Below are 144,179 nucleotides of genomic sequence, written 5' to 3'. Positions count from 1 at the left end.
TGTTTAAAATGCATGGTAATCATGATTATGAAAGTTTGGAATTCGAATGCTTTCTCCTGCCATTCAAGGTCTTAAATAGTGACCTAGCCAAGGTTTTAAGCTTGTTCTCTCTTCCATGCAAAGCTTTGTTCTAGGAAAACTAGTTACTCCACATTTCCTCCCTAACACTATGCTTTGTTGGTGCTGGTCACTCTATCTGGAGTGCCACTCTTACTAGGGCTATGGGCAGTTCTGTCTGTCAATCAAGGATCATTTCAAATACTACTTCCTTCATGACAGTCTTCTCCCAGGAACTCTGTTTTGAGGAAGTTTCCTTTTCCTCTTTCTTTTCTTATTTTATTAGAGACTTTTTTTTTTTTTAAATCAGTTTTAGGTTCACAGCAATATTGAGCAAAAGGTATAGAGATATTTTCACATGTCTTAGCTTCCCCCATTATTAACATCCCCCACCAGAGAAGTATAATTGTTTCAACAGATGAGCCTATATTGACATATCATAATCACCCAAATGCCATAGTTTAAATTAGGGTTCTCTCTTGGTGTGGCAGGTTTCATGGGCTTGGACAAATGTATAATGACACGTATCCATCATTACAGCATCATATCGAGTATTTTCACTTCACTAAAAATCCTCTGTGCTCTGTCTGTTCATCACCCCTCCTCACCCTAACCCCTGACAACCACTGGTCTTTTCACTATTTCCCCAGTTTTACCTTTCCCAGAATTTTAGGTAGTTGGAATCATACAGCCTTTTCAGATTGGTTCCTTTCACTCAATAACTGGCATGTAAGGTTCTTCCATGTCGTTCGTGGCTTGATAGCCCCTTTCTTTTTAGCACTGAGTAATATTATTTTGTCTGGATGTATCACAGTTTATTTATCCATTCACCTACTGAAAGACATCTTGGTTGCTTTCAAGTTTTGGCAGTTATGAATAAAGCTGTTATAAACATTTGTGTGCAAGTTTTTTTGGTGTGTGTATGAACATGAGTTTTCAACTCCTTTTGTTAAATACCAAGCACTGGTGTGATATTAGAGCTTTTTAAATTTTGTTTTGATGTGCTTTGTTTCTTGCTAATGTCTTTGTAGTTCTTTTCTTAACTTGCATTTTTACTTTCATCAAGAGCAAGGGCTCCTGTATTTATTGGTTGCAGTATTTTAGCTTCATTTATTCTCTCTCCCTATTTCACTCCTCTACATTCTCTCTTTGGATAGAGACTCTTCTATCTTTCTCATCTCTCCCACATAAATCACTTCTGCAACAGCTAAGATATCCCTTCCCCCTTTTTTTGTCTTTCTTCTTTCTTTCTTTATTTCTCTTCTGTTGATCACTTTTATTTTATTCAACAGTATTTTTAATTTCCTTTATCTACTCTTATTTTATTATTCCTCCTCCTCCTCCTCCTCCTCCTTCTTTGATTGTTGCTGAGAGCTGAGGTGACACAGCTGTGGTCTAGCAGGTAGGTTACAGCAATAGCCTGGCTCAAGGAGGCCTTCTACCTTTGGTGCTAGGAAGAAAGTATTAGCAAGATCATGCTGCAGAATTTTTCTTTTTCTTTTTCATCCTTACTTAATTTTTCCTTCTTGTTTTTGTTTTTGCTCTGTTTCTTCTCTTCCTATTTTTGGCAAAGGAAGAGTCTGGCTCTGCTCAGGCTGGAAAGGAGCACCTGATTTCAAGGAACCCACTCAGCCCAGCCTATTCAAAATCCTTGAGCTACAGGCCTGGACTTAGCACCATGCTGATCAATACCATTTCTTCTATCACTCTCATCCTTTCTTCCTGTCCTTCTTCTCACCTGTTCTTCAATTTTTTTCCTGTTATTCCCCCTTCCTTTTTTTTTCTTTTCTTTTACTCTTTTCTTCTTTGTTCCTATTTCTTTTCCTCTTGTTTCTTCCTGCTCACTCTTTACCCTTCTCCTTTTGACTTCATACCAAGAAGCCTCTTCATCACCTAAACTCTGAGACAATTTCAAGGAAAGGAGGAAGTGAGAAGAAAAAAGGACCACAAGGAGGTGAACAAGAAGAAAGCACACATGACTAGGAACCAAAATAAAAAGTCAAGCACCATGAGAAAACAAACTAGAGCAACTCCTCCAAGGGACCATGAGGCAGCTTTAACAGAAGACTCCTCCTATAAAGAATTAATGGATTTGACAGAAAGGGAATTTAAAATATGGATGATTAAGACCATATAGGGAATGGATGAGAAAACGGAAAGACAGAACCAAAAGTCAGACAGGAGATATGTAGAAGATAGAAAGGATATGGCAGAGCTTAAGGAAATGGAGCAGACAATCAGGGAATGTAAAGATGCAGTAGAAATTATCAAAAATAGATTAGACCATGGAGAAGAAAGAACATCAGAGCTAGAGGATAAAGTGTTTGAGATAACTCAGGTACTTACAAGGGCAGAAAAGAAGAGAGAGAAAGCAGAGCAGGTGCTTAGAGAACTATGAGACTCCCTGAAGCACTCAAACATACAAATAATAGGGATCCTTGAAGGGGAAGCAAACTGTCCCAATGGTATGGAAACCCTACTGGAGACTATCATAAATAAAAACTTCCCAAATTTTACTAAAGTTCCCAACACACTGTTTTCATATGGATATCAAACCCCAGGTCATCTCAACTCTAACAGAATTTCTCCAAGACACATTGTAATAAACCTGTCCAAAGTCAAGACAAAGGAGAAAATTCTGCAAGCAGCCAGGAGTGCCAACTGACCTACAGGGACAGAGCCATTAAGATGACAGCAAACTTTTCAACAAACTTTTCAAGCCAGAAAAGCATGATCATCCACCTTCAACATTCTTTTTTTTTTTTTTTTTTTTTTTTTTTTTTTTGCAGTTTTTGGCCAGGGCTGGGTTTGAACCCACCACCTCTGGTATATGGGGTCAGCACCCTGCTCCTTTGAGCCATAGGCACTGCCCCAACTTCAACAATTTTCAGCCTAGAATTCTGTATCCTGCTAAACTAAACCTCAAAATTGATGGATAAATCAAATTTTTTACAGATATAAAAGCACTGAGGAAATTCACTACAACAAGACCAGCTCTACAGGAAATACTTAGACCCATTATCAACACTGAATACCACAATGGACCACCAGCAATGTAAACACCTAGAAGCTAAAGGCCAAAACTTCCACAATGGCCCAAAGGACAAATCTACACAACATACTTTCTCATAAATAGAGGAATAAAATTCTACCATACTTATCAATACTCTCAATAAATGTCAATGAATTGAATTCCCTAATGAAGAGGCACAGGCTGGTTGGTTGCATAAAAAAGCACAAGCTGTCTCCAAGAGACACACTTAGCCTTGAAGGACAAATCAAGATTCAGGGTTAAGGGATGGAAAACAGTGTTTCAAACAAATGGAAATCACAAGAAAGGAGGGGTTGCAATCTTATTCTCAGATACAAGTGGATTCAAAGCAACTATGGTTAAGAAAGACAAAGATGAACACTTCATACTGGCAAAGGAACAATACAACAAGAAGACATTTCAATTTTAAATATATATATATATATATATAATTTTACTGAGTCATAGCTGTGTACATTAATGCAATCCTGGGGTTCAATTTTACATATTTATGCAGCTGATTTAAATGCTCCCAGATTTATGAAACAGACCTTGAGGGGTCTGAGCAATATGATATCCCATAACACCATAGTAGCTTGGGGCTTTAATATCCCTCTGACAGAACTGGACAGATCCTCTAAATTAAACAAAGATACAAAGGACTTAAATGTGACCCTAGAACAAATGAGATTAATAGACATATACAGAACACACCATCCCAAAACAATAGAATATACATTTTTATCATTAGCCCATGAAACATACTCCAAAATAGATCACATCCTAGGATACAAATCAAACCTCAGCAAAATTAAAGGAATAGAAATTATAACTTGTCTCTTTTCAGACCAAAAGGCAGAACTCAACACTAACAAAAACATTCATCCCCCACAAAGGCATAGAAATGAAACAACCTCATGCACCATGAAAGTTGCGTTCAGGAAGAGATAAAAGAGGAAATTGTTAAATTCCTCAAACATAACAACAATGAAGACATAAGTTACCAAAAACCTGTAGGATATAACAAAAGCAGTTCTGAGAGGAAAATTTATCACACTAGATTCCTACATTCAAAAAACAGAGAGTGCACCAAAATACTCATAAACCATCTTATGGAATTGGGAAAAGAAGAACAATCTAATCCAAAACTCAGAAGAAGAAAACAAATAACCAAAATTAAATTAGAGTTGAATGAAATTGAAAATAAAAAATTCAGAAAATTAATGAAACAAAAAGTTGTTTTCTTAAAAAAAAAATAAAATAGATAAACCTTTGGCCAGACTAACTAGAAACAGAAAAGTAAAATATCTAGTAACCTCAATCAGAAATAATAAAAGGGAAACAATAACAGATGCCACAGAGATATAAGAGATTATCTCTGAATACTACAAGAAACTCTATGCCCAGATATTTGACAATGCGGAGGAAATGGATCAATATTTGGAATCACATCCTCTCCCTAGGCTTAACCAAGAAGAAATAGATCTCCTGAATGGACCAAGCACTAAGATCAAAGAAACAATAAAAAAAATGGCCTCATCCAGGTGATCTCACACTGGAATTCTATCAAACCTTCAAAGAAGAGTTTATATCCATACTGGAGAAACTATTCCAAAAACACTGAGAAGGAAGAAATCTTCCTCAACATGTTCAATGAAGCAAACCTCAGCCTGATACTGGGAAAGACTTAAACCGGGAAAAGACTCAACTAAAAAGGAGAACTTCAGACCAATTTCACTAATGAATATAGATGCAAAAATTCTCAGTAAAATCCAAGCCAATAGATTACAGCTTCTCATTTAAAAAGTCATACATCACAATCAAGTAGGTTTCATCCCAGGGATGCAAGGCTGGTTTACAAACTCAATTCCATAAATGTAATTCACCGTATTAACAGAAGCAAAAACAAAGACCATGTGATCCTCTCAATAGATGCAGAAAAAGCATTTGATAAAATTCAGCATCCTTTTCTAATTAGAACTCCAAAGAATATAGGCATAGGTGGCATGTCTTTAAATGTGCCATCTACAACAGATCTATAGCTAATATTGTCCTGAATGGAGTAAAAGTGAAATCTTTTCCACTTAGAACTGGAATAAGACAAGGTTGTCCTCTATTGCCATTACTATTCAACATTGTGCTGGAAGTTCTAGCTAATACAATCAGGCAAGAGAAGGAAATAAAGGACATCCAAATGGGGGCAGACGAGGTCAAACTCTTGCTCTTTGCTGATGATATGATCTTATACTTAGAGAACCCCAAAGACTCAACCCCAAGACTCCTGGAAGTGATCAAAAAATACAATAATGTCTCAGGATATAAAATCAAAGTACACAAATCAGTAGCCTTTGTATATGCCAATAAAAGCCAAGATGAGAAACTGATCAAGGACATAATTCCCTTCACAGCAGCTTCCAAAAAAATGAGATAACTAGGAATATACCTAACCAAAGAGCTGAAGGACCTCTATAAAGAAAATTATGAAACCGTAAGAAAAGAAATAGCAGAAGATATTAACAAATGGAAGAACATACCACACTCATGACTGGGAAGAATCGACATTGTTTAAACGTCTATACTTCCCAAAGCAATCTACAGTTTCAATGCAATCCCCATTAAAATACCAACATCATACTTTCAAGATTTGGAAAAAATGGCTCAGTGCCCTTAGCTCAGTGAGTAGGGTGCCAGCCACATACACTGAGGCTGGCAGGTTCAAGCTTGGCCAGGGCCTGCTAAACAACTATGACAACTATAACCAAAAAATAGCTGGTGTTATAGTGGGCACCCGTAGTCCCAGCTACTCAGAGGCTGAGGCAAAAAAATCACTTAAGCCCAAGAATTGGAGGTTGCTGTGAGCTGCGATGCCATGGGTCTCTACTGAGGTTGACAGTGAGACTCTGTCTCAAAAAAAAAAAAAAAAAGATTTGGAAAAAAAAATTATTTGTTTTATATGGAACCAGAGAAAACCCCATATTGCTAAGGCAATTCTTAGTAATTAAAACAAAGCCAGGGGCATCAGCCTACCAGACTTCAGGCTGTACTACAAGGCCATAGTGTCAAAACAGAATGGTATTGGCACAAAAATAGAGACATAGACATCTGGAAGTGAATAAAAAACCATGAAGCGAAACTAACATCTTATTGCCACCTAATCTTTGATAAATCAAACAAGAACATACACTGGGGAAAAGAATCCCTATTCAATAAATGGTGCTGTGAGAACTGGATATCTACATGTAAAAGACTGAAACTGGAGACTTTCTCCACTCACAAAAATTGATTCAAGATGGATAAAAGGTCTAAATCTAAGGCATGAAACAATAAAAATCCTTAAAGAAAGTATGGGGAAAACACTTGAAGTTATCAGCCCAGGGAAAGACTTTATGAAGAAGACTTCAGTGGCAATTACAACAACAGCAACAAAAATAAACAAATGGGACTTAATGTAACTGTACAGCTTCTGTACAGCTTCTGTACAGCTAAGGAGACCACAACTAAAGCAAATAGACAGTCATCAGAATGGGAAAACATATTTGCATATTATGAATCAGACAAAAGTTTGATAACTAGGATCTATAGAGAACTCAATCAACATAAAAAGAGCCAACAATCCCTTATATCAATGGACAAGAGAGGTGAATAGAACTTTCTCTAAAGAAGACAGATGAATGGATAACAAGCATATGAAAAAAATGCTCATTGTCCCTAATTATCAGTGAAATGCAAATCACAACCACCCTGAGATATCACTTAATCCCAGTGAGAATGGCCCACATCACAAAATCTCAAAGCTGCAGATGCTGGCAAAATGGATGCGGATAGAAGGGAACACTTTTACACAGCTGGTGGGACTGGACTGCAAACTAATATAACCTTTTTGGAAGGAAGTGTGGAGAACCCTCAAAGAATTCAAACTACACCTCCCATTTGATTCTGTAATCCCATTACTGGGCATCTACCCAGAAGAAAAAAGTCATTTTATCATAAGAACATTTACACTAGAATGTTTATTGCAGCTCAATTTACAATTGTGAAATTGTGAAAACAACCTAAATGTCCACCAATGCAGGAATGGATTAACAAGCTGTGGTATACGTACAGCGTGGAATACCATTCAGCCACTAAATAAGATGGAGACTTTACATCTTTTGTATTAACCTGGATGGATGTGGAATGCATTCTTCTTAGTAAAGCATCACAAGAATGGAGAAGCAAGAACCCAATGTACTCAATTCTGATATGAGGACAATTGATGTCCTAGTACATTATGGGGGATGGAGGAATGGGGGAGGGGAGAGAGGGAAGGAGGGAAGGAGGTGGGGGGGTCACTGTGTGCTACAACCTCTTTGGGGAGGGACATATTATAAGAAGGACTTTACCAAACAAATGCAATCAGTGTGACCTGGTTCTTTGTACCCTCAGTGAATCCCCAATAATTAATTCAAAGCCAGCCCAAATTAAGTCCCATTTGTTTATATATATAAAAGAAGTGTGCATGCCTTTTTCATTTTTGTCTCCTCACCACCTTGGAGCAGAAGATTTTGTTGTCCTGGACTATGGCAGGAACTCAAGATAGAAAGAGCTGGAGTCCTTAGATCATCACATAGAAGAAATTTGCCCTCAGACCTAGAATAGTATTGCTGAGATGTTAAAGGGACATAAAATAAACTTTCACAAATTGGCCTGGGAGAATTTTTTATGAGGAAGACCCCCCGCCCAGGGCAATTGAAGCCACACCAAAATTATATTACTGATCAAACTAAAAAGCTTCTGCACAGCCAAGAGCACAGTAAATAAAGCAAACAGCCTTCAGAATGGGAAAAGGTATTTGCAGGTTATGCTTCTGACAAAGGTCTGATAACTAGAATCCACCGACAGCTCAAACTAATCAATAAGAAAAAGAACAAATAACCCCATTTCTATGTGGGCAAGAGATTTGAACAGAGACTTCTCTCAAGAAGGCAGGCTCATGGCTTACAAACACATCAAAAACTGCTCACCATCTTTATTTATCAGAGAAATGCAAATCAAAACCACTTTGAGATATCATCTAACTCCAGTTAGATTAGCCCACATAACAAAATCCCAAAGCTACAGATGTTGGTGTGGATGTGGAGAGAAGGGAATGCTTCTACACTGCTGGTAGGGATGTAAACTAATATGGCCTTTTTGGAAAGAAGGTTGGAGAATACTCAAGAAACTAAAAGTGGACCTACTGTTTGATACTGCAATCCCCCTACTAAGTATTTACCCAGATGATCAAAAATGATTTTATAACAAAGACATTTGCACCAGAATGTTTATTACAGCCCAATTCATAATTGCCAAGCCATGGAAGCAACCCAAGTGCCCATCAACCCATGAATGGATTAACAAATTGTGTTATATGTACACCATGGAATACTATGCAGCCATAAAAAGATGGAGACGTCACATCTTTTATGTTTACCTGGCTGAAGCTGGAACATATTCTTCTTAGTAAAGTATTTCAAGAATGGGAAAAAAGTATCCAATGTATTCAGTACTACTCTGAAAACCATATATAATCACCTACACATTCATATTAATGGTAAAACATAACTACCATAACATAATGGTAAAACAAAACAAAACATAGTTCAGAAAGAAGGAGGGAAGAGGAAAATGAATGTAGGGGATGGGGGAGGCAGGGAGGAGGAAGGGCATATGGGGGGATCCAACCTACTGTGCATAATGCAATGATACATTTCTATGCTATTAACCATAGACTATGGGGTGGCACCTGTGGCTCAAAGGAGTAGTGCACCAGCCCCATATGCTGAAGGTGGAGGGTTCAAAGCCAGCCCTGGCCAAAAACTGCAAAAAAAAAAAAGAATAGAGTATGAATATTTTTACCACAACAAATAAGTAAGCAAGGAGAGGGTTTTGTTAATCAGTTATATGTAAGCATTCCAGATTGTATCTCAGATTAGCACGTTGTACCCCATAAATGCATTAATTTACACAGTTATGATTTAATGAAGAATTAAAAAAACAAATAAAATAAAAACAGGAAAAATAAACTTTCAATGGGGTAAGCCATGGAAATCTCATGTTTTATTTCTTACAGACCTAGAGCCGCTTACCTAACTAATACAACCTGATATTCCTTTGGAGCTTGGTTCATTTCATTTCATATAGCAGGTGCACGAAAACTGTTTATTAAATTGGAGAACCTTCTCCTTAGTAAAGTACCACAAGATGGAAAAGCAAGTATCCAATGTACTCAATACTAAGGTAAAGCCAGTAGACAAACTAACACATGCCCACACAAGAGAAAAATTCAATTTAATTCAAGTTAAGAGGAAGGGGAAGGTGGAGGGGGATTGGTGTGTGCCCACCTAATGGGCACAATGTAAGGGTAGATAGCAACACTCCTGATTGAGGGGCAAACCTACAACAGGGACCCTACCTAACAAACAAACATTGTAACCTAATCATTTGTACTCCATATTAATTTGAAATTGAAAAAAATATTTATTAAATTGAATTGAAAATTGAAAGATGAGTACAAAGAAAATATAAATTAGGTTATATATAGTTTGAGGTACCTGATGACACAAAAATATTCTTTCAATTCTGTTTTTGAAAAGCATCACTGGGAAAAAACATGCCTCTTCTGGCACAAGTCATTTGTTTTGCAAAATAAGTACTGACACTTTGAGATCAGTTGTCACTTTGTTCTTGGCTAAGAGAAAATAAGATGTTTTGAGAACTGACGGTCATTCTGGTTGAATATGAATGCCAAGTTTTCTTGTGGTTATGAGAGCCAGATGGCATAACTGTGAACAAATAATGGAAGAATGAAAGATATTCTTCTTTGATTGTCAGATGCTTGGGTCAGATTTTCAAGTGAGACATAATTAGCGGATAGGGGCCCTTGGCTAGTGTTTCTTCCATCCACACTTCAATTAGACTCTCATTGTAAAGTGACAATGTTATTATCGGTATTATTTCCTAGGTTGAGCTAAGTCCTAAAATACCCAAGTCCCAAATGTCATCAGGCCAAAACAAGATTGGATCATCAAGCCTCCAAATCAAATTTCAGTCTAATTCATTATGATTGGATGTTGCCTTAGAAAATCAGAATCTAAAGCTTAAAGAGAAAAAGGAAGGAGATAAACCAGAAATTTAGCATACAGCTTTTGAGGGAGTTATCTTTAATCTCCCCCCAGACTGCTTCTGTTTTCCCTCTTTCATTCATTTTATTTCTCCTCCATCTCAATAAATAAGGTTCCCCATCGTGCCACGTTCCTCTCTCCATTAAGAGATATTTTCCTATGACTTATCTTTATGCCCAGATCATTTGATTTACCTGACTGGCTTACCATCATATCATTTCCCATAAAAAGGCTAGGGAATCTTATACATTTGTTTTTCGTTTTTAAAGAGATGTCTTCCTATGTTGTCCAGGCTGGAGTGCAATTGTGCAATCACAGTTCAGTGTAACCTAAACTTTTGGCCTCAACCAATCCTCCTGTCTCAGCCTCCCAAAGTTAGGGTTTAGGGATTATAGGTATTGAGTCACCATGTCTGGCCTTTGGCTTGCTTTTGAGAATTCCATTTCCTTCCCTTCTCTTCCCTTCCCTTCCCTTCCCTCCTCTTTCCTCCCCTTCCCTGCCTTTCCCTTCTTTCCTTTTGGAGACAGGGTCTGGCTCTGTGACCCAGGCTGTGCAGTAGGATGATCATAGCTCATGGCAGCCTCAAACTTCTGGGCTCAAGCAATCCTCTTGCCTCAGTTTCTGGAGTTAGTAGGACTATAGGCATGTGCTACTACTCCTGGCTAATTTTTTAAACTTTTTGCAAAGGCAAGGTCTTTCTCTGTTGCCCAGGCTAGTCTTGAACTCCTGGACTCAAGCAATCCTCCTGCTTCAGGCACCCAAAGTTCTAGAACTATAGATACGAGCCACCATACCCAGCCTGTCTTTTACCTTTCTTGGTGGTGTCCTTTGAACCACAAATACTTTAAATTTGAGGAAGTCCAATTTTATGTTTTATCTTTTGTCACTTGTGCTATTGGTGTTGTATCTTAGAAGGCATTGCCTAATCAAAGGTCATGAAGATTTACTCCTGTGTTTTCTTCTAAGATTTTTTTGATAGGTAATGTATTGAATCTGTAGATCAATTTGAGGGGTATTACAATTTTAACAATAGTGTCTTATGATCTACAAACATGAGATATGTTTCAATTTATTAGGTCTTTAATTTCTCAACAATGTTTTGTAGCTTTCAGTGTACAAATTTTCATTTCTTTTGTTAAATTTATCTATAAGTATTTTATTCTTTTTGATGCTCTTGTAAATAGAATTCTTTTCTTAGTTTTACTTTGAATTGTACATTGTAGTACATAGAAATGCAATTGACTTTTGTGTATTGACCTAGTATCCTGCAACCTTGTTAAAGTTATTTATTAGTTCTAATAGGTTTTGCTTTATTTTCTTTGATGTGGATTCTTTAGGATTTTCTATTTCTGAGATCATGTCCTTTGAAAACAGAGATAGTTTTACTTTTTCCTTCTAAATTTGGATGCCCTTTATTTATTTTTCTTGCCCTGACTGGAATCTTTAGTGCAATATGAAACATAAGTCGTGACACAACATCCTTCCACTCTAAGGCTGAAGCATTTAGTCTTCGACTATTAAGTACAGTCTCAGCAGATGTCTTGTATCAGGTGAAGAAATTCCCTTCTACTCATCATCGGTTGAGTATTTTTTATCACAGAAGGGTGCTGGATATCATCAAATACTTTTTCTGTGTGTGTTGAGACAATCATGTAGATTTAGTTCTTTATTTTTATTAATATGGCATATTATATTGATTGATTTTGGATATGAAATCAATCTTGTATTCCTGAAATAAATTCTACTTGACTATGGTCTGTAATCCTTCTAATATATTTCTGAAATTGTTTTTCTTTTGTTTTATTGAGGACTGTTGCATCTATATTAATAAGGGATATAAAACTATAACTTTTTCTTAAGAGATCTTTTTCTGTTTGAGGTATCAGGGCAAATACTGGCTTTATAGATTGAGTGGGAAGTATTTCCTCCTACTGTAGTTTTTGGAAGAGTTTGTGAATGGTTGGTATTAGTTCTTGCAGTTTTTGGCCGGGGCTGGGTTTGAACCTGCCACCTCGGGCATATGGGGCCAGCGCCCTATTCCCTTGAGCCACAGGTGCCATCCCTGTTGGTATTAGTTCTTTAAAGAAGAATTTTGGTAGATAAGGGAAGTAATCTAGACCTGGGCTTTTTCTTGTGTGTGGAAAAGTTTTTAATTAGTAATTTAATCTCTTTACTTATTGTAGATGTATTCAGATTGTCTATTCCTTCTTTTTTTTTTTTTATTAACCAGGTAAGAGAGAATTTATTAAGTATGTTGTTAGAACTTATAGGTAGAAAGACAACCTAGTTCTTCTGGCTACAAATGCAGCTTGTTGATGTGAATCTGACATGCCACGCACTCCAACCACAGGTTATTAGCTATTCATTTGTATTCATTTGAAATAAAATCTGTGCTTCTTTTTTTTTTTTTTCCTTTTTTTTAATTGTTAAATCATAGCTGTGTACATTAGTGCAGTCGAGAGGTACAATGTGCTGGTTTCATATACAATTCTAAATATTCTCATCAAACTGTTCAACGTAGCCTTCATGGCATTTTCTTAGTTATTGTATGTAGACATTTGTATTCTGCCTTTAGTAAGTTTTGCCTGTATCCATTCTAAGATGCACCATAAGTGTGGCCCCACCCATTACCCTCCCTCCACCCTAACCTCCCCCTCCCTTCCCCTTCCTTGGCCCTTTCCCCATAGTCTTGTGCTATACTTGGGTTATAGCCTTCATGTAAAAGCTATACTTTAGCTTCATAGTAGGGTTGAGTACATTGCATACTTTTTCTTCCATTCCTGAGATACTTTGCTAAGAAGAATATGTTCCAGCTCTATCCATGTAAACATGAAAGAGGTAAAGTCTCCATCTTTCTTTAAGGCTGCATAATATTCCATGGTATACATGTACCACAATTTGCTAGTCCATTCGTGGGTCGATGGGCACTTGGGCTTCTTCCATGACTTAGCAATTATGAATTGGGCTGCAATAAACATTCTGGTACAGAAGTCTTTGTTATATTGTGATCTTTGGTCTTCTGGGTATAAACCTAGTAAAGGAATTATAGGATTGAATGGCAGGTCTATTTTTAGGTCTCTAAGTATTCTCCAACCATCCTTCCAGAAGGAACGTATAGGTGTGCATTCCCACCAGCAGTGTAGAAGTGTGCCCTTTTCTCCACATCCACGCCAACATCTCTGGTTTTGGGATTTTGTTATGTGGGCTACTCTTACTGGGGTTAGGTGATATCTCAAAGTAGTTTTGATTTGCATTTCTCTGATGATTAAGGATGATGAGCTTTTTTTCATGTGTCTGTAGATCGTGTGTCTGTCTTCTTTAGAGAAGTTTCTCTTGAAGTCCCTTGCCCACCCTGAGATGGGATCATGTGTTCTTTTCTTGCTAATATGTTTGAGTTCTCTGGGGATTCTGGTTATTAGACCTTTATCGGAGGTATAACCTGCAAATATTTTCTCACATTTTGAGGGCTGTCTGCTCGCTTTCCTTACTATGTTCTTGGCTGTGCAAAAGCTTTTTAGTTTGATCAGGTCCCAGTAATGTATTTTTGATACTGCTTCAATTGCCTGGGGAGTCCTCCTCATAAAATATTCACCCAGGCCGATTCCTTCAAGAGTTTTCCCTGTACTTTCTTCAAGTATTTTCATAGTTTCATGTCTTAAGTTTAAATCTTTTATCCAGTGAGAGTCTATCCTAGTTAATGGTGAAAGGTGTGGGTCCAGTTTCAATCTTCTACAAATTGCTAGCCAGTTCACTCAGCACCATTTGTTAAATAGGGAATCTTTACCCCACTGAAAGTTTTTAATTGTCTTGTCAAAGATCAAATAACGGCAAGTAGCTGGATTCATCTCTTGGTTCTCTATTCTGTTCCAGACATCCACCTCTCTGTTTTTGTGCCAATACCATGCTGTTTTGATCACTATTGATTTATAGTACAGTCTCAGGTCTGGTAGCGTGATTCCTCCTGCTGTGCTTTTATTGCTGAGTAATGTTTTGGCTATTTGAGGTTTTTTTCTGATTCCATATAAAATGAAGTATTATTTTTTCAAGATCTTTAAAATATTACAATGGAGCTTTAATAGGAATTGCTTTAAAATTATATATTGCTTTGGGTAGTATAGACATTTTAACAATGTTGATTCTTCCCAGCCATGAGCATGGTAAGTTTTTCCATTTGTTAACATCTTCAGCTATTTCTTTTCTTAAAGTTTCACAGTTCTCTTTGTAGAGATCTTTCATGTCCTTTGTTAGGTATACTCCCAAATATTTCATCTTCATTGGCACTACTGTGAAAGGAATAGAGTCCTTGACTATCTTTTTGACTTGGTTATTGTTGGTATATATAAAGGCTACAGATTTATGGGTGTGGATTTTGTAGCCTGAGACATTGCTGTATTCCTTGATCACTTTTAAAAGTTTTGTAGTAGAATCCCTAGTGTTTTCCAGATATACGATCATATCATCTGTGAAGAGTGAAAGTTTGATCTCTTCTGACCCTATGTGGATACCCTTGATTGTCTTTTCTTCCCTAATTGCAATGGCTAAAACTTCCAATACAATGTTAAAGAGCAATGGAGACAATGGGAAACCTTGCCTCGTTCCTGATCTAAGTGGAAATGATTTCAATTTAACTCCATTCAATACAATATTGGCTGTGTGTTTGCTGTAGATGGCCTCTATTAGTTTAAGAAATGTCCCTTCTATACCAATTTTCTTAAGTGTTCTGATCATGAAGGGATGCTGGATATTATCAAAAGCTTTTTCTGCATAAATTGAGAGAATCATATGGTCTTTATTTTTTAGTTTGTTTATGTGCTGAATTACATTTATAGATTTACGTATATTGAACCAGCCTTGAGACCCTGGGATAAATCCCACTTGGTCATGGTGTATAATGTTTTTGATGTGTTGTTAGATTCTGTTCATTAGGATCTTATTGAGTATTTTAGCATCAATATTCATTAGTGATATTGGTCTATAATTTTCTTTTCTTGTTAGTCTTTCCCTGGTTTGGAGGTGAAGTTGATGTTTGCTTTGTAGAATGTGTTGGGTAATATTCCTTCTTTTTCTATATTTTGGAAGAGGTTTAGTAATACAGGTACTAGTTCTTCTTTAAAGGTTTGGAAGAATTCTGACATAAAGCCATCTGGTCCTGGGCTTTTCTTTTTAGGGAGATTTTGTATAGTTGATGCTATTTCAGAACTTGATATAGGCCTGTTCAACATTTCCACTTCAAAAAAAAAAAAAAAAAGAAAGAAAGAAAGAAAAAACATTTCCACTTCATTCTGGCTAAGTCTTGGTAGGTGGTGTACTTCCAGGTATTGGTCTATTTCTTTCAGATTTTCATATTTCTGAGAGTAGAGTTTCTTGTAGTATTCGTTAAGGATTTTTTGAATTTCTGAGTTGTCTGTTGTTACTTCATCATTACCATTTCTGAGTGATGAAATTAGAGATTTTACTCTTTTTTTTCCTGGTTAGGTTGGCCAAAGGTTTATCTGTTTTATTGATCTTTTTGAAAAACCAACTTTTGGATTTATTGATCTGTTGTATAATTCTTTTGTTTTCAATTTCATTTAATTCTGCTCTTATTTTGGTTATTTCTTTTCTTCTGCTGGGTTTGGGGTTGGAGTGCTCTTCCTTCTCCAGTTGCTTGAGATGTCCCATTAAGTTATTAACTTCCTGTCTTTCCGTTTTCTTGAGGAAGGCTTGCAGTGCTATAAATTTCCCTCTTAGGACTGCCTTTGCAGTATCCCAGAGGTTCTGATAATTTGTATCTTGATTGTTGTTTTGTTCCAAAAATTTGGTGATTTCCTTCTTAATCTCGTTTGTAACCTATCCTTCAGCATAAGGTTGTTCAGCTTCCATGTTTTTGTATGGGTATGCAGGTTCCTGTTGTTATTGAGTTCAACTTTTATTCCATGATGGTCTGAGAAGATGCAGGGAATAATTTCTATTTTTTTAAATTTGCTGAGGTTAGATTTGTGGCCTAGGATGTGGTCGATTTTGGAGTATGTTCCATGGGCTGATGAGAAGAATGTGCTTTCAGTTTTGTTGGGATAAAATGTTCTGTAGATGTCTGTTAAGTCCAGATGTTGAATGGTTAGGTTTATTTATTTATTTTTTTTGAATGGTTAGGTTTAAATCTAAAATCTCTTTGCTTAGCTTCTTTTTGGAGGATCTATCCAGCATTGCTAAAGGGGTGTTAACATCTCCAACTACTATGGAACTGGAGGAAATCAAGTTACTCAGGTCTGTTAGAGTTTCTCTTATAAATTGAGGTGCATTCTGGTTGGGTGCACAAATATTAATAATTGAAATCTCATCATATTGAGTATTACCTTTAACAAATATGAAGTGTTTATCCTTATCCCTCCTTATTTCGGTTGGTTTAAAGCCTATTGCGTCTGTGAATAGGATTGAAACGTCTGCTTTTTTCTGCTTTCCATTTGCCTGGAGTATAGATGAGCATCCCTTCACCTTGAGTCTATATTTGTCTTTTAATGTAAGATGAGATTCTTGTATGCAGCAGATATCTGGCTTGAGTTTTTGTATCCAGTCAGCCAACCTGTGCCTCTTTAGAGGACAATTTAAACCATTCACATTAATTGAGAAGATTGATAAGCCTTTCGAGAGTCCAGTGGACATTTTTAATCCTTTTGCGACTGTGGAAGTTAGAATTTGATCAAAATTTTCTGGGTGGTTTTGCTTTTGTGGTGGAGGATTACGCTGGACTTTATGGAGGATAGGTCTGAGAATATCCTGGAAAGCTGGTTTAGTTATGACAAATTTCTTCAACATGTGAATGTCATTGAAGTATTTAATTTCTCCATCAGAAATGAAACTCAGTTTAGCTGGATATAGGATCCTGGGTTGAAAGTTATTTTGTTTTAGGAGATTAAAAGTCGATGACCATCCTCTTCTAGCTTGAAAGTTTTCAGCAGAGAGATCTGCAGTTATTCTAATATTTTGCCCTTGTAGGTGATGGTTTTCTTTCATCTGGCTGCTTTCAGAATTTTCTCCTTCATATTAACTTTAGTGAAATTGATTATGATGTGTCTGGGGGATGTCTTATTCGGATTGAGTCGTGCTGGAGTTCTGAAACTGTCTGCTATCTGAATTTCAGAATCTCTTGGCATGTCTGGAAATTTCTCCTTCATAATCTCATGGAGAAGAGACTCTGTGCCTTGTGAAGCCACTTCGTCACTTTTGGGGATCCCTATAAGAAGAATATTGGTTTTCTTTGAATTATTCCAGAGCTCTCTGAGAGAGTGATCTGTTTTTACCCTTCATTTCTCTTCCTCTTTGAGAGTTTGGGAGTGTTCGAAAGCTTTGTCTTCGATGTCGGAAATCCTTTCTTTTGCTTGCTTCATTCTGTTACTGAGGGATTCTACTGTGTTTCTCAGATCTTTGAAGGCTGCAACTTCTTGTCTCAATGCGTCAAAATCTTTGGTCATTTGGTCTTTGAATTCGTTGAATTCTTGAGATATCTTTCGAGTTACTGCTTGGAATTCTAATTAGATCTTATTTGCTATCCAGATTCTGAATTCAATTTCTGACATCTCAGCTATTTGTTTGTGCATGGGATCTTGTGCTGTGTCTGCCTCATTGATCCTTAGGGGAGTTGATCTACTCTGATTATTCATATTGCCAGAGTTTTTCTATTGATTTCACCTCATGATTGTTTTTCACCGTTGCCTCTGGCCGTCCTCAGAGTTGGGGAGGTGTCTCTCCAAGATTAGACCCCAGCGGGATCACTCTATTATTGCTGGATCTTTGTAGGGTGTGGCCCTGTGTAGTTCCTCTGGTGCTGCCCCAGCCAGGGAGTTCTGGTAGTGGAAGCAGCTTCGGAGTGTGACACACCTGGATCCAGCAACAGGGTGGGAGGTGGTGCGCACGGCTCTGGGAGTGCCTGGTACCCAGTGACCTTGGCATAGAGAGCCCAAGGCTCCAGCAATCTCTGGCCAGGAGAAGGGCTCTTTGCAGAGGAAGGGAGGGCTCCAGAGGGCATGTGGCTACCAGAGTCCCTGGCCAGATGAGTGTCTATTCCTTCTTAAATCAGCTTTTTTTTCTATTTCTTCTTAAGTCAATAGTCTTGTGAATTTCTAGAAATTTGTTTATTTAATATAAGTTATAGGTTATCCAATTTGCTGGCAAATAGTTGTTCATATTATTCTCTTATAATCTTTTTTGTTTCTGTAAGAGTCATGATGATATTTCCTTTTTCATTTGAGTATTTTCTCTTTTTCCTTGGACATTCTAGCTAAACGTCAATTTTGTTGATCTTTTCAAAGAGCAATATTTTGCTTCATTGGCTACCTGTTTAATTTTAAATGTTTGTTATTTGTTTTATTTTTCATACATCTTATGTCTTTTTTGCTTGTTTCTATATTCTGGTTTCATGTTAAATAGATATTTTATAGTGTACCATTTTTATTCTCTTTTTGATTCTTTTTTTTTTTCTTGATACAGTGTCTGGCTCTCTTACCAGGCTAGAGTGGAGTGGTATGATCATATCTCACTACAACCTCAAACCTTTGGGCTCAAGCAATCTTCCTAGCTCAGCCTTCCATGTAGCTAAGACTGCAGGCAGGTGCCCCATGCCTGGCTAATTAAAAAAATTTTATTTTATCCTGAAAGTGTATCAGTGTTGCTCAGATGGGTCTCAAACTCCTGGTTTCAAGTGGTTCTCTCACTTTAGAGTTTCTTTTATAATGTATTTTTAGTTACTTTTTTTTTTTTGTAGAGACAGAGTCTTACTGTACTGCCCTCGGGTAGAGTGTCATGACATCGCATGGCTCACAGCAACCTCTAACTCTTGGGCGTACGGGATTCTCTTGCCTCAGCCTCCCTTTTTTAGTGATTGCCCTGGGGATTACAATTAGTATCTTAAGTTGAAAGAATCCAGTTTGGAGTAATATTAGCTTCATTTCACTAATATACAGAAACTTTGCACCAATATAGCTTGCTTCCCTCCTTTGTCCCTCTGTACTATATTTCACATAATTGACATCTTATTGGTTCTTGAACTTAGTTTTATAATTGTCACTTTATATAGTTTTCTTTTAAATCACACACACATCTATTTATGCTATTACTTATGTTTACCTTCGAAGTTTTATTTTTACCTTTACTGGTGCTCTTTATTTCTTTGTATCAATTCAATTACTGTTTAGTGTCCTTTCACGTAATCCAAAGGATTCCTGTTAGTATTTTTTGGTTGTGTATTTTTTTCATATTATTCTGAAATTGTTTTTCTCTTTCAGTTGGTGTTTGTTTATTTGAACATCTTAATGTCCCATTTTTATAATTTTTTTTTTTTTTTTTTTGGTAGAGACAGAGTCTCACTGTACCGCCCTCCAGTAGAGAGCCGTGGCGTCACACGGCTCACAGCAACCTCTAACTCTTGGGCCTACGCGATTCTCTTGCCTCAGCCTCCCAAGCAGCTGGGACTACAGGCGCCCGCCACAACACCCGACTATTTTTTTGTTGCAGTCTGGCCGGGGCTGGGTTTGAACCCGCCACCCTCGGCATATGGGGCCGGCGCCCTACTCACTGAGCCACAGGCGCCGCCCAATGTCCCATTTTTAAGGATATTTTGTGTTTATGTAGAATTATTGTGCAACTTATCATAGAATTTTTGTGCAACCCTCTTTTTGTTTTGGCACTTTAAAGGTGGCCTCCCACAAACTTCTAGCTTCCATAGTTTCTGAGGAAAAGTAAGCTGTTTATCTCATTGAGGAGCCCTCATAAATGACACGACATTTTCCCCTTGCTAGTCTTAAGATTCTCTCATGTCTTTGGCTTTGAATAGTTTGATTATGATGTGTTTTATTGTGGATCCCTTTGAGTTTATGCTACTTGGAGTTTGTTGAGTTTCTAGACTATGTAATCTTTTCCATTAAATTTGGAAAGTTTTTGGCAATTTTTTTCAAATATTATTTCTGCCACCTTTTCTCTTCTCTCTTTATGTAACTCCCATTATGCATATGTCAATTTATTTTTATTTCCTTGTTCAAAATTTTTATTACAGGCATAAGTACTCCTATAGGTATATTCCCATAAGTAGAATTGGTAGGTTATGGCAGTGACATTAAGAATTTGGTAGATTGGCTGGGTGCCTATAGCTCAGGGATTGGAGTGCCGGCTCTGTGCACTAGGGGTGGTGGGTTCAAACCCACCCCAGGGCTGCTTAATAAAAAGAAAAAAAGGCTCAGCACCTGTAGCTCAAGAGGCTAAGGTACCAGCCACATACACCTGAGCTGGTGGGTTCGAATCCAGCCTGGGCCCACCAAACAACAATGATGGCTGCAACCAAAAAATAGCCAGCTACTTGGGAAGTGGAGGCAGGAGAATCACTTGAGCCTAGGAGTTGAAGGTTGCTATGAGCTGTCATGCCAGAGCACTCTACCTAGGGTGACAGCTTGAGGCTTTGTCTCAAAAAATAAAGGATTTTGGTAGATAATGTTGATTTCCTTTTCAAAAGTTTTTAACAATGCACCTTCATACAAACAATGTATGTATAAGTCCATTTTTCTTAGAAGCTCTTTTTATTGATTATCCTGGATTTTTTTTCTGCAGTTTTTGGCCGGAGCTAGCCTTAAACCTGCCACCTCCAGCATATGGGGCCAGCACCCTACCCCTTTGAGCTACAGGTGCTGCCCTATCCTAGATATTTTTTTTAAATATTGAATGAGATACTTATTTTCAGTTGTGTTGTATTTCTAAGATGTGTCTTACCACCTCTCAGAATCTTCCATCAATGTTATTGTTACCTATTCCTCTAGTTCCTTCTAGAATCATCCTCAGAAAACATTCATGAAGTAGGAAGAAATGATGATCATATTTTCCAAAGCTTTTTTTGTCTATTCTGTTCTGTTTCTCACTAAAGTGAAGTTTATTCATCCTTAATTAACTCTGTTTCAAATGCTAGACTGAGCTGTGACCCCTCTCTGAGTACTTAATGCCAAGAGGTAGCTTATATTTTATATACAATTTTATTAACTGCTTTTCCCCACTCATCTCCTTAGAATGAATATTTTCCAGTGTCTTCAACAATACAGTTTATAATGGCTGGAAAGTAATTTATAACTACAAAGTGAGATTCTAATTTTGGTCATTTAGTTGGTTTCTAATTTTTGCCCATTATAAATAACATTTCAATGATCATTAATAAGTTCTGGGCGGGCAGGAACCCTATCTATTTTGTTCTTTATTGTGTTTTAGTATCTAGCTGAGAATCTGCCTCATAAAAGACAAATATAAATAGAATAAATATACATAATTTATTTATATATGTTATATAATATATATTATATATAATATATTTATATTATATATAAATATATAATATAAAAATATTATATATTTATAGATATATAAATATACATAGAATAAATGTGTTTGAAAAGCAAGTGTTTATATATTTAAATTTTTATTCACAAAGTTGATGATTTCCTGTGAAATATCCCCAGAGAAAAAGTTGGTAAGTGGATCTGTATATTTTTTTGAACACTTGGTCAGTTCAAATTGCCTCTAGAAAGGTTTTGCCAGTTTTTACTCCTACTGGATATATATGGAAATGCCTGTTTCTCTTCCCTGGCTAACTACTGATTCGTTTATATCTATATAATTGATGATTGAAGAACAGGGCATTACAGTTTTAATGCACATTTCTTGTAGGACAAATGATGTTGACCTTTTTATTTTTCTTGCTGCCCAAGCAGCCAGATGTTAAACTTTTAATATCTTTTGCTATTTCTCTCTGAACCAGCAGAAGCACATTACTTTGGAAAGGAGACCTGGTCTCTGAGTTCCAGGAGCCACAGTGTGGGACTGTTGCTCAGAGAATGAGAAAGCTGTTCTGTGACTGTGATAATCCACCTGCCTTTGAGACAATCTTGCAAGATATCATCCTCATTGGTCAGAGGAAAAGTAGGGAGAAGTCCAATTGTATCTTGCTTTTGCCATGTTCTCCTCTCTGCACCTATGAGCTGGCAATTCAAGTTTATATTTTGGATATTAGGAACTCAGCTGTGGGCTGTTAGAACCATCAACTTCCATTGATGTTCATTTTCCACTATGCAGGTAAATCCCAAGCTTTTTTAGTTTTGCACCTATGCTGGTAACAATTTTTTTTTTTTTAGAGACAGAATCTCACTTTGTCACCCTTGGTAGAGTGCTGTGGCGTCACAGCTCACAGCAACCTCCAGCTCTTGGGCTTAGGTGATTCTCTTGCCTCAGCCTCCCAAGTAGTTGGGACTACAGGTGCCTGCCACAATGCCCAGCTATTTTTTGTTACAGTTTGGCTGGGGCTGGGTTTGAACCTGCCACCCTTGGTATATGGGGCCAATGCTCCACTCACTGAGCCACAGCCGCTGCCCAGGTTTTAAAAAAAAAAAAAGAAATATATATATATATATACACACACACACATAATTGGCAGTTCCAATATTCCTTTCTGTTCAGTGATATTTCTTTTTGGGTTCTTTCACTTTGGAGTTGGCTACTTTAGTGTATTTGCAGAAAAGATGAGTTGTCTCCTATTTACCCTAAGGGGGATAGACTTCCTTAGCCACTGACCAGCTGGCTATAAAAACCAGCATTTCCCATGGGGTTAAGGGTACTTTAGTTTATATTTTATTTCATTTCTTTTTTTTTTTCCCTTGGCCGGGGCTGGGTTTGAACCCACCACCTCCAGCATATGGGGCCAGCGCCCCACTCCATTGAGCCACAGGCACCGCCCTATTTCATTTCATTTTTTGGAGACAGGGTCTCAGTCCATCACCCTGGGTACAGTGCCATGGCATCATTATAGCTGAGAGCAACCTTAAACTCTTGGGCCCAAGGGATCCTCTTGCCTCAGCCTCCTAAGGAACTGGGACTACCTACAGGCATGTGTCATTAACCTGGACTAGTTTTTTTCTATGTTTAGTAGTGATGAGATATGCTCTTGCACAGGCTGGTCTAGAACTTCTGAGCTCAAGCAGTCCACCATTTTGGCCTCCCAGAGTGCTAGGATTCAGGTGTGAGCCACTGCTCCCAGCCGGTTAAGGGCACTTTAAACCACCGTTCAGTAAACTGAACCCACAGCCCCCTGATGCCAACTTTATACAATGGCTCCAGAGAAGCTAGCACACCTGGGAGCCCTTCTCATCCTCCTCCTCCATTGCCTCAGAACTAGCAGCTCATATGTTTGTTCAAAAACTGCCACACATGTAAAGCATGGAAGGATCCTCACCAGAATCTGCGCGATGCTGTGAGATCTTGCTTCTCAGCGATTATATTGGGTAAAATATTTATTAATATGCCACATCAGAATGTGTCAACACAGAAGGTGTCTGCACAAAGAAATATACATGCTTTCTGAGACATAGTGACTTAAACCCTTAAAAATTTTTTAAAAGGAAAAATATACATGCAAAATAATGTAAAACTTTAATTAAAATACTAACAATAATAATATGTAAATAAAAATTATGAGGAAATCTTTTTACAGAAAAGTTTACTACCAGATGTTTTCATGAAAATATATTTCCCCAAAGAAAGAAAGGCTCTTCCAACAGATTTAGTGAAAACTTCAGGGGGAAAGTGAGAAGATGAGGCCCAGGGCCCACTTGTGCCACCCTGAATAACCATTCTCTACTGGAAAGGGCAAGGTGTTTGGGAGCCAGACAGCTGGATTTGAACCACCTTTGGACCCCAAATTTGCCATGTGCTAGCAGAGGGACCTTTGGCATTTAGATTTTTGGTCTATAAACAGGGGATAATCATCAGGTTACTTTATAGCAAACAAACAGAATGAAAGAATGCCTGCCAATTACCTTGCATGTGGTAGTTGCTCAATGAATGTCTCATTCCTGTATCACATGAGAATTTCTTTCATTCTTGCTTATGTTCTAACTTCAAAGTTTGGCTCTTTTTTTCTTTCAGCATTGATGATGTAGAACATTTCTCCTAGAGTTACCTTAACTAGTTAAGAAAATACAGTTTTCAACTTGAAACGTCTATTAGAAAAATCTATGCTCTATTTGAATCATCTGCAAATCAGTAATGCCACCAAATGAGTTTACTTCTTTTATTATTATTATTTGGTCCTTTAAATTTATATTTTGTTTAGGTCTTTTCCTCATGTCCCTTTTATTTATTTACTTTTTATTTTCCCCTTCATGGGAACAAGAAGAAACAAATGGGTTTATTTCTGATGAAAGTTATTTGAATATAGCCTCAGGCATGTCTATGATGCGATTGGCATCACAACTATTTTTGGCATCAGAAGATGATTTTTTTTCTTTTCTTTTTTTGAATTATAGGTAACGTCCATGTTTTAGAAATTCACATACATAACAAAACACATACCCACCCATACTGAAAAACCTGTCTTGGGAGAAAGCTTCTCCATCTAGCTCTTTCTGTTCAATTTTTTTTTTTTTGCTCCTGATTCAGTTCTGTAAATACAAGTTTATATTTAGCTACTTTTTCATTCTCCATATGTTCCTTCTAAAAACATTTCCTATTAAGGAATTTTAAATAGTTGCTCTCTTAGAGAACGGCTGAGAGAGTGTGACCCTATGTAGACCTGTGTTAGGCTTGTCTGCTAGTGATGTCGTGACTAACCCACGTGTCAGGGACGTCCCTCGCAGAAGGTTCCCCTGCCACATGGCTCTCCTGCTTCTCTGGAAACACTGCTGATGACCCAGGAGGACCAACAGAGGGCTGTGAAGGTGGATGTCATACCCTTGGGTGTTCAGCTTTTCCCCACCTTCCTTCCTGGGCGGGCTGTTGCTTTGTGATATGGGGAGGGGAGTGGACAGCCACAGGATGGGTAAAGCCAGGTCACAGCATCACAGGCAAGAGGCTGAACTGGAAGAGACAAGTGAGCCCTTGTTGGTTGGAGAGGCCACGATGCTTGGGCTGGCTCACTGGGGCAGAACTGGGCTGGAGTCCCGAGTCCAAGCAGAGGGCCTTGGGTCCAGACCTGCAGTTTTTTGCAGGAGCCCCTTCCTGTCACAGGCCTCAGGCTGCATCTGTTCTCCAGGAAGCCACTTCTATCAGACTGAAACCACGGGCGGGGAGAGGGGAAGGGCTTCCAAGCCAGTGAGACTGGCCATGGAACCCTCCCGGCCTCAGTTTCGTCATCTGCAAAGCCAGGTGAACATCACCTCCTTTGTGGGGTGAATGTGATGATTAGACCTCAGCTGCTGCTCACACCCACCCCCGTCACCAGGCTGCGCTGGGGCCCTTTCTTGTTTTCCTCCGGTTGGTATCGGTCCTGTCAGCACATCTTGGATTCCCTTTCAGTTCTTTCCCTTTTTATTCTCTTGCCTTTGCTTTCAGGGCTTTTTATTCTAGTTGATTTGCCCCAGTAGCTGGGGGGTTCTGCTTCTTCCTTTCTAGAAACTTTGTTTCCATGGTAGCTGGATGTTACCATATTTACCACATTTTCTTGAGCTAAAAGCCCCTTGAAGAAAATCACCATGACGATGGTGCGTGACGTGTTCAAGAAATCTTCCTTTAGCCTTCATCAAGCCCAGAGCCTGGGCCCAGATTAGAGAGGAGACCCCTGCCCCGCTAGGCTTTGCTGCCCTTTGATGAGCTTTGGGGGTGACAAACTCCTGAGGTGTGGCTCGCGCTCATCATTTTTCCTTCTGGAGCAGGCGTCTACACAGATGTCTGCCTGGCCCTCTGCCCCTCCAGAATGCAGGATTTACAGGGGGAGGCCTGCCCTGCTCCTGAATGGCCTTGGTACTTTGAGGTCTATCTGCCTGTAGATGTAGGCCATGTCCTCCAGTAATGGGGATATTTTTGTCTTTGACTGATTTCATTGTTTTATTTCTCAGCTTGCTTAGAACCCAGAGAAGAAAAAGTGAGATGCTTTTTGTTGGTGCTCCCTCAGAGACCCCAAGAGTCTCTGATATGAATGAATGAATGAAGTTGGTGTAAGACAACAAGGAGTGGAAGGAATCCATGGTCCCTAAAGGGTAGAGCTGAGCTGGCTCTAGCCCATAACTATTTTGTGGGCATTTGGACCCATGTTAGCCAGATATTTTGAAATTTTCAAAGAAAGCCATTTCAAATAAAATCATTATCTTGATTTTTTTATCTGACATCTTGTTAGGTTTTGAATGAGTCCTCCCAAAAAACATGTGCTGGAAACGTCTTTCCCGATGCAACAGTGTTGAGAGATGAGGCCCAAAAGGAGGACTTGGTCACAAGGGCTCCACGTGGTGATTGGATCAATGCGCCGTAAAAGGGAATCGTAAGAGCAAGTTCACTCTCTTGCTCTCACTCATGCACTATCCTTCCTTCTGCCACGGGAGGACACAGCAAAAGGCCCTCTCCAATGCTGGCTCCATCTCAGACTTCCTACCTCCAGAGCCACAAGCCAGTACATTTCTGTTCATTATAATTCAATCAGTCCCTGGTACTCAGTTATGGCAACACAGAATGGACTCAGACACATCTCCTTACTTTTGAATGTTGATACAAAACTAAAAAAGAAACAAAACATCCTGAGAGACAAGTCTGTGTGGGACAAACGAGACTCACCTGTCGGCCAAGGCTGTCTGGAGGCTGCCAGTCTGGACACTGCCTGCATCCTTCTCTGGTCACATCATCATGCAGTTCCACTCCCACCTCCTTACAGACCTGCAGGAAAATGTGAACCCCAAATGCCTGGGCACCACCATAAATATATGCAAAGGCAAATGGCCCCATGCCTTTTCTTGGAGTCATGAAAGTGTAGACTTAGATTATCAAACGTGTACCACAACTGTGAAAATTATCAAATTCTAGGTTAATGAAACACAAAGTGACTCAAATATGTCTATTATGTAAAGCTTAAACTTAAAAACTCCCGTAGTGAGCTGGGCAACAATTGGACGTGCTGGTCTACGCTGAAACATCCATCAATTCGTTCCACAAGTATTTATTTTGGCAGTTTTTAGTTGAAACCACAGACCTGGTTGTACAACCCACTAGAACACAAGACTGGAAACTTCTCCCCGAGCTGCTGCTTCTATTGTGTTGCTGAACAAGAGCACCAGGCATGGCTGCAGTTGTCAGGGAGCTGTGAACAAATCTAATTTCATCAGCAAAATGGAAAAGCCCAATATTGCTCTTTATAGGGCAAATTCTCTCAGTGTAGTACTGAGCCACTGTCTTGTTTTCTTTTCTCTCTGCACTGATGTCTTAAGAAAACATTGAGGCTGGCATGGTGGCTCACACCTGTAATCCTAGCATTCTGTGAGGTGGATGGATTGCCTGAGCTCAGGAGTTGGACTGAGCTAGAGAGAGACCCCATCTCTACTAAAGTAGAAAACCTAGCATGTCTTGGTGGGGCAGGCCTGTAATCCCAGCAAGTTGGGAGGCTGAGGCAAGAGGATCACTTGAGTCCAAGAATTGGAACTTGCTGTGAGCTATGATTCCATGGCACACTAGCCTGGGGCAATAGGGTGAGACTGAAAAAAAAAAAGAAAAGAAAAAGAAAAGAAAATGTTGAGAAGCTAGAGGAGAATTTAAGAAAAATGGTGGTGCGCACAATTCCACCAGGACTCCATATATGGTTGTTTTTTCTGTGGCACTAACTTGAGCCTTGTTCCTTAAGACTTTTTGAATGTCCTTAACACAGCTCCCTATCTGCATATCAGTGCCCTCTGGTGCAGCCAGCCTCACACCAGGGGCTGGGACTCACACAGAAGGGGGCAGTGATGATGGCGTAGCTGTGCCTCAAGGTTGGGCAGTGATGATGGTGTAGATGTGCCTCGTGGTTGGGTAGTGATGATGGCGTAGACGTGCCTCACGGTTGGGCAGTGATGATGGCGTAGATGTGCCTCGCGGTTGGACAGTGATGATGGCATAGACTTGCCTCGCGGTTGGGTAATGATGATGGTGTAGACGTGTCTCACGTTTGGACAGTGATGATGGTATAGATGTGCCTCGCGGTTGGGTAGTGATGATTATGTAGACGTGCCTCACAGTTGGACAGTGATGATGGTGTAGATGTGCCTCACGTTTGGGTAGTGATGATGGTGTAGACGTGCCTTGCGGTTGGACAATGATGATGGCGTAGACGTGCCTCGTGGTTGGGTAGTGATGATGGCATAGATGTGCCTCACGTTTGGGTAGTGATGATGGCATAGATGTGCCTCGTGGTTGGACAGTGATTATGGTGTAGATGTGCCTCGCGGTTGGACAGTGATTATGGTGTAGATGTGCCTCGTGGTTGGGCAGTGATGATGGCGTAGACGTGCCTCATGGTTGGACAGTGCTGATGGCGTAGATGTGCCTCATGGTTGGGCAGTGATGATGGCATAGATGTGCCTCACGGTTGGATAGTGATGATGGTGTAGACGTGACTCGCGGTAGGGTAGTGATGATGGTGTAGATGTGCCTCACGGTTGGACAGTGATGATGGCGTAGACGTGCTTTACAGCTGGGTAGTGATGATGGTTCAAACACACCTCGCGGTTGGGCAGTAATGATGGTTCAAATGCGCCTCACAGTTGGGTAGTGCTGATGGTTCAAACACACCTCGTGTTGGGCAGTGATGATGGTGCAGACATGCCTCACAATTGGGCAGTGCTGATGGTGCAGACATGCCTCACAGTTGGGCAGTAATGATGGTGTAGGCATGCCTGTCCTCCAAGGTGGACACGGTTAGTCAAGTTGGTACTTGAGGGGTTCTAGTCCTGTGTTGGACTGAGTTTTTGGATGTATCTTGTGCCACTCCCCCTTTGCTCCTGGCAGATCAGCTGACTGACAGCCCCTTCTGCCTGAGGCTTTTGCACTTGCTGTTCCCCTGATGGAAGCACCTCTCTGCTGGCACTTTAGGTACTTGCCTTCCAATCTTCTTTTTTTTTTTTTTTTTACATTTTCATTTAAATGTCACCTCAATATTTGAATGTGGCCAGTCTGGATAACATAGTGAGACCCTGTCTCTACAAAAAAATTAAAAAAAAAATTAGCTAGGCATGGTGGCACTGTAGCTCCAGCTACTTGGGAGGCTGGGTCAGGAGGATCACTTGAGCCCAGGAGTTTGGAGTTACAGGGAGCTATGATTGTACCACTAGCATACAGCCTGGGTGACATGGTAGGACCCTATCTTTAAGAAAATATATAAAATAGGCCAAGCATGAAAAGGAAACTAGCTGGACATTGTGGCAGTGCCTATAGCCCCATCTACTCAGGAGGCTGAGGCAAGAGACGTGAGCCCAAGAGTTTGAGGTTGCTGTGAGCTATGATGATGCCATAGCACTCTACCCAAGACAAAACACTGCAACTTGGTCTCAAAAAAAAAAAAAAAAAAAAAGGCAAAAACAAAAAAATACAAAGCAAATATTATCTCCTGAGAGCTGTCTCCTTTCCTCACCTCAAATGGTCTGCTCTTGTATTAGTGAAGATAGGCTATCCATTGCAATAGTGAATAAACTCTCAAATCACAGTGGTGTAACACAACAAAGATTCAGTTTTTGCTCTGGTATGAGTTGAGAGGTTCCAGATCCTTCAGCATGCCCACCCCTGGGGGCATGTAGGTGGGCAAGAGGGGGCTTCCAGGAAGGAGTATTATAGGCTACATCCTATTGGCAAGAACCCAGGCATATGTCCCCAAGTTATTTGAAAGCCGGGCTAGGAAGTTAGTCTTCCTTTACATAGATTATTTCATGTAAAGTTCATAGCAAGGTAAATAGTAACATCATGCTCACATTACAGACAGAACACTGAGGCTTAGAGAGGTTAAGTGAGTCACCCAAGGTCACTCAGCTCAACCCTGAGATTAGAACTCCGAGTACCAGCCTCCAAAGCCCAATTCTAACATACCCTCTGTATTGCTTTCATGTTAAAGATAATCAGAACAGTTAACACATCAATTGTATATTTACATTCAGTGTTAGAAACTCAGAGTTTTACAAGTGAATACTTGAATGAAAATAGCTTAGAAAAGATAACTGGCTAAGGTGGCTAAGGAACAGTTTACCTAATTATTTTATTTTTATGTTTGTAGGGTCTTTCTATGTTGCCCAGGTTGGTGTTTAACTCCTGATCAGGGATCCTCCTGCCTCTGCCTCCCAAAGTGCTTGGATTACAGGCATGAACTGCTACATATGGCCTAAGGAACAGTTTAGACCAGTAGTTTTAAAATATAATCTGTAGCTTCTGAAGAATCTTGATACCTTTTCAGAGGATCCGTGAGAATAAAATTCTTTTCAGGTGGCACCTGTGGCTCAGTGAGTAGGGCTTTAGTCCCATATACTGAGGGTGGCGGGTTCAAACCCAACCCCAGCCAAATTGCAACAAAAAATAGCCAGGCATTGCAGTGGGCGCCTGTAGTCCCAGCTACTCGGGAGGCTGAGGCAACAGAATCTCCTAAACCCAAGAGCTGGAGGTTGCTGTGAACTGTGACGCCATGGCACTCTACTGAAGGAACAAAGTAAGACTCTGTCTCTTAAAAAAAATGTTCTTTTCATAGTCATACAAAGATATTATTTTCTCTTTTCATTCTCCTGTCAGGGATATACTGCACGGTTTTCCAGAGGCTCCTGACAAGTGACGATGTCTCTGCTGTGACGTGAGTGCGTAATGGAGGTATGATTATAAGTGACATGACTGCCGTGGGTTAACTCATTCACCACCAGTTCCTGGCACTCCAAAGAGGTACACATTACTATTATTTCACTTTTGTGAAATAGAAAAAAATTGATCCTTGCAGGATTTAAACTCAGACATTATGAGTCAATAGCACTAGCTCTTAACCACCATGCCAGTTTCCATTATAAAAATTGCCTGTATGGGCGGCGCCTGTGGCTCAGTGAGTAGGGCGCCGGCCCCATATGCCGAGGGTGGCGGGTTCAAACCCAGCCCCCGCCAAACTGCAACAAAAAAATAGCCGGGCGTTGTGGCGGGCGCCTGTAGTCCCAGCTGCTCGGGAAGCTGAGGCAAGAGAATCGCGTAAGCCCAAGACTTAGAGGTTGCTGTGAGCCGTGTGACGCCACGGCACTCTACCAAGGGCGGTACAGTGAGACTCTGTCTCTACAAAAAAATAAAAAATAAAATTAAAAAAAAAAATTGCCTGTAATCCTAGCACTCTGGGAGGCCAAGGCAGGTGGATTGCTTGAGCTCAGGAGTTCCAGACCAGCCTGAGCACTTAAATAACAAGTAAGCTACTTAAAGTATGAAGCTTTATTATGAAGCTACTTTAGCTTCATAGCTTACTATGAAGCTAGCTTTCATATAACGTGTTTTATACCAGTTTAATCTCTAGTATACAGCAATTAAGAGTTTCTGTTAAAAAAAATACCTTCCTTAATTTCTTTATGTTTAAAATGAGATCATAGCATACTTCTAATACTGTATTATACTACTGAATACAAGATTTAAAACAGCAATCATAGCAATATGGATTAGAATCAAGCATTTTAAAAAACTAATACAGAGAGAAACATTAATAATGAATTCAAAGAAATGTCCTCAGTTTTGTTTCTTTCCCCCCTCAACTTCATTCTTTCTCAGTGGGGAAAGTCAGGCATGGTGGCTGATGCCTGTAATCTCAGCACTTTGGGAAGCCAAGGTGGGAAGATCCTTTGAGACCAGCCTGGGCAACATAGTGAGACCCTGTCCCTAAAAAAAATTTTTTTTAAATGGCCAGGAATAGTGGCACATGCTTCTAGTCCCAGCTACTCCTTGGGAGTCTGATGCAGGAGACTAATTTCATTTGAGCTCAAGAGTTCAAGCCTGCACTGAGCTATGATAGTGCCACTGAGCTCCTGCCTTAGCAAGTTATCTTCTCTCGTACAGAGAAGAGTGAGACCCTGTCTCTTAAACAAAACCAAACAAAAAAGAATACTAGGAAAATGTATCTGGTTTGCTAATTTTCATTACAATTACAATCATTACATTACAAAAATTACAATCATTACAACATTCACTTGGGAAAAGTGTCTATTGGAGATGAGTAGTCTTATCAATTTACTTGTCTATTGGAAATGAGTAGTCTAATCAATTTACTTTTACAGGTGAAATTGCATGGTTCACAAAACTATTTTAACTGCATACCATATAAAAAGATAGCTCTTGAACGTGGCTGGTGATTTGGTATGTCATCCAATGCTGTTATTAAGGCAAATTTCAGTTTAAATAAAAACAAGTGGCTATTCTTTTCCAATCCAGTTCAAGGGCCATATGTCATAACTTGACCTTTATAACCCATGTTACCTTGACACAGAAAGTAAGCTGTATAGTCACAGTAGCCCATTTACAAAATGACAACTAAGGCTTGCCCAAGTGCGTAATAATGCTTGATTTAAAGTTTTATAACACTGGGTTTATTTAGTCTAGCTTTTTGAAAATTTAATATTCTAAATGGTAAATTTAAAAAACCTCCACTAAGCCAGAATCAACTATCCAATATGCTGTGAGTGCATAATAGCTCAGTTCCATGGAGTAAGAAATAACCAGCACAGCTGCATAGATGACTGATGTGGGTTAGCTCTTTCATCACCAGTTGCTGGCACTCTAAAGAGTTCATTGCTATTATTCCACTTTTGTAAAATAGAAGAAATTGATCCTTGCAGGATTTAAACTCAGACATTATGAGTCAACAGCATGAGCTCTTAACCACTATCCTATGCCAGTTTCCATTACAAAATTGCCTGTAATCCTAGCACTCTAGGAGGCCAAGGCAGGTGGATTGCATGAGCTCAGGAGTTCCAGACCAGCCTGAGCAATAGCAAGACCTCGTCTCTACTAATAAATAAAAATAATAAATAGAAAACTTAGCCAGGCATGTGCAGGTGCCTGTAGTCCCAGCTACTTGAGAGGCTGAGGCAAGGGGATCCCTTGAGCCCAAGAGTCTGAAGTTGCTGTGAGCTATGATACCACAGCACTCTACCCAGGGTGACAGAGTGAGATTCTGTCTCAAAAGAAAAAAAAAATTCATATGAGTATTTTTTGTTTTAGAGATAGGGTCTTGTTATGTTGCCTAGGCTGATCTCAAAGTCTTGAGTTCAAGTAATCCTCTTTACCTCAGCCTCCCAAGTAGTTAGAACTATAGGACTATGTCTCTGTATCCAGATCAAATTCATAAGAGTTTTTAAAAAGAAGTATTTTCATTAAAATTTTGTCTTTGTTTGTCTTTGCTGCTTTGGTTGCTGACTGTTGTGGGTTGGATTGCTCCCCCCACTCTCCTTACTTAAAAACGTGCTGAACTAACTGCACTGCCTGTGAATGTGACCTTATTTGCAAATGCATACGTATTTACAGATGCAACCAAGTAAAGATGAGATCATACTGGATTGGGGTGGGCCCAAGTCCAGATATTGGTGTCCTGATGAGGAGAAGGAGAATTGGAGACACAGACGCACAGGAAAACTGCCATGTGAAGACAGAAGCAGAAACTGGGTTCGTGTTACCACCGCCAAGGAATGCCTAGGCCTACCGGAAGCTGCAAGAGACAAGGACTCTTTTCTAGAACCTTTGGAGGTTGCTGACATCTTCATTTCCAACTCCTACCTTCTAGAACTAAGAGAGAATAAATTTCTGTTGTTTGGTTTTTTTTTTTTTTTTCTTAAGCCATCCAGTTGTGGACTTTTTTATGGCAGTCCTGGGAACTGACACAGTGACTTCCTGGGCTGAAGTCCCAGCTGAACCTAAGATCTCAAGATCAAGCCTTTGGTTTTTGCTGGATGGCTATGATGGCACAAAGCACATACCCCTAGAGAGATCACACATCAAATGAATGAAGGACCTGAACAAATTGAGCTCATAAGCTCATGAATCTGAGTTCTGAGACTATTTTGATGGGCTAGTTTTGGAGCGAGGTCATCAAGAATCTTAAAAACATAAAAGAATGAAACACTGCCTTACATACTTTCTGGAACAGGGTAGACTATAAAGAAAAAAGCAGGTTTTAAAATTTGATGCAATGAACTTGTAGGCCACAGGGAGCCCCTGAGAAATGAGCAGCTATAAAGATCGCGCACAGGCAAAGTGATGGCAGCAGGTTTTTGGAGAGAGTGGTGGAGTGATGGTCTGGAGATGCTCTGCCAGGCTGAGAAGCAGCCTGCAGACATCCAGCAGAACTGCACTGCTTAACCACCAGCAGGGCTGTCCACGGGTGGATGTTGGCCTATGGACAGGAGACCAGTCTAGAAATTCTGGGCTTTGCTTCAGAGGAGGAGGGAAGGGTTCAGGGAGAAACAAGAAGATTCTATTACACCTTAAGTATCTTAAGTGTTTAGATGACAGGGGACTCTGGTATGTGTTGGAAGAAGGGAGAAGACAGTGGGAACCAGTGAGGAGGCAAACCTCCTCAGGGCTGGGGAGGGGACGGGATACCTGGGGCCATGTGTGGTGGTGGTGGTGGGGACGGTTCAATCCTTTAACCTAAAATGCACAGAAAGGTGGAGCCAAAGATCACACTTGCATTTCATAAATGTTTATAGAGGTTCATGCTAGTTCAAGTCATTTGCTGATAATAAGTGTGGCGAGGGGACTGATGTCTTTCAAACACTGATGTCCACCTATTAGGATCAGGTTGTTTGGCAAATATGACGGAAGTTAGCTGTTACCAACTCATGTATGAAGAATTATTTTTGTCTGCGTGACTTCTTAAAAACAAACAAAGAAATCCTATTCGTTGAGACTCTGGTTGCATGTATCAGGCCCTCAAGCCAGCTTAAACAAGAAAGAAAAATTTATTATCAGATTACACTGGTGTCCCTTGGGACCTGAGAGCCCCAGGGCAGCCAGAAGTGCCCAGAATGAGAGAGTTGCCAGGAATGCTAGTGGCTCTGCCCTAAGCTTCTGTGGGCATCTGCTCTCTGTAGACTGGCTTCTCCATCTGTGTGGCACATTGAAGATGGCCTCACCCAGGCATAACTTTGTAACTCCTTTGTTGGAGGGACCAGTCCCCTCCCCCTGCACCCCCACACTGCAATGGAATGTATTAGGGTTGTTTCTCTTCTGCAGGGGAGGGGGAGGCAGCTCCACCAGGCTTAAGCTAAGTAAGGAGGGAATTTAACAGCTCAAATAACCAAAAATCCCAGGCCAGTTGGGTCCAGGTGGTTCAACAATGTCAAGAGGAGGCAAAACCTCCTGCTGCCCCAGGACCTGCACTGGCTGCATTCTCTGCTGGTTTCGTGCTTCACGTTTCCTTCCTTTCCCGACAGGCCGGTTCTCTGAGAGTCCCAACATGTCTCAGGATACGGGCTCCAGTTAAGCCCACCATGGGTCACATGCTCACTGCTAAATCACCCATGGCCAGGTGGAAGGACCATGCTCATTGGCCAGGCCAGGGACACGCACCTGGTTGCAGAGCGAGGGCTGAGGTTAGACCTACTGCAAACACCACGTAGTAACAACAGATGATATGCAGGGGTCCTCAAACTATGGCCCGCGGGCCACATGAGGAGGTATGATTGTAGGTGTTCCCGTTTTGTTTTTTTTTTTACTTCAAAATAAGGTATGTGCGTGTGCATAGGAATTTGTTCATAGTTTTTTTTAAAGTATAGACTGGCCCTCCACCAGTCTGAGGGACAGTGACCTGGCCCCCTGTTTAAAAAGTTTGAGGACCCCCATGAAAGTTTACTATTTGCTGGGTACAATTCATTTCAGCCTCAGGTTATCTTTTCTGTTTACAAATGTAATCATCACATTTTTCCTGTTTCATAGATGGGGAAATTGTGTCACAGGTTAATGCATTTCATCTAAGCCCTCACAGCTAATAAACTGTAGAGCTGAAAGTTGACCTAGGGTGTGGACCTCAGCAGTGGGAACTGCCGCCAGGAAAATGAGAAGTAGTAGATGGTGGGTGGCAATAACTAATAGATATTCAATAGCCACTCTGAATTCTCTGAAGCCTGGGGCTGGTTATCCAGGCTAGTCCTGGGAAAGGCAGCCAGTGGGCATCAGGATGAAGCTGTACCAAGGTTGTACCAAGGTGGGTACTTCCACTGTGACCTTGTACATGGGCTAGATCCAGAAAACAGAAGGGACAAAAGCATAAGTGTCCATCTACCATTATTCCCTGGTAAGGAGTTGTAAGGTTGGGGAAAGGCAATTTTGGTTATGCAGATAAAAGTAAAAAGCTATCAACCAAAGACCTCTGTGGGTACTTGTTTTCTCCCCAACTCTAAATTCTGCTGCCCACAGGGCTGAGTAGGTAGGTATGAGAGGCCAGTATTTGGAAGAGGCACAAGGAGTCCCCTAGGCTGGAGACGCCCAAGCATGTTCTCTTTATAGTTGTAAAGGTGGTGCCCAGTCCACCTTCTTATAAGAAAAAAAGCAGAATTTTATAAACTGTCATATTATGAATAAACTGCTGTTTAGAATTACAAATAATGCAGAGAGTAAATCAACCTTTTTGCATATACACCCCAGACAGACTTTCTGGAGAAGCAATTATCAGAATCACATTTTAATAAAAGTGCTATGTAATCTTAGGGTGATGCTGACATGGGGGTGGGAGTCATGATGAGACAGATCACTGAAAAAAGGACCTACTTTTATGAACACCTAAACATTCATACTTTAAAATGCTACTTTTTTTTTTTAACTGTTGAATCTTCATGGCTCATTCATAGCACTATTCTGTTAGCTTTTGCTAAGTTACACTGTAGCAACCCCAAATCTCAGTAGTTACTTGGTTTCTTTTTGTTTCACATTATTTCCCAGGTCAGCTGTGGCTCTGCTCCAGCTGAGAACCTGGGGTTGAAGAGTTCCCTAGTTTGGACCTACAGTTCTTGAGCAGAGGAGAAAGTGATGGCATAGCCAGGAAAGGAACCTAGTGCTCCTGCACAGAGGTGGCAAATGTCATTCCCACAGTCACAGGCCAAGCTGGAGCTTTCAGGAAGGGACACCAGGAGCAGGCCTGTAGGAGGGGGACATATAATCAACATATAATCAACCATATACCAAATTTTGAGGATTAAAAATTTATTTTCAAATATTCACAGGGGACTGCTGGCTTATTTTGATATAAACAGAGCTGTGCTTAATGTCTACTTTGCTATACAAGTTGCATGTGTTCCTAAATATTCTTCCTTGTGATTCTAATTGGTACAAATTAGAACACTGATAGGCCCAAGGGCTTCTTGTCTATTATTGTTGAGAAAAAGTAAATGACTTCTTCCTAGATAACCTATATGTAAATGTAAAGGTACTCTATATTAGTAGAGTTCTGGAGAGGTTGAGAAAGTTTCATTTTTAGGTCATGTGTATGAGATCAATAGAAAAGATGGAGTATAGGGAGCAGGAATGGTGGAAGGCCCAGAATGCCTGCCTTCTTGGATTGGGAGCCTGCGATGTAGGAAGGTTTAGTAATTACTCAAGGTCATCCCAATTCAAGTGTCCGAGGAAGAATGTATATTTCCAAGGTTTCTCTGACCCCCAAATCCATGCTTTCTTGTGCCCAACGCTGAATCTCTACAAAAAAGGGGACCAATAGATCATGCCTGTGATCTTAGTAATCCTAGCATTTTGGGAGATCCAGACAGGAGTTCAAGACTAGCCTGAAAAAAGGGCGTGGTGGTGGGGGAAGTAAAAAAAAAAAAAAATAACCCAGAGTGGCCCGTGCCTGCAGTCCAGCTACTCAGGAGGCTGAAGTGAGAGGATCACTTGAGGCCAGGAGTTTGAGGTTGCTGTGAGCTCCGTCGTGAACACCGTCGACGTATCTTATGCTACTGCACGCTAGCGGGGGAGAGAGAGCAAAACCCTGCCTCATTAAAGAAAGAGGGGGGAACAAATAGAGAAAATAAGGACAAGAAAATGAGGCCCTACAAAACGGGGAAAAAAAGCAAAGTTGAGGCCAAAGCAGAACAGAGCAGCACAGAAAGTAACAGAGAAAGGAGAAACTAAAAGAGAAAAAGGGAGTCGGAGAAACGACCAGGAAAGAAAAAAAAAAAAAAGTAAAGCCCCTCACTGGTGGTCTTCTAAGTTCTCTTAAGTCACTTTCGCAGCCGCAAGCCCCCGCCTTCCCTTGGAAGGTTAGGAACTGTTGAGAGAGGCTGGCGCGCCGCCTGCGGGTCGGGAGAGGCCGGGGAAGGAGAGGTTAAGGCCTCTCCCCGACCAGCTCCTGCCTCTCGCGGCGGCTGATCTCGGGTGGCGGGCCAGGTGTCGCGGGTTTACTCCAGTTCGTGCTAATGTGCAGCCGAGAATCACCGTGATAACAGCAGGGTGGGGTGACAGGCTTAGCGTCAGGGTCCAGGAAGGAATGCAAACCTTCCCCAAGAAGAGGATCCAGCTCCGTGCGGTCACTCTCGGTGCTCACTCCAGCTGTGCGCTCGCCACGGTGCCACGCCGTCAGCACCTGTCATGTCAAGCATGGGTGTCCCAAGGCCAGGTGTGCTGCCTGCCCCCGAGGGAGGGACACGAGGGCACCGGGGTCTGCGGGCACCGCCCGGGCAGCCGCCGGAGTTCCGAGCGCCTAGCGCCGGCCCCATCGTGCTCACTCCTTCCATTTAAAAACCAGGCCCGGGCACCACGTGCCGGCTCCCGGTTCTCGCCGTAGATGACAAGGGCTTTGTGACTTTTCCACTCGATGGCTGCCAAGCAGGCAATTACGCCGCTTCGGACCCCACTCTGATAACACGGGGACAAATGGATAACCACGCATTCTTCGGAGAGAACTTTCTCCTTCACTCGCTGACTCGCCAGGGCGTTTCTTAGTTTTAGAACGAGCGAGCCCGGGCCGCACGGCGCCCCGCCCCGGCCGCCCTCCGGCCCCGCCCCGGCGCGCCGGGAGTCCGGAAGCGCGTGTGAGCCCGCCTCCTGGCTTTCTGCCCTTTTAAGGATCCGGGTTTCCGCAGCCAGCCTGGGGCGGGGAAAGCGTGGCGCGCGTGCGACGTGGAGCCGCCTCCGGAGCCGTAAGTACTGGCGTGGCGGCGCCTCGGGCTCCAGAGTCTCCGGCACCGCTACGGAGGCGATCTGGGAGCGCCTTTGGCCTTCCGCAGGGAAACTGCCGGCACTCTCGGGGTACGGCGGGCGCCCCGCGCGGCCTTGGAGGACCTGAAGGGCCTGGTGGGTCGCCCCCCGGTCTCCCACTCCCACGCCCGGCAGGTTGCTGGAGCCCTGGGGCCCACGGGAAGGAAAGGCGCACCTGCCTACCCTTGGGCCGGGAGGGTGGGGCTCAGTTTTAGGGGTTTGGGGAGGTCTTCGAGCTGAGGACGCTGAGTCCTCCCCGGACCCTCCCGTGTCGAGGAGATGGAACACCGTCGACCGTATCTTTGTGGCCGGTATCAAAAGGCAGGATAATCAATATTAAAACCTAATCTAAGTAAAGGTTGGGTTCCTTTGTCACTACTGAACGCACCCATGGACCAAAACAAAACCGTCACAAAAGAACCCAAGCCTTTCAGCCAGCTGCTGCTTGGTCCAGGCAGGTTCCCAGCAGTTTGGAAAGCGCTACTTTCTCCAGCTGCCCCGGGGCCCTCAGCGGCCGCCGAGCTCCCGGGTGTGCAGCTCCGAATTCGCCGCGTGATAACGGTGCGGTGTGTAGGGCCTCCTACCGGAGTCCAAACGCTGTGGGCCTTTTGCCCAGACACATCTATTGGCACAAATTAAGAGCCAAATTTCACTCCCGATAAGACTCGGAGGAAGAGCCATGCAAAAGGAATTAGACAAAGGCATCCCCCACTTGTTTCTTTTCTTCTTCGTTTGAACTTGTAAAACAACCTTAAAACAATTTTCTGGCCAGAACATCACCCAGGATTCTTTTGCCCCATAGGTCTGAGCAGAGGGCTGGATGCAGGTGCCATGGCCCTGGTGCCCTATGAGGAGACCGCGGAAGTGGGGTTGCAGAAATTCCACAAGCCTTTTGCTACCTTCTCCTTTGCAAACCACACGATCCAGATCCGGCAGGACTGGAGGCAACTGGGAGTCGCAGCAGTGGTTTGGGATGCGGTAAGTAAGCCCTTTCAGGTTGTGGGTGGGGAAAAGGTCCACATTTGCTTGTAAGACTGGTGTTTATTAAAAAAAAAAAAAAAGATACAATTCTTATACTATGTACTTGACCTATTTAAACTGCACAATTCAGTGGAGGCTTTAAAAATTGGGCGGCGCCTGTGGCTCAGTCGGTAGGGCGCCGGCCCCATATGCCGAGGGTGGCGGGTTCAAACCCGGCCCCGGCCAAACTGCAACCAAAAAATAGCCGGGCGTTGTGGCGGGCGCCTGTAGTCCCAGCTGCTCGGGAGGCTGAGGCAGGAGAATCGCTTAAGCCCAGGAGTTGGAGGTTGCTGTGAGCTGTGTGAGGCCACGGCACTCTACCGAGGGCCATAAAGTGAGACTCTGTCTCTACAAAAAAAAAAAAAAAAAAAAAAAATTCAGTTCACAGAGTAGTGCAAATATCACCACCTCAATTTTAAAGCATTTTTATTGCTGCCACTCCCAAACCCCTAACCCTTACCAACACTCCCCTTGTCCCTTCTGGCAATGTGGATTGCTTTTAAAGGTGAGTGAATAAAAGCTGAGGAAAGTTAATAACTTGCCAGTCATTATCTGTAGGTAAGAGAGAAGATGGAAGAACAGCAGGAGCCCCTGACTGCTTTGTACACTCATTGAGTTATTCTTTTTAAAATACTGCCAAAGAGTATTGTAAAATGACAAAGCCCCAAATGAAGATCACGTGCTTTAAGTTTTCCATAGTTATAATCGTCGCGAAATTTATAATGGCTTTTTTATTTCTGTCCCAGCACTGTTCTGTTTGAGGATAATGACTTGTGCCCTCAGCTTCTGGCACCACACCTAGGACTCAGTGGGAGCTCAATTATGTTGAATAAATGATTGACATAAATTGTACAGTTAGGTTGTTTTAGCATTGTATTAGAGATGTTAGCAAAACACTTAGGAATAAAAATCTTAATATATTTTAACCTAGCAATACCACTTTTAAAATCCAATCCCAGGTAACTTCCTGAGAACTAGCCCCATAACAATACAGATGAATAATAATCAGGAATGGGAAGCCTCCTAAATGCTCACCAACAAGAGAAATTACCAATTAAAATACATGGCTGTGAAAAATAAAATTATAGTAAAAACTGTTAACATTTTCGGTGCTTGTAGCTCAAGCGGCTAAGGTGCCAGCCACATAGACCAGAGCTGGTGGGTTCAAATCCAGCTCGGGCCCACCAAACAACATTGATAACTATCACCAAAAAATAGCTGGGTGTTGTGGCGGGCGCCTGTAGTCCCAGCTACTCTGGAGTTTGAGGCAAGAGAATCACCTAAGCCCAAGAGCTGGAGGTTGCTGTGAGCTGTGATGCCACAGCACTCCACCGAGGGCAACAAAGTAAGACAAACTAAGACAAAGTAAAAAAAATGTTAACATTATACAATTTTTTTTTTATAGGATCATAAGCAAAAATTCACACATCAAGTATCTAAAACCTTGGCCAAAATTTACCTTCTGATGCTCAAAACATATGGTGAGGTCCCTCTCTAGGCAGTGGCCATCAGGGACGCAGCTCAGGGAACTTTAGGCACTGGGCTGCTGCTTCCCCCCCAGGTGAAGTAATGGCCTTGCTTCCCTGAGCTTGGTTAAGAAACTGGAGTTAGGGTATCCAGCCCTTGGCCCACAGGCTGCATATGGGTTATTGAGGACTTTTTTGCTTATCTGTGGTGGCAGATGTCAAGACAATTATTCAGTTATTCATGGAATAATAATTTTCTTTTGGCTCCTCAGTTTTTGTTTGTGTATTTAATGTGTGCCCTAAGACAACTCTTACTCTTCCAGCGTGCATCAGAGAAGCAGAAAGGTTGGCTACTCCTTTGGGACTTAAACAAAATCAGAGATTGTTCATGTCAGTTCTTCCAGAATAGTTTTGTAAGTTTCAAGTGTAAAAAAGTGCTGTGACAGAAACAAATTAAACATTGTAGATTCAGCAGGACCCCATGTTGTGAGGACAGGTTCCCTGACCACAGCTGTAGGACTTTGGATATGCTGCGTCTGCTTGCTCTGGGAGGTTACCTCACAGCAGCAGCTGAGTTCCCGTCTGTGTTGTTAAACTGGGAGTTGAACCTTGCAGTGGGAGAGGGGAAGGTGTACTCATGGTCTCTTCCTGCCAGACCAATGCGTTGGTTGACCTTAATCATAATCATGCTGTGTTTTGACTCAGGCCATCGTTCTTTCCACGTATCTGGAGATGGGAGGTGTGGAGCTCAGGGGCTGCTCTGCCGTGGAGCTGGGTGCTGGCACGGGGCTGGTGGGCATAGTGGCTGCCCTCCTGGGTGAGTGTGATACATCATTGGCTTACTGTTTAATGAGCAGAACTTGAGAGGTGCATTTGTTGTTTTCTTAGCACAAAACCCATTCTTGGCTTTTCCTTTACTAGGTTATTTTCTTTCCCCTGTACTTACTGTGTTATGGGCCAACTGCTGCTACTCTTAACTCCAGTAAGGCTAACAGGCTGATTCATCTCCCCTCTCATCCTGCAATTCATACGCTCATGGGAGATTGCTTTGCCCCCTTCAATTCTGTGATGCTGATAGTGAGTTGATTGATTCAAAGAGAATAATCTTATCCATGTTTGTAGGTTTTTTTTTCAATATATATTTTAAGGTGCTTTCTTTTGCATACACTGTTGGATTTAATCCTGAGAGGTAGATAGAACAGTTTCTCTATAGCTGAGGAAACTGCTGATTTTTCCCTTCTAGGAAGTGTCAGCTCCAGTACAGCTTGTACTGACAGCTTATGTTAAAAACTTGCATTAGCTAGGTGTGGTGGTGTATACCTGCAGTCTCAGCGACTTGGGAGACTGAGGCAAGAGGTTCACGTGAGCCCTGGTTGGAGTCTAGTCTGGGCAGTATAGCAAGACCCTGTCTCAAAAATAAATAAAATAAAAAATTGTATTAATAGTACACAGTTCTAAATTGATATCAAGGTTTGTCATTTTAAAATTTGTCATACAGTCATTAATTTAGGCCTAGAGTATTTTTAAGCTTCATTATTTCTATTCACTGTTGACTTATTCCACCTGACTTATATAGTTCAAGCTATTCAATGAAACAGAGAGACCAGCTTCTGAGATCCTATATATACACTATTCATCATTTCAGTTTTGGAGTTCTTGTTAAAGTGAAGATTTTGATTCAGTGGGTCTAGAGTGGGGTCTGAGAACCTCTATTTCTCTTTTTCTTTCTCAAATGTTTTTTTTTAGAGAGGGTTTCATCCTGTCACCCAGGTGGGTGTGCAGATCACTGCATAGCTCACAGCAGCTTCAAACTTTTGGACATGAGCAATTTTCCTACCCCAACCTCTAGAGCAGCAGTTCTCAACCTGTGGGTCGCGACCTCTTTGGGGGTCAAACGACCCTTTCACAGGGGTCACCTAAGACTATCCTGCATATCAGATATTTACATTACGATTCATAAAAGTAGCAAAATTACAGTTATGAAGTAGCAACGAAAATAATTTTAGGGTTGGGGGTCACCACAACATGAGGAACTGTATTAAAAGGTCGCGTCACTAGGAAAGTTGAGAACCACTGCTCTAGAGCATCTGGGACTAGAGATGTGCACCACCAGGCCTGGAAAATTTTTTAAAAAGTTTTTGTGGAGCTTTATGGGGGCAAGACATGATTGCAAGAGGGACTTTACCTAACAATTGCAATCAGTGTAACCTGGCTTATTGTACCCTCAATGAATCCCCAACAATAAAAAAAAAAAAAAGAAAAAAAAAGTTTTTATGGAGATGAGGTTTGGTTATGTTGCCTAGGCTGGTCTCAAACTCCTGACCTCAGACCATCCTCTTTCCTTAGCCTCCCAAGTGGCTGGGACTAGAAAGGTGTGAGCTGCTGTGCCTGGTGAGAACTCGTCTGACAAGTTCCCAGTGGTGATGGTTCTCAGACCACATTTTGGTGGTCAGATCTGAGATTGCAGAGCATTTTGAACTCATCACGTTGTCTGCAGGTATTCTAGGACCTGCTAAAGCCTCTCTTTTGTTCTGCTTTCCTTTTGGGAACTCTTTTTATTTTTTTATTTTTTTCAAGTCAACTTTACCAGCAGCAATAAGAACTCATTTCTTTTCCAGTAGTCCTTTTTTTAGGCGTTACTTTCCAAAATGTGATGGGGAGCATGGGCAGGGATGGTGGTTAAAAGTACAGTAGAACCTTAATGGTTGACCACCTCCCTACATTGACCACTTCCTTAAGTTGACCTAACTTGCATAGACTGGGTATCTATAACATGTTACAACATGTACTATTGCCTAGTTCCTAATGTTGACCACCAGTTTGTTGCAGTTCCTCGGGTGGTCAACTTACAGGTGTTGTGTTATAAGTATAACTCTATTGAGGTTTCCATTTGTTGACAGCCACTGCACTTAAGTTATTGATGAGGAGGCCTTTGCTGGTGTATTGCCTTTTTCTTTGTCAGGCAAGCTTTATGACTCCCCCCTGTATGTTAGGTATTATTTTTAATTTTCATTTTTCAAATTAAACTGGCATTCTGGGAGAATCTCACTTTCTGAGATTTAGAGATCTGGTATTCTAAACTAGCCCAAGTATTTTCTTTTGAAAATAACAACTTCCCTTTCTGCTGATAGAAGAGGTAACCAGAAGGGGAAGTGAGATTTCTGTAATCTTCTGAGAACAAGGTCTCAGTGTAAAACTTAATGGGCTGGTGTAGCGACTTGTTAGTATGGTAACGTGCACATGTCTAGTTACACTTGGTTTTGATACCTCTTTTAACTCTTACTGTAACCTTGGGCAAGAGGCTTAACCTGTACACTTTGCCCCATGTGCAGGATGGGGGTAATAGTAGTATTTACTCCACAGTGAGGATCAGATGCGAGTGTGTGTAGAAATCTGTTAGCTCACTGACTGACACAAAAGAAATGCCCTGTGAGTGTTGATTGCTGATTTAGAAATCCGGATCTCCAGGCTTGGGAAAGTTATGAATAAGATATTCAAGTACTGTCAGAAGTGAGGGATTAGTTAGTTGTTGCCACAAAAGATGTGGTTGGTTGTGTGAGTGGGTTAGAGAATAGCACAGTGTTGTTGTGATTGGGAGACGTGTGCTTCACTGTGCTCTTGAGTCCTTTCCTGCCCCACCCCCACAAAGGATTCAGTAGCCCACACCTTTCTTTCCCTGTGGTGTTTGGAGCACTCCCACCTGTGTCCCAGCTTTGCGACATCTGTTGTAGGCTGTCATTTCATGCAGTCTGTCTCTCCTGGAAGGCTAAGACGCTTGATGAATGGGACCATGGCTCATTCTGTGTGTCCCTGGCCTTTGTGTGGCACCTGCTGCCTGCTGGACACTCAGATAGTTCTAGAATAAGAGATAACAGCCTTTCTGAAGATCATGAAAATTAATGTTTTTGTTATAAAACTGATATAACTCTAATACAAAAAGAACCCTAAAAGCATTTTAAAGATGGAGAAAAAAATGATTCTAATTATTTATGACTCTGCAAAATAATTACAGTTATCATTTTGGTATATTTCCTTCTATTTTTTTCTCCATCTGTATTTCTAATCATAGTTGTAATTATGGTATTATGTACGCGTGTTTATATGTATATACACACACATATACAAATGATGTTCTGTTTAACATTATGTCATTAGCATTATCTCTGCCACTGTGTGATTTTCATACTCATTGTTTGTAGTCATTACAAAGTATTAGGCTGGAGAAGTTTCAGTGCTGAAACCTGATGGTATAGGAAAAGTTAATCTCTTTAAAAAAGAGTCAGGTGTGCTAGCTCATGCCTGTAATCCCAGTGACTCTGGAGGCTGAGGGGTGGGAGGATCCCTTGAATCCAGGAGTTTGAGGTTACAGTGGACTATGATTGTGCCACTGTGTTCCAGCCTGGGTGACAGAGGGAGATCCTGTCTCTCTCACTCTTTTTTTTTTTTTTTGGGGGGGAGGTAGAGTCTCCCTCCGTCTCCCTGGGTAGAGTACTATGACATCATAGCTCACAGCAACTTCAATCTCTTGGGCTCAAGCCATTCTCTTGCCTCAGCCTCCGGAGTAGCTGAGACAACAGGCACCTGCCATGACACCAAACTGTATTTTTAGTAGAGATGGGGTCTTGCTTCTGCTCAGGCTGAACTCCTGAGCTGATGCAATCCACCTGCCTTGGCCTTCCAGAGTGCTAGGATTTCAGGCGTGAGCCACTGCACCTGGCCAGAGACCCTGTCTCTTAAAAATAAATAAAAAATAAAATAGGAACAGAACCAAAACAAGTAGTGATTCTGAAGTGTGAGAAAGGGATTGTTACTTTTTTGAAAGCATTTTTGTTTTTTTGTACACTTAGTTATTTATTCCTGAATTCAGGAAGCATCTCCCGCATGCCTGGTGGATCACTGCAGCAAGGCATCCAGGGGTCTTGAGAAGCTTTACATTCTAAGTCTGATGGAGGGGAGTGGTAAAGAAAAAAGCCAAAAAAGTAGGTGGTAAGACTTTCCTGTTAAAAGAAGAATCAGCTTTGAGTGGTATTCAGAGCACAATGTGGGGGAAAAATGAAAAACCAGCTGCTAATTCCTGAGCAGTTCTTGTGTTCTGAGGGCTGTGCATTTGTGATCTCTCCTTCTCACAGTGCCCCTGCCTGGCAAGTAGACCTGCCTGGCTCAGAATTCTCTTCAAGTAGTGAAATGGGCTGGGTATGGTAGCTCATGACTGTAATCCTAGCACTTTGGGAGGCTGAGGCAGGAGGATCTCTTGAGTCCAGTAGTTTGAGACCAGACTGGGGAAGATAGCTAGACCCTGTCTATTCAAAACGTAAAAATACTAGCCAGGCTTGGTGACGCATGCCTATCATTTCGGCTACGTGGGAGGCTGAGGCAGGACTTTTGCTTGAGCCCAGGAGTTTGAGGTTATAGTGAGATATCGTGATGCAACTGCTCTCTAGAGTGGCTGACAGAATGAGACCTTGTCTTCCCCCAAAAAAAAGAACAAGAAAAAATATAGCGACATGAAGGCTTAATGAAGGGTGAGTAATTCACCCAAGGTCACAAAGCTAATGGATAATGGTTAGAATTTAATCCAGTTGTGAGTCTCAAACCCTGGTTCTTAAGTTTGAAAATCTTCCCAGCCTCTGTCCACTTGGGAACTACTACTTGTGCTTGCTTTCCATGGTCCAGCTACCTGTGGTCCGCCTCAGGCTGAAAATGGGTGAGTACAGTGCAGCAAGACATTCTGAGAGAGAGTACGTGCATTCGTACAACTTTATTATAGTATATTGTTATAATTCTGTTTTATTATAATTTTTTGTTGTTAATTGCTCACTGTGACTAATTTATAAAGTTTACCATGAGTGTATATGTGTATAGGAAAAAAAAAAGTATATATAAGGTTTAATACTCGGCATGGTTTCAGCCATTTCCTGGAGGTCTTGGAACGTATCCCCTGTAGATAGAAGGGGATTACTGTATTCACAAAAGAAAAATATCCCATCTTGAACATAGGATTTGGTAAGTTGGGCTGGGGTCAGGGAATCTGGATTTTAAGAGCTTCTCATGTGATTTGATGGCCAACCAAGCCTGGGGGTCACTGCCTTAAAATACAGTGTGCAGGAGGACAGTGTGTTTCACATTTCTGTAATTCTAGTGCAAATCTCCACTGAACTTTTGACTTGTGTTTTTAACTGAAAGCTAGGTATCTTTACCTGGCTATTTCCCAGTATCTCAACAATGCCTGTTTAAACCCAAACTCTTCTTGAATGCTTTCCAAATTTGTTCTTCCTCCTTTGTTCTGAATTGGTATCCCTGTCCATGTAGTCACTCTCACCACCTTCTTGACTTCCACTGCTAAACCACCCAGACGATGTAGTCAGTGAAATCTACCAGACAAATGATCTGTTTCTTCCCTGTAAGCTGCTCGGGAAGGAAAGATGGAAAGGAAACTGATAGGATAAATGATAGACTTAAGGTATCTTTTGCATGCTTGATCCCAGTTAAGCAAAAAACCTGAAACTCCAAACAGAACCATAGACGAAGCTATAAGGTTCAGGAATGGACATCTGGGGGATAAAACTTGAGTGAATAGTAAGGAGCGAGCTCCGTGAAAACCCAGAGAGAGCGGCTTGTTTGTGGGCAGTTTGGGTATAGATGGCAGATGGCTTGTGGAGGGTGTCTGGGGACCATTGTGGTGCCCTCCTCACGGCTTTCCTTGGTTTTCACCTTGTTCCACTGCCAGAGATTCTGTAAAAACCTAAGTCACACCATTCATACTTCCCCTCAGCAATTTCCAGTGGCTTCCAGTAACTTACTCAGTAAAAGCCAAAGTGTCTTCTAAACATGGCCTTCAGGACCTGTGGGGCCCTGAATGACCGGCCTCCCTTCCCGCGGCATCTCTGACCTCATCTGCAACTTTGTTCCTTGCTTGCTGTGTTCCAGCCACTCCAGCTTCCTTGCCTGCCCCTCTAGGCCTTTGCACTTGCTCTTTCTGCCAGGAAAGTTCTTCCCCTTGATATGTGTTTGGTTATTCCCTCACTCCCTTCAGGCCTTTACCCGAGTCACCTTTTCAGTGACTGCAGACTGATCTAAAATGTCGTATCCTCCTCCCTTCCTGATGTTTCTTGTCTTTTCCTGCTTTATTTTTTTCATTAGTAAGTGTCACTAACATACTGGACATTGTATTGCCAGTCTCTTCCCAGGATGTAAGCTGTATGAGAGTAGAGATTTTGTCCTATGACTGATGGTAGCTAGTCGTATTTGTAGAATTGATGGATGTAATGGGGGATGATCAACTGGCATTAGGATCCTATTCATACTTCTGGGATACCTAAGCGTGTTAGAAGTAGCCTCCTAAATACCTGGAACAGTCATTAGAGGAGGCCTATATCTAAGAGCTGTTGAAATGAATAACCACGGTAATATTTCAAAGGCTAGATCACTCCAGCATTGCCAGCAGAGTATTCTGTGGATTAAGAAATCCAGAGACAAAGTTCTAAGTCAAACCAGGAGAAGGCTGTCTATAATTTTTATCATCAGAAGAAATGAAAACTCTGAGTTCTGCTTATTGGGGAAGACACTGTCTAGCAAGGAATGGTCAAAGTGTAGGTACAGGCTTGTAGAATCTAACAACTTAGCCATTTTCATCAGCATCACACATTAGGACTGTAAGTGTCAAGTGGAGTCACATACGGCTTAGTGTTACACGTGAAGATAAACACTGATTGTGAGCTGCTGCTGAGGTGGTGCCACAGCAGCTGGACTGGCCTCCTGGACAGGTTATCTGTGGAGATTACAGCTGAAGGAGAATGCAGGCGAGAAATAATTTCATGAAAGAGTGAGATGTAATTTTAAATTCAGAGCTTCTGGGACCAAAACAAAACAGGATTACATTTAGGATATTGATCCCATGACATAGAGGAGGCATTTCAGACCTGGCTGTGTGTGGTTGCTTACCCTTAAGGATAACACAGTTCAGTCTTCTCTCATCCACATTGGTTCAAAAAATTCAGTCTTTTAGTCATCATCACACAAGAAACAGATTTCCAAAACTTGGCTTCATTTTCTACACTGCATGTAGAAGCTTAGCACTTAACATCATCGATCTAGCACTTCAACTTACATTACTTTAATACAATTCAGTAATTTTTAAGTTTATGATTTTTCAGTGATTATATATGTATTATATAAACATAGGTTGGCGGCTTCATAACAACATGAGGAGGGGTGGACTGGGATTTCTTAATAGCCGATTTATCTCTTAACTGATCCTTTTTAAAACTTTAGCCCCATGAAACAGCCTTTCTCTGTTTTTTGGTATCTTGTTATTTTTGTAATATTAGTCTGCTCCCAGAGTTTTCATTCTTGGGTTCCATTTTACCCTAAGGCAGCGTTTTTCAATCTATGGGTCACACGACCCTTTCACAGGGGTTGCCTAAGACCATCCTGCATATCAGATATTTACATTACGATTCATAACAGTAGCAAAATTACAGTTATGAAGTAGCAACAAAAATAATTTTATGGTTGGAGGTCACCACAACATGAGGAACTGTATTAAAGGGTTGCGGCATTAGGAAGGTTGAGAACCACTGCCCTGAGGCCTACTGATTGAAGATCCCGATGTAATGAATGAAGTGTGGGCAAGTTCTGCTTGCAGAATTCAGAAGCATCAGCTTCTGTGGCTTTCTAACTGCAGTGTAGAGGCACAACTTCAGACAGCAGGTTTGTGAAAGCGGCAAATCAAAGGTTCACTGTTCCCACAGTGCTGAAGGAGGCTGTCCTTACAGCTGTCCATGCGGGGTGACACTGCATTATCAGGTGGAATCCGTAGAGACACCCGACGTTTGACTTGATCCCCTCTCTGCATGTTAGAGTTGTACTGATGTGCACATTACTTTTTCTTTGTCCCACACTATAGGTGCTCATGTGACTATCACGGATCGAAAAGTAGCATTAGAATTTCTTAAATCAAATGTTCAAGCCAACTTACCTCCTCACATCCAAACCAAAGCTGTTATTAAGGAGCTGACTTGGGGACAAAATTTGGGGAGTTTTTCACCTGGAGAATTTGACCTGATACTTGGAGCTGATATCATATATTTAGAAGAAACATTCACAGATCTTCTTCAAACACTGGAACATCTCTGTAGCGATCACTCTGTGATCCTTTTAGCTTGCCGAATTCGCTATGAACGGGATAACAACTTCTTAGTGAAGTTGGAGAGGCAATTTACTGTGAGTAAGGTTCATTATGATCCTGAAAAGGATGTGCATATCTACAAAGCACAGAAGAGAAACCAGAGGGAGGACTTATAATTGGCTGTAACTTATGTGAATGCTGTTATTGGATGAGTCCACTAAGGACTTAAATTGGGACTGTAACCATATTTAATAAAATGGCTTATTGTATAAAAAGTCTAATTAGAGGTTCTCAGGGGACAAGTACATGTACAGTTTTAAAGCAGTGCTCTATCCTACTGCTGAAATTTAACATTAAAGAAATGTATGAAATTTTGGTTTAAGCTGTTTTTGTGTACCATGCTATTCCCTTTTGATAAAAACAATTTTCACTGATGAGAAGGGATGATAAAAATTAATAATCTTGTTTTGGTGAGGCTAAATCATGCAAATTATTTTAAGCCTATTCTGACATGTATAGTGTTTAGCTCAGTTTTCTAGTTTTCCAGATGTAAAAGATGCTTTAACATGTATTCCCTGAGCTATTGGTCCTATTGCATTCTTTTGCCCCATTTAGATTTTAAACACTTTTGGTTGTTTGAGTAGGATGAATTTTCTAAGGTCTCATAAGTCAAGGTCTTTTGTTTAATTTCAGGTTTAGGTATATAAACAAGAAAATAAGTAAAAATAAACTTTTAGTTTCCGTTGAAAAGCCCCTAAAAAATATACTGGAATAGGATATCATCAACTCAAAAGCTGTGATTTCCCCTTTGGCTTTATCCTTTCTCAGATGTTGTCATTGTTTATTTTTTTCTTAGGCTTTCCCTGCCTCTTTGTAATGTGTGGGATGACAATAAGTTTTTATTTATTTATTTTTGAGACAGAGTCTCACTTCGTCAGCCTCGGTAGAGTGCTGTGGCCTCATAGCTCACAGCAACCTCAAACTCTTGAGCTCAAGCGATTCTCTTGTCTCAGTCTCCCAAGTAGCTGGGACTATAGGCACCTGCCACAATGCCTGGCTATTTTTAGAGATGAGGTCTCGCTCTGGCCTAGGCAGATCTCGAACTGGTGAGCTCAGGCTATCCACCCGCTTTGGCTTCCCAGGGTGCTGGGTGTGAGCCACCACGTCGGGCCCTGAAAAAAGGTTTTAAATCTCCTCTTCTCCTGAGCGGGTGGCACCCCAAGTATAGGCTCCTGCTGTGTTGTGCTTGCTCATTCAGGGTCAGAATTCCCCAGTAGACCATGAGCCCAATGAGAAGGCTTCTGCCTCTTTTGCTGTTTGCTTCCCAGTATCTGGCATACAATAAACTAATAAGGAAAAAGGTACATTTAGAACATATTGACCTTTGTGTTAAATGATTGCTACATTGTCTTTGGTAGACTTTTAGAATGAAGTTACACAAATTTTTTTTTTCAGGTTAAATGGCTATTTTTATTCCTCAGTGTCATATTCAGAATATTCACATAAATATTTATTTTCAAAGCACTTTTTAAAAAACTGGAAGTGACTTAAATTAAGAGCTCTAAGGTGTATTGTTTCAAGTATGTGTTACTACTCACCCATTTATTAAGCCAAAAACACTCCAGGTAACTTTTAAGTTCATAAATAACTGAGATATACAGAAGCCTAGCCAGGATGGGACAGAATGTGCTCCAAGTTAGAAGGGGACAGCATAGTTCCTTAATGATGGCTCCCCTAGAGCACCTGTGCTCCATTATAATTAAGATTTCTTCTCAAAAATTTGAATGTGTAATCTTAGCACTCTGAGAGGCGTAGGCAGGCAGATTTCTTGAGCTCAGGAGTTTGAGACCAGACTGAGGGAGAGCAAGACCCCATCTCTACTGAAAAAAGAACAACCTACTGGGCGTTATGGCAGGTACCTGTAGTGTCAGCCATTTGGGAGGCCGAGGCAAAGAGAATCACTTGAGCCCAGGAATTTGAGGTTGCTGTGAGCTATGATGATGCCAAGGCACTCTACCCAGGGTGAACAGAGTGTGGGACTCTGTCTAAAAAAAAAAAAAATGGAATATGACATTTTAGATCCTCTGGCTGTGGCTGGTTTGGTCCCCAAATTCTTTTTTTTTTTTTGGTCCCCAAATTCTAATGATGTGTTAGAGTCAAGTGGTCGCCTAGGAGGCCAATCCAAGTAGGCCTCAGTTACCCGCATACGGCTCAGGAGGGCTGACAAACCTGCATGTTGGGAAAACTTGCTTAAAAGAGGAAATACCATTCCAGCATAAATTGTTCTTAATTTTACTGCAGAAATTGTTTTCATTCTGCAAATGGTTGAGTCCTAGAAAATAATGGCCAAGAAGATGTCCTAAAAGTGGCTTCCTCTGGGAGTTTATCCCCATCTGGCCACTTACTTTTTATCACATTTCTAATAGCTGCCACATTTCTTCAGTGGCTGCCGTAAAATCATTTAGTTGATGGTTAAATAAGGTTTGCTGTTGTAGGAATTGGATCCTTTCTTCTTCTTTCATCTTCAACTAATGCCTGTAACTTCCTCACTCTGCTTTTGGCTGTTTTGTTAAAAAGCTTCAGCTCATCTTGGGAAGTTTCTAACAGCAACATAGAGCCTGATGTGTGGCCTGTCCTGGAGTCTTGCTGTGTTGCCAGGTCTCACTGCCTAAAGCTGGGATGAAGCCTTTGCTCTCCAGAATTGCCAGTTGTCCTGAAATTTGTCTAGTGGTTCTGCCTCCTGGGTCAGGTCCTTCAGCTCTCCCTGAGCTTCTGGTGCTTGTTGCTGGCCTCTCAGAGCTGATTCTTACCCTTGAGCGCTTTCTCTGACTTTTGCTTACATGGGGTTTGTTGTCCTTTCTGACATTCCCCCTGTAGCTTTCATCTGCCCATTCTCTCATCTCTGTTTGGTTATTTTTGTAACATTATTCTCTGAATCTCTTGAATGATATGTCTGGAAACTTGGACTTCCGTGGACCTTGTAGGTGATACTCTTCTTAGAAGTGGCTCGAGTTTGTGTGTCTGTGGGCAGGCCGCTGCTTGGCACAGAGGGGGGCTGCAGGCTGTGTGCTGCCTGACCCACTCCAGTCATCTTAACCAGGCAGCACAGGAGGGCCCCAGCTGCCCATGGTTCCTGTCCACAGTCCTTGTTACCCTTGTTCAGAAGATGCTCAGCTGCAACTGTTGTGCCGCTGGCCAGGTCTCCACAAATTTTTTTTTCAACAACATAAAAGCTTAAACAATAGCTGAAACAAATTTAGACTGCAAGAATATTATAATCTCAATATGGTTATTAGAAAGAGATTTATTTTACAAACATTAAAAACCAGGCCTCCTCCATAGCAGCTTTACTTTAATAAAGATGAATTAAAAATTGTGAGCATTCTGTACCAGTTCAACACAATTCTGATAAATGCACACAAACTGGAAATAGCTAGAGCTTACTGAATCCATAAAATCCCAATACTGCACCGTGACTATGGAAAGTCTTTAAAAACAAGTAAAATAAAAAACATGGCTAGGCGCAGTGGCTCATACCTCTCATGCCAGCACTCTGGGAGGCCAAGGGGGTGGATTGTTTGAGCTCAGCAGTTTGAGACAAGCCTGAGCAGGAGGAAGACCCTGTGTCTACTAAAAATAGAAAAAATAGCTGGGCATTGTGGCAGGTTTGTAGTCCCAGCTATCAGGAGGCTGAGGCAAGAGGGTCACTTGAGCTCAATAGTTTGAGATTGCTGTGAGCTACAGTACTGTACCAAGGGTGACAAAGTGAGACTCTGTCTCAAACGAAACAAAAGGAAGCTTGGCAATATCACTGACTCTGTAATGAAAAGCCAGTTCCATTTAGGTATATTACTAGAAATAAGTATGTTAGAGTTCAGTTCCTTCAGGATCCCTGACTTCGGAGATAGGTATTAAAATGGATGGGGGCAGGGTGACGTGCCAGTAGGGAGCTTTAGTAAGATACCTGGGTGCTCCACCAGGTGAGGTAAGCCGTTACTGGGTTATATTTTACATTTTCATAAGATTAAGGATTAGGAAAGGTTGAAGGTAATTTGTCTTGTCCTAAAAATAGAAGAATAATCAAGAAAAAAAAATCAGGAACAGTTTGATTAAATAAGTGAAAATCAAGTGATTTTTCTTTGGGTTTAGAATGTTGTCTCAGGTCAGGTTTCCTGGGGAAAAAGATTCAGAGATGAAGATGAGGATGCAGAAAATTTAAATGAGAATGCTAGCTAAGATCAGTACTCTGAGGGAATCAGAAGCAGGACTGGGACAAAGGGAGACTTGAGCTGGGACGCAGTCAGGAAAGTGCTCAGCTAACTCTTTAGACCTGGGATGTTCCTGTATGGACTAGCCATTGGATGCAGGAGGCCTGACCTTGGGCTAGAGATAGTGCTTGCATCAGGACTCAGTAGCTATCAGCCACTAGCATTCCCCGAAGCTGGATGTATTCCCAGAGCTGCTTCGGGGGTAGGGGTGGGATGTGAGAAGAGAGGGAGAGTAAATACTTGGGCAGCACACTAGTGGCCACTGCAAATGTCAGCGAAGTTGGGACATTTTTTACTTATGTTAGATGTTTTAATTTATCCTATAAATGTACATTTTAAGTGTGCTTTTGTTTTGTCCTCAGAAAGATACAGAAACATTTTCTTTGAATTGTAACATAGTTTTAAGTTATCTAATAGGTATCAGTAACTTTTCCCTCAAGATCAAATACTGCTGCCAAGAGGCTATGTTCAAATAACACACATGACACCAGGTTCTTAGAACTCCACTATAAAGAATGTTACTATGTTATAAGTAACATATGTTATAACATATAAGTCACCTCTTAGGGATAGCTCACAATAGATGGCCTGGGCATCATTTTCAAATAGTTTCTAGTTGAACATTTATTCTTTTAACAAAAAGATCAAAATTCTAATTGATCAAAATACTTAACTAGACACTAGATTGAAAACAGGGCAGAACAGTAACATTGTTTAGAATGTTTTATCTTAGCACTTTATATCTCAAGTGTTAACACATGGTAAAGGACAAGTTTTAAGGGATATATTTAGGCACAGTGGCTCACACCTGGAATCCTAGCAGTTTGGAAGGATGAGGTAGCCAGTGGGTTGCTTCAGGGTAGGAATTCAAGACTATCCTGGACAACCTAGCTAGACCTCATCTGAGCTAGGGACAAAAGTCATCAGTTAGCCGAGGTCAGTGGCTTATGCCTATAATCCTAGCATTCTAGGAAGCCAAGAGGGGGTGGATTGCTTGAGCTCAGAAGTTTGAGACCAGCCTTAACAGGAGTGAGACCCCTTCTCTACTAAAAATAGAAAGACTAGCTGGATGTAGTGGCAGCCCCTGTAGTCCCAGTCACTCCCGAGGCTGAGGCAAGAGGATCCCTTGAGTCCAGGAGTTTGCGGTTGCTGTGAGCTACGATGATGCCAACCCATTCTAGCCTGGGTGACAGAGTGAGACTCTGAAAATGAAAAATAGTCATCTGACATTCAACCAAGATAGACAGAAAAAGAAATTAAAGTTAAAAAATAGCATATTCTCAATAACAAAATTGCCATGAATTTCAGCAATTAATTCACTCATAATCTTCACTTCAGCAATTAATACAATTTACTTTCTAGTTAGTTTATGGGATGCAATTCTTTTTTTCTTCTTCACCCAGGCTGGAGTGCAGTGACACAATCATAGCTCACAGAAACATATAAATCCAGGGCTTAAGAGATCCTCTCTCCTGCCTCCACCTCCTGAGTTGCTTGGATTACTGCCACTGGCCCAGCTTCTACCAATTCTTAATTTAACAAAAACCAAAAAAAAAAAACAAAAAATCTTTAAAAAATTACTATGTATAGCTGGGGGTTGTGGTGAGCAGTTACTTGGGAGGCTGAGGCAGGAGGATTGCTTGAACTCAGGAGTTTGAGGTTGCTGTGAGCTGGGCCGACACCATGACACTCCAGCCTGAAATAGATTGTCTCAAAAAAAAAAAAATCACTATATAATATACCCAATATTGTTAAGTAGTCCTATTTACCTGAATAGTTGGTAAAATAGATATGCAAGTCCTTTTAGTGTTAGAAAAATGGTCATAATCTTAGTGCTTCCTAGACTTTCTACCTAGAGAGTAGATTTTTTTTTTTGAGACATTGTCTCACTTTGTTGCTCCAGTGGAGTACCATGGCATCACAGCTCACAGCAACCTCAAGCTCTTGGGCTCAAGCCATTCTTTTGTCTCAGCCTCCCAAGTAGCTGGGACTACAGGTGCCTGCCACAACACCTGGGTATTTTTAGAGACAAGGTCTGGCTTTGGCTCAGGCTAGTCTTGAACTCTTGAGCTCAGGCAATCCACCTGCCTTGGATTACAGGCGTCAGCCACCAAGCCTGTCCAGAAGTAGCATTATCAAAGTCCTTCACAAGAATGAGGTGAGTCAGTGCAGTAAGTATGGGTGGCCGTGCTCTGGGAAATGAAGACTTGTGTTCTCACAGCACTAACATGGATAGCGTGAGCAGTCCTCAGCTGTGTTCTACTTCAAAACTGGAGGATCTACTAGCTCTTTCTGCTCCAAAACCATGTTTTGCTTTTCTGTCTATATCCAGGGGAGGGTTAAACATTTAGTAATAACAGAAAAGATGGCACACGGAGAATTTTCTTTTTTGCTGAGAATAGTTGTCTCTGAAGGAGATTAGAAGGAGAAATAGTATACTAAGTGTTACTTCTAATTTTTCTTCCTGAAAAAAAAAACAAAAAAGACTATAAAGTTTGATGTTACTATACTAACCAATATGATAATAAAAATAATTTTTTTAGCCAATTCTTAATGCTTTTAATATGAAGAGAACCATACTTCAGAAATAATTTCTACTCAATATTCTGGAGATATACTAATTTGTGTATATCTAGTTACTAACTTGTGCACATATGTAACAGTCAAAAGTTTCAGACAACATAAATGTCCACAGAAGAGGGTACTGGTTAAATTAAAAGATATATTGGTACAATGAGAACAGTTTATGAGCCACGAATTGTGGAAAAAGGGAGCTGGAGGACAAAATGTATTACATTTGCACATATATGCACAGATTGACAATAAAAGGGTATACAAGAAATTGCTATTTACTGTTCACCCTTTGGCAACGTTTAATTTTTTACAAGTATACATATTTAAAAACAACTAAGAAATAACATCAAGAAAGCAAAAAGAAAACTTACAGAAGAAAATACTGTAAGGGTCTAGTATTTAGAATATATAAAGGACTCACAACTCAACAAAAAACACAATTTAAAAAATGAGCAAAGGTAGGCTACAAGGGGTGGTCCCCACCTATAAATCCTTGACTCTGGGAGGCCGAGGTGGGTGCAAGGCAATCGCTTGAGCTCATGAGTTTGAGACAGCTTGAGCAAGACCCTGTCTCTAAAAAAATAATGGCTAAGTATTGTGGCAGGTGCTTGTAGTCCCAGCTACTCAAGGAGGCTGAGGCAAGAGGATAGCATGAGTCCAAGAGGTTGGGGTTGCTGTGAGGTATGATGTCATGGCATTCTAACCAGGGAAACAAAGTGAAACTCTGTCTCAAAAAAAAAAAAAAAGTGAGCAAAGGGACTTAACTGACATTTCTCTAAAGATATGCAAATGACCAAACACACATGAAAAAATGCACATTAGTCATTAGGGAAATACAAATCAAAACTGCAGTGGGAGGCCATGCCTGTGAAGATGGCTATAATTTTTTAAAAGGCAAAGTTAAGTGTTGTGAGGATGTGGATAAATTAGAACCTTCACAGATCAATGGTGGAATGTAAAATGATGCAGCTGCTGAGGAAGTTTCATGGTTCCTTGGAAAGTTAAACGTAGAATCACCATAAGACCCAGCAATTCCACTCCCAGGTACATAACCCAGAGAAATTTTATTCCATGGATAGCTTTTGTAATGCTTGATTCAGGACTATGAATGTGTCCAGAACCTGAACAGTGTTGCACCCTTCCCCCATGCTCGATTTCCAGTGACTTTCATTTCTCTCTGTCTACCTATTGGTTAGTTCCAATTCGTTAGAGTACACGTGGTGTTTGTTTTTCCATTCTTGAGATACTTTGCTTAGGATACCCCAAAGAATAGAAAACAGGGACTCACTTGTACACAAATGTTCTTTACAGCACTATTCACAACAGCCAAACAATGGAAGCAGCACAGATATCATCAACAGACATAAACTTGTGGTATGTATGTACAGTGGAATGCTATGCAGCTATAAAAAGGTCCGAAGTACTGACACATCGTACAACGTGAACGAACTTCAAAAGCATGCTGAGTGAAAGAAGCCAGACACAAAGGTCATATACATATTTATGTGACAGTAGGATTCCCATTTATATGAAATGCTCAGATGTAAATCCATAGAAACAGAAAGCAGAGGTGACTGCCAGGGGCTGAGGGGACAGGGAAATGGAGAGTAACTCATGGGTATAGGTTTTTATTTTGCAGTGATGAAAATGTTTTGGGACTAGATAATGTGGTCACAACATTGTGAATATATTAAATACCACTTAATTGTTCACTCTGCTATGGTTAATTTTATGTAAACTGCATCACAATTAAAAACAAGCAAAAATGGCACTCAAACTCCTGGAAATCACCATTTCTTTTCACATTAGACCTTCATTAGAATTCTCAACCCCTTTGGTCACTGCTTTCAAATGCACAGTGAGATCAAAGATAACACTGATTAAAACTGTGCTTTTCCTTAAAACACAATGGATATTGGAACTATTTACAAGACAGAAAAACCAACTGAAGGATTTGGAGGAGAAATTAATTTGTTCTGGGCCTGTGTTTTCCAGTGAGTGGAAATGACAAACTTAGAGTCTAGAATTCAGAACTAAAACTGTTTTAAATGTTACCAGAATTGTGTCCCTAGATGTGTGTCTTAGCTTCTTGAAGACAGACTTTACTTTTTTGTCACTTTGCTGCCCAGAAATGTCCTGAACAAATACTTGTCAAGTGACAGCAAAGGGATCGATAAAGATAGGCAATCTTACTGGAAGTTCAAGCACCTGAACGCAACTAACATGTAGGGTGACCAAAGATTCTGATTTGCTCAGCACAATCCTGATTTATCCTGTTGTCTCCTATATCACTCTTTCCCTCTCAAAAATGTCTGATTTTGTACGATAAATTCTTTGTAGAAAAGAAATGAAATTGATGTAATTCTTTGAATACAATGGCAGGTGTACCAGGCTTACCAAATACATTTTGGGAATTAGAAAAAAAAAGAAAGAACATACTTAGGAATAAACGTAGCTGCTTATTTCAGAAGTTCAATAGCACAGGAGAAAATGTTTTATTCTTACTAAGCAAAAATTAACCACATCTTCCTTCATTTTATAATATCACAAAATTTTAGAATTGCACGGGGACCCAAAATATTAATCTGTTCTTATTGTCTTTTCAGTGTGCATACGCATTTTATGACATTGGAGACAAAGCTGGCTGCATGTCTCCATTAGTCATCTCAACAGGACAGTAACATCTCCTAATCCTCAGATACTGTTCAATCTTACTGAAAAGAAAAAAAAAAGTTTATGCTAATAATGAATGCAGTGAAATGAAGTACTTGATGATATGTTCCTGTTACTTGAATTTTGTTGCTGTGTAACACAATTTTGTGATAAATTCTAACATAACTTTTGCTCATTTAACCTAAATTCAAGAAAGTATGGCTTCAAACTAGCAAAAAACAAGACAGAGATCCCACTCCCAAAAATGAGACTTGCAGAGTTTTTAAAAGTATGTTTATGTGACTGCACGTAAATGTTTGTGAAAAAAGGGCATTAGACAGTTGATACCACAAAGATTACAGTAAGAAAAAGCACTTTATGACAATATTTCACAAATTCACAAGGATCACTTTAATATACAAAGCAATTGCTACCATTCTGAACACAAAGCAGCTAATATGTACATAGTGTTAATAAAATGCATTGTAACTCAGTACATTTTTATTCTTTACATATAAAGCACAACAATTTAGGTTAAAAAAATTAAAACAGGGATGTTTCTAGAATGTAGGGAATTTTATTAGAAATGTATTTCCCTCATGGTAGTTATTTATTTAGTATTCAACTCCAATAGAAATATCAGAGTTAAAAATCAATACCCTGTTTTGTGCTGATAGTTTGGGGGGAAGTATTCTTTACCCCAATCCTCAAGGAAAAACCAAAAAGCCAAATATCATACTCTCTAGGAATTTCCCTGATAATTTTGTTTTTAAAAAGCTTCAAATGATACATACAGGTTAGAAATAATTCCTCTTGGGGGCGGGTTCAACTGACGTGGACAAATCAGTCAAGGACAATTTTACATGGAAAACTGCTAACTAGCACTCTTTTTTGCCACCTCTAATAAATCTACACTCAAAATAATGACAAATTATTTCCCACTTTTAATATAAATAATTTTATTACATACACAAATTGGAGTGGCACCTGGATAAAAATACATCTATAAAGCATTTACCAATTTTAAAAACATAAGAAAATAAAACCTCCCAAACACAATGATAGATCATTTCACTTGGGCAACTAACTTAAGATCATTATTTGCAGGGATTTTCTTCCTTCCCTACCAATTTTAAACTATCTTATATTTACTGTCACATCTCTGAGATACTCCTCAGACGGAAGCTTGGAAATGCCATGCTTTGATAGGCAACTATTAAATAATGCCACATAAAGTAGGTAAAATCTGAATTTCCTACTGTTTGATTCTTTTCAAAGACATTTCCTGAAGATTGTTCATTTTCCTTTTACTTGCTGGTGAGTATTATTAAAAATCATGTTATACCCAGCTGGGACCTGCATCCAGAGTACCAGAATGCAGACAGGTCAATATTTAATATTTTCTCTCTGTGCTAAACAACTCTGCCTGTTTATAGTATCAACTTCCATCACAGGCTTTGTTCTATTTTTTTTTTTAATTTTTCTTTTTTTAAAAAATAAATTTCAAGTTAAAACACCTGAAATAGAATCCCTCCATCCAAACGTTATCTGGTCCCTCTTAAAAGTTTGCCCCCTGAGGACACATACAAAGGCTTAAGCTACATTCACTAATCAGTAAGAACTTACCACAAGCAGATGAGACAGATGGAACTTCAGCACCCTGTTTGATTTATTTGAAATTCTTCCATACTGACTCAGCTGCATGATATGTTCAATCCCTCAAGGCTTAATGCCTCTCCTAGCCATTGATTCTAGGAAGTCAAGGAAACCAGTTCCTAGTACATACAGTGACTGTGTAGTCAACATTATTAAATATTAAAAGTATTCAAGATGTATGTAAGCCATCCAACATCAAGTTCTAGTTGTGCTTTGTACAGCCAAGTGAGCACATTTATCTATCTCACAACTCTCCCTACCAGACTAAGCACACTTCACTTTCTCCTTCTTATCTGAAATCAAATTCAGGCAATATTTCCTTGATGTCAACAAAGCCAATTTAAAATGAAAATAATTTAGTAAAATGATAACTACATGTGATATCCATAATTTACTTGCTTAAAAAAATCTTTTACTATTCTGGAAAAAAATAATGGGTATTTTGGCATACTATATATACTAATGTTGGGATGAGAATAAAATCTCATGTAAAACTGGAAATATATTTACTCCAATTACTTTTCATTCAATACTTACCCATGATAAAAAAAAAGAATAAAATAAGGTTTTAGCCCATCTTCACATTAACTGGGCTAGGCAAATCTAATTTTCTGGTTATTTTCTTTTACAGCTATTTTTTTAAGGCTAGCTTCGAGGTGCTAAAATATTTCAATCCATGAAAAGCTTCTAAAGTCACATGATTTGAAGACAGGAGAAAGACCAAAAAGCCAGTTGATAATTAACTGATGAGGGAATTTCATTAAGTTGCTAACACCCAAACTGGGTCATTTTTAAAAGTGCAAGTTACACCTAACATTTACAAAGAATATAATGTAAATATAATCCAAATAAATATACAACTTTTGTATTAGGTCAGTGAAAAAAAATATACCAACAGTTTTCAGGGCTATATAGGCGACAAAATAAAGCCTCTTGAAAATAACTGGAAGGCATGTGACCACTATATCTAAAGCCCATTTTAATTCAAAATCCTAAGTTTAATAATTTTAGCCTTATAAAATCCTACAAAATGAAGCAGCCTTTGATCTTCAAAATAAACAGAGACCTATTTATGCTAATAGCTGACTCTCGCAGATCACAGAATTACAAACCTATTACATATGAAAAGAAGAAATCTAGATTGAAGTCACTTCAAGTAAGTAAAAGCATCCTGGTTTAAACAAACTTGTTTGTTCCTAAGCCTTTGTATGATTCCACATGCCACCCCAAAAGGTTAAATGATAGTAGGGATTAGTCCTGAGAGACAGATAAGCTTCAGCCAGATGACGTCTGATGGGACAGGCTGCCTAACTGGTATTGTGCTTTCAGACTAGCACTGCCACTGACTACTGTCAAAACACACTTTCTGAAAAAATCCCTGCTCAAATGAAACATCAACATTCCTCCCCCAGGATGATTTTTGAAAAGTCAGTGGTTCATTATAAAAGCTATCTTTAAAATGTTCTTAACCACTGTTATAGCTGCCAGAGACAAAGCATAAAAACCAAATACTTTTAGTGGGGGAAGTTTTCAAGTGACTAGTTAACGTATTTAAAAGTATCAAGCCAAAGAAAACTAATAATAAAATAAAATTCTTGGAAGAAAATTCAAAGATAAAAAAATCAATCATGAGTGCTGAAGTAATGCAGTCATAGAAACTACCAGAAGGGGGGCAACAGAACACACAGAAATGTAAAATTTCATCTGACCTCAATATACTATAATACTCAGCATTCCTGACTTAAGAGCTCTCAGAGCTTTAGATTATATACTGTATGTATATATATTTACACATATTATACAAATGCCACCCCCCAAGATATCTAAATGAACAGAGCACCTATGACAATATATGGTTGCCAATATGGTACTTGAGTTTGAAAAAGAATGAACTTAAAATTATATCTGATGCCAGTTTTTTAATAATGAACACATTGGATCTAGCCCTTTCTAAACCACTTTGCAGTTAAACACTATCAAAGCTCAAAACTCATAAGAGTAAGATATCAAAAATAAACCCCTCCCCACTTCATTTTTATTAGAGTTAATCTGTCCTATAGATAAAAGTGCCACATGGCCCTATATTTGCAAAGTGAGCGATACCAAACTTGCTATTTTCTAGGCAAATCAGTAGCATATGTACAAATTCCTATGATGACACTTTCATTCCCTTTTGGCCAATATGAAGAGAAAAACATTACTGGTAACGTGGCCACATATGTTCTTGGCTATAGGATTTTTTTTTTTTTATTATCTCATTTTCTTAATAAAGGTTCTCAAAGTTTCATGCTTAAAAACAAACACCTCCCCCCCATTCTCATATTAAAAAAAAAAAGTCTGCATAAAAGATGCTTGATTTCCGTTTGTATAAACTGAAATCTTCAAGTCTTTCCAAGGGTCTAAACAGACTTAGTAACAGGATACATTCCTCACCTCACGGTTCAATAACTGACTTCAAACCAGTGCAATCTTCCTCCAAGATATAAAGGACCAGGTCTTGATAACTTAAAATTCATCCAGCTTAATATGAATGTGATTGCCTTGATTTATCACAGGGACTAAGAGGACCACTGACTTCCTAATAAAGCAGAAAGCTTCAACTTTTGAAAAACAGACTTTAGAGAATACAAATCTCTAAACATCAGGCAATTTTTCATTTATAAAACATGACATTCAAAATGTTCAATATAGCATTCTGACTCAATAAGCAAATAATTCCAGTTTGTGAACAGATTTGTAACTTTGCTTGGTTTCTATTAAACCAGTTTTAGAAAATGACGTATCTATGCTGGTATACAAACAATTTTTATGCTATAACTCTCCCCATTTGCTCAGCAGGACAAACATCAAACTTTATAGTCGTTTGAAAGCCTTCTTGAGAATCTGGTGAATTGTCCAAACATAAAGACTACATCACTCAATTCTTAGAATGATGCTCCTTCATAAACTGTTCATCCTTGAAAAAAGACAATGGTTTGTTACAAACAAAAATACACCATTTACAAATATTAATTAAAAATCTCTTTAAAATGGACCCAATAATTAACATGTAAGCTGCACATTTTGTAATATTATTAACCTATGATTAAATATAAAACATTAATTTTCTCAATTTCTTGACTCTTGGGAATTTCCTTACCAAATGAGAAATCATAATCTAAACATTATGCCAGTCTCCAATTTTTTTTTAAATCTACCTTAGTGGTCTTATCTTTCTTTTAAAGGACAACTTTCAGATTTATCAGACTTAGTGAATAAAGTAATAATAATTATTATGAGGAAACAATGTATGATACATACAAATATAGACTGTTATAGTCAGGAATTAAAATAGGTAGCTCCTTTATAAAATGACAAAGGCAACAGAGTGTACTGGAAAGCTAAAACATAACTACCCTTTTTAGAGAACAACAAAAAAAATGTTTTATAAGAATGATAATCCAAATATAGTACAGCTGTCATCCAAATATGTCTGTAGAAAACTGCTTTCCTTGTATACATCTAACACTATACTTTTTAGAACCTTATCTTTACAACTTCATTTAAAAAATTCACTAGAGATTCTCTGTTGAAGTTTATTAGTGTGGAAGGATTTATAATCAGTATTTTTCTACAACATGTAACATTTGATAAACAAATACATCACTTTGCTTTAACTTCTTGAAGGCTTTCCTCTTGGTGGTGTAATGTAAGTGCAAAGGGTTAACAGTAAATTAGAAATTTTTTTAAATGAGTGACAATATAAATATTTTTGAAAGCGAGGACAGAAATATTTATTTAAAAACCTTGTTTATATAACTCAAGGGGTTGGTTTACTAATCATCTTTTTACTAAGAATTTAGTACTAACTAAAATAAGCTTTGTACTTTTATGTACTTAGATTTAATTTAAAATTCAAATACCATGCTTTTTCATTTAGTTGATTACTTCTTTTAATGTATTCAAAAATGTTGAACACATACAGAAACTGAGTTAAGAAGCAACAACTGACCTAAGGAAGAGCTGTTGTTAATACAGAATGTTTTTAAGAACCAAGGACAGATTTTCAGTACTGAAGATAACGTACATAGAAAGCACCCGGAATTCATTCCTGATTTCTTCAACACCATCCTAAAATTCTTTTCTAGAGGGTATGTCTGTTAACAGTTTTACATAATTGATGATGAAAATGTGAAAACATGTCAATTTGGCAATCAACACTTCTTCATTGTACCTTACTTACTTTATGCATGCGGCCCACACATTACTTCAGCTCAAGAGGCTGGGGTAATTCTGTCCCTAAGGCAATCAAGGAGCTCAGCACAAACCTCGAAATCGTTTTTTTAAAAGATTTCCTTTTTCTTACTTCCCCCATCAATTTACAAGTAAATGAATTATTACTTCTTGAAGAGTGTGGGGGTTGAAAAGCAGAGAAGTCTCTTCATGATTCCTGGTGCTGAAAATTTCTTGAGGGGAGAAGTGGAGGCAGGTGTTGGACATTCACAGTTTAATGCAAAAGCACAAATGAATGAAATTCTGAAGTTGCTTTCAGGCAGTTTTGCGCATAGAAAAAAAGAAATGTTTAGAAAATAAAATGTTTATTTTGTCTTTCTGGTTGTGGCCAAGCCAGTTCATTTTCCATCTTAACAGGTGAAAATTTAAATCCCAAATTAATCTGATTTGTGGCAGTAAAGGTCCTTAAGTGCTTTTAGCTCCTCAATCAATGTCTTGTTTTGGTTTTCAAGTACTGCCACTCTGTTTTCTAAACATTTCACATATTCTTTCTTCTTTCTGCGACACTCTCGGGCTGCTTCCCTGCAAGCAAAAAAAAAAAGACAGGAAAAATTATGAAAACGATTTCTGTATCATTTATTTTGAGTCAGAGCACTTAATATTCTGTTTTTTTTTTGAGACAAGAGTCTCACTCGGTTCCCCTGGGTAGAGTGCCTTGGCATCATAGCAACTTCAATCTCGTGGGCTCAAGAGGTCTCTTGCCTCAGCCTCCTGAGGAGCTGGGACTATAAGGCCTGCCAAAAACTTCCAGCTAATTTTTCTATTTTTAGTAGAGATGGAGTCTCACTCTTGCTTAGTGTGGTCTGGAACTCCTGAGGTGAAGTGATCCACCTGCCTCAGCCTCCCAAAGTGCTGGGATTACAGGCATTAGCAACCACACTTGGGTTACTTTTTAAATGAGAACTATGATAGCTCAAAGCAACAAACATTATCAAAACAGATCAGACACTGGAAAAATATATAGAATGATTTGGAAATGATCTTATGTTAAATTTTCATATACCATAGAAAGTTAATTTGAAAAAACAAACATGCAGAGCATTTATAAAAACCTAACAGGACAGTCTTTTTAGCAAATGGTGGTGGGAAAACTGGATATCCACATGCCAAAGAATGAAGTTGGACCCTTACCTTATACCATATACAAAAATTAACTCAAAATGGATCAAAGACCTAAGTGTAAGACCTAAAACACTATAACCTTTAGAAGAAAACATAAAGAAAAAGCTTCCTGACACTGGATTTGGCAGTAACTTTTTAGATACATCAAAAGCACAGAAAAGTAAGATGACATAAAATTTAAAAACTTCTGCATGTTAAAGGATACAATAAACAGTGAAAAGGTAACTATGGAATGAGAGAAAAGATTTGCAAATCATGTATTTGACAAGAGAACATATAGAAATTCTGACAATTCTACAATAAAACAACACAATCAAAAGAAATTGACACAGGACTTGAGTAGGCACTTTTCCAAAGGAGATACACAATGGCCAATATGCATATAAAAAGATGCTCAACAAGACTTATCATTAGGGAAATGCAAATCAAAAGTACTAGATATCACTTAACCCAGTGATCAGATGGAACCTGGGTTCGAGACTCCTTTGGGGGTAAAATGACCCTTTCACAGGGGTTGCCTAAACACATCCTGCATATCAGATATTTACATTATGATTCATAATAGTAGCAAAATTACAGTTATGAAGTAGCAACAAAAATAATTTTATGGTTGGGGGTCACCAACATGAGGAACTGTATTAGGAAGGTTGAGAACCACTGACTTAACCACTAGGATAGCTATTACCGAAAACCACCACTATTGCCACCAGAAAATACCAATTGTTGATGAGAGTGTGAAGAAATTAAAACCCTGGTGTACTGCTGGTGGGGTTGGTGGGGAATGTAAAATGGTGCGGCTGCTATGGAAAAGAATCAGGGTTCATAAAAAAATTAAAACAGAATTTACCATATGTTCCAGCAATACCACTTCTGGCTACATATCCAAAAGAAATGAAAGCAGGGTCTCAAAGAAATATATGATCCAAAAGAAAAGAAAGTAGGGTCTCAAAGAAATATATGCACACCCACGTTCACTGCAGCATTATTCATAATAGAGAAGAGGAAGACACACAACCTAAATGCCCAGCAAGAAGAAATGGATAAACAAAATGTATTTACATACAATGGAATATACAGGGTGGCCATAAAGTTCGTGTGCAATTTAAACTAAAAATAAAACTAAATTTAAATTTAGTTTAAATTGCACAGGAACTTCAGGGCTACCCTGAAGGAAGGCAGGCCTATTGTAAGCTACAACATGGATGCACCTCAAGGGCACATGCTAAGTGAAATAAGCTAGTCTCAAAAAGACAATTTATAATCCCACTTATGAGCTATCTAAAGTAATCAAATTCATAGAAACAGGACTTAGAATGGTGGTTGCCAGGGGTAATGGGTGGGGAAGGGGGAAATTGAGAATTGTTTAATGGGTACAAGTTTCAGTTTTTTAAGTTTTGGAAATCAGTTATACCACAATGTGAATATATTTAACACACACTACTAAATTGTTTACTTAAAAATGGTTAAGATGGTAAATTTGAATTAATGCTGTTTTTTAAACCACAATTAAAAAAATATTAATAAAACTAATACATATTAAAAATAATGAAACTATTTTTCTTTAGCAAGCTAAGCCTAAACTAATAAATTTTTAAATTTATATTTAGCTTTACATGGTCAAGGGCCACATCTTATTCTTTATAACCTCAGCCAGTAGCATAGGGAGTAGAACAAGGTGGGTTCTTGTTGAATGAACGCTCTAAAAAAACAAGATTGTATGTCTTTAAAAATGAAAAATGTAGCAATTTACAATCATTCATTTATAGCAAGAGAAATGTAGTGTAGCAGTTAATGATATCTTTAGTGTTAAGATTCCTGGGTTTAAGTGGTTCTGCCTCTTACCAATTATGTAAGGCACAAGAATATTATTTCACTTTTCTGACCGTGAAAAAGACACAGTAATATCATCCATCTCAAAAGGTTTATGAACATTAAATGAATAAATATATGTAAAGCACTCAAACAGTACCTGGCATTTTGTCAATGTGTTAGCTATTATTATTCCTAGAAAATTCAAATGGTGTAGCAATACTATAACTCCCTTAATGTCTTCATTCTCATAGGGCCTATCCTCATACAGCCTGTTTCAGAAAGAATAGCACCTGGTTATAATGCAAGCTCACTTTGGAATAAAACACCCTGTATCTAATGTATTACCCGTGATAGAGAGATACAGACAATATGTAATCAATAGTATTGCTTAACCACTGGAAGAAATGGATTAAAAATGGCCCAACACTCCACCAAACAGTGAAGACAACAGGTTCTTTGGAGTCACAAGGAAAATAGTGACCTAGAAAAGATGACAGTGGGAATGATTATGAGATCAGTTTGGACATTTTATATTTGGTGAATTCTAACAATATAGACAATATGTAGGATGAATATATACTTACAAATCTAATTTTGGACAGGGCCGACTAATCTATTTAACATGCTTTCTCCTCTCCATTACCTGAAAATATGTCCTTAAGTACAGTGCTCATATGAATGGAACAGCTACATGCTAATTTCTAAAATGAAACTAATACAATCCTATAGTTATCTCCTAACTTTGTTCCACCATAATCAGTATTAGTGTGCTGTGAAATATTAAAGTATGTGATTCTCAAAAGAAAAAATATATAAAACACTAGGCTAAGAAAATCAACTTATTTCTTTAATGCAAGATCTCTTGGACCCTTTCAATATATTAATGTTAGTTGAGATTTTCTATAAAAAGTCCATGTAGTATGTCTATATTTGACTATACACAGGGTGTCCCAAAGGTCACACATAAATTCATCATATGAGACCGGGCAATTAGGTTTTAAGTTTACAAACTCATCTAGAAAAAGTTCCACGTTCCTTCTACATAGGGAAATTTTTACAAAGTGGCCAATACTTTCAGAAAATATTCTGGAAAATTTCTTAAGGAGTATTTTGTAAATAAATGTACATTTAGCTACAATTTCTCATTTTCTCTATGTGCGGTGACTTTATAGGTAACCTTGAGATACCCTATAATAAATACTTCATTGGACTATGTAAGATTAATACTTCTTTTAAGGAGAGATGTGGAGGGTGAATAAATTTCAGAAAACCCTATGTTAGCAGAATGATGCTCAAGTTAGTCATAGTTTAAAGTAAGCAAACTTGGATACAAATTTAATAAAATATGATATACTAGGAATTGAAAATTAGGGTTCAGACTTTGGTTTAGGTCCCTTCCATTCAAGGACCACCTCCTGAAGGTGTTTGAAGAAACCTATTTGAAGAAAAAAAAATCATGAACATTTCCCAACCCAAGCTACTGTTTAGCTTTATCTTAAGAAGTAATGCAAAGCCAAGAATAAATGTGGCATGTCATTCTAAACCACCTATTTTAGTTGATAGGTGGCAGGCATTATTGTATTAAAATAAACAGCACTGTTTTTCAGAGTAGAATACAAAATTCAAATGAACTTTAAACATTTAAAAGAAATTTCTAGCATGGAGGTTTCTCCAAAATTATCTAAATTTTTAAGAACAGAAGTGAATGAAATGACCTTCCCAGTGGATTGGTCCTGAGACTTGGTCTGAAGAGTAAAATGACCTCTGATTTTTTTTTTTTTCTAGTATGGCAAATAGGATTTTATGATTCTAAGCATTAGGTAAATAGATGACTTAAAAATTCTTAAACTGACCTGGGAGACATATTTTTCCAAAATAGCTCTTTCACATAAATGTGTTTCAACATCCTCCTACCACATTTACTAAACTGGTTTTTTTGCTTCTGTCTTAGTCTGTTTTGTGTTCTGATAAACAGAATACAGGCTGAGCATCCCAAATTTGAAAACCTCAAATTCTTCACATCTGGAACACTCATTGCTGTTATGAAGTTCAAAAGGAATGCTCAATTTCAGATTTGCAGTGCTCAACTGGCAGCATAATGCAAATGGTAAAAAATGTAAAATCCAAGACATTTGGTCCCAAGCCCTTTCAGATAAGAGTTACTCCACCTGTATTCACTAGGTAATTTATGCAGAAATTTATTTCTCACAGTTCTGGAGCCTAGGAAGTCCAAGGCCTAGGGGTCTGCATCTGGCAAGGGTCCTTCTGCTCCATCATCCCATGCTGGAAGGTAGAAGGGTAGGAGAGTAATTGCGTGCAGGGGAGCAAAGAAGGGAGATGAACTTATCTTGTTCATTAGGAACCCACTCCAGGGATAAGTAATCCAATCTCTATTCCCATGATAACAGCATTAGGTCATTCATGAGGGCGGAGGCCCTATGAACCCAATCACCTTTGAAAAGTACCACCTCTCAATACTGCTGCATTAGAGATTATGTTTCTAACACATGAACTTTGGGGGACACATTCAAACTACAGCAAACTCTATAGATACTCTTATTTTATTTCACTTATTCCTTCCTTCTGTGGCATCTTCAGTTCTTCCACATTAACTACTTTTTTTCTTTTGTCTACAGATTTGTACAGGTCTTTCAAATCTTCATTTATACAAATTGTATTAGTTAAAAAAATATTTGTACTGGTTCTGGCTTCTGCACGAGGATCAAGAGAATAAAAAATATTATTTGTACCCTTAAAATGAAAAAGGGGACTAACTTCAAATCCATGAATTTTTTCAGACATACCAGACAGCTATTTTTTTCACACCTATAGCAAACTGACCCACAATCTATGGAGACAGTGCCTCAGGATAGAGTGGTATTTATCCTCACCTGAGACAGAGGAAACTGGACAGTGGACAGGTGGAAATATGATGAAGCCCAGAAGGCAGGCTTGTGGGTCATGTGTATCCTCTGGGGACTGTAGAAATTGGAGGAGTCTACATGCTGTTGAGGGCTTTTTCTCCACGAACCCAATCCTGTATTCAGAAAAGACTACAAGAGTCCTAAGAAGTATACACTGTGGTTCAGACTTGAGGGAGGGGAACAGAAATAGAGTAGGAGGATCAAACAGCTCTACAGGGAGCCTATCTCTACTATAGAACAAAAGACTTAATCTGAGGAGAGAAGGCAAAACTTCTGGCCTCAGAGGCTGGTAAGCCTGCTCTGCAGCTGGAGGGAATGTGGGAGGTCCTACCTTTTTGGGGAGGGGCAAGAGAATGGTGATTGTACCCCAAAGACCCAGAAAGGTACAGTGTGTGCCTAAGACTGAGCCTGATGTAGAACAGATTCCCCCTACCCCATCCCCACAATCTCCCCCTGAAAACAAACTCCAAACAGCAGAATACTGCTGGAAGAGGGATAGGAAAGAAAAGAACTTGCAAACAGACCCTAGCGAAGGTACAGCATGAAAGGGAGATAGGAAATTCAGCCATCAAGTAGTCATAGCTCTGGAAACTTCCCATCCTAGAAACAAGCTAGCCCTCTAGCCTATCTGAAGCTTTTGGACACTGATGGTAAACAGAACAACTCACAAATAGCCCAACTCCTCTCCTAGATTACTCTCTTTCCCCCCACACTACAGTCCTCACAGAAGGAAATAATATGTCCATTTCCGGGTATAAAAACCACTCCACCTCATCGTAGCATCTACTTTTCTATGCAGCACGTCTGGTTTCCAACTGAACATTACAAAGCACATGAACAGGCAAGAGAAAACACAGCACAATCAACAGAACTGACTTAGATATGATGCAGAGGCTGAAAATATTTGATAGAAAATTTAAGATAATTGTGACCGATATGCTAAAGGCCATAAGAAAAGGTGGATATGTAAGATCAGACAGGTTATTCTGGCAGTGAGATGGAAATATAAAAAAATCAAACGGATGGATTCATGGATGTGCTCATGAATAGAATTAACACAGCTAGGGAAAGAACCAATGAATTTGAAGAGAGGACAAAAGAAATTATGCAAATTGAAACACAAAGAGAAAGTATATGTGTGGGGAGAATAGAACCAAAAGCTGTGGGACGGTATCCAACATTCTAACATATTTGTAACTAGAATTTCAGTAGAAGAAAAGAGAGAGGGCAGTTTTCTGTTTGTGTATCTGAAGAAAGTATAACTGAGAATTTTCCAAAATTAATGACAGACACTAAGTCACAGATACAAGAACACCAAATAGGATTACCTCTGGAGGGAGGAGTGATGGGAAAAACCCTAGGCATATCATATTTGAATTGCTGAGAATCAAAGGCAAAGAAAATCTTGATGTCAGGGAAAAAGGAAGCATTACATGATACACATTGCTTATCAGAAACTCAGAAAATGGGGAGCTTTAAAGATTAATATCTTTAAAGTGCTGTGAAAGAAAAAAAATGATCTGCTTGGCGCCTGTGGCTCAAGTGGCTAAGGCGCCAGACACGTACACCTGAGCTGGCGGGTTCGAATCCAGACTGGACCTGCCAAACAACAATGATGGCTGCAAAAAAAAAAAAAAAAAAAAAAAAAAAAAAGCCGGGCGTTGTGGCAGGCACCTGTAGTCCCAGCTACTTGGGAGGCGGAGGACAATTGCTTGAGCCCAGGAGTTGGAGGTTGCTGTGAGCTGTGATGCCATGGCACTCTACCCAGGGTGACAGCTTGAGGCTGTCTCAAAAAAAGGGAAAAGAAAAAGAAAAACAATGATCAGCCCAGCATTCTGTATCTGCAAAAAGTATCTCTCAAATATGATGAAATAAAAACTTTCTCAAAGCAAAACTAGAGGGAATTAATTGCTGGAAGATCTATTTTCTAAGAAATGTAAAAAAGTTTTTGAGGCAGAAATAATGACTAAAAAAAGACCTATACAAGGAAATGAAGAGCTGACGAGTAAATATATAAAAGTAAAATTTTCCACTTATTTTTTATTGTTCTAAGAGTAACTGTTTGAAGCAGAGGTAGGAAAAGTTGTTCCACAGTTTCAGATAGTAAGTACTTTAGGTTTTGTTGGCCTATAATAGCCTCTCTCTGTTCCATGTGTGTATAAACAAACAAACAAACGGGTCATGAGCTAGACTGGATCCAGGAGTCATGGTTTGCTAAGCCCTGGTCCAAGTAAGTTAAGACATAAAACTCAATAAAAAAAGCAAAACTTTTAAATACAAAGACATAGAGAAGAAAAGGACATACTATGCAAACCTAATCCAAAGGAGCCGGTTGTTTTATTATTGTTGACAAACCAGACGTCAGAAGGAATATTGTCAGGTATTTAAAAAAGGGCATTAAATAATAATAAGTCAATATTATAAAAAGATGTAATTCTAAATCTTCGTATTTTCAATGTGTATGGTATTTTTATTTTTATTTTGTTTTACTGAGACAGAATCTCATTCTATTGCTCTGGGTAGAGTGGCGTGCTGTCACAGCTCACAGCAACCTCAAACTCTTGGGCTCAAGCAGTCTTCCTGCCTGAGCCTCCGGAGTACTGAGACTATAGGTGCCTGCCATGATGCCAGGCTCATTTTTCTATTTTTAGTAGCAACAGGGCATAGCTCTTGCTCAGGCTGGTCTGGAACTCCTGAGCTCAAGCAATCTACCTGTCTAGGCCTCCCAGAGTGCCAGGATTACAGGCGTGAGCCACTATACCTGGCCTCAATGTGTATACTCTTAATAGAGCTTCTACATACATAAAATAAAAGATGAGTACTAAAAGGAGAAATGAACAAATTCATAGGTAACATCTGAATACTTCAACAGACTTTTTTCTCAGTGAAGACAGAATAAGTAGAAAATTAAAAAAAGATATAGAATACCTAAATGACATACTCAAACTATACCCACTTGACATTGATATAGTACTGGCAAATTTATGGGACTGGAAATAACACAAAGTATATTCTTGGGCCAAGGTACTCGGAGAATCCTCATTTGGAAATTAAACAAATATTAAACATTTCTAATTCTGTACATTAAAGATGAAGTCTAAAGGAAATAAAAAATAGTTTGAACTGAATGCAAATAAAAATATGACAAATTAGGCTGGGCATGGTGGTTTATACCTCTAATCCCAGCATTCTGGGAGGCCAAGATGGGAGGATCACTTGAGGTGAAAGCAGTGTTTTCAACGATTTTTTAATCACATGGCACACTTGAACCTATGGTTAAACTTCTGTGGCACACTTACATTGACTAAAAAAAAAAAAGAATAAAAAATATACCTTTTCTGATTTGTTCATTAACACAAACAAAATGCACCACCATGACCCCCCAAAAACCCGTTTATTGTAATTTGTAATAAAGATAATTAAATTTCCTTAAAAACTTATTTATTTTTTCTATTTATTATAATTTAGCATTTAATGAGATATCTGAGCTTGACTTTTTTACGATTATCTTTGCAAGGTTGAATTTGGGACAGGCCATACTCTTAAATCCTCTTCCAAGGATTCTAGCTGTAATTGATTTTTTATTTTTAATATTACTCATTGCCGAAAAGCTTGCTTCGCACAAATATGACGTTGAGAATGGAAGAAATATTTCTGTTGCTTTTTGGGTAATATTTGGAAATTCACCCTTGAGAGATAACCAAAAGGTCATAATATCTGTTGAGTATTTTAACAGCAATCCTCTGTCATTTCTTACTTGTTAATTCTTCCACTTCTGTAATATTTAAAGTTGCTGACATACATACTCTTAAAAAGAAGAGATTTTTCACCCAATCCAGAAATGTTATGTCAAGAATAGGTGCAAGAAAGTATTTTTCAAAAATTGTGTACAATAAATCTAAAGTTTATAAGATTTGTTGAGAGATGGGAACAGTTTTATTACACTGTTGAGGTGGCCTGCAAACTAATACTGTCTCTTTGGAAAGAAGTGCGGAGTATCCTCAAAGAACTCAAAATAAACCTTCCATTTGATCCCACAGTCTCATTACTAGGCATCTACCCAGAAGAAAAAAAACCCATTTTATCATAAGGATATTAGTACTAGATTGTTTATAGCAGCTCAATTTACAATTGCCAAGATGTGGAAACAACTTAAATGCCCATCAACTCAGGGATGGATTAATAATTGGTGGTATATGTACACCATGGAGTATTATTCAGCCATTAAAAAAGATGGAGACTTTACATCTTTTGTATTAACCTGGATGGAAATGAAACACATTCTTAGTAAAGTATCACAAGAATGGAAAAGCAGGTATCCAATGTACTCAATACTAATATGAAACCAGCAGATGATCTGACACATGCTCACATAAGAGAAAAACTCAATTTAATTCAAGATGGGGGAGGGAGAGGTGAGAGAGGGATAGGAATGGGTGTGCTGCCACTTAATGGGCACAATGTAAGGGTATATGGCACACCTCCTGGGTGTGGGACACAACTACAACAGGACTGTACCTAATAAATGCAAACACTGTAACTAATTGTACCCTTACATTAATTGGAAATAAAAAAAAGTTTATAAAATTCGTTCACTAAGATTTTTATCCAGTTTACACCTTTTCACTAGTTCAAACATTTCCAACTTGATTTTCTTTTTTAATCCTTTACTTTCAGAGCAGTAATTTTTCTCTGAAAGCATTAATTTTACCAGTAGATATGAGAATATTTTCATGATTTCTCTGCATACTCTTAAGAGTATGCCAACACTAAAATAAATCTGCAAGAAATGCAACCTTATTTTGCCAAACTGTCTCACAAAGTGAACTGCCTAATGTCACATTTTTTAAAAGGTTGATACTACTCTTAATTCATAAAATCTTGACAGAACTCTTTAAGACGACCATCTCACTTCCATGTGCAGTAAGAGCTGCATATGAGAAGCATCCACTGAGGAACGCAATTCTGCAAATAATCTTGATTGCAATGTCCTGCTTTTTATATAATTAATAATTTTAATAGTGTTGTCTAGGACCTTTTGTAATTTAGGCACTAATGATTTTGATGCTAGCTAGCATTTCTCTGTGTGGAAAATGGTATGTAAAAGTAATTTTTGGATTCTTTTTCTTGCACAAGTATTAACAAATCCTTTTACACATCTGGACATAGACGGGGCTCCACTGTACAAATACTTACACACGAATCCCAAGACAAGTTATTAGAATTAAATTAATTATTGATTAAACTTAAAAATACCTTGGTCCCTTTGTTGTTGTTTGGAGTGGTCAAAAAATTAAAAACTATTCTGATTTCTTCTTTATAGACAAATTTACAGATTGCTGAAAATTGGCGTTTACCCCTGATACCAACAGATTCATCAAACTGAATTGCAAACATGTTTACTTCTTTGAGGTGAGATAATACTTGGGATTCTGTATTTTCTGATAAATCCTTAACACAACAAGAAATGTATTATCTGAAAGTGGAATTTTTAAAATTCTTTTTTGTATTCTTCACCAAACATTGTTTTTATAATTGTACAGCAGGCTGGTAAAATAACAAATTCTGTTAATTGTATGTAATTTCATTTTCCTAGCTATGATTTCCAAAACTGCGTACTCACTTCTTATACTTTTATCTGGTATCACTGCATATTTGGGCTGTATTTCTGCTTGTTTAGTATTACTGAGTGCAAGTCATTTGCCAACCTCTCATCTAACATCCACTCTTAAGCAACTAGAAAATAATTAAAACCAAAATAAGCAAAAGAAAATAAAACAAAGATGAGCGTACAAAAATCAGTGAAACTAACAATTGGTTGCCTAAAACAAAAGAGAAGACATCCCTACTAATCCTATATACATTAAAAGGGTAATGAATAAATATTACAAACACCTCTTATATATGGACAATATGCTTATGAATTTGACAACTTAGAAGAATAAACCAATTTCTTAAAGACATAAATTTCCAAAACTCAATGAAGTAGTAGTCTGAACTGTCTCATATTTGTTAAAGTTAATCTATGGTTTGGGGGGGAGGGGAGAAGCTGCCAAAGACAGAAAAACTCCAGGCCCAGATGATTTTGTTGACAAATTCTACCAAACATACAAGGCATAAATAATACCAATTCTTCACAACCTATTCCAGAAAAGATAAGGGAACACTTTCAGCTCATTTGATGAGCGCAGTATTATCCTAACAACAAGCCGTGGTTGAGGACTCAAGTATTTCAATTCTGTAATGTGACAGACTGACATGGCTTCAGGAAGAAGAAATGACAGCAGTTTATTGAATGAAGGGACTCACTTCTGAGGAAACGAAGAAAAGTGACAACTGTGTACACAATTCAGAAAAATGAAACACCTCTTAATACGGGAAACATTTTTTGTACAATGCTCTAGGCTGGGTTGACATCACCTCCACATTTTTGAAAAGTCTGTCAAGGCTGGGCACAGTGGTTCATGCCTGTAATTCTAACACTCTGGGAAGCCCCGGTGGGAGGATTGCTGAGCTCCAGACCAGCCTGAGCAAGAGTAAGACCCTATCTTTAACAAAAAATGGAAAAATCAGCCAAGCATGGTGGTTCATGCCTATATTCCAGACTACTCAAGAGGCTGAGGTAAGAGGATTGCTTGAGCCAGGAGTTTGAGGTTGCTGTGAGCTAGGCTGAGGCTATAGCATCCTAGCCTGGCTGGCAGAGCAAGACTTTGTCTCAAAAACAAACAAACAAACAAACAAACAACAACAAAAAAAACAACAGAAAACGGGGTGGTGGGTGGGTGGGAGATTCTTCTCAATTTGATCTATAAACACAACATAATTCTACTCAAAATCCTAGCAAGCTTTCTGTAGACATCAAAAAGCTGATTCTAACATATATAAATACGCACAAGGAACCAGAATAGCTAAAACAATTATGTACAAGAACACAGTAGCAAGACTCATTATCAAATTCAAGACTAACTATGAAGGTATAGTAATCAAGACAGCATTCTATTGGCTAAAGAATAAACACAAAGATCAATGGAAGAAATTAGACATCCCAACAACCCAGATAAATACAGTCAATTACTGAAAAAAAGAATAAAAGCAATTCAATAAAGAAAGAATACAGTTTTAATTATGGTCTGGAATGAATGCATGTCCATATATAACAAATTAATTTTCACACATCCCTTACACCTTAAACAAAAATTTACTTGAAACAGAGTAAGTCCTAAATGGAAAACATAAAGCTTTGCCACTTCTAAAGGAAAACCTAGGAGAAAAACCTTGTGAGTTCTTGGGTTAGACAAAGAATTTTTTTCTCTTTTTAGTGGAAACACAATTATACATATTAAAGGTATAGCGATGTTTTGATACATATATACAATATACAATAATCGAATCAGGGCAATTAAGATATCTATCACCTCAAACTTTTATCATTTGTGTTTGTGAACATTTAAACTTTCCTAGTTTTCTGAAAGTAGACAATAAATTGTAGTTAACCCACATTCACCCTCCAATAGTGTCAGAACACCAGAACCCATTACACCCATTAGTGATGATTTTGTATTCTTTAACCAATCTCTCCCTATGCTCCTTTTTTCCTTCTCTTCCCAGCCTCTAATACCAAAATTTTACTTTTTTTTTTTTGAGGCAGAGTCTTAGTATGTCGCCCTCAGTAGAGTGCCATGGCCTTATAGCTCACAAGAACCTCAAACTCTTGGGCTCAAGCAATTCTCTTGCTTTAGCCTCCTGAGTAGCTGGGACTACAAGAGCCCGCTGCAACGCCAGCTATTTTTAGAGATGAGATATCACTTTGACTCAGGCTGGAATTATAGATGTCAGCCACAGGGCCTGGCTGAAAATTTAACTCTCTTCCATGAGTTTAAACTGTTTTTTTTTTTTTTTTTTTTTCAGCTTCACATAAATAAATACGTGATATTTATTTTTCTGTGCCTAACTTATTTTGCTTAACCCATGTCTTCCAAGCTCATTCATGTTGCTGTGAATGACAAAATTTCATTCTTTTTATGGCTGAATAGCATTCCAATGTGTATATGTCTATACACCACATTTCCTTTGTCCATTCATTTGTTGGTGGATATTTAGGCTGATTCCAACTATTACTATTGTGAATTGTGAATAAACATGTTGATTAAGAATAGTAAAAATGAGCATCTTTATTCCAGTCCTAACAGGAAAGGCTTTTAGCTTTTCTCTATTTAATATGCTGTAACAGAATTTATGCATTTGAATAAATACCTGGTAGTAGGATTGCTGGATCATATGGTAGTAAAAATATTTTAAAAGAAATCTAAAGTTTTCTACAATGGCTGTACTAACAGGATATAAAAAGGGCTCCCCTGTTGTCCACATCCTTGCTAACACATGCTATTGTCTTTTTTGATAATAGTCATTCTAACCAAGGGAAGATGGTATGTATATCATTGTAGTTTTGATTTGCATTTTCCTGATAGCTAGCGATTAGTATTTTTCCATGTATTTATTGGCCATTTGTCTTTAAAAAATTGTTTTTATCATTTACACCTTTTATATTTGTCTTCTTTTGAGAAATATCTACTCAGATCTTTGCCCATTTTTTTTTTGTTGTTGTTGATTTTCTTGTATATTCTGATTTTTAGTCCCTTGCAGGATAATGATTTCCAAATATTTTCTCCCATTCTGCAGGTTATATTTTCACTTTGTTGTTTAGTTTAATATAGTTCCATTTGTCTATTTTTCTTTTTGTTGCCTGTGCTTTTGAAGTCTTAGCCATAATATCTTTGCCAAGACTAATGTCCTGAAGCATTTACCCTGTTTTCTTCTAGTTGTTTTATAGTTTGGGTTATATGTTTAAGTCTTTAATCCATTTGAGTTGATTTCTGTATATGATGACAGAGATCTAGTTTCATGCTTCTTTATGTAACAGATATACAGATAACCAGTTTTCCCAACACCATTTATTGAAGAGGGGAAGAAGGTGTTCTTTCCCCAGTGTATGTTCTTGGCACTTTTGTTTGAAGATCGGTTGGCTGGAAACATGTGATGTGTCTGTTTTTAATACCAATACCATGCTGTTTTGGTTACTGTAGCTTTGCATCATATTTTGAAGTCAGGTAGTGTGATGCCTCCAGCTTTGTTCTTTTTGCTCAGTATTGTTTTGGCTATTTAGGCATTTTTTGGTTTTACATGCACCAGAGAATATTTTTTTCTATTTATGTGAAATTTCACTGTATTTTGATAGGAACTGCACTGAATCTGTAAATTGCTTTGACAGTATGCTCATTTTAGCAATATTAATTCTTCTAATTTACAAGTATGGGATGTCTACATTTGCTTACGTCCTCTTCAGTTTCTTTTATCAGTGTTTTGTAGTTTTTATTGTAGAGGTCTTTTATTTCCACGGGTAAATTTATTACAGGGTCTTTTTGTAGCTATTGTAAATGGGATTGTTCTCTTGATTTCTTTTTTAGCTAGTTCATTACTGGCATATAGAAATGCTGCTAATATTTGTAGTTGCTTTTGTGTCCTCCAACTTTACTGAATTCACTTATCTTCTAAGGATCTTTAGGGTTTGTATGCATATAAGATCACGTCATCTTCAAACTGACAATTTGACTACCTCTTTTTCCAATTTGGATACCCTTCACTTTTTTCTCTTGCCTAATGGTTCTTTTTTTTTTTCTTTTTTTTTGGCTGGGGCCGGGTTTGATCTCGCCACCTCTGGTAAATGGGGCTGGTGTCCTACTCCTTTGAGCCACAGGCACTGCCCCATTGCCTAATGGTTCTGACTAGAACTTAAAAGTACTGTTGATTAATAATAGTAAAAACGGGCATTTTTATTCCAGTTCTAACAGGAAAGGCTTTTAGCTTTTCTCTATTTAATATGATGTAAGCTGTGGGTTTCTCCTACATGGCCTATATTGTGTTATGTTCCTTCTATGCCTATCTAATTTGTTGAGAGTTTATCATGAAGGGATGTTGAATTTTATCAAATGCTTTTCCTATGTCTGCTGAGATGATCACATGGTTTTTGTTCTTCACTCTGATGATGTGATTTATCATGTTTATTGATTTCTGTATGTTGAACTATCCTTGCGTCCTTGGGATAAATACCACTTGATCTTGGTGTTTTATCTTTTTGATATGTTAGATTAGGTTTGCTTATTATTTTGTTGAGGATTCTTTTTTTTTTTTTTTTAATAACACTGAAAGCTCAGTGTTTTGTTTTTTTTTTTTTAGTTTTTGACCAGGTTTGAACCCACCACCTCTGGCATATGGGGCCAGCACCCTTACTCCTTGAGCCACAGGCACTTCCCTTGTTGAGGATTCTTAAATCTACGTTCTTCAGGGATAATGGCCTATAGTTTTCTTTTTTTGTTGTGTCTTTGTCTGGTTTTAGTTTAGAAATTCTTCCTCTTCAATTTTTTGCAGTAGTTTGGGGAGGATTGCGTTAGTTCTTCTTTGTTAAGTCTCGAGATTTTCTTTATTGACAGACTTTTATTATTGATACCCAAGTGAATTGAAAGTTTATATAAAAAGCTTTATGCTGCTATTTACTTCATGAGGTTGGGAAAAGAAAACAAAAAGCTCTATGTAAGTGTTTATACTGACTTTATTCCCCACAAACTAGAAATAACCAATGTGAATGGATGGAATGGAATACTCTGTGATAAAGCCATTCATTCATGCAATGATATCGATGTGACTAAAATGCATCTTGCTAAGTCAAAGAACCAGACCTAAAAGGCTACATATAATTCCATTTATTTGAGATTTTGGAAAAGGCAAAACTTTAAGGGTTCAGTGGTTTCCAGGGCCTGGGGGAGAGGCTGACTGCAAAGTTATATCACAAAGAAATATTTTAATATGATGTAACTGTTCTTTATGGCACTATGGTGGTAAATATATAATACTACGAATCTGTCAAAACCCATAAAAACCACCCAGCACAAAAACTGAACTTAACTGTATGCAAATTTAAAGAATAAAAAATAGGATATCAGGGAATCTCAGAATTTTATGAAGATGGTAACGAATCTAACTGTTCTAAAATCATGGTATAACTTCCTTGAAGGAAGTGGAGAAAAAAGGAGCAGAGCTAAGTAATTTTAGAAAACAGCATTTTCACTGAATACTGAAAGGCTAAAAACAGAAAAGTATTTTGTGTGTATAATAGCTTTAAGCCACTATGTAAGCCATACTGTCATTTCTGTCAGAGAAAGAAATTACCAATGAGCATATGGGGAAAGTCTAAAATGAACCCTCTGGTTATAATAGATTAGAGTCAGATACATTATCACAGTTGTGTGCATTTTTCCATCAGTTTCTATGGGAGATTGGTTGCAGAAACTACCTTGAATACCAAAATCTACAAATGTTCAAGACCCTTATACAAAATGGTGAATACAACCTATGCATTTTCCTGTATACTTAAATACATCTTTAGATTACTTGTAACCCTGAATATAAATAGTTGTTATAATGTATTGCTTTTTTTTATCTGTTTTTCATTATTGTTGTATTATTACTTACATTTTCAATCTATAGTTGATAAAATATATAGAAGCGGAATCTATGGAAACGGCCAATATATAAATACATATGCAGTACAGAAATAAGGTTGTATGCATACATGAAGACACATTTCCCAGCTCTGTCTTTGTGAGGGCCTACAAATATAAAACTCCTGTGTAAGGAACATACCTAATCTAGTGCCTAATTCTTGACTTCTAAAAATCATTTTGTAATAAAAGGAACTAGGGTTCACTGGAGAAATGGTTGATTTCAAAGCTAAGGAAAGGAAAACATAAGAGAATTTGAGCCCGAATAACCTTGTAGTGGCAGAAAGTAAGGAATGTGCTTAGAAGAGGTGGCAGGGTGGGGAGAGGCATTATCAAAGGACACAGAAGGAACCTCAGCTCCCAATGGACAAAGCGGCATCTGAACAGCATAATAAACAATGATATTGGGTTATAACCCCCATTCAGCCCACACTGATGTATATATATGTATATGTATGTATATAAATAAATAATGCAGAAAAGGACAAATTTGACAGGATGGGGAAAAATGAAAATTTCTATTAAAATATCCTGGTAATAATTAATGTAGCCAAGAGTCACTGGTCAGTCCTAAAATTAGTAGGTAAAACTTTAAAGAAAAAAAGATACTTGTATCTCCTCCAAGTATCTCCTCCAAAATACACTTACTACTTACTATAGTGGTTTTAACACATATGATCACAAGGTCTTTGATATTCTCCCTTTTAGGACTAGGTGGAATTTTATATTCCTTCCCTGAATGTAAGCAGGACTTAGTGGCTCATTTCTAAGTAAAAAAGTATACAAAGAGAAAACTGGTAGCTCTACAGTGGGGACAGCAGAACACTTTAACCAAGTGATCAAAGTTTACATCACCAGTAACTAGTTATACTGATATGTGCTCCCTGGTATGATGCTGTGAGATGGGCACACGGTACTTCTGTGGTATTCTCCCTCTAAACTCATCACCTTAATTTAATCACAAGAAAACATTGGACTGACTTGAATTAAGGGATATTCTAAAAGAGAGAATATATTGGAGGTGGCAAGTTCAAACCTGGTCCTGGCCAAAAACTGCAAAAAAAAAAAAAAAAGAAACCTGACCACTACTCTTCAAAAGTGACAAAGCTACGAAAAGAAAAGGAAAGAGAAACAAATTAGTGGAGACGAAGGAGACATGACAACTAAATGCCGTATGGTACCCGAATAGGACTACGTAAGTAGAAAAACTGGGAAAATCAGAATAAAAACCTATCATTTAGTTAATGGTATATATCAATGTATTTCTTAGTTTTGCTAAATATATTTTGGTTATGTAATATATTAAAATTAGATGAAACTGGATGAAAGATATCTGGAACTCTATCGTACTACTGTTATAATTCTTTGGTAAATCTAAAATTATTTCAAAGTATGTTAAAATCATAATTAAAAATGTATATTTATCTTTTGTACTGGGAAAAAATTGACTCTAAAATGTCAACATTTTGGATGGTGTAGTTAGTAGTGATTACATTTTTAGCTTATGTTTTCTATTTACTTATAATCAACATATTTTACTTATAATAATGATGATGAATTTTTTATAAGAATTGTAATATGCACGCTCTTTGGCAATCTGCTTTTGTCAACCAAGCACATCTTCCACATCTTCCATAAAAAGCCGTTTTCATTATTATTCTTTTTGTCCTGTCTTCATTCTTTTTTTTTTTTTTTAAGAGACAGAGTCTCACTTTATCACCCTCAGTAGAGTGCTGTAGCATCATAGCTCACAGCGACCTCCAACTCCTGAGCTTAGGTGATTCTCCTGTCTCAGCCTCACAAGTAGCTGGGACAACAGGTGCGCACCACAAAGCCCGGCTATTCTTTTGTTGCAGTAGGGCAGGGCCGGGTTCAAACCCACCACCCTTGGTATATGGGGCCAGTGCCCTACCCACTGAGCCACAGGCACCACCCCCTATCTTCATTCTTTTTTTTTTTTAACTAAATCATAGCTGTGTACATTAATGCGATCATGGGGCACCATACACTGGTTTTATAGACCATTTCACACATTTTCATCACACTGCTTAACAATGCCTTCCTGGCATTTTCTTAGTTATTGTGTTAAGACGTTTACATTCTACATTTACTAAGTTTGACATGTACCCTTGTAAGATGCACCACAGGTGTAATCCCACCAATCATCCTCCTAACGCCCATCCTGCCCACTCCCTCCCTTCCCTCTCCCCCTTCCCCATACTCTTAGGATATAACTGGGTTATAGCTTTCATATGAAAGCCATAAATTAGTTTCATAGTAAGGCTGAGTACATTGGATACTTTTTCTTCCATTCTTGAGATACTTTACTAAGAAGAATATGTTCCAGCTCCATCCATGTAAACGTGAAAGAGGTAAAGTCTCCATCTTTATTTAAGGTTGCATAATATTCCATGGAGTACATATACCACAATTTATTAATCCATTCGTGGATCGATGGGCACTTGGGCTTTTTCCATGACTTAGCAATTGTGAATTGGGGTGCAATAAACATTCTGGTGCAAATACCTTTGTTATAATGTGATTTTTGGTCTTCTGGGTATAAACCTAGTACAGGAATAATAGGATTGAATGGCACATCTATTTTTAGATCTCTAAGTGTTCTACAAACATCTTTCAACAAGGAAATGTATTAATTTGCATTCCCACCAGCAATGTAGAAGTGTTCCCTTTTCTCCACATCCACGCCAACATCTCTGGTCTTGGGATTCTGTGATACGGGCTAATCTTACTAGAGTTAGATGATATCTCAAAGTAGTTTTGATTTGCATTTCTCTGATTTTGTCATATGTCTGTAGGCCGTGAGCCTGTCTTCTTCAGAGAAGTTTCTCTTCAAGTCCCTTGCCCAGCCTGATCACTTGTTCCTTTCTTCCTTATATGTTTGAGTTCTCTGTGGATTCTGGTTATTAAACCTTTGTCGGAGACATAACCTGCAAATACCTTCTCCCATTATGAGGGCTGTTTGCTTGCTTGCTTTACTTAACTGTGTTTTTGGCTGTGCAGAAGCTTTTTAGTTTGATCAGGTCCCAGTAGTGTATTTTTGAAGCTGCTTCAATTGCCCAGGGGGTTCTCCTCATAAAATACTCGCCCAGACCGATTTCTTCAAGGGTTTTCCCTGCACTCTCTTCTAGTAATTTTATACTTTCATGTCTTAAGTTTAAATCTTTAATCCAGTGAGAGTCTATCTTAGTTAATGGTGAAAGGTGTGGGTCCAGTTTCAGTCTTTTACAGGTCGCCAGCGAGTTCACCCAACTCCATTTGTTAAATAAGGAATCTTTTCCCCACTGAATGTTTTTAATTGGCTTGTCAAAGATCAAATAACGGTAAGTAGCTGGGTTCATCTCTTGGTTCTCTATTCTGTTCCAGACATCTACCTCTCTGTTTTTGTGCCAGTACCATGCTGTTTTGATCACTATTGATTTATAGTATAGTCTGAGGTCTGGCAGTGTGATTCCTCCTGCTTCGTTTTTATTTCTGAGTAATGTCTTGGCTATTCGAGGTTTTTTCTGATTCCATATAAAACAAAGTATTGTTTTTTTCAAGATCTTTAAGTATAACAGTGGAGCTTTAATAGGGATTGCATTAAAATTGTATATTGCTTTGGGTAATATGGACATTTTAACAATGTTGATTCTTCCCAGCCATGAGCATGGTATGTTTATCCATTTGTTAACATTTTCAGCTATTTCTTTTCTTAATGTTTCATAGTTCTCTTTATTGGAGATCTTTCACGTCCTTTGTTAGATAAACTCCCAAATATTTCATCTTCTTTGGCACTACTGTGAATGGAATAGAGTTCTTAACTGTTTTTTTCAGCTTGACTATTGTTGATATATAGAAAGGGTACTGATTTATGAATGTTGATTTTGTAACCTGAGATGCTGGTGTATTCCTTGATCACTTCTAAGAGTTTTGTAGTAGAATCCCTGGTGTTTTCCAGATATACAATCATATCATCTGCGAAGAGCGAAAGATTGATCTCTTCTGACCCTACATGGATACCCTTGATCGCCGTTTCTTCCCTAATTGTGATGGCTAAAACTTCCATTACAATGTTAAAGAGCAGTGGAGGTAATGGGCAGCCTTGTCTGGTTCCTGATCTCAGTGGAAATGATTTCAATTTAACTCCATTGAATACAATATTGGCTGTGGGTTTGCTGTATATAGCCTCCATCAGTTTAAGAAATCTCCCTTCTATACCAATTTTCTCAAGTGTTCTGATCATGAAGGGATGCTGTATATTATCAAAAGCTTTTTGTGCATCAACTGAGAGAATCATATGGTCTTTGGTTTTTAATTTGTTTATGTGAATTATACTTATAGATTTACGTATATTAAACCAGCCCTGAGACCCTGGGATAAAACCGACTTGGTCATGATGTATAATTTGTTTGATGTGTTGCTGGATGTTGTTTGTTAGGATCTTGTTGAATATTTTTGCATCTATATTCATTAGTGATATTGGTCGATGATTTTCTTTTCTTGTTGGGTCTATTCCTGGTTTGGGGATCAGGGTGATGTTTGCTTCACAGAACGTGTTGGGTAGTCTTCCTTCTTTTTCTATATTTTGAAACAGGTTGAGTAACATAGGTACTAGTTCTTCTTTAAAGGTTTGGTAGAATTCTGACTTGAAGCCATCTGGTCCCGGGCTTTTCTTTTTAGGGAGATTTTGTATGGTTGATGCTATTTCAGAACTTGATATTGGCCTGTTCAACATTTCCACTTCATTCTGGCTAAGTCCTGGAAGGTGATGTGCTTCCAAGTATTGGTCAATTTCCTTCAGATTTTCATATTTCTGAGAATAAATTTTCTTGTAATATTCATTAAGGATTTTTTGAATTTCTGAGGAGTGTTGTTATTTCTGATTGATGAAATTAGAGATTTTACTCTTTTCTTCCTGGTTAGGTTAGCCAAAGGTTTATCTATTTTATTGACCTTTTCAAAAAACCAACTTTTTGATTTATTGATCTGTTGTATAATTCTTTTGTTTTCAATTTCATTTAATTCTGCTCTAATTTTGGTTATTTCTTTTCTTCTGCTGGGTTTGGGGTTGGAATGTTCTTCCTTCTCCAGTTGCTTGAGATGTCCCATTAAGTTATTAACTTCCTCTCTTTTCGTTCTCTTGAGGAAGGCTTACAGTGCTATAAATTTCCCTCTTAGGACTCCCTTTGCGGTATCCCAGAGGTTCTGATAATTAATTTCTTCATTGTCGTTTTGTTCCAAAAATTTGGCATTTTCCTTCTTAATCTCATCTCTGACCCAGCTATCATTCAGCATGAGGTTATTTAACTTCCATGTTTTTGTATGAGTATGCAGATTCCTGTTGTTACTGAGTTCAACTTTTATTCCATGGTGGTCCGAGAAGATGCAAGGAATAATTTCTATTCCTTTAAATTTACTGAGGTTAGACTTGTGACCTAAGATGTGATCGATTTTGGAGTATGTTCCAAGGGCTGATGAGAAGTATGTGTATTCAGTTTTGTTGGGATGAAATGTTCTGTAGATGTCTGCTAAATCCAAATGTTGGATGGTTAGGTTTAAATCTAAAATTTCCTTGCTCAGGTTCTTATTGGAGGATTGATCCAACACTGCCAGAGGAGTGTTGAAATCTCCGACGATTATGGAGGTGGAAGAAATCAAGTTGCTCATGTCTGTTAGAGTTTTTCTTATAAACTGAGGTGCATTCTGGTTGGGTGCACAAATATTAATAATTGAAATCTCATCATATTATTACCCTTAAGAAATATGAAGTGACCATTCTTATCCTTCTATACTTTTGTTGGTTTAAAACCTATTGTGTCTGCAAATAGAACTGCAACACCTGCTTTTTTCTGATTACCATTTGCCTGAAATATGGACGACCATCCTTTCATTCTGAGTCTATATTTGTCCTTTAAGGTAAGATGTGACTCTTGTATGCAGCAAATATCTGGCCTGAGTTTTTGTATCCAGTCAGCTAACCTGTGCCTCTTTAGAGGACAGTTTAAGCCATTCACATTAATGGAGAATACTGATAAGTCTGGTAGAATTTTGGGTATCGAGTTTTTTGAAAGGACATTTTTAATCCTTTTGCCACTGTGGAAGTTGAAGTTTGATCAAAAGTTTCTGAGTGACTTTACTTCTGGGGTAGAGGATTGGGCTTATGGAGGATAGGTCTGAGAATATCCTGAAAAGCTGGTTTGGTTATGGCAAATTTCTTCAACATGTGAATGTTACTATTTAATTTCTCCATCATAAATGAAACTCAGTTTAGCTGGATACAGGATCTAGGGTTGAAAGTTATTTTGCTTTTGGAGATTAAAAGTCGATGACCACCCTCTTCTGGCTTGAAAAGTTTTAGCAGACAGATCTGCAGTCATTCTAATATTCTTCCCTTTGTAGGTTATGGATTTCTTACGTCTGCCTGCTTTCAGAATTTTCTCCTTCATATTAACTTTAGTGAAGTTAAGTATGATATGCCTGGGGGATGTCTTATTGAGATTGAGTCATGCTGGGGTTCTGAAACTGTCTGCTATCTGAATTTCAGAATCTCTTGGCATGTCTGGAAAATTCTCTTTCATAATTTCATGGAGAAGGGCCTCTATGCCTTGCGAGGCCATTTCATCACTTTCAGGGATTCCAATGAGGTGGATATTAGCCTTCTTCGAATTATCCCAGAGCTCTCTGAAAGAATTATCCGTTTTTGCTCTCCATTTGTCTTCCTCTTTGAGAGTTTGGGACCATTCAACAGCTTTGTCTTCAATGTCATAAATCCATTCTTCTGCTTGCTCCACTCTGTAACTGAGGGATTCTATTGTATTTTTCAGATCTTTGAGGGCTGCAAATTCTTGCTTCCGTGCGTCAAAATCTTTGGTGGTTTTCTCTTTAAATTCGTTAAATTCTTGAGACAACTTTTCAATTTCTCCTCAAATTTCTAATTCCGACTTTTGAATTGCTCCTCAAATTTCTAATTCTAAATTTTCCTCCATTCTATTAATCTTGTTTGCAATCCAAATCCTGAATTCGGTTTCTGACATCTCGGCAAGCTGTTTATGAATGAAATCTTCAGTTACATCTGACATATCTTTCCTTGGGGGGGTTGATCTATTCTAGCTATTCATGTTACCAGAGTTTTTCCACTGATTCTGGCCCATAATTATTTTACACCATTTGACTTTTTCCCTAGAGCTTTGTCAAGGACCCGTACAGTGCTATAGCCTGAGAAACTGGGGACCTGTTTGGTGTGGTGGGGTAAGTGGTTCTGTCTTGTTTTCAGCTGGTCTCTGTCCGACCCTAGTGAAACAGTTATTCTGGGTTGAAGTCTCAGCTGGGGAGAAATACCAGCAATTAAGTCACCCTGCCCCGCACAGGTAACAGTTGGAAAAGGAAAATCAAACCTTCCTACAACCACACACCCAGGGCACCACTTGCATAGTCCTCGGGTGACTGGCTCAGTTCAAAAGGTCCAAATCAATTGTCTCAGTCAGCACCTGTCTCAGGTGGGAAGAGTTTAAAAGGTCTCTGGCAACTGGATCGCAGGGGTCTGGTGACAACTCAGATATGACTTGCTCCGGTGCTCTGTGAAGTGAAGAGGACCCACCCAGCAAATAGATTAGTCTGGGAAGTCTGCAAGGTTCCCCACCTTGCATCTCTGTCACACCCAGTCACTGACAGCCCCACAGGGCTATGACCCAGTTGCCTCTAGTGAACAGATGTTTGCACCTGCCTGAATCACAAGGAAATCTCTATCTGTTCAGCCAGGCCGCTGCACTCTGCCTCTATCCAGCAGGGGGAGTTGAGGCCTGACAACCTCGGAGGTTGCTGGAGGCTGGGGAGTGTTCACTCAGTTCCAGTCCCACTGCTGATTGATGTTACTGACCGAACAGAACAACTTTGTGGAATTTGTTTCTGTCCCGGCTAAATTCCCGGGACCTACGTTTCCGTCCCAGATCTGTTCCGTGGTGGTTGCCACCTGAGAAGATGCCCGGCCTCCTCTGATTGCCCAGAGACAGGGGCTGTGGCTTTGGAATATCTGGGGGTGAGCCCTATTGTTGCCAAACACAGCTGCTGCTCTGTGTCTTGGGCCACCGCCGCTATGGCACGGTTCCCTCTCAGCTGACTGTTCCCTCCTCACTCCCCTGCTGCAGAATCAGCACTAAACCAGCTGCAGTCCAGGCCCTTTTGTTTGTATCCTTGGGGTCGCAGCTTGCCTCAGCAGGGTTGGTGTGCGTTCTTTAACCTTCTCTCTTGGTGTAGCTCTAATCCACCTGGTTACTTGCTAAATTTCTGTCCTTTAACTGTCCTTCCCCTGTCTTCATTCTTAATGGCTGGTTGTGTAGAGTAGAATGGCTGCATTTTAAGTTACCATGAATACAATTTAATTTAGGACCTTGCCTGTTTACATCCCTCAACTCAGTTTTTGCTTTGCTATTTATCTTTTTCTTAGGTGAACAGAGGTTTTGTATTTTTCTATGATCCAATCTATTTAACTTTTGCCTTTATTCTGCCTTTAGGAAATCTGCTATTGAAATCCTCCTACACTCTATTCAATGGTGGTATCATTAAAATTTTTTTATTTAAGTTAAAAATAAACAAATAAAATTCCCCTACACTCTAAAGTTATATAAAAGCAAGGGAAGCAAAGTTGTTATTACTTCCATAATTTTCCACTATCCCCTCCCTGTGGGAAGAGCTCACATTTCCACACTACTGACTTTAGGCTTGTCCTTAGCTGTGCTGTGCCCAATGGGACACAGGGAAACATGATGTTCACCACAATCAAGCAGATGCTTTAAAAAGCACTCCCTTTTTCTCACTGTCACAAGAATGGCATAGTCTAAAGAGGTGCTGCTTTAGGCAGGAATCCTAGAATCAGACAAGTATATGAGGAACAGCTACATGAATAAGCCACAGCAACTGACTTACAGCTGCCAAAATATTAAGTAAGAGAGAAATAATGTTCTAAGACACTGAGATTTCGTGATTGTTACTGCAGCAACATAAACTAACCACCATCTATATTTTTAGAATGTTTATCACTTCATTTTGGAATAAATGGCAAACTGGACATTGGTGAATTTTTCAATTATGTTTTCCCATTAAAGTTCAGTTCAAGACAGATTTTGTTTGATGTGCATAAGGGACATTCACTCTACAGAGTATGTTTTAGGAGGAGAGTGTTCTTTAACTTTTCCTCTGAAATAGCCTCAGTGGCTGAGGAAAACTGAATATGGGCGTTCTGTGGGCACAGCTCTAAACCACCACCGCTGGTATAAATTTCATATTTGACTTTAAAAACAATGTTTATTTTCCCCAAATCTTTGAATAAAATGAAGATTCAAAGAAAGATTCCATGTTTATTTCCTGGTGATGCTAGGTATTGCCAGCTTGCTGCTCTAGTTTGAGAGGCCCAGCAGAAGATGGTTGTGTACTGCAATCAGTGAAGTAGCATGTTCACAGGCTTTGTTGCCAGACACAGGTTCACATTTCAGTTCTACCAATTTCTTAAAAGGAGTGACCTTTGACAAGTTATTTAACTTTTACATTTACCTTCTCCTCCTCTATAAAGGGGGGACATAAGCTAAACTTCTACTTCACTGTAGGAAAATTAATAAAACAATACATATAAAGAACCTAGGTATACTGCCTAGTATATAGTAGAACTTAATAAATAGTAACTTAGGGGAAAAGTCAAAGCCAGAATATACAGAATTAGGAGGTATCAGCATGCAAATGATGCCTGAAATATGACGGTATGGATGACGGTTCCAAGGAAAATTTTGAAAAGTAGTTAAAAACCAGGTAAGTCAAGAAGAGTTTAGGGTAATGAGCAGTCAAAAGTGTTGAATACTCCACAAAGGTAAAATTAAATGAAAAGCAAATACTAGACTTGCAAAGTGGGAAGGAATGTGTATCTTTTTATAAACAAAGGAGTGGCATGGTAGTCACAGAAACCAGACTATGGTGAATGGAAGCTAAAGCAGTAGAAGCAGCAGTAATCTGGTGATGAGGAAAAAATGGACTACAACACAATCAAAAAGTTCCCATTTAAGGATGGTGTAACAAGCGTAATTTTTTTTTTTTTTTTGTAGAGACAGAGTCTCACTTCATGGCCCTCGGTAGAGTGCTGTGGCCTCACACAGCTCACAGCAACCTCCAACTCCTGGGCTTAAGCGATTCTCTTGCCTCAGCCTCCCGAGTAGCTGGGACTACAGGCGCCCGCCACAACGCCCGGCTATTTTTTTTTGGTTGCAGTTTGGCCGGGGCCAGGTTCGAACCCACCACCCTCGGTATATGGGGCCGGCGCCTCACCGACTGAGCCACAGGCGCCACCCAAGCATAAGTTTTTTTTAATCAAAAACAAACAACAACCAAAAAAAAAAAAAACTCCACATTTTAAAACTCCATTTTTTAAAAAATCCATTCCCTGAGGTGAAATGCAAAATGTTTTTACTGAAGAGTCCATGATAAATCAGGTAGCTTTTCTAAATACCTAATGCAAGCAAAAGTTTGTATGGAACCGTGGTTATGTATGCCCTGTGCCTAACTTGGTAGTAGTGGTGGTTGTGGAAAGGTCATAAATCTGGAGGAAAAATGAGTGAAGAAAAAAGGAGATTTGGTCTGATAGTCAACGTCAACAGTCGTCCCAAAGAGGCAGTGCCCTGGGCTGCCTCTACACAGTGGAACACACAAGAAGCTCCAGTGCTGCCTCCTCACCCACTACCATTACACTGCATAAGGTGGCAGGAAATGCTTTTGTTCCACAAAGACAAGCTAGCTAGACATAATCTGAAGTCTCTCTGTTGTTTTATAATCAGAATAATTTATTTTCCAATCACTGTCCTATGTCTCTTAGAACTGTTTACTTTAGCACTATTCTCTTCAATTTTACAACTTAGCCTTGAATTCTTTTTTTTTTTGTTTTTTTTGAGACAGAGCCTCAAGCTGTCCCCTTGGGTAGAGTGCTGGGGCATCATAGCTCACAGCAACCTCAAACTCCTGGGCTTAAGCCATTCTCTTGCCTCAGCCTCCCAAGTAGCTGAGACCACAGGCACCCGCCACAAGGCCCGGCTAAGTTTTTGCTGCAGTTGTCATTGTTGTTTGGCAGGCCAGCTCTGGTGTTTGTGGCTGGTGCCTTAGCCACTTGAGCCACAGGCACAGAGCCGAATTCTCGAGAATTCTTAATCAGGCTCGCTTCTAATTTTAATAGGTGTAAAATGCTTCCTTACATTTTTTACTCATAAAACCGAAAAGATTTATATTTTAAAGTACATTTAAATATGAATGCAGTTTTTAATACTTCTGTGTACTAATCTAACTTAAATACTCAAAAGAAAAATCACAAATTGATGGAGCACAAAAAAAGTAAGTTACTTGGCTTGTTTCTTGTTATTCCAGAAAAAGCTCTTTCTTTTTTTCTTTTTCCAGGAGACAGGGTCTCACGATTTTGCTCAGGTTGGCCCTAAACTCTTGGGCTCGAGGGATCTTCTTGTCTCAGTGCATCGCTACACACAGCATCTGCCATTTCTCATAGGTTAGATGTAATTTATTTATTTATTTATTTTTAATTTCAACTTCCTTGTTCATTCTTCTTTGTTTGAAGTACTCTTTTTTGTCTTGCTCTGGCGATGTTCTTGATGTTAGTAGAGATGGGGTCTTACTCTGGCTCACTGCTGTTCATACTGGTCTCGAACCTCTGAGCTCAGGCAATCCACCCGCCTTGGCCTCCCACAGTGCTGGGACTACAGGCGTGAGCCACCACACCTGGCCAGATGTAATTTATTAACACTGTGACAAACAGTATTTTAGGAGCAATAAGGTTGATCTGAACTAAAATAGGAAATTGCACATACAAAAAACATTTCAATAGAGTATCACAGATACAAAGTGCTTTCAGGGAAATTATCTTGACCCTAGAACACTTTAGGTAGGTGCTGGAATCCCTATTTGCAAAGGAGATAACTGGGGATTAGAAGATAATTATTTTCTCACAAAATCATGGATGAAGGATAGAGCCAAGACTTGAAGTCAGATCTTCCACATTCAATTTCTGTTTCTTTTACTTTATATCATAGTGTTTAAAGTAGCTGGGTGAATGGCAGGATATTTTCACCATCATTCCATATTAAAATTCTAAGTTAAATATTTAAATTTAAAAGTAAGTATAAACTTACTTTTATACCTTTTTAAAGTTAAATTTATATACTTTATAAATTTATAAATTTATACTTTATATAAATATATATACTTTTATACTTTTTTAAAGTTAAATTTAAAGTTACTAAACTTACTTTTGTATTGTTTTCTAATGGCAAAACCTTCTTACAGCAATGAACTTATTTTCTGAGAACTGCTTTATTCATATTTCATAAATTTTGATTTGTAGTATTTTCATTGTTGAAAACTATATTTTAGTATTTTTGTCAGTAACCTGGTATTCCTAGAAATAATGTATTTTTGAAGACTCCTTAGATATTAAATTATTATCATTTGAGTAAAGATAACATTCATTACAACACAGACTGGCCATCATACATATACTTTATATTAGGTAAATTTAGTATCAGTAAGACATTTAATGTTAATATACATATACAAAACTCTTGATTTTTTTGAATACTACTACTCATGAAAAGAAACATTTTTAAAATAACTAGGATAGTTGTTTGGAGCAAAGTGCAAACAGAAAAGATGAACATTAATCTCCCGGGGGAAACTGCATGAAAGAAAACTATTCTACGGTCAAAAATTGACATATGATCTCATTAGTCAGACAGCTTACTAATGAAGAAATTTTACCAAGATGGATCAATTCCAGGAAAAAAAACAAAACAAAACAACCCAATACAAAGATTCTATTATCAGTACATGTAAAGGTATCTGCCAGAAGTTGAGAACATACCTAACCCACAACAATCTAAGTAAATGCAATTTATGTACCTGTTCTTCATCAGACGAACCTCTCTCTTTCGAGCTGCTTCTTCTGCAGGCTGTGGGGGAAGTGCTGGGGAGGATGCCATAACAACTCCAGGGGCAATAGTGCTAGTGGGTGCTGTGCGAATCTGGTATGTTTGTACATCTCCAGAGGCAGCTGAAACGAATAGTAAACATGGTATATAAGATAGGAACACTGAAACTTGATTCAACTATGAGTCAATCATCTATCTAAGCAAACATTTTGGATTAAAAGGGAAGCAAAAAGAAACACATGATTCTGGCTAACACTGAAAAAATAAGCATTCTTTGGGTCATTACTAAGAAATAATTCCCAATTTATAGTATTTATTAGCAGAGACACTTGGGTGAAAAGTTTTAACCTCAGTCTTATAATTATTTTTCATTGGAATGCAGTTCTATTCTGTTGTTAACATGCTTACCAACCTTAAGTCTAAAAGGTAAGTAGGGCACAGCTTGGATGATCTTCCTAGATAGAGTATAGTCCTCAATGTCTTCCTTTGATATTGGTAAATTCATATTAAAAAATTTCAAGTAGACTCTTGCCACGACATAAAAACGACCATGATTTTTCATAAAATAGCAAAATGGAAGAGAAAATAAAGCATTATGGTCAACTATTGTAGATTTCTAATTGAAACAACACTGAAAGTATGAAAAAGTGTACCACTTGATGCCAATTATATAATCTGTAAACATAGGTTTAATGTAAATTATAATGGCTAAATAAACTGAACTTTTCTTTTCCTAACTGATCCACCATTTGTGAAAACAAACATCATCACTATTTTTCAAACTGCTTCTAAAAACAGCTTAAAACAAGGAACCTACCATTACTTAAGAGAATTTGAAGGTATATAAAATCATTCATATTAATTGTTAATATTAATTAAAATATGTGTAGTGTGAGTGGAAAAATTTATATACTAAATGTGTTACCATCTTCAAAATGACGTTCAGAATTCAAATTCACTGACATCCTGCTTTACAATATTTGAGTACCTGTATGTAAAGTGAAAAGGTGTTTTACTCCCATCAATATGGAAAATATTATCTTTTTCAAGTATCTGTTTAGTAACAGAATATATTCCATAAGTATTAGGGCTCTTTAAGTAGTTATGACACTAGAAACAACTTTGGCTTTTTAGGAAGAAAAATGAAAGTTATGACTCTCCCCAGTTGGTATTTTAGGATCATTCAAAAGTTACTACATATTATCCACAGTAAAGGGATATAAATGTCATTAGCTAACATAGGTACAATGCATTATTTATGAAAATTTTTAACAAATTTATTTCTTCAATCTGCAAATTTCTAATCTGGTGCAATTTATATTCTTGAAATAGTTAAATGAATTCAGAGAAAATTGGTCAATTTCTATTCATAAAGATTGCTAAAATTAAAAAAAAAAAGCAAATTCTATGATTCACTAAGGATTTAACTACTACCTTTTCTCTAAAAGACCAGCAGATGTGCATACTGGCATAGTATCTTTTGGAATATAATGTTTTCATTCAAGATAAAAATTGATGGTTTTAGAATAGAGGACCCAAATTTCTACTCTTTGAAGATTCATCAGTGATGCAGCATATCTCTCACTTGACACATGGAACAAAAAGGAGGCCCAGAGAGGGCCTTGGATCTTGCTCAAGGTGACACGACAGATCTAACCAGAGTTGGATCTTGAATCTATTTTTCCCAATTTCTGATTTCCTTGTCTTTCCTTCTAAACTACCCTACTTCTCTTATCCCAAATACTAAAGGTGTTGAAGACAGATGTTCTGTTTTAAAAACTGTAAATAAAGTTGTTTTTATGCCATGACATTTTGGTCCAACTGGAATAATGGAAGCGTTTATGGAAAATATTTTCTATATTAAAGAAAAACTAACTACATTTTAACAGTGCTTTGCAGTGTGATACTTACTTTTTCTGAGTTTATAAATTTTTCATATTTCAAGGAATTTACCACACTTGTGAATTCTGAATTCCCTTACCTTGAACAACAACTTGGTTGCTGGGCACTAAGATCTGTTGTCCATCAGTGGTCTGTGCATACTGTAGAATAGTAGTACCCGGCTGAGTGGCGGCTGCATTGGTCATGGTTAAAGTTTGCAGGCCCTGTACCCCATCGGTACCATTGTTAGCCAGTTGTATTGCTCCTCCCTGGGTAATGGCAACTAAAACCCAATGGATTTTATTGTTACAAGTTTAATTAATACCATATAAGACATTTAAAACACACTAAATCCAATGTAGAAAAATTTGTAGGACGTCATCTTAAAGAAATTATAGCAAATAACATCACCAAGGAGAATCCTATATATTTAAGTGACCTGCTGCCCAGGAAACCCACATCCAACTTCTACAATAGAAATGCACTCTATGAACCACATTATAATTTGTAATACTTATGCCAACTAATAATTTTAAAACAGGTAAGTTAGAAAATGTTAAATCCCTTTGATGCTGTTTGATTATGAAGAGGTTCCACTTTGTAGAAAAGGAATTAATGGCTATGATGTCGTTAGTTTAGCAAAATAATGCTTGTGGAAATTAAAACATTAGCATCATCATCTATCTACTTTAGCTAATCCCAGAGTTTTACTTATCTTAACCGAGAGGAAAAATATGGAATATGTAACAACCATTGTAAGATTAATTCTGTGTGATTACTTAAAAAAATCAGAAAGTTAACAGTATTAAACTTCAAATTTTCCCATACAGTTAATAAGCAAATTCTACCACATATAACACCCTCACTTTTTGGCATAGGAATGAACTCAAGGTGTAGGAGCAAGGAAGTAGTAAACCATAAAGAAGACCTGAGTTCTAGTCCAATTCTCACTAAACTTATTCTGTTACTTGATTCTTCAGTCTCATCTGTAAAAGTAAATGCATGTGGTTTTAGCCACTAAGTACAATTGTTGTAAATATTAAATGAGGTCATACATATGAAAATACTTTGCAGTTTTTGGCCAGGGCCAGGTTTGAACCTGCCACCTCCAATATATGGGGCCAGCACCCTACTCTTCTGAGCCACAGGCACCGCCCCATATGAACATACTTTGAAAACTGAAATCTGACCCTTTTGAACATGGGTTTTTCTTTTTAATATTTATATACTTCATTATTTGAGATAGTTTTTAATAAAACACAACTCATTAAAACAAGAATAAAATTATAGAAGACACTGATGTACCTTTAGGTATATACAAGGGCTGTCTGGAAAGTATCCAGCCATTGTTAATACTACTTTTCATAGCATATGGCTGGATACTTTTTGGCTAGCCTGCCTATAACAATTCTACCAGAAAATCTAGACCAAGGAAAGTATACAACTAACCATAAACTTAGGTAAGATTCTAAGTATCCAGAATAAAGAAGAAAAACATTATGAGTCATAGTTTTACTTAGTAAAATAAAAAATTCAAATCCAAAATGACAAGATAAAATGTTTCTCTACCTACAAGTAGAATCTCTAACAAAACTTCAGTATCACAGACAGTGAACCAAGGAATGAATAAATCTACTAACAGCATGTATGAAAAATCATAACCAATTTATGGAAGGAATATAAATTGATGTGTCCAACTGGAAGGGGCAATTGTGGAAGGATATGCATTAATTCAACAATTCCATTCTTAGTATGCTATCCCACTGAAACACTACTACATATTTAAGGGTGTTTATGTATAAAAAAGTAGAAATTTTTAAGAAACATATTTAAATGTCTATGGTATATAAGTAACATAGGTTTCATTTGTTTAAAAAACAGAGTAACGTGTATATGTAAAGAGAAAGAGAAAGAATGGAGGAATGATACATACCACTCTTACTATTGAGGGATGACAAATATTTTACTTTTCATTAATACCGTAACCCTCTAGCATCTGAATTTTGACAATCGTATATTCATTTTACAAGTTAAGAAGTATGTATTGCTATATATGTGAGTATTCATTATATTGCTTCTTAATGAAAAATCAAGAACATAATGTTAAATCATCATCAAGAACATAAGTGCATATACAGAGAGGATAAGGGATAAAGATAATGAATAAAGTTTTAAAAATCCCTATGTATTAATCTCTTAAAACCAGCAGTTTTCAGTAGTGGAGGAGAGGGGTGTACCAAATTAAACACATGGGGGATGGTGGTACTTCTCTAAACTTCAATTCTCTTTTTTAGATTGTGATAAGCCTCTTTTCTAAAGAGCATGATTTCTAGTTTGAGTGAGAATCTTTGTAATAGTGCACCTCTGTTCCTAACAGGAGAATGCTATAGACCTCAGGTATGCTGAAGTAGGGAAAAAATAAAAATTATGTTTCAGTGTTGTAGAACATCTTGAATAATAATCAGGATACACACTTAAACTAAAAATACACACACAGGTATAGTTATATACCTCTTTATGTCTGCCAACAAAGGAAGAACTTAAGAAACAAGATGATGGAGCTCATTGAACTTAAATGGTGAGTAAGACATTTAGATGTTTAGTGAATAACACATTTAGCATTTTAGTAAAAAATGCCTTCTTTGTACTTACTATCACGAGTTTCAGCTTTGGGAGAGCTAAAGAGTTTGCTACTTGAAACCTGTTGATTTTTAAACATTTATTTCAAAATATTAAGGGAGTACAAATCTTTTATTTACATGGATTGTTTCTGCAGTGCTTGAGTCCTGGTTATAAGTGTGCTTGTGGCACTCATAGTGTTCATAGTACCCCCACCCCCACCATCCCCTGTTGCTTTCCACTGGAAAATCTGTTTTTAATAAGAGCGGGAATGCAAAATAAGTTGTGCAAACCAAGGCTGAGCTGTAACTAAAAAATCAGTGTCTCAGGGGCAGGGAAGGGGAGGTCATACTTTCACACAGATCTCAGCTACAGATCACTTCAGGGCATTAGAAAACTAATACAACAAAGGCATTTCAGTGTGTACGTTCAATGTGTAATTAAGAGAAAGGGAAGAAAACAATATAATGGGCAGCACTGAATTTAATGAATAAATCAATGAACGCATGAGACACTGAGAGAGGCAATGATATAGAGAAAAAAAGAAGGAAAAAAGGTACCTTCACACAAATTCCTTTGATCAAATAAAAGCAGAATTCTATTTTATGATAGAAAGAGGCAAAAGTTATAAGATAGGCCTAAGCGTCAGGGACATCAGAGAAATAAAAACTTTAATAATTTTGTAACTTTGTTTTCTGTGAACCAAAATGCCAAGTGTCTTAATTTCAGCAGTCCTGAATTCAGGAAAGGAATAATGAAAAGGAATAATGGTTGAATATGCTGGTGGACTACAACCAAGTCAGTCCTTCCCCCACTTGAAACATTATAAAATACAAAGCTTTTTAAATGCTACTTTTAGAAAGGAAGACAAATTATTAAAATGAATAAGACCATTTTTGGCATTAAATATATTCAAAGAATAATTGTTTTCCTTATCGTAAAAAATTTACGTTCTCTCTTACCATATATGAAGACTAAAATCTAGAGGGCCAATTAATGGTTCAAATATTTTAGACTCTTCATGCATCTGCACAAAAGAAAGGGACATCTAAAGGGCTTACATACTTGATTAATCCTAAATCAAACTCTGAAGAAAAAAAACTTTATTACAGACCTTTGCATATTAAAGAGTAAAGGAAATATAATATTGGCAGCAAAGCTGAGAAAAGACTTGGCACTTATATGACTCCTTTACAGAAATGCAATCATTAGTTTTTCTTCTTGCTTTTCAAAACAGAAATTGTCTACTACTCACTATACTGTCCACTGCTAGTTTGGTAAATTGGAGTTGGCACCGTTACAGTGGTGATGGCAGGTGCTGAAGTCTCCTCTTCAGACTTCTCTTCTTCAATCCTTGGCACTCCTGGTGCATCAGAAGATAAGTCATTCAAAATTTTCCTAGAAAAACAGATAATTGTGTTAATTAAAAATGACAAGTAAAATTTACTGGTTAAATACAAGTAATAGTTCAAGATCAAAAAACTAACACAAAGCTGCCTAATGCTTACAAGTTTAAAATACATGAATTAAAAGAATAAACTCCCAATGGATCAGAGATCAATCCGTATGTCAAATGATCCCAAACAAGTACTGAAAACATCAAAGACTGGTGGAGCATAGTCCAGGTCTCTAATCCCAGCATGCTGGGAGGCTGAGGCAGGAGGATGGGTTGAGGCCAAGAGTCTAAGACTACCCTAGGCAACACAGAGAGACCCTATCTCTACAAAAAAAATAGAAGAATTAGCTAGGTGTGGCAGCATGTGCACATAATCCTAGCTATGGAGAAAGTTAAGGCAGGAGGACTACTTGAGTCAAGGAGTTTGAGGTTTCCATGAGTTATGATTGTACCACTGTATTCCAGCGTAAGCAACAAAGTGATACCATTTCAAAACAAAACAAAACAAAAGATAAATTTTTTACCTGAATATAGGTAAAAGCTAACTATTTCCTAAAATCCATATACAATTAGAGATAAATAAAACTGACTACATAAAAAAATTCATTTACATAGCAAAGAAAACCAAAAGTAAAGTTAAAAAAAAAATCAATAATGGACAAACTAGGAGAAAATGTTTACATATATCAGAGATCAAGGGCCAATATCCCCATTTTATGAAAGAATTCTTAAAAATTAAAGGCTGGATCAGGTATGTGGCTCACATCTGTAATCTTAGCACTTTGGGAGCCCAACCTAGAAGATGGCTTGAGGTTTGGAGTCCAAGACTTGCATGAGCAAGATCCCCTCTTTACAACAGAAAAAATTAGCTGAGAGTGAGTAGCACAAGACTATAGTCTCAGCTACTTGGGGGGTTGAGGCAGGTAAATTGCTTGAACCAGGAGTTAGAGGTTACAGTGAGGTATGATAATGCCATTCATTGCACTGCTGCCCCAGCAAGAGAGCAAGACCCAGTATCAAGCGAAAGAAAACAATTAAGGGCCAAAAAAGACCAAAAACCTGACTTCTAATTATCAGATTGGTAAAAATTAAAAAGCATAACTATTAGCAACGCTGTGAGAAAACAGACACTATTCCTGGGAATAAAATCAGCACAACCCTAATAGAAGGAAGTTGGTGACATTTAAGAAAACAACATTTATACATCAGTCCCACTCCCAGGAAGTCTTCCTACTTCCCCAATGGTATGGGGAAGGTCACTCACCTAAGGTTATTCACAGTGGCACTGTTTGTAACTGCAAAATACTGGAAATAATCTATATACTCACACAGAGGAGAAAGGTTGAATAAACTATGGTATATCCAAATAATGGGTATAGCATGACATTTTTCATGTAACAAAGAAAATATGAAGAAAACATAGATGTATCTACTATCTAGTGGAAAAAAAAAAAAAAAATCAGATTGGATAACCCAGACCTGAATGAGTTCAGTTAGCTATTGCAGGTTGGTGGGAAAGAAGTGAAAAAGATAGAACAAATGGGTGGTGAGTGTACTATTGAGTATACTTTTTTGAACAATTCTGGTATATGGGTGGCGCCTATGGCTCAAGGAGTAGGATGCCAGACCCATATAACAGAGGTGGCAGGTTCAAACCTGGCCGTGGCCAAAAACTGCAAAAAAAAAAAAATCCTGGTATTTGGAACAGTGTTAATGTTTCATATACTCAAAAAATTAAAGTCAACATGGATGGAGGAAAAAAATTCTAAAATGGAACACAAAAAACAAACAAATCTTATCATATTTCAAATGAATAACATAATCGCAGTGAGAAGGGGGACAACCCTAACCCAAGTAATTTTTGTCATTTTAAATTTGTAACAATATTCAGCTTCAACAGTCTATCCAAACTATCCCTTTATGTTATAGCTTAAAAAATGGCATCTTCTGCTGGCGTGGACGTGGAGAGAAGGGAACACTTTTACACTGCTGGTGGGACTGCAAACTAGTACAACCTTTCTGGAAGGAAGTATGGAGAAACCTCAAAGCACTCAAGCTAGACCTCCCATTTGATCCTGCAATCCCATTACTGGGCATCTACCCAGAAGGAAAAAAATACTTTTATCATAAGGACACTTGTACTAGACTGTTTATTGCAGCTCAATTTACAATCGCCAAAATGTGGAAATAGCCTAAATGCCCACCAACCCAGGAATGGATTAACAAGCTGTGGTATATGTATACCATGGAATACTATTCAGCCATTAAAAAAAATGGAGACTTTACATCCTTCGTATTAACCTGGATGGACGTGGAAGACGTTATTCTTAGTAAAGCATTACAAGAATGGAGAAGCATGAATCCTATGTACTCAATTTTGATATGAGGACAATTAATGACAATTATGGTTATGGGGGGGGAAACAGAAAGAGGGAAGGAGGGAGGTGGGTGGGGCCTTGGTGTGTGTCACACTTTATGGGGGCAAGACATGATTGCAAGAGGGACTTTACCTAACAATTGCAATCAGTGTAACCTGGCTTATTGTACCCTCAATGAATCCCCAACAATAAAAAAAAAAAAAAAAAAATGGCATCTTCATACACTGCTCACTAACAAGATTTATAGTTATTGTTTTTATGCCTAATAATATAGAAAATATTCTGCAATTATCTCTCTTTAAATCCTTCCTTTCTCCAATTTCCTCCTCTGGAAATGCTATAAATGCTTCTCTTAGAGCACTTGTTCTGTTCTCCATGACTCTTCACCTCTCTTTCACAGTCTACTTGTTTCTGTTCTCTAGTCTCAGTTATTTTCTCAGTTCTCTTCCAGTTTACTATTTTTCTCATCAGCTACTTTTATCTAGTTAACCCTAATTTACTGTTTATTTTTAAATTTCCCATAAATGTACTTCTCATTTCCAAGATTTACTAGTTCTTTTCTGTGGCTCTTTGTGCAGTAAACTCCCATTCTTATTGTAAGGATGCTTTTCTCTCATTTATCTCTTTGCAAATGAAAAAGATAACTATTTTAAAACACTTAACAGACTGGCAGCTGGTCAGCAGATCACACACCAGGCAACAATGCTCTAGAACAGAACTTCTCAAACTTAGCATGCAAAAGAAGTATATTAAAACAGATTTCCTGGGTCCTTATCCTAGAGAATCTAACTCATTAGGCATGGGGTTGGAACCCAATAATTTGCATGTCTAATCAGATGCTGCTTTACCAGTGTAGTCTGTAGAACGTATTTTGAGTAGTATTGGACTCCAGAGCAATTGTTTTCCAAATTAAAGTCATAACCTACATGTGGGCCATGAAAGCAATTAAGTGCACTGTGAACAACATAAGACACCAAATAAGAACTAGCTGAACCAGAGGGTGAGAAAAGCAGGGGGAAGAAAAAGAAATGTAAATATATTTATTACCAATGAACTATACACTTAAAAACAGTAAACCCGGTACCTTTTGTATGTATATTTTACCTCTGAAAATATAGCTGAACATCACACATGAAAAAGGTTAAGTGCTGCTTTGTGTAACTTCTATTTCAAATGTTTATGTATGTATGTATATACATTACACATACGTAAATATATGGTAGAACCTCTGTAAACTGACTACTCAAGAGACTAACAAACTGGTCAATAGAGGTGGTCAACATAAGGAACTAAGCCTACTGTACTGATACATATATGTGGTGCATGTCTGGTCTATGAGAATCAGGTCAAATTAAGAAGGTGGTCAATGCAGAGAGACACTCAACTATGGAGAGTCTACTGTACATATAATTTACATGTGCATACGTATATGTATTATACAGAAAACTGTAATTTAAAGAAATATTTCTTACCGTGATTGTGGCCAGAAAGTTTAAAAGGTACTAGACTTGTAAATAAATCTCTTTTGCATGACAGTGCAAACATATGAAGTGATTATTCTTTGTCTTCTCTTTCCAGTTTCTTACATTATTGCAGACCATTGTGGTCATCCTTCCTGGATACAGTTCATTTTCTTTTAAAGTGTATTCTAGATGTGTTCCCTAAGTTTTTACTAGTGTAATTTTACAACAAATTTGCTTCCCCCCCCCTTGGGCAATGATATCACATTAATGATAATTAAAGAACTTAATTATCTTTTACAAATGAATTTTGATCTGAAATCCTATACTGAATAACTGGTTTTGTTTTATTTTATACTCAACTTCAGAAACTTTACAGTTACTGTTAACCATTTCATCTTATTTATTTCGGTCTACTTCCCTTGGCTACTGTGATCTTTTACAATACTTATTTTTCCATCCATCAGGGTATTTTTAAGGTTCTGGTCTGTCATTTACAAATTTGATAACCATGGCTTCTATGTTTTTCAGATAAGCTGTTGGTAAAAATACCAAGCCAAATGAGACCAAGTGAGAGCCATTAAGAACTACTTCTGGATATAAATTAATCACTACTAAGGTGGGTTGTTCCAATAAAAACTCATTTAGTATTTTCAATTATCACTTATGCCCCATTTCTCTAGCATTATCAGAAAACTTTTATTAAATAACTTGCTATAAATCAAGACACACAGCTAGGTTTTAAGAATTCATACATTTAAAATAAAAGTACCCCAGTGTGGAAGTCTGATGGTAAGGGAAGGTACTATTATCTTTCATGACAGTAGTCCTTTCTCTACATATGTATGGTCACATGCCATCTTTCATTTCATTATTAAGGTGTTATTATTTAAATGTCCTCTGCTAAGACTTAGGCTACACACCAATTAAAGCAAATAAAATGATTCTTTTCCAATATAAAGCTTATATTTCTAAAGTATACAGTTAAGATTCCCTAGAATTTATGCAAAAAGAAGCCACGTTGACTTATTTCTTGGTATTAAAATGTGTCGTATACTAACTTATTTGGTTCAGGAACAAATGTGATAATATATATTAACATAAGACATACTTCAAAGTTAAAATTTAACACTAGCTATATTTATTTATTTGAGACAGAGTCTCACCCTGTTGCCCTTGGTAGAGTGCTGAGGTATCACAGCTCATAGCAATCTCCAACTCTTGGGCTAAAGTGATCCTCCTGCCTCAGCCTCCAGAATAGCTGGGCCTATAGGTACATATCACAACACCTGGCTAGTTTTTCTATTTTTTAGTACAGATGAGGTCTTACTCTTGCTCAGGCTGATCTTGAACTCCTGATCTCAAGGAATCCACCCACCTCGGCCTCCTAGGGTGTTAGGATTACAGGTGTGAGCCACTGAGCCTGGCCTAACTAGCTACATTCAAAACAAAAGAAATTATGAGTATAAATGCATATAACATATTTGGTAACATACAATTTCTTAAGACCTCAAAATCAATTTAATGACATTCATTTGGAATCCTTCATCTAATTGTGAGGATATAGAAAAGGCTAATTTAATAGACACGTGAGGGGGAGAAAGAAATTGACCACCCCTTTGAAAAATAGGAATATAAATAGAAATAATTTAGACTAACAAGGAAGATAATTATGAACCTGCAGTTTATTAAACTCTGAAATAAGCTGCTCAAGATTTGTGGAATTGCCCTTCCTAGAAATATTTAATATGGAACTGATCTGTACATATAAAAAATTGTGTTGGTCCAGTATGGAGTCAAGGCAGTACCTATAGCTGAACACAAACTATTGTAAGGTGCCCCTAGAAGTAGGGGATGTTAGCAAAGCAGAACCCTGAGACAGCTATTAGTTATCTGCTAAGTACCATGGCATATAAAATGGTTTGCAAATGTGTTCCTAAGTAGATAAATGACAGCTTCAGAATTGACATATAACTAGAAAATTCTGTAACCTTATCAAATGTATTCCAAATTTTTAACAGAAAGGCAGCAGCCAGCATAGCCTACAAAAACAAACAGAAAAAATATCAGTATTTACCCAGGACTGTTCAGAGTAAGAAGTGTTCTCATTCTGTATGATAAGCTTCAACTTATTTGAGAGAAATAACTAAAGATGAAAGGAACTAATCTATAAAGTAGGTTTGATTTGAGGAGCTAACTGATTTTCTGACATTTCTACCTGCAACCACCTAAGGCTTCCTGCACATCTTTGATTCTAAATTCTAACTATTAAATTTCATACCTGTAGGAAGGCCTCCTTGAAAGAATTTCCCTTCGTTTCTGGGAATCAGTTACACTATCCACTGACTCCTGTGAATCTTCACTTTCTGCAATAGTTGAAATCTGAAAATAAAGAAGAACTTTATCTTGATAATCAAATTTAATTTCCATAAAAATTTTATAAATCTTAAGAAAAAGCCAAACCCAAAAAGAAATGTATAAGCTTTATATATGCCTCAGTAGGTTAAAAAAAAAGTCAGTTTTTATGGGAGATAACCATGCTATTATCACTCTTCCTTTCCCTTTACTTACCCAATAGACTATTTAAGATGAAGTTAGAGAACCTGAAACATCTGCAGCTTAATTACTTTCAGGACTTCATGATACCGATTCTGCATCAGTATTACTTATCAATTTTTCTTACATTTATTTACTGGACCAAAATCATCAATTATCATAAAACAAGGCTCCTGATATGTGCTATAGAACGAATGACTAGATTATTTAGTCAAAAGTCTAGAAAGTGACTACACAAATATTTAACTATTGGGTCAACACTTTTGAACATATTTACAATTGTACAAATAACATCAGCAATCCCTCACTACATCCCAGACAGCTGTTTCTAACAATTTAAGAAAAAGTCCACTTCTGGATATAGATATGCTTCAAAGGTGATCTATAACTATTTTTAAGCAAAAATTCAAAGCAAGGAAAGAACAATACTTTTCTGGTAAGTGTCCCTAGACTGAAAAGTAATGGGATAAGTGAACAAAGATTTTATATGGGATAATAATAGAAACTAGAATTTACTGATAATTTACTATGTGCCAGGTATTATGTACTTAGATATATTACATTATTTGATACTCATAATAAAATTGGTGCCAGAGGGGTAATTTACTATTATATCTATTCTATAGATGGAAGAATTCAGGCACTAAGAGGTTAAGTAACTCACCCAAGTCCCATTGCTAGGAAAAAGTAGTGAAGTCACTGTCAAAACTTAGCATCTCCATTTTAGATATCCTTACTAACATCAAACTCCTGGTGGTTCCAGTCTCAAAAACCAATTTTGTCAGAAGCAGCAACTGATGGTATTTTTAGACCATTTCTAGACTCAAAGTTCACTTACCTAAATATGCTTATCTGTTAAATTTACACTGCCAAATTTCTCTAGTCTAATCAGCAGTAGCCTTATACTTTTTCCTGAACGAGGTGCACATGACGCTGTCAGACAGAGAATTATATTTATAATGAAGATAAAAGGGTCTATGTTGGAAAACTCTCCCAAAACATATGGCAAAGGCAGTAAGAAAAAAACACATTCAAAATTACTTGAGAAATTCCAAGGGTATTGTGCATGTGGTCTGAGTGTGAAGGTTCTGGACAGTGAACACTCATTTCAACAGGGCTTTGTGATATGCATGTTCACTTAAAAATGAAATCAGATGAATCTAGTAAAGTTCTGCAAATATAAGTAATATTAATGAGAGTGCCTCATCCAAATACTGTATAGTGTAAGTAGTATACTATGAAAGACCTAAAAATCTATGTGCAACATTTAAGGAATCCAGAAATTACAAATAAAAAGACAGGCAAGGATGAATTTAATCTGATTCTCAGAAGAGTAATAATGCTATATAGTTATTGCCAAAGGAGTATGTAGAAAAATTCCTCATTTGTCAGTATCTGCTGTAACTAGCTATGCAACAGTTTCTGCACAGAATTTTTGTAGCGATAGAGAAGATTAGGAACTATGAAAAGGCCTTAGCAAAGTGTCAGAAATTCAAGGAAAAGCAACAAGTTTGAGTCCACTGAACTCAAAGTGGACAATACAATGACAATCATTGTTTACCTCCATTAATCCTCCACTCAGAATCTGCTTAGTTTCTCTGTGGTTCTTTCTCTCTCTGCCCTCTGTTTGACACTTTAAAAGTGCTATCCTGCTCATAAGGATATATAGCAATTCAGTAATATTCTTCTCCAACGTGAAACTCATTAGGACAACAACATTAAAATATGCTATCTAGTGTATTTACCTAGTGTATTTTCATCTCCCTGGCTCTAAATTACCCACAGGATAGTTGTGAAATAAATTAATGTTATCTTTTAATCTGTGATCTTTCATAGATTAAAAGGCTGCCTTTCTTTGATCTAAAAGATTTTGTCAATTCAGACAGAAGAAATTAACTTATCATTATTTAGTGATTACCACTTTTTAAATGTAAAGGCAATTCAGAACTATTCAATACCACATTGTGAATATAACATTTCCTCTTGGGTAATTCTATCCAGACACAAGTAAGAACTATGAACCAATTTCTATGGACTCTCTAACAAAAATCCAAAAATCCCCAACAAAACAAAACAAAAAAAACCTGCCAAACACTATACCAACACCTACAATGAAATGTAAACTACAGACTTCGGGTGTTCATGATGTGTCAATGTAGGGTTGTCCATTATATCACTAATGTACCAATCTGGTGGGGGATGTTAAGAATGGAGGAGGCCATTCATGCAGGAGGCAAACGGGAAGACTTTGAACCTTCCTCTCCATTTTGCTGTGCATCTAAAACTTCTCTAAAAAAAAAGCCACATTTCTGAGACTAATAAAAACCACATGAAAAATCCATTTTATAAATTATTTATTATAGTTCAATATATATTTAATAGATTATTAAAAATAGCCCTATAAAAATTGTATCTCAGTTTTATTTATTTTTTTGTAGTAGAGACAGAGTCTCACTTTATTGCCCTTGGTAGAGTGTCGTGGCATCAAAGCTCACAGCAACCTCCAGCTCCTGGGATTAGGTGATTATCTTGCCTCAGCCTCCCCAGTAGCTGGGACTACAGGCGCCCGCCACAATGCCTGGCTATTTTTTGTTACAGTTTGGCCAGGGCTGGGTTTGAACCCACCGCCCTCAGCATATGGGGTCGATGCCCTACTCACTGAGCCACAGGCACCACCCTGTATCTCAGTTTTAAGTATCACAGATTACTATGACATTCAGATAATAGAAACTCTTCCTCTGATCTTCATCTACTTTCACTTACCTTATTTATGTTATTTTTTTATTTACAGATTATTAGGGGTACACGTGTTTTGATAATTTGCTTTGCATAGATTGACTAAAAGTTTACCCCTCTCCTTTCCCCTCCTCCTACCTGCTTAATTTCCTTTGAGTTTTACTTCCCTATGTGTGTATTTCTCTTATTAACCTCTTCCTAAGTTCCTTAATTTTGGCCACTGGTAAGACAAGAAATTTTCAAAAAGCCAAATTACCACTTGTAGATGTAGTTTTTAGATGTGTATTTCAGAACTTTGGTTTAAAACCCATACCATCTTTTCACATGAGGGAAGAACTTCTAGTTTTAATTACTTGAAAATAAATTAGTTTAATTATTTGAAAATAAATTATTACGATTGCTTTGACTTTGGCTCTAGTGATTATAGCCAAAGTCAAAGCAATAGTAATATTAGATGTTTTCTAAAATATACATTGTTTCCTGTAAATGTAAATACTTTCCTTGGGTAGAGCTGATACTTATGATTTAGATAACAGGTTTTTACTCAATGGTCAAGTAGCTTAGACTGATGATTTTCAACCAGTGTGCTGTGAAAAAAAAATTTTTTTTTTCTTTTTTTTGGTTGTAGCTGTCATCATTGTTTGGTGGGCCTGGGCTGGATTCGAACCTGCCAGCTCTGGTGTGGCTGGCGTCCTGGCCGCTTGAGCTATAGGCGCCAAGCCTGCTGTGAAAAATTTTAAAGATTATTGTGCCTTCACAGTAACCTGAAATAAATTTACTTTTAAAAAAATTAAAAAAAAAAAAATAAATAAATTTTAAAGATTAATTAAATTGTTTTTGAAAGACGTTCAAAGCACAGTAAGTATATTCTTTTTTTTACCCTTTTTTTGGATCAATATAAGTATGCCTCGCAAGTTTAACTATAGGTTCGAGTGTGCCAGGAGATAAAAAAGGTTGAAAAACACTGATCTAGAGCAGTCATCTTCAAACTTGTAATCTGAAGAGTTGTAAGTTATTTACAAGATCTCCCTTGTAAATAAGAACATTTTATACCTGGATCCAATGGGACAGGGAGTAAAAAGAAAAAAAGAGAATTTTGCATAAATATCTGTATCTTACTTACAAATTTTTAAAGTGAACTATTTATATTTTAAAGCCAGAGTTCTGGCTAGGCCCCTGTAGCACAGTGGTTACAGCACCAGCCACATACACTGAGGCTGCGGGTTTGAACCCAGCCCGGGCCAGCTAAACAATGATGACAACTGCAACAAAAAAAAGCCAGGTGTTGTGGTGGGTGCCTGTAGTCCCAGCTACTTGGGAGGCTGAGGCAAGAAAATCACTTAAGCCCAAGAGTTTGAAGTTGCTGTGAGCTGTGACGCCACTGCACTCTAGGGTGACATAGTGAGACTCTGTCTTAAAACAAACAAAAACCAGAGTTCTTAAAGAGATAGGATTAAGTATATATATATATATAAAACTAATTTCAACATTAAAGGTAAATCATTTAATTTTTCACTATGTTGAGAATGTGATTTAATACACTTCATTAAAAAAATCAATAATTTCTAACAGTAATTCAGAAATCTGATTCTAAGCTTGGGTTTTTTGAAATGTGATTTAATACAAGCTAGAGTTGGAGAAGAAAATTCATAATATGTAGATAAAACTAAATGCATTTTAAGCTGTGCTTACTAAATAATCATTTTTCACTTTTATCTATATACAAGTTTTTAATAAGATTTACCTAGTATATTTTCATCTCCCTGGCTCTAAGTTTATCACACACTCGTAAGAGGGCTAACTATATCATATTTTTTTAAGTAAGTAAGTTCAACACCTCCTGAAACTTTGGAACAGACGTCCGAGCAGTTTAGAACATTCCATTTGTAGGGTTTTTAAAGTGTATAGATACGAGTTAAAGGAGACAAGTTTACAATGCGAATCTATGTCCAACCTCTCATCCTTGCTTACTCCATTCCAGCAACATCTTTCTGCTACTCCTTGTTATCTGAAGCATATATTCACTTTAAACCTTTGGGCTTCCTTTTATAGATACTAGCATGGCTCTCTCACTGCCTTCTGGTCTTTGCTCACTGTGTTCTCTAAGCATGTTACATAACTAGAACACCCTTTCCTCCACAGCATCCTCTGTCCCTTTCCCCTGTTTTATTTCTCTCTCTAGCACTTATTCTCACCTGACATACTTTATTTTTTTATACTTTGATTCTCTTTCATACCATCTAGAACAGTGACTGGCACATAGCAAGGGATCAATGAACACTTGTCAAAGGAATGGATATAATACATAATTTAGAGTAACATAATCTATATATCCTCTCACTGGCACATTTAAACTGTACTATACTGAAATGAAGCCAAAATTAATGAGTAAGAAGTGAGGATGTCACTGTCAACCCCTATACACAGTACAACTCCCATTATGTTTGCAAAGATTTTCACATAATCTACTAAGGGGTGGTTTATGTATATACATACAGATATGAAAGTTAGGACACTAAAACCAAGCCGTATTTAAAACATTACTGCAGATTAGTTTCTACAGTAATTACACAGATTAAACTATACAAACAGAAGTCTTAATATCTTATTCTCACATAAAGAGAAATGCATCTTGTATATTTTGGAAATTTTGCTCTGGACTACTAACATTCTCCCATCTGGAAGTATGAAGAACCTCCTTGTTTAATCACCTCTCTTGATATAAACTACTTCCTAGTCATTAATACTAGTAACTGTTAACCAGCTGAAATGACTGATAAAGTTTAATAGATTTTTCCATGGTTTAGACCCTTTAAAGGAAAACAAAAATAGTCTATTTGTATCTCTATTATAGAATCCAGGATTCAGAAAATTCAACTTTTCTTTTGCAAATACATACATTTAAAATTATATGAATAGCTCGCCTTAATGAAAAAATGTGTTCTTCAAAAAACAAATACATATCTTTTTTTTTTTTTTTTGACAAATACATATTTCTAAAAAGTTAATGGCCATATACTTCCCATTTATTTTTTTAGAGACAGGGTCTCCCTCTGTCACCCAGGCTGAAATGCAGCAGTGATCACAGCTCATTGTAACCTCAAATTCCTGGGCTCAAGTGACCCTCCTGCCTCAGTCTCCTAAGCAGCTGGGACAATTAAATATTTTTTTTTATTTTTTGTAGCGATAGATTCTCACTATACATCCAGGCAGGTTTTGAACTTTTGGCCTGAAATGATCCTTCTGCTTTGGTTTCCAAAGTGCTAGGTGGAAGCCACTGTACCTGGCCTCCCAGGTTCAAATATGTTGTTCCAAATAAAGATTAAAATTAACAATATAATCAACAGTTAAATATCACATATTATAACGAAAAATTAGTCTTAGTGTATTTTGTGGTTATAATTTTAATAATTTTTGTTATGTTCTTTATAGAAAGACCTTCTTCTATATGACTATATGAGGATGATGTTCCCAAGGTCATTTGCCTTATAAACATCCAAACCCAGTCTGGAATCTGGTTATAAGAAGGGAATTAGTAATAGTATAGTATGGAGAATGGTAAGTCGGCATTCAATGGAATAAAAACTGAGGCAACAGACCAACACTCACTTACTGTGATTTCTTACACATATCAAATTCTTAGATCTTTATGTAGACAATTCTATCTCCTACTTGTTAACGAATTCCATTCTCAGTGTCTTATGGAAATTCATACACCTTGATGAATTCACTTAAAAACAAATCTCTCCCCCCAACATAAGTGTCTAAGCAAACCAAAAAGCACTTAACAGACTGAAGCAGAGGTAAGTAATTCAGCTCAATGACTCAACAGTATAAATGGCTAACATTAATAACAGAATGCTTGCAGGACAAACAGAGCAGTTCTCTCACTACAAATATCAACCAGTCCTGTTTGCAACACTCAAGGAAAATGCAATAGCTCTCATCCAGAAGAAAGCCACCAAGATTGTGAAGAGGAATCAATGTTACATCATATAATAAATGGCTGAAGAAAAAATAAGAATTTGTTTAGTCTGGAAATTTTCTTAAAAATATGAAGGGTGTGGGGATAGGGAAGAGGAAGCAGTCCAATAGAAAAGGAATTAGACTCGCTAACCTAGTTTCCAAGAACAGAACTGGGATCACCTGGTAAAAGTTATAGGAAGATATATTCTTGCTCACCATGGGGAAGAGTATTTTGCAATCACCCCTAATTGTAAATAGATTACTTTACGAAACTCCGGAAGTGTTCAAATAACTTTCTACTACCATTTAGAAAAGGGGAGAAATGTTACACAGGGGAGATAAGTAACAGACTAAGGACTAAGGGCTAAATAGGTAACATGTTTGGTCTAGACCAGAAGATTTCTGAAGTTTTTATTATTTAAGTTGAAATCCCATGTTTATAGGAGGACAAAGACATAAAAGAATAATTTCTCACCTTCCTTTCTAATAATAGATCTCTCCAAATCTAGGACCTAGGACTCACCTGTGTTCCGGAGAAAAGTCTTTTTAAGTCCTTACAGGAAGACTGTGAAGCAAAAAAATATGAAATGGGAGGCTGGGGTTATGGCCTACTTGAATGAACGTTCAAGTCTTTTTATTTTTTATTTTTTTCAATAAGCTCAATTGCAAAGATCTACACTGCTCTTGGTACCCTACAGTTAAACAGAGTAGTCATTTTTAAATATTTACAGTGCCTTTATTCCCTTTTGGATCAAAAGAAAAATCTCCTCAAAGAGTAAGATAACATGCATAGTATAATCTCTGACTCTTAAGATGAATCTTCTGAATATATTATTATTTCAAAGTTATATACTCTAAATGATTTTACAAATGCTTGTTGATTTCTGAGTTCAAACAGTATCTCAAGTAAGGTCATTAATTTTTGATCTAGGGTTTATATTTTTCCAATTGCAGGCTTAGAAAATTGTAGTTATTTTTGTATCTCAGTTTTCCTTAACTGAAATGTATCAGCTCTACACACGCTCCCAAATAATTCCTCTTTATAACATGTACTTAAATACTTTCCCCAATTCTTTTTTTTGTACCTGAAGAAGTCAGGTTTTTTGTCTGTTCTTGTGTTTATATGTTCCTATACATAAGGCCTATGCTATATAGATGCAGTATATTCCTTTACTGTGGAGTAAAATCAACTCTGAACTACATGTGCCCTTATTTTTGTAACTAATGAAAGGAGAGAGATATGGCTATAAACAACAGTTATAGAAGCAGATGCACTTTTTATACACATACCTGAACTGTCTGGACTTGTGGAGACTGAATAACTGAAGGCTGGGCCGCCTGAATAACTCCATGGACTTGAACTGTCTGCCCATTGGGCAGCTGTACTAAAGTTACGGTGGGAGCAGATGATGTTGCATGAGCTGCTGGCATAGATACCTATGGTGTTAAACATAAAAAAAAATTACCATCACAGATACCTTATTAGGCAAACTTTTGTTCAATATGAAATATCTTTTTATCAGTAAAAAAATGACCTTTCTGCTAGAATTTCACTGATAAGAATGAAAGTAATTATGTATGTATATAAAATTTTAGAGGCAAGGTCTTACTTTGTCACCCAGGCTGAAGTATAGTGGCATGGCCACAGCTTATTGCAGCCTTGAACTTCTGGGCTCAACCAATCCTTTGACTTCAGACTTCTGGGACTACAGGCATGCACCATCATGTCCACCCCCCCAAAATTTATTCTTAAAAAACAAACAAAAAGCCTACAAAAAAAGCCTAAAACTATAGCCCCCATTTTTAGCTCTTCCCAAACGACAATAAACGAAAAGCTATTTTAATGTTATATTAAAATGTGACTTCTTGTCAACATTTATTTGTAGGGTGCTTTACATTTTCCAACCTGCTTTTATATCCAATTTCTCATTTTGTTCTTGAAGAAAATTGAAGACTGGGTAAAAAAAGAGTATCTCCATTTGAAAGAAATAACAACTGCTCAAAATAGACTAAGTAATTTACTCAAGGTCAACAGATACAGTATCCCTAAAGAAACAAAAGTCATCAAAATATCATGTATTAAATGGCCATTGTCTAAAATATAATTATTATCAAATGAGCAGAAGTGGCCTATTAGATCTAGAAGTAAAGCAATTTTCATCAGTCAGTATCCAAGTAAAGAGTCCTTAAGTCATACATGTCTAACAGGTGGGATTCTTTGTTTTTATGCTTGAACACACTCAGGAGTAGAAATTTTATTTGCTCATTCAGTAAACAGTTCTTGGGGGCCATGTGATAGGAACAACATTAAAACTGAAACTATAAAAATGAGAAAGATATGGGTCTTTGACCTCAGGAAATCATTTGGGGTGTGTGCATGAAGAAATGAGGAAAAGAGAAACAAGTAAATACAATTCTATAGAGTAATGAATTTGTTTAGACAAAAATGGACATGTCCAAAAAAGCTATCCTACCCAATCTAACCAGGAAGGAAGGCTACCAGGGAAAAGTGAATTTGAAACAAAGAATGCAAATTAGACTTATTCTTATTACTTGCAGGTGAGAGGCATAGAATTTCAGGCAGCAGGCGCTGCACTGACAAAAGCAAAGAGGGATACACTGCCGTTCAGCACCTCTAGAGCACCTATATGTGCTACTGTAGATGTAGAAGTACCAAGAGAGAAAATAATAGAGGCAGGGGCTAAATGGGCCAGTCATAAAAAACCTTGTTCATGTCACATTACATGACTTACATTTTATCCTGAGGATACTGAGGAAGCCTCTGAAGGACTTTCAAACTTCTGACTACCACAGTAAGATTTGCATTTTAAGTAGACTATTTTAGTGGCACTGTGAAAGATACATTTTTCAGGTGGAAAAAAAACTGGTGGTAGGTATACCAATGGAGAAAGTAGTGGTTAAGGTATGAGATAATGAAGGCCAAAAATAGCAGGTAGAAAGAATCACAGATGACTTCATATTTGAGAAAGAACTGAGAGATATGTCATTAACTGAAACAGAGAATGCAAGGAGGATAAGCTTTCTGAGTTATAAGGATGGGTGACAAAACTGATCTGACATCTGAATTTGCAGAGATATTTGGCAGGGAGTTAAATATTTGATGGTGAAGCTTGGGGAAAAGACCCCTACTGAGGACAGAGTCATTGGCACACAGTTTAAAACTATGAGCATGTACCTTTGGACAGTAGGAGGATGTCCTTCCTTCTTAATTACTTCTCTCTGGCCACTATAAGTCTTGCTTAGTTTTACCAGGTTCTCAAAATGTGGTCCGTAGACTATATGTATTATAATTACACAGGGTGCTTTCTTTGTTAAGTCAAAATCTAAGAGGAGCCCAGTGATATTTTCCACTACACTGAAATTTGAGAACCACCACCATAAGGTTATTCAGAGTACCTTCATCTCAATTCCATATGAATGTTTTTCTATTATTTCTAGCAATTACATCCTCTTCCCCGAGTCTTCTCTAGAGTAATTATACCAAGCTAACTCAATGAATAACCACCCCCTTTCTACCCTGATTAATCTATGTAACAACTGCTTGAATTATGAATTTATAAAATACAGATACACAAAAAATAAGAATCCTGTATATTCTTATCAACATGAGCTGACAAGTGTTAATATTTATGCTATAGATAAGTGGTTCTCAACCTGTGGGTCATGACCCACAGGAACTTTATTAAAGGGCTGCAGCATTAGGAAGGTTGAGAATCACTGCTATAGATCTTCTAGGTGTTTAAGGCATATGCCTACATTCAATTTTTATAACACACTATTGTGGAATCTACCTTTCAAATCCATCACAAATATCTTTCTATACCATTAGTGATTGTTTTTAGTGGTTTTAATGGCTGAACAGAAAATTACATAATTTGTTAAAAATCTCCAAAAATTTACACTATCATGGCCAAACCAACAGGTTATTTTCTCAGTTTAAAAAAATTTCTGTAAATTCTCACAGTAAAATAAAGCTTACCCCTACCCCCCATTTTTTAGACAGACGAGATCTCATTCTATCACCAGGGTTAGAGTGCCAGTGGTGTTCTCATGGCTCACTGCAACCTCAAAACTTATGGGCTCAAGTGATCCTCATATCCCAGCCTCCTGAGTAGTTATGATTACAGACATATGCCACCACACATGGCTAATTCTTTTATTTTTTTGTAGGAATGAGGTTGCCCTATGTTGCTCAGGCTAGTCAAGTCTCAAGCAATCCTCTTACCTTGACCTGCCAAAGTGCTAGGATTAAAGATGTGAACTACCACACATGGCCTCATTATTGTTTTAGATTGACTTTCTTCCTATACTACTCAGGCTGAATTTGTTTTCTTCTATACAATGACCAAATCACAATCGTCTTGGATTTGTTTGACAATTTTATTGTATTTTTCTGGCATTTAAAGACTACCATTACAAAGTAATAAGAATCAAAATTATGTCAAAAATGTATGATGTATGTGTGTTAAAGAACCTGGATGAGCAAGTTAAAAAAAAACTCTATACAACTGGGAATAAAAAGAACTAAAAACCTACAAATGGGAACAGATACTAAAACTCACATCTGATCATGTCACTGTACTTTTAAGTCTTCAGTGCTAGAAGGCTGCCCGATAAAGATGATAAATTGAACATGTGTATATAATTTTTCTTCTCCTGAATCCCCAATTACACTTCACAAAACTGATTTTGTTTTCACAGGCATAAAGACACAAGCATAGGAGAATGGGAAAAGAGATAATAGTAATGGAGTTTGGGAGGCTAGAAAGCAGATGGATGAATTGTAACGAACCGAGAAGGCCTCAGAAAGCCAACTCATGTTTTAGAGCCAGGGAATGCCTGATTTTCACCACAAGACCGTCAAAAGGCTCAGGATCTATGGCACCCTAGAAGGTGGAATAAAAAGAGAGATACTAAAAATAAAGTTGGCAAAGTGGAGGCTTTTTGAGAAGCAATTATATCCCCTCCCCAAACTGTGAAAGAAAAACTTACTCTACCCTGATAAAAAATGAAGATGATTTATTTCTGGACAGGTGTTTTCCTGACTGCAAACAAGAGGCACTGCTAAAGGTGGGTATTAGACCCCAGCCCTCTTCTCTTAGTTGGCTCCCAGGCCTTTTCCCTATAAGCAGGGTATTAGTGAAGCCATCTCTGGGGAACCTGACCAATGCTCGGAGGAAAAGACCTAAAAGACATTGACATTAGGACCTCCACGGTAATCCTACGGGAAGCTCATAGTTCATACAGCTATTAGGGCCCATCCTCCAAAGAGCTTCCAATATAGCCTTTTGGTCCCATACTTTTAAACCTGAGCACACAACTACAAATTATCAAACATTTAAGTAAAGCCTCTAAAATGAAAACAAAACAAATGTAGTGGGAGGCAACATTAGAATAGACACGTGGGGAGAAGAAAACATAAAATGAAACAAACAAAACCTAATTAATATTCTCAGAGATAAGAGAAAATAATTGCCTTTATAAAACACAAACAGGATGCTATTAAAATACAGGAAGAAAAAAATAACTATTCTGAGGGAAAAAATAACTCTTAGAAATAGGATAACAGAAATAAGAAAGTCAACAGATGGGTTGGAACGTACTAAAGAAATCTCCCAGAAAGCAGAGCAAAAAAGATGTAAAATGGGAGGAAAAGATGAGAAAATTAAAGAAACAGTCTTGGAAGTATAATATCTGGATCACAAGGATTCTAAAGGGATATTAGAAATGATAAAGGAAAAAAAATCACCAACCAAATCATGTAAAGAAATTGCCCAGAATTGAAGACCTAAGTTTCTACTATAAAAGGAGCCCAATGTATATTTAGCTGAGTGGAGAAAAATGGATCCAAACCAATGACCCTGATAATGAAATTCTGAAGTACTATGAACAAAGAGAAGGTTTTATAAGATACCAGAGATAAAAGTAAGAAATCTTTTCAATAACACTAGAAGCTAACTGTGGACTGAGTTTTAAAAATTCCACAAGAATAGCTTTACCAAATCAAATGTTCTTTCTCAAGAAACTACTGGAAAACATGCTCAACTACACCAAGAACATATCCCACAAGAAAAAAGGCAGTAGGATGAAAAGAATTCCCAGAATGATACTACACAGTAGTGGACTGAGAGGACAACCAGACCAGACCAAATGGTATGACCCAAGAGGATAGTCACCTTCAAGATGACTGCTGGTATTGTATCTTCTTTTTACCAGAGGGCACAGTACTTAGACGAGCTTGGATTCTCACCTGTGCTTGCTTGCTTGCCCTGACCCTGCACCAATCAGGTCTTTTCTCTCTTCCCTTCATTCCCGTAGCCTGCCTCATCTGACTACATTAGGTATATGTAGCTTTGTCTTACTCTTAAGGGCTGAAAAGCCCAGACACCCTAACTGTGGTGAGCCTTCTATTTCCCGTAATTTATTCTTGCTCAGTGACTTCCCTAGGAACTTTTAAACTCTTGGGGAAACTGAAGCTTGGCAATGCCATGGCTTCTGCTAGGATTATTTTTTTTCCAGAGCCTTCATCTGAAAGAGGTAATATCATACTCTTACCTAGCAGGTTTATATTTGCTATTTGGTTTTTATGTTAACCACCTTTCTCATTCATATCTATGTAAATAAATAGATAGATGTTAACAAAATATTTGAGGAAAAATACATGAGAACAAAAAAATTAGAATGAGAGAATCTATCTTTAAAGATAGGATGTTTAAAACGAAACAAAAGAGTCAGAAATTAAGTTTAAAATAAACAGGAAACAAAAACCACTATCAACCTTAAAATTTACTTACATGTCATAATTTGCTTACCCTGTTTTTTAGTTTAAACATATACAAGGGCTATCCAGAAAGTATCAAGCCATTCTAATACTATTTTTCATGTTACGTAGCGGGATACTTTCCTCACAGCTCTCCTATTATAAACTCAGGTTGTTATCATCTACACCTGGATGCACCCCACAAAATCCACAATATTAAATAAAGCAGTTGTCATAACCAAAGGTTTTCTTTCCTTCAGAGCCAATTAATTTATTCATCAGTTAAAATGTAATTATTTCTTGTCACTAGAAATACCATATTCATGTTTAACAATACATTTTACTACATGTGACTGAATACTACCATTTCTAAATGTATGTTAATACTAAGTAAATAAGAATTTTGATATTCTAAGACCATCTCTGCTCATTCTATGTATACAGAACTCTGGAATAAAAACTAAATTCTTTTGGAAACAATTCTTGGAAGAGACACAACTTAGAATCTCTCCATATGTTTTATACCTGGGCTAATGTGGCAATCTGTGGCTGGGCTTGAACTGTCATTTGTTGGTTTTCAGCTTCTGTTACAGCTGCATCTCCACTCTGCTGGTTCTCTGCTCCAGATTCCATGGTCATTTAGTTACCTATAATAATATGGAAGAATGTTACAAGCACTACAATGCTTTGGGCTTTCATGTCTTTAAAGGCAAATTTCAAGTTATGAATAGTTGTATATGGTAATTAGGTTAGCAAATACAGCTAGAAATCTAAGTAAAACACAATGTAGCTGAACAGTTGCCAAACTTGACCAATTTACAGAGCTATAAAAAGTTCCAGACCCTTGAAAAAACAAAGTATCTTTCTTCTCTCTTGGTTGTTCTTCCCAATGATAGATATATTTACCCCATCTAGAAATGGGATTCCTCTTGTCCCTGAACCTCCCCTACTAACAAGGAGAGGAAGAGTGGCAGCAAAATTATATAATCTTTCTAATTCTACCTGTCGGGTACAGAGAGAGGGTAGAGAGTAGGAGTGAGCTAACCATTGAGTCTATGACATACAGGCTTCATGTTACTTCCTATAAAGGTATTTCCCCTGATAAGAGAAGAATCCGAACAATTGTAAGCTACTTCCACAAAAAATTAGTGGTGATAGCACAAAATCACACCAAGTTTCAAGACCCCAAGTTGTGGGACATAAAGTAGAAAATGGAGTAAATGGCCACAGAGCCAAATGGGAGACCCCAAACACTAAAGACGGTTAAGTTGTTCTGTCTGCACACGTATATACATACAGAGAAAGAAAATACCTTTAAAGATTTTAATTGTAAAATCAAGATTGATCATTGTCACGTTTTAGACCCTGCTTTGCTAAGAGCTTAGTGTATTTGTTAGGTAATCTGACAGTAGATGGCAAAGAAAGTCGAGAGCAATTCCTAGTAGCAGTAGCTGCTTTACATAGAAGTTAGAGAAGTTTCTGATAATTGGGGAAGTCATTCTGCCTAAAAGATTCAGAAAAACAAGCAATTATTTCTACTTAACTGTTGTAATTCAATGCCTAGCAAATCACCTGTCAAAAATAAATTTATCGATATTGAGGGACTGTCTATTGTGATTCAGAAACAATACAAAAACCCATTGCTTTTCCAGAACATATTTATTTTATAACTCCAAAATTGATAATCAAAACTGTCACTAATCCTTATGTGATTATTATATACCATCACAACGTATTACATACTAGTACATCTAGCAAGATTGCTATCATTCATAGGGTGCTATAAAAAGAAAGTGCTTTACAAGTGGCAGTTAAAAATGGAAATAAAAATACCTCAGTGGAAATGAATATAAACAGTTTAGAAATACTAGAATCCACAAAACACAGATGACAAAGGAAAAGATTAACAGATTTGACAGTGTTATTATTAAAAACATTCACTACTTCCTAAGACAGACGGAAGGAGGGATAAAGGAAACCTTTTAACATTCATAAACTCACTAAGGTTAATTGCACTGAGAGAAAATATCTGCCACATATAATCACCACAGTAATATTCAAGATACAAAATAACTAGTCAATACAAAACTTTACTAGTTCACAAAAATAAAATTCAAGGGTATTCACTATAGATTTATTATTTATTTATTTAATTTATTTATGACAGAGTCTCACTCAGTTGACCTGGGCTTGAAGGCTATGGTGTCATGGCTCACTGTAACCTCAAACTCCTAGGCTCAAGCGATCTTCTTAACCCAGCCTTCTGAATAGCTGGGACCCCAAGTGCCTGCCACAATGCCAGGCTAGTTTTTCAATTTTTAATAGAGATGGGGTCTGGCTCTTGCTTAGGCTGGTCTCAAACACCTGCCTCAGCCTCCTAGAGTGCTAGGATTACAGCTGTGAGCCACCACACCCGGCCTAGAATATTTTTAAAATAGCAAAACACTGAAAATAAATACCCATCATTAGGAGAACTATTAAAAATAGCCTACATATAATGTAATCATGTATTACAAAACAAACCCCATTTATGTTAAAAAAACAACTAGAATTGTTGTTAAGGTACATGCATGGAAAAGACATGGGAGGTTAAGTGGTAGCTCTGAAGACAACTAGGATTAGGCAGATATCTATGGATGAGGGCTATCACTTTTACATACATTGGTATTTAAAAAATTTTAGTGTGTATATATATATACACGCACACTAAATCATATATAACATTTTAAAATAATGAACCAAATATATATACTAAATCATATCTAACATTTTAAAATAATGAACCAAAAATATACTGCAATCATAATTTGGAGATACTCAAAGACAAAACATTTTTATTCCAGATACTTTTTACATGAAATTACCATTTCTGTTTAAATTTTGCCTCAACTGTTTATCCAACATTTCTAAATAATAAAAATTAACTGCTTTTAAAAATTATCAAGTAACTTCAGTTATCACTTATAAAAATTCACTGGGTTGGATACTTATACTCTGTGCTCTTTTAAACTAAAAAATTTAAGAAAGAGATCAAATGTAACAGAAAACAACAGAAACAGTTTATCTATCTTAAAATTTACGGTACTTTTGGTCTGGGAAAAAATGGTATGCGGAAAACAAAAAATTTCAATAACAATAAATGAATGAACCCATTCCAGGACAGTACTGAGTCAAGCTAAGTATGAGCAGACATCTATAAATTTTTCTCCATTTTCTCTTCTAAATCACCATTTTAAACTAGGAAGATAAATAGAAATTTATCACAATACCCCTGGCAGACGAAGTATACACACTCATTTTTAAAGACTTTCATTCCAAGCCACCTTTTTATGCTATATTGTCACTTGATATATGTAGTTTTACTCTATTATCTGATTAATTGCAATCTGAAGCACAGATCAGTCATACTTCTTTTGTTTTTGTTTGTTCTACAATAAATCAACACTTAAGGTACAGGGCATTACAACTTTCTGTTTTGGAAAAGAAAACATCCATTACCATATTATAATAAAGGAAGTAGTTACAGCTGTAAAGACACACAAAATAATTTTCATCCTCCTTCCCTCCTCAACAAAGATAAAAGTTCAAGGGTACTCACTGTAGAATATTTTTAAAATAACAAAAAACTGGAAACAAATATCCATCATTAGTCTATCTATAATTTAATAACATATTGTAAAGCAGAACCTCATTTATGTTAGCCAAAAAAAGACAAGTAAAACTAATTATTGTAGAAGTGTAGGCATGGAAAAGATGTGGGAAGTTAAATACTAAACCATAGGGGGTAGCTCCGAAGAGAGAACTACGATTTAGTAGAACTACAGAATGATGACTTTCGTTTTTTTACTCTTTACATAATGTCTTTTCTTAAAAAAACAAGGTGTTTCCAATGGATAGGAGACCTCTTGTTTAAACTGTTAGTGTTTTATTATCATTTCATTCAGGTGGACTACCGATTCTTTTTTTCAGTGTAGAACAGTGGTTCTCAGCCTGTGGGTCACGACCCACAGGAACTGTATTAAAGGGCCACAGCATTAGGAAGGTTGAGAACCACTGGTGTAGAGAATGACCTTCTTATTTTTCTAACTCTTAGCTTAAGTCGACACCAACTTCTTAGCAACAATACAAATACAGTCTTTCATCTGAAAATGCAGGCCTTTTCTCAAAGGGCTAGTAAGAATTAAGGAAGAACAATTTTTTCAGGTGAGAAACTCAGTAACAACTAAAACAGATACTGTTGTTATTTCATTTTAAAGGTATGAAAACAGCAATCTTCCAACTGGACTAAATCAGCATTAAAAGTGGGTCCAACTATTTTGACATCAAAAGTTTTAGCTTGAAGATATGGTATATTATCATATACCATATGTAGTGTGGTATATTATCATATACCATATGGTATATTATCATATATCATATGTAGGATCTGCAGTCTTTCTATTAACCCAGTATCAAGTCTAGCCAACAGTGCCCTATCCAGACTTAAGATTAGATATTAGAGGAAATATGCAGGTTCCCAACGTTGTTTGAAGAAATTCACTAACCATGGGCCAAAAAGAAAGAAAACGAATAATGTTAAAAAATAAGAAAAAGACTAGGTACATATGAAATCAGAATGCTGCATGAGTAATGGGCCTGTAATATTAGAAGCAGAATGGATCCTAGAAATCCCTTAAAATATACTAATGGCCTGATAATACTATAATGTTTTTTTCCTATCTTCTAACCCCCATCCCCCTCTGCTCTCCCCTCTCCCCACTTGCTCATTCCCCAACCCTTGCCCCTTGTATTAGCTCATCTGCTGCCTTCATATTAGGATAGAGTACACTGGATTCTTTCTTTTCCATTCTTCTGATACATTGCTAAGAAGAATGTGTTCCACCTCTATCCTGGTTAATACAAAAGATGTAAAGTCTCTATCTTTTTAGTGGCTGAATAATATTCCATGGTAAACATACACCACAGCTTATTGATCCATTCCTGGGTTGGTGGGCATTTAGGCTGTTTCCACCTTTTGGCAATTGTAAATTGAGCTGTGATAAACTGTCTAGTGCAAACATCCTTAAGGCAAAAGGATTTCTTTTCTTCTGGGTAGATGTCTAGTAATGAGATTGCAGGATCAAATGGGAGGTCTAATTTGAGTTGAGGATTCTCCACACTTCTTTCAAAAAGGTTGTATTAGTTTGCAGTCCCACCAGCAGTGTAAGTGTTCCCTTCTGTTGACATCCACGCCAGCATCTGCAGCTTTCAGACTTTGTGATGTGAGCCATTCTCACTGGGGTTAGGTGATATCTCAAGGTGGTTTTGATTTGCATTTCTCTGATGATTAGAGATGATGAACATTTCTTATGTTTGCTAGCCATTTGTCTGCCTTCTTTAGGGAAGGTTCTATTCAACTCTCTTGCCCAAGTACTATACTATAATTCTTGTTCTTCCAATAATTCTAAATTTTAAAATTTATTTAGGATTAATGTTTAAAAGTTGAATTATCACGATTTTCATCCCTAAAAATTAGCATAAGACTAATCCTTTGGAAACTATGAACCTTTAACAAATTTCAATATAGGGTTGTGCCTAAAGGAAATACATTTTTAATCAATTCACAAACATATATACCATTTTGCTATAATGGTCTCGAGGATTCTACCACCTAATTATATGAAAAATAAAAAGCAGAGTGATTCTATAATATTATTCACTCAATCTTACAAAAAACAAAAAATGCTACTATTAGTAGGTAGAAAACAGCTTAACACTTGGTGGAAAGCTGGATCTGTCAACAAGTGGCACTGTCACCAAGTGGTTGTCCGACAAATTAAACTTTTTGTATTTCAGTTTCTCATTTGTATAATACAAACAAGAGGAAAGAATTAAAAGTAGAAAAAGACCACAAAAAGATGTATGAACACAAAAATAATTACACAGGTCAGATGATTCAAGAGTATTTTTGGTTAAAAGAAGTATTTCCTTTTATTATACACTCATTCACACAGTAAAGAAAGATTGAATGATAATAGGTCACCTAGCATGTTGATCTTGGACAAATACAGAGATATTACTATTCATTTATATAATCATGAGCATGCAATACAACTTGAGATTATTAACAATACTTTAAAAACATGCTACAAGACCACACTATTATCCAATGTAGGGTCTCTCTCACCTAGTAGACACTGTCTCTTATCGTTACATTGCTCTGGTCTTAACTGTTGTTATAGTTACTAAACAGATTAATAACTCTTTAATCTTTTCCTAATTGTCAAAGATAAAGCTGTTATTGCTTTCTATCTTAGCTTCAAGGAATTTATCTGACTGGGTTTCCAAATAGTAAAGGGCTGTCTCACATCTATACCCTTTCCACAGTGAAGATAACAGTAGATATTAAAAAGTTCAAAATGTAGTTCACCTCTGCCAAGTGTCAAATGAGTGCTTCCGTGACATTTACAAGAAGAGAGTATGTTCTGCCAACAGGCTGGGAAGTAGTGGAATATCAAAGAGGCATTAAGGATGAATACATTATTGATAAATTTGGGGCAGAAGATCTTTTCTGACAAGAAAAACAGTATGAGCAAAGGCTTGAACTATAGGAATTTGGACTTTAGTATCAGACTTTAAATAAAAAGCAAGGAAAAAAACAGATGATAATTACTACTGGAGATAATACCATGGAAAATGCAATAAACAAAATTATATCTGCCACCAAAATTTTTTTTTAAAATTTGCTTTTAGGGAGCTTACATTCTACTGGGGGGGGGGGGTTTAGAGGAGAAAAAGTGAACAAGCAAAACATGGTGGGAAGTGTGCAGAAAAATAAAGCTGGGAAGGATGTTGAAGAGATTTTCAATATTATATAAAGGTTGACCACAGAACCCTTACCAAAAAAGTAGCATTTAAATTCAACTACTCAGCACCTGTGAGGAACTAGATGGAATCAGGAGCAAATTCTGGCAGCACTATTTCTGCATCTACCTGTCTATAACAAATTAACAAAAATCTTCATCTCATTGCAAATTAAAGCTCAATAAGGAAAGCAAGCCCGTATCACCACTTATGCTAATAATCATTAAGCAAAAAGAACGCTATTTATTTTCACCATGTTTTTTCCCCCAAAATATTTTTTAAAACTTTGCCTGTAGAGAGCTTGTATTCTAGTGTGGGGGGTTAGAGGACAGAACGTGAACAAGCAAAACATGGTGGGAAATATGTAGAAAAATTAAGTGGTGTCCCAGTCCACATAATCTCCAACATTCTAGTTAAAGGTTATGAAAAATCTTCCTTACAACTCAGTTAACTTTTTAACCTCCTAAACTTATGGCAAATTTCATCCTATTTAGGATAAAAAAACAGCTTGTCAGAGAAATGAATTGTAAATTTTGATTCTGAAGAATAAGATATTCATAACAGAACATATGCTATGACTTCTTAAAAATAGAAATGACCCCAGTTAGAAATGAGGAAAAAAACATTCCTCTGCACATTTATCAAGTGGGCAACTCCTGAATTCTCAGCAACTCAAAATTCCAGAGATTTAAGGAAATCACATAAGCAGGACTCCAAAATCTATTCACAAGGCATGTTTGGGCCCATGATATTTTATTTTATCTTATTTTAATTTTTTGAGAGAGTCTCAAGCTGTCACCATAGCTCACAGCAACCTCCAACTCTTGGGGTCCAGTGATCCTTTTGCCTCAGTTTTTCTATTTTTAGTAGTGACCGGTCTTGCTTTTTGTTCAGGCTGGTCCCAAACTCGTGACCTCAAGCAATCCACCTGCTTCACCTCCCAGAGTGCTAGGATTACAGGCATGAGCCACTGGGGCACATGATTTTAAAACTAAATGACTATTTTGTCATAGTCAAATATATTACAGAAAGCATTCTGCAATACTATACCTAGAAACACCAGTATGTGATACAGGCATATAAAATAGTTTCTACATAGTTACTTTATACCTGTCCTTTAGTTTTTAGAATAACCATTTGAAAGCCTTGCTAACACATACTTATACTTTCAACCTGTTTTGACTGATTTTCTAAGGTGCTATAATTGACTATAAAAAGTGGCAAAATGTTCAGGTGCTATACAACAGACTTTAACTTTTCAAGAGTCAGTACCTATATACCTACATTGCACTACCTATTTTCCTCTATAAACTTTTATGTATCTTTTAGTTGTTAACCTTGAAAAACTTGCTATTTATCTTTATCACATGCCCAATCTAGTAGAACTAAGTGCAATCCATATTAGAAATTTAGCAATGCTCCTGGTTTCTGATGCTAATTAACAGCCTATTGGTGTTAAATACAGCATACCGTCATTAAAACAGATAGGAAAAAAGTATATTCAAATGCTGTATGTACTGAGTATGTGTCAACTTCAACAGACAAACGTTAGATTAGACTCATCACACCTAACAAAAGGAGGTCATACACATTTCAAGGAACATGTCAGAAGAGGCAATGTGGTAAACTAAAATAAATTGGTATCTTTATTAAGCGGAGTATAATTCTGACAGATTTCAGAAACCATTTCCTCTGTGCTCACATCAAAGTCTTTCTTCCTTTGAAGAAATCTGTATTTCAGCCTCTAGTCCAGATATAACAGAAGGCAAGAAAGTTGTATACGAAGTTAACTCTTATTCAAACCTCATGAGATTTAAATTATATAAGACAAAAATAAAAGCTTAAAAATGTGTTTATATACTTTTATATAAATTCTTTGTATTAATAGTAGATACCAAAGTAACCGCTGCCACCACCACCAAGAAAGAGGATGGTGTATGGCAAAAGGAAATCTTTCCAATATTATTTAATAAATCACCTGCTTTGTTTATTGGATTGAACTCAGAAAAACAGTTTAAGTTCCATTTATTTCATGGTTTATTGCAGTCTATAGTTATAAGGGTATTTGAATGCCATCTTTAATAAGTTTATTTTTAAAATATACAGCATACTCTATGAAAAAGTGAATGTTTTTAAAGGACATATTTAACAAAAATTAGAAAAATTTCATTTGATTTTATAGAAACATCTTGCATGACTTCTGACAGCCATCCCAAAATAAATGACTAATCTTATAATACCTTTCAATGAGAAAACTTTAGTGCTTTCTCAGGTTTGTGGTTTTTTTTTTTTTAATAACTGACAAAATATACTACTTTGTTTTCCTAAAGGAAAGTAAGACTACACTCATAGCTCTGAAATAAGACTTCATGTATCCAGTCACCAAGAGAACGTTGTTGCTTAGCAAAGCAGCAACCATGACGATGCATTATTTTAGATGTTAACATTTTTATCCCATCTCTTCCCATTCCTTTCTTTCCAAACAACCACCTAATACTATGTTCAACCACCTAATACTGTGTTCACAACTTTCTACACTTTGACCCTTTCAAAGAAGTAATTCTACAGAAACTTCTATATATGAAGTGCTACTAAATGCATTTTTGGAGCTTTCTTTTAAAGAAAAAGTTATATAGCTCCTACATAGTTACTTTTATAAAAGCCATTTTTATGCTGACTAAAGAGTGAAGCTGTCTTTAAATTTTAAGTTCTGCTTCATAAAATAGCTCAATGCTAAAATTGTAAAGGACTCATGCTAGGTATTATAAGTAACCTAGAGGTGATTTCAAGTATACAGGAGGCTGTGTGTAGGCTAGATGCAATACTACACCATGTTACGTAAGGGACTTGGAACCAATCCCCTATGGATACCAAGGGAGGACTATACTTCAAGTTAAAATGTTTCGCTCAAAGTTGACATTTCTAGATTTTTATCTTTACCTTCTTTTCATCAGTCCCTCTAAACTATTCTAGACACAATAAAGGGAAGATCAGAGGAAGACAGATCATATTACTTCAAATATGCTTTTAGTGGCTTTAGTTATTTTTCATTAAATAATGGTATCCTTTTCCTGAGCTTTCACAAAGATATTTAGAAAATGTTCACAATTAGAATTTATGATGTATAAAATATGACACCAAAAGCATAAACAACAAAAAACAAATGAACAACTTTATTAAATTAATTAATTTAACTTAAATTAAAAACTTTTGTGGCTCAAAGGGCACCATCAAGAAAGTGAAAAGACACCTCACAGAATGGGAAAAAATTTTTGTGAATCATATATCTGATAAGGGACTTGTAAATAGAACAATAAACTATTACAACCACAAGAAGATAACCCAATTTTATAATGGGTTTTAAATTTTTCCTAAGAAAATGGCCAAATAAGCACATGAAAAGATACTTGATAAATCAGTTATTAGTCATCAGGGAAATGCAAATCAAACCATAGTTAGCTTCCTGATGGCACTCACTAGAATGGCTATAATAAAAAAGATAGTAAGAATGTGTGCTAGTGAGAATGTGGAGAAATTCAAACCTTCATACACTGTTAGCGGGAATGTAAAAAAGGTACAGTAGCCCTCAATGAATCCCCAACAATAAAAAAAAAATAAATAAAAATTAAAAAAAAAAAGGTACAGTAGCTTTGGAAAAGTCTGGCAGTTCCTCAAATAGCTAAACATAGCATTTCAGTCCTAGGTATATACTGAGGAGAAATGAAAACATAGGCACAAAAATGAATGTTCATGACAGCATTATTCATATTAGCCAAAAAGTCCAGATGTTCAGGAACTCATGAATAAAACATTGTATACCCATAAAATGGACTACTTGGCCATAAAAATTACCACTGCAACATACTACAACATGGACAAGCTTTGTATGATTCCACCCATACGCAATGTCCACAATATGCAAATCCAGGGAGAGAGCATTGACTAGGGCTGGGGCTACAGGGAAATTAAGTGATAACTAAGAGGTACAGGGGTTTCTTTTGGGGATAATAAAAATGTCCTAAAACTCAACAATCCCCCATCTTTTTGGCACCAGGGACTAGTTTCATGTAAGACACTTTTTCCATAGTGCGGGGGTATGTTTTGGGGAAGATCTCCACTTCAGATCATCAGGCATTAGATTCTCATGAGGAGCCCTCAACCTAGATCCCTTTCATGAGCAATTTACAGTAGGGTCCTTAAATCTAATGCCTATACTGCTGTTACAGGAGGCAGAGCTCCTGTAAATACAGATGAAGCTCGCTCCCTCACCCTCTGCTCACCTGCTGTGCACCTGAGTTCCTAAGAGGCTATAGACTGGTATCGGTCTGTGGCCTGGGGATTAAGGACTGCAGCTAAAACTGACTGTGGTGACAGATGCATATCCTTGCAAACATACTAAACAAATGTACACACCAAATGGGATGGAACATATAGTACGTGATTTATATTTCAATAAAACCATGAAAACAACTGTGATGTCCAATTCTTACCTGTAAAAATTACACATTCAAGTGTTAACTAAGATAGATTAGTCAACTTCATTAGTGTGCAAACATCAAAGTGTACTTACACAAACCTAGATGGTACAGCCGACTACACCTAAGCTATATGATATAGCCTCTGATTCCTAGGTCACAAACATTACACAGCACATTACCACACTGAGTGTCATAAGCAACTGTAACACAACAATAACTATCTGTGGATCTAAACATAGAAAAGGTATAGTAAAAATATCATATAAAAGATTAAAAAGGGTACACCTATACAGGGGCACTTGCCATGAGTGGGCTTGCAGAACTGGAAGTTGCTCTTGATTAATTGAGTGTGAGTAGTGAGTGAATGTGAATGCCTAAGGCACTGCTATATGGTACTGTAGACTTTATAAACATTGTACACCTAGGCTACACTAAATTTATAAGTTCTTTCTTCAATAATAAATTAACCTTAGCTTCCTATAACTTTGTAAGCTTTTAAAAATATTTTTAACTTTTTGTAATACAAAAGAATTACACATTGTACAACTGTACACTAAAATTCTTTAAGCTTTTTTCTATTTAAAAAATGCATTTTTAAAAAACTTTTTACACTTTTTGTTAAAAAACTAAGGACTAACACACACATTAGTATAGGTCTACACAGGGTCAGGACCATCAGTAGCACTGTTTTCTATCTCTACTTTTCCCACTGGAAGGTTTTTGGGGTCAATAACACACAGGGAGCGATCACCTCCTATGGTAACAATGTCTTCTGGAATACTTCCTAAAGGACCTGCCAAGGACTCTTCTTGAGGAATATGTTTGTTTTTATTAGTTTCACCACAAATGTTAATAAAACCTTGTACTAGGACTTTAGGATAGCTATGGTCATTAAGTGGTAAGAAATTTTTAGCTCCATTAGAATCTTAATGGGACCACCACTAGTGACACTGGTGGTCTCCCATTCACCAACAGGTCATTATATGGCACATAGCTATATATCTAGACCCGCCATGGAAGAGTACTGGGACTTTCAACTCAATTCATCCTTTCATTCCTGTTTATATCTTTCCTCCTCTTATATGAAATAGTTCCCTGCCTTTCACTCAGTGAAAGTTGTACATTCATAATGTACAACTACAGTTAATCTAATACTTTCTTTACCAAGTTCTAAGCATACCAAATTCATTCTACTTCCATGTCTTCATTTTTGTTCATTCCATTGCCTAGAAAATACCGTTTTATCTCTAAAGTTCTTCAGCATTCAATTTATTTATTTAATTTTTTAAATTAATTATTTTTAAATGAGACAGAGTCTCACTTTGTCACCCTCAGTGGAGTAGGGCCATGGCATCGTATCTCACAGCAACCTCCAACCCTGGGAATCAAGCAATTCTCTTGCCTCAGCCTCCCTAGTAGCTGGGACTACAGGTGTCTGCCACAACGCCCGGCTATTTTTTTTGTTGCTGTTGTTTGGCAGGCCCAGCCTGGGTTCGAACCCACCAGCCCTGGAGCATACAGCCGATGCTCTAACCATTGAGCTACCAGCACCTAGCCTCTGCATTCAATTTAAATTCTACTTTTCTCACAAGATTTTTCCTCACTAGGGTCCTTCTCTTCTGAACATTATAGCTCTTCAAGATGGTGGTCAAAACTGATATTTTGCCATGTATGTGTCTTTCTTTTTCACACCATTTCACCATACTCACCACATCATAAGTTCCTTGAGGGGAGGTACCATGTATTCAGGCTTTATTGTTTACAGCAACTGAAACAATCTTCATTTAACATCTATGTATTATTTTTATAAATATTTAACTGAATTTTCTTGTGATTATTTCACCAACTATAATAGTTGACAGCTAATAAATGTTCACTGAATAAATAATTAGATGGACAAATAGCTGTATATAAAACCAAAGTATTACTCTTATTGGTCACAGCAAACAATAAAGCTGTTACTGATATTTATAAAAATAGTGATACTCCTTTCAGAGCACTAATAGCTCAGAATAAGCAATAATTTTCACTTCAGTGATGAAAGACATTTCTCAGTCTCCTAATGCCAAACACTTACACGGAGATAACAGCCCTCCAAAATAATGGTTACTCAGCCTTGCCTAACTTAACAATTGTTTTAGTTACATCTATACTGCCATATTATTACAACCAGAAACTCACATGTACATAACCAGATCATTTTAAATTAACCAAAGAGAAAAAAAAAAAAAATTAACCAAAGAAATTTGTGTTTCTTTCAAAAATTCAGTATAGGTCAACTTTCAGATCTACCCTCCACTCCTACACCAAGGTCATCAACTTAGCTATTTAAACTTTCCATTTAACTCTCTATTCTCCAACTTAATGCCATTTCTTCTTCAATCCCTCAGACCTCCTCTTGTCCAAACTTTGCCCCTTGTTAGAGATCTCAGATTAATCCAACAGCAGAAAGAAAACTGGCAAGTGCTTTTATCTTTGTTTACATAGCTCATCTTGTTTGTGATAAACTATTACCTTACTTCACCCCTAAGAAAAAGCATCTTAGGAATTTATAAGTTTATCAAGGAGTACTACTATTTTTTTTTAAAGTCGAAATTTGTTTACCTAGCCTCAAAAATATACATTTTAGAAATTTTTCATTACTGGAGATGTTACAATGTATGTATATAATACATGAAATTATAATTATTCATCATTAAAGATAAACTTCTCTGTTGGAATAAACAACAGAATATGAAATGTTAGATAAACTTTTTATTTTTCCTTTTTTTGTAGCCTATAAGACAAATGAACAAAACTCTGGGTGCAGTATAATGTAGGCAGAGCACCCTTAAATCTGAAAATCCGAAATCCAAAATCCAAAATCCAATATGCTCTAAAATTGAACACTGACAGACATGACACCCCAAGAGGACAACTCTACATCTGACTACATGTGATAGGTCATAATTAAAATGGTTTCATTCACAAATTTAAAATATTGTATAAAATCACCTTCAAGGTGTTTGCATAGGGTATACATGAAGCATAAATGAATTTCATGTTGAGACATGGGTTCCATCCCCAAGATATCTCATATGTAAATATTCTAAAATCTGAAAAAAATATGAAATCCAAAACACTTCTGGTCCCAAACATTTCCACGAAGGAGTACTCAACCTGTAAAACATGTCTTTACAGGAGCTGGTATAAAGCTCCTGTAAAGACACTTATAATATAAAGCTCACTTATAATTACATCTCAAAATATTAGGAAATCATCAAGGTAGGTTAATGATCATGTAAAAAAAATAATGCAGGAAGAAATCTAGTATACCGGTAAGTCTTATTGGGTAACAATGTTCCCCAAGTTTCTTGCTTAAAACAACAACAACAACAACAAAAAACCTGGCCTTTATGAAATGTTCTTTCTCATTAAGAGAGAAAATTTAAAAAAAATTTTTTTGGTCAAAATACTAATTGAAAAAGGCAGTCTAAAAAAAAAAAAGAAGAAAAAAAGAAAAAGGCAGTCTATTCAGGACTGTAAGAACTTCAACAAAAGAGTTAACTAAAATCTGCTTCCTGAGTTAACCCTTACTGTCTGCTAGACTCCTCATACATAATATATCTTTAACACTTCACAAAAACTTTTAAAATGAGCTAAATAGGAAATAAGGCACTTCAACAATAAGGCACTTGTAACGATTTCCTTTTACAAGTTATTTGAAACTTTTCACTTTGAGTGAAAGTGAAACATTTGAAATGAAATGTTTTTCATTTAAAAAAATAAAGGCATGACAGATACTGTTAATTTGTAAGTTCACATGACACCTAAAAATAAAATCAGTTCAATAAGTGGTTAACAGACATTTCTATATAATGCAATACCTCAAAATTTCTAACTCTTCATGTACTGATACAAATTAGAAAGTCATACTAAGTGGGAAGAAAAAACATGATGTAGAACAGTATGTGTATAGAATACTACTACTACTACAAAGGGGGAAGAGTACATACATTATTTTGCCTGTGTATGGATAAAGTGCCTCAGAAAAGACAAAAAATTGCTAACATGTGGATGACAAAACGAGAATGTAGGACATTTTGCTATATTATTTTGTAATAATAGAAAAAGGATGACATCTGAATTATTCTAAAAAAAAATTGAAAATATAAAAAGTATACTTCTTAACTTCATCTAGGGTGATCTCTTTCCTTTTACTGCTTTCTATGATACATATTCTGCATTATTAGTCACTGTATCCCCAACAGTTCCTTGGGGGTTGAGATAAGATAATTTATCTTAGGATTTGCTGCAGCTTCTGACCCAGTATATTAAAGTAATAATGATAATAATTTTAAAAATAATAGGCAACGATTAAATAACTGGCACTTACTATGTATTAAATTTATTTAATCCTAACAACTTGGAAGTAGCTATTGCATGTTTTCTAGCAAGGAAAGTGAGGTAGTTAGGAAACTTGCCCAAGGTCCCACAGATAGGAAGTTTGAGATGAATTGTTACCATTAGTTGAATCCTTAAGGTACTTTATATTTATCTTACAACCCTTAGAGTAGAGGTATTATTCTAATTTTACTGATAAGAAACTTCCCTCAGGTCACAAAATTCCTTGAGGGTATTTACAAGATAGCAGTGGCAAGGTTGGGATTGGAACCCAAGCCTGTGATTCCAAACCTCATGCTGTCAACAATATTGTCATAGTAAATGCTAATATTTGAATTACTATAAACTGCTGTCTCACATGATACTGTGGTAGTGAGTTCACACGTGAGCTAAACAAAAAAAAGTTCCTGCATTTTTCCATTCCCTAATTCCCTACATCCTTAAATTCTGATTTGAGCTCTATTAAATAAAGCAGCTGTCATTGAAAGTTACAGGGTACATCAAGAAAAATATTTGCCTAACTGCGCGGGGCCTGTGGCTCAAAGGAGTAGGGTGCTGGCCCCATATGATGGAGGTGATGGGTTCAAACCCAGCCCCGGCCAGAAACTGGGGGGGGGAGGGTGGGGGAGAGGGGAATTGCCTAACTATGTCACAGGCTGGCTGTCACATAGTTACGCAAAAAACCTAAGTTAGGCAAAAATATTATAGAAACAAGTTTCTATAATATTGGATAAGTTATTTATGGAATAAATGAAATTATAAATTCCAGCAATACACTAATTGAGCATAAAGTTACACATAAATTCTCTCTCTTTATTGTCAAGAGAGAATTTGAAAATGTGGTGGAGGACACATACTTGGTTTTTGTTCTTGTAACTATTCTGTACCCAAACAAACAAAACTAGATGTCTTAGAATGAGAGACAAAATTTCAACTAATAAGATCTAACCCAAGAATATAAGTTTCAAAAAGGAGAACAAAAAAGGTGCCATTTTTATGGATCAGGTTTCTAAGTTTCTTCCGGGTCTTATGTGAAAAAAATTCATTCAAAACTTGTAACACTAAAGCTGTAAATTCTAAAAGACGTGTTCTTTTAACATTCTTCAGGCAAATTCTGTCAAAGAGCTTACTAGTTTTCTAAATGTAGGTGTTCATCCAAACAAATAAAAAAAGGATTCAAGCAGATCCCAGAGTGATCTTTTTGATTCTTGGCACAGAAGTATTACAGAGTACCACGTTCTAAGTCAATGTTCAAACATTAATGAATATAACAGTTTGAAAAGTTTCACTTGGATTTGCTAAAAATCACCAATTAGGAATCTACATATAAAATAGTTTAAAAGATCTTTCGGACTAAACTGAATAACATATTAGAAAACAATTTTTAAAAATCTCAAGAGTTGTTCCTCATCGTTTGGAAAATAGAAAAATTCCCTTTATTTCATCTTCTAAATTAAGTTTCTTGGCAGTAACAAATTGTTAACAAGGTTATTTTAAAGAGTAATACAGCGAAGTACGATTTGGAAAAGTTACTTCGATACAGAAGAGATGACTGTGCTTCTATTACCAATCAAGTAATAGATTGGTAATAAATAATAAATGTTTATTATTCCCCACAAGAATCACTGTTCAGACATACACTGACAAGTATTTTTAAAACAACCTGTTCAGCTTTTGCACCACCTCAAGTAACCGTTTATAGCTTTACTTTTATATGAGGAATTAAGCAATAAATGTAAAATTTCAGTAGGTAACAACCAAATCTATCTTATACTAAACCTAGAAGAGCAAGTTGAAGCTAGAGTGAAATTCTCGAGAAGGTATTACGTACTTAAATAGGTCACACTGCAGGTCCTCTAAAAATTGTCTTGTAATCTTTAATGTGTCAATGACTTTTCTATTGTCGCCTTTTCCCAATAGGCGGAAAAAAGAAATAAGGGTTGTGGTTGAAATTATTGTCAATCTCAAAACTCGGGTTACCTACTGCACTGGGGACAAATAATAATTTTAAAGCCTATTTTTAGAATTAAAATTAAATCAATCTTTCATTGAAGTTTTTGTCTAAAATATGGGAACACACGGTGAGAGGGGTAGAAGGGTATAGGGGGAAAGGGAGTTACAGATGACCCAAACGCCACCGGCAAGGTTGCGCCCCCAAAATGATGTAAAACAAAAGTACGTCGGCTAGTAATTCGTTTCAACGAAGTGTTTCAGAATGATAGACCTCAAGTGATTATTACCTTATCAAAAAGGGTTAAAAACGAAACTGTTTTAGAACACCAGCTTCCCTTTTACATGAACAGTTTTCTTAAAAAGTTATTACAAATGTTTTTCAGCACCCCTTCCTCCCCAAAAGAATGCATTTCCATGACTACTGACCTTAAAAAAAAAAAAAAAGAGGGGTGAGAGAAAGTCAAAAATTCCCTTAAAAAGCACGAGCTCTCATCAGCTCAACTAAGCAGCACAGGGCAGAAAACTGCGTTTCCCCAACCGTGTAGGAGCGGGAGGAAAGGGCACGAATAAAATACAGCACGAGAGGAAGCCTTGGGTTTCGAACTTTATTGCACAAAGAGAGTGGAGGGAAGAGTAGGTCAGACGTTGCAGCTCTTCCCCTCGCGAAGCGGGCTCGGCCGGCGGGGACTACCGGGAAGGCAGCAGGCACCTTCACCTCCTCTGCCCTCAACTGTCGCCTTCTTCCTCCTCCACCCCCCACCGGCACCCAGGCAGCGGACCGCCCGGCCTGGCCAAGCCGGCAGCGAGGCGGGCGGCGGGGGCCGGGCGAGCGAGCGGCGCGGGGGGCAGAGCCGGGCCGGGCGGGCGGCCTCCCCCGGGGCGGCTCCCGGCTCCCGGCTCCGCGCCCGGCCCGGCGGCGGCGGCGGGAACGCGGGCGCCAGCTCGCCGCGGCCGGCCGCCCGCACACACCCCCGGCCGCTGGCTCCCACCCCGCCCGCCGCCCCCCGCCATGAGCGCCGCCGCTGGCTGCAGGCAGAGTCGCTGCCGCCCCGGCCGCCGCTGGCTCCAGTCCGCCGCCATTATTCTTTGTTCGTTGCGAGCGGCGGCTATGTTGTGGGGCTCGGGCGGAGGCTCCATCTTTACCGCGGCCCCTCCTGCGAGGGGAAGGCCCCGAGCGCGGGCGTCCGGCGCCTCCCCGTCCCCCCTCCGTCCCCCCTCCGTCCCCCTGGCTCTCTCTGGCTCCTGCCTCCTCCTCCTGCTGCTCTTACCGGTGGTACAAGCTCCTCCGTCACTGCTTTCGTTCGCGGCCCGGATCTCGCTGGAGTTTTATTCTCTCCCCCACGTAACACACCGCGTCAAACTACACCTCCGCCGCGTCACTCACCAACACTCCGCTTCTCCCAGCCGCCCGGGCCACAGGCAGCAGCAGCCGCCGCCGACTGAGGAGCCGCAGCCAGGGAGCCAGCCAGCGCCGCCCAGTGCCGAGTGCGCAGCGGCCGCACACGGAAACAGCCGAGCTCGGCCCGGAGCAGCTCGAGCGGCCCCGCCCCCGCGCGGGGGCGGAACTTACCGAAGGCCTTCGGGCTCCTTCGGGCAAGAAGAAGGGGTGGTACCGGGAGAAGCGAGACGAAGGTGGGCTCAGACCCGAGCCCGGAGGAGGGATGTAAGCCCCTCCGCTGTGTTCGGATGGGTTAAACCGGACGGCGGAAGTTTGAAGGAGGAAGCGGGGTTTGTGTGGGGAATTCCCGAGGGGTGTCTGCGACTTGACGGAAACCCCCGCGCAGGCCTGGTCCTGCGTCCGTGAGCGGCGGGCTTTAGGGCGACTTTGACGTGCCGGGGCTCGGCTACTGAGCGCGCCAGCCCGGGAACTTTCAAACGCCGTTAGGACGTGGGAGACGCGCCGCCCATGCTGGGACACGGATGGAGAGCCGGAGTCGAGCAGGCTGCGGAGCTAGGGCTGCTGCGCCTCTGCCCACGCGCCCGGCCCGGGCCTGGCTCCGGCGGGGCCCCGGGGCGTGGTGGCGCAGGGTGGGAATGGTTTTCCCGCCGAGAAACGGCGGCCGTTGGCAGGACTGCCGTCTTTGGGGATGGGGGCAGTTGAGGCTCTAAAACTTGCGGCATCTCTTGGGGCTGAGCCTAGCAACGCGGACAGCCGAGGGCTGTGAGTCCCATCTACGGCCCTCGGAGGCCTCCAACCCATAATCTGCCCTGACCGAGGTTGCTCTTCCGCACTTGAAATATGTCCCCGTGCCACTCGTGCGCCTTTCTTCAGCAACATCCTTTGTCGCTTTCTTTTCTCAACCTGTGCTCTACGGCAGCGGTTTGCACCCATTGCACCCTTTTCTTCCCCACCAATCCCCACCCCCAACCTATATACCAAACGATGTGACTTCCGTGGCCTGGAAGCTACTGAAACTGTTCTCTGATAGGCTACATCCTTGACTCTCCGTTCATTCACCTTTTTAATTCTGCGGTCCTCTCCCTAGACTTTCAGGTCTTACAAATTCTTTCTGTTCCTTAAAGCAGACATGTCTTTAGGAAGCATAGAGGGTTGGACTGTACCCTTTACTGATTTCTGTTATGAAGAAAGAATTGCCCTTCCTGGGACTCTAGAGCTCATCCCCTACTGCTTTTTCCGGGACTTTGGGTGTAAGAGTATCCCCCTTTTCCTTTGTTATTTTCAGTCTTTCTCTGCTGGCTCTTTCCTATAAGCACTTAAACATGCTTAAGTCTCTCAGTTCTTCACAAAGGTTTCTTTTCATAAGTTCCTTTCCAACAAATCCGCCTGTCTCTTAACCCATCCACGTGTGGGGAGCTGCAGTCTCAAGGCCACATGTGGCCCTCCAGATCACCAAGTGCGGCCCCTCCACAGAATCCATACTTTATTAAAAGGATTTGTTCTTTTAATTTGGATTCAGTCAAAAAGCCACATGGACTGTGGCTCTGAATTGTAATGGACAGGTTTCATGTCTGTAAATCCAGTAGTTTTCACTCACTTTGTCACGACCTCATCCCAGTATTTGATAATATTGGCCATACCTTCTTCCAAACATACTCTTCCCTCTGCTCTATGTCACAGTTTTCCTCCCTACTTTTGTTTGCCCTTTAACAATTAACTCCTTCTTTATCCAACTCTTAAATATTGGAATCCTGAGTTGAATCCTGGCCCTCTTTCTGAGTCCCACCATACACACTTTTCTAGGTGGTGTCTCGTCCTGGAGTAATTTTAAATACCCTTTGTCAAAGACTTTTCAGCCCATAACTCAAGCCCACATCTTGCTCTTGAACTCTAGATTATATTTTCAACTGTGTTTGCTCCAATTTCATTTGCATGACTATGGCATTTCAAATTCAGCCTGTGTGTCATAATCCCTTTAAAACTCCTTCTGTAGACCCTGGTTCAGTTAAGGGTGTCCTATCCATTTACTCAATTTAAGCCAGAAACCTTGCACATCTGCAACACACATCAGAATCACCTTGATCTGTCTGCTTCCTGAAATGGATCTGTGACCTCTCTTTGTTTCCCATGGCCATTTTTTCATTCCCTTTGTAGTCTAAACTACCTTCACATCTTGCTTTTAACGCCTACAATAAATACCATTCGGGTCCTACAAAAATGCTCTTGCTTCCTTCCAATATATTTGCCACACTACCACCAGAGTAATTTTTTAAAAATACAAATCTGATCAAATTACTAACCTGCCTAAATTCACTGGCTCCCCTTTGCTTACTGAACACTGTCTAAGCTCCATTATCTGGACTTGTCTTTCTCCCCTTTTCCAGCTGTGCCCTAGGTCTCTGCACTCCAGCCATAGTAGTCTCTTGATTTTTTTCCCTACTGCAGGCTCTCCCCTGAAGGCATTTTCACATGCTGTTCCCACCCCCTTGAACTCTTCTGTCACCCACTAGTCCTACCTAACTGTAATTTATCACTTTCTTTTTCAATTCATCATTCTTGTAATTATTTGTTTAGTGTCTATGTAATGTCTGTGCAGGTAAGTACCACATCCGTCTCATTAATGACCAGCTTTTCCTCTTCCCTTCCATTTGCAGCGACAGTACAATGTCTAAAATATAATGGTGCTTGTTAAATATTGAATACTTAGGGAATTTCCCTGTGGTTTCAGGCAAAATTTTCTTAACATTTTGGGGTTCAAATCCTAGCTCTCTTAGCAAGTTTGGGCTGCTATAACACCAT

The 144,179-nt window shown here is 38.0% G+C and overlaps 2 protein-coding genes across 11 annotated transcripts; one reads left to right on the top strand and one right to left on the bottom strand.

The window, feature by feature from the left end:
- The first annotated feature begins 37,153 nt into the window (after window positions 1-37,153).
- On the top strand, window positions 37,154-77,861 carry METTL21A (methyltransferase 21A, HSPA lysine). 6 transcript variants are annotated; one of them, XM_053596701.1, is made up of 4 exons: window positions 37,154-38,557; window positions 39,941-40,116; window positions 42,330-42,441; window positions 77,355-77,861. In XM_053596701.1, exons 1-4 carry the CDS (start codon window positions 38,530-38,532, stop codon window positions 77,372-77,374), a joined length of 336 nt encoding a protein of 111 aa, XP_053452676.1. In that variant the 5' UTR covers window positions 37,154-38,529; the 3' UTR covers window positions 77,375-77,861. The 6 variants fall into 6 exon arrangements, with proteins under 6 accessions (XP_053452676.1, XP_053452671.1, XP_053452672.1 ...); XM_053596696.1 differs by lacking the exon at window positions 77,355-77,861 and adding an exon at window positions 50,530-51,244; XM_053596697.1 differs by lacking the exons at window positions 37,154-38,557; window positions 77,355-77,861 and adding exons at window positions 39,001-39,080; window positions 50,530-51,244.
- On the bottom strand, window positions 60,523-141,492 carry CREB1 (cAMP responsive element binding protein 1). Of its 5 annotated transcripts, none has more exons than XR_008381147.1 (10): window positions 141,250-141,446; window positions 122,850-122,971; window positions 116,834-116,980; window positions 116,067-116,108; window positions 108,567-108,667; window positions 102,307-102,449; window positions 98,533-98,715; window positions 96,523-96,673; window positions 66,115-66,695; window positions 60,523-64,857 (listed from the first exon to the last, which is right to left on the bottom strand). XR_008381147.1 is itself a non-coding variant. In XM_053596692.1 (9 exons), exons 2-9 carry the CDS (start codon window positions 122,961-122,963, stop codon window positions 66,551-66,553), a joined length of 1,026 nt encoding a protein of 341 aa, XP_053452667.1. In that variant the 5' UTR covers window positions 122,964-122,971; window positions 141,250-141,492; the 3' UTR covers window positions 60,523-66,550. The 5 variants fall into 5 exon arrangements, 3 of the variants coding, with proteins under 3 accessions (XP_053452667.1, XP_053452668.1, XP_053452669.1); XR_008381146.1 differs by having other exon boundaries at window positions 66,124-66,695; XM_053596692.1 differs by having other exon boundaries at window positions 60,523-66,695; window positions 141,250-141,492.
- Between the last annotated feature and the right edge of the window lie 2,687 nt (window positions 141,493-144,179).

Source organism: Nycticebus coucang, chromosome 7 (genome assembly GCF_027406575.1).
Source record: "Nycticebus coucang isolate mNycCou1 chromosome 7, mNycCou1.pri, whole genome shotgun sequence".
NCBI classification, from domain to species: domain Eukaryota; kingdom Metazoa; phylum Chordata; class Mammalia; order Primates; family Lorisidae; genus Nycticebus; species Nycticebus coucang.
This window is presented reverse-complemented; position numbering and strand designations above follow the sequence as displayed.

Excerpts from the sequence above, each read along its gene's own strand:
- METTL21A (XM_053596696.1), top strand. The coding sequence starts at position 38,530 with ATGTCAAGCATGGGTGTCCCAAGGCCAG. Across the intron at positions 38,558-39,940 it reads CATGGGTGTCCCAAGGCCAG|GTCTGAGCAGAGGGCTGGAT; the intron begins GTGTGCTGCCTG and ends TTTGCCCCATAG. Across the intron at positions 42,442-50,529 it reads CATAGTGGCTGCCCTCCTGG|GTGCTCATGTGACTATCACG; the intron begins GTGAGTGTGATA and ends CCCACACTATAG.
- CREB1 (XM_053596692.1), bottom strand. The coding sequence starts at position 122,963 with ATGACCATGGAATCTGGAGCAGAGAACCAGCAGAGTGGAGATGCAGCT. Across the intron at positions 116,981-122,849 it reads AGATTGCCACATTAGCCCAG|GTATCTATGCCAGCAGCTCA; the intron begins GTATAAAACATA and ends TTAACACCATAG. Across the intron at positions 66,696-96,522 it reads GTTCGTCTGATGAAGAACAG|GGAAGCAGCCCGAGAGTGTC; the intron begins GTACATAAATTG and ends TTTTGCTTGCAG.